General features: G+C 40.6%; 3 protein-coding genes and 1 long non-coding RNA gene across 5 annotated transcripts in view; all 4 read right to left on the bottom strand.

Annotated features, from left to right (window-relative positions):
* LOC147162751 (actin, alpha cardiac muscle 1) overlaps positions 1-664 on the bottom strand; it is a 4976-nt gene extending 4312 nt beyond the window's left edge. The window contains exons 1-2 of the mRNA XM_086094831.1: positions 579-664; positions 204-342 (exon numbers count right to left, since the gene is read on the bottom strand). Of these exons, the coding sequence (XP_085950957.1) occupies positions 204-332 (129 nt within the window). The 5' untranslated portion in view covers positions 333-342; positions 579-664. The remainder of the gene's footprint in view (positions 1-203; positions 343-578) is intronic.
* A 4741-nt stretch (positions 665-5405) lies between these two features.
* On the bottom strand, positions 5406-8077 carry LOC147162752 (uncharacterized). Its single transcript, XR_015097120.1, has 2 exons — positions 7883-8077; positions 5406-5861 (listed from the first exon to the last, which is right to left on the bottom strand). It is a non-coding gene; the product is annotated as an uncharacterized LOC147162752 (long non-coding RNA).
* Positions 8078-9020: 943 nt separating this feature from the next.
* Positions 9021-54475, bottom strand: aqr (aquarius intron-binding spliceosomal factor). 2 transcript variants are annotated; one of them, XM_086095292.1, is made up of 36 exons: positions 54360-54475; positions 53882-53988; positions 53066-53122; positions 52942-52982; positions 52825-52860; positions 52625-52745; positions 52420-52560; positions 50929-50997; positions 50480-50580; positions 50315-50391; positions 49761-49825; positions 46130-46246; positions 45918-46031; positions 45051-45154; positions 41624-41726; positions 41322-41442; positions 41054-41195; positions 40237-40415; positions 39172-39339; positions 34171-34340; positions 33307-33548; positions 33065-33214; positions 32492-32561; positions 31317-31427; positions 31112-31221; positions 27750-27885; positions 25920-26129; positions 23732-23869; positions 23578-23649; positions 21025-21212; positions 20770-20941; positions 17893-18063; positions 15108-15193; positions 11782-11956; positions 10158-10268; positions 9021-9456 (listed from the first exon to the last, which is right to left on the bottom strand). In XM_086095292.1, the coding sequence occupies exons 2-36, from the start codon at positions 53972-53974 to the stop codon at positions 9157-9159; spliced, it is 4461 nt and encodes a 1486-aa protein (XP_085951418.1). In that variant the 5' UTR covers positions 53975-53988; positions 54360-54475; the 3' UTR covers positions 9021-9156. The 2 variants fall into 2 exon arrangements, with proteins under 2 accessions (XP_085951418.1, XP_085951417.1); XM_086095291.1 differs by having other exon boundaries at positions 9021-9459.
* A 1641-nt stretch (positions 54476-56116) lies between these two features.
* Positions 56117-121180, bottom strand: dph6 (diphthamine biosynthesis 6). The gene is made up of 15 exons (XM_086094857.1): positions 121049-121180; positions 120651-120742; positions 119620-119804; positions 103546-103619; positions 102831-102949; positions 95669-95730; positions 95265-95359; positions 94562-94655; positions 92112-92271; positions 91027-91152; positions 88914-89043; positions 88660-88834; positions 69214-69462; positions 62143-62530; positions 56117-57870 (listed from the first exon to the last, which is right to left on the bottom strand). The coding sequence occupies exons 1-15, from the start codon at positions 121069-121071 to the stop codon at positions 57752-57754; spliced, it is 2091 nt and encodes a 696-aa protein (XP_085950983.1). The 5' UTR covers positions 121072-121180; the 3' UTR covers positions 56117-57751.
* Between the last annotated feature and the right edge of the window lie 716 nt (positions 121181-121896).

Consider the following 121896-nt stretch of genomic DNA (forward strand, 5'->3'; position numbering starts at 1 on the left):
CATCCTGTCCAGTCATGGGGACCAGTCTTGTCACATCCTGTGCAGTCATGGCGACCAGTCTTGTCACATCCTGTCCAGTCATGGCGACCAGTCTAGTCACGTCCTGTCCAGTCATGGCGACCAGTCTAGTCACGTCCTCCATTTGGGTTTGCCATCCCTCAACTACTCACGTCACCTCACGACAAAACGTTTGTATTCTTTACCTGGTGACGAGGGCGTCCGACAATGGACGGGAAGACGGCACGGGGCGCGTCATCCCCTGCGAACCCGGCCTTCACCAGACCGGAGCCGTTGTCGCACACGAGGGCGGTCGTCTCGTCGTCGTCGCACATGGTGTCGCCTCTGAAACACACGGATAAGCGATATAGAAAACGGATGATTAGGATTCGGTTTTAAGAGTTTCCGTGTGAACGGTTCCCATTTGGTTTTCTCTGGTATTAGTAGCAAATCCTCAAATGCAGCAAAAATGATGATGATTCCGGACAAATGCTGACAAGTTAGTCAATGGTAGAGGATGAAAAACCAAGTCCCATCTGAGTCCACCTTCTTGGCACAAATCCACATTTTTCCGTACTCACCAGATCAGCCTTGGGCACCTCGAGACCTTGGGAGACTTTCAACCGAGGGAGTGTCAGAGTGTCAGGTCAGTCCATTTTATAGGCCGAGAAGGGGGGGGGGGGGCTGTGCTTTCTCCATGTATGGTAGCCCGCCGCGCCTTTGACAACTGCACTCCTTGAATGGCATGACAGGGACCGCGAAGTCCGTCTGTGCCATGTATGGACGGCGGCGCTGGCCGTGCTGAGGACAGACGGACCAAGACGAACGTCTTCTTTAGATCTTGACTCAGAGTTGGGAATGAACACTGAAGACCCTCCTTAATGTTAGGTCAACGGCGGGACATATTTTGGGCTCATGATGTGACTAAGCTCATCATTCGCTGTTATTAAGACACGTAAGAAGGGCGTACATACATTTTTATTCCATTTAGAAACAAAAAAAAAAAGCTGTAACTGCTTTGAAATTATGTCAAAATATAACCAACATATAACATGTTTAGTGCTGACATTTTCAACACAGCAAGTTTTTTATTATTATTATTAATACATTATATGTTAATTAGAATTTTTTTTCAACCATCTTTAAATTTTGGCACAGTTCATTTCAGTTTAATAATACTTATTATTTACATAGTTAAATACACATATTGGTCCAAATGTTAGTTAAGTTATAGACGTTCGGGCCTAATACAGTGTTGTGTATATCATGTTTTCTTATCGTGAATTAAGTATAATAGTATTTAGATTAATGAAGAGATATATATGAAGACATATATAGTCTTTTCTGGCCAAATATGTTTACAGGTCAGCATTAAAAAAAAAGTTATTTAGTGCTAACTACTTTTATTTAACAGATTATTTTAGCAATTGGTGAATGTCGATTATTATTATTTTTATTTAAAACATTTTTCATTTTCCATACTTTTATTCAAAAACCTTATTTCAAAGTGTCAGCACAGAAAAAATACGCTAACAATTTAATTATCAGTCAGTTTCTGGTTTGGTACGAACCAGAAAATAATTATTGTTTTCCAAAGTTAAAGCAAGATAAAGATAAAAAAATAAATCAGTCTGTTTTCATGGAAGAATAACAGTAACATCCTTTGCCACTCCATAACTATTTTACAGCGTCTTGGTCGTGTTTATTTTTGGGGTTGGGGGGGGGGGGGGGTTGGGGGGGGGGGGGGGGGGGGGGTCGGCCTTGCAAGGATCAAGTTTGACTGTCTGGACGCACAGTAGCACGACTATAATGTAGTGAGTGTGGAGCACTTGTCAAACAGCTGGCGTCTGCAGCTGTTACCTCTTTCAAGGCCTCTACAGGAACAAAGAGGGGCACAAAGACCCCCCTCCCCCACAAAAAAAGAAAAACATTCCTTCCTCGGACATAAATAAACCATACATGGTCAATGAGCTTGCAGCAGTGTCGCGCAAACTTTTGGGCTCAGGGGCCACATTTGATTGGTCATATTTTTCATGTTACGATCAAATAACCATTTTACGTGAGTCAGTTGAATACAGAAAAAAATACTTTAAATATAAAAAAATAATGCAAAGGAAGCCCACTCAAATTTGACAAAAGCCACGTTTTAATCCCCAGACGTGTTCACCACTATCCTGCATACTGCCCCCCCCCCCCCCCCCAAAAAAGTTGTTTGCAGATGCTGACAACGTCTATTCTTTGCGACGTCAGCACAGCGAGCGCCGAGGGGACGTGTCTTGTTGTGACACGTGCCATATTCTGCTTTTATTCGCCGCCCGGCCAGAGACGGAGGCACGCGGGGTGACATTGCCGCTCGACGGCAAACGGGCGGCGACGTTGCGGAAAAAGGGCCACTGGCGGAGGGGCTGCGGATGGTTCCCGCCGCCGCCGCCGCGTGGACGAGGAGGCCGCGATTTAAAAGAAAAGGAAAAAAAAAAAAAGGTCACACAGCGAACCGTGAATCATATGTTGTTGTCGGCGGACCCCCAGCAATGACCTCTTATGTAATGAATGTACGTTTACAGCATTCACGAGTCCAACACTGCGAAAACAATACAATCCAGCCCTTGGAAATAATATTTTTTTTATTTTTAATGTTGACTTTTAACATTTTTATCCTAATATGTGTGTGCGTGTACTGTTTAGGCCTATATGTATTTATTTACTGTATGTATATGTACATATATCTATAGCCTACCCTCTACAAGTCCACGTTAACTTAAAAATATGTTCTATTTTAAATGTTTTAAGTGTCCTAAAGATGTATTTATACATTTTTATGTTTTGTTTTTTTAATGCCAAATTATACTGAAGGCTTCGATGCAACCTCTGAACTGAAGAGAACGGTTAAAGCAATGGTAGTTATTACAAGAATGGCCAGCAGGTGGCAGCAGAGTATAAGAGATCAACCAGGGCCATGTTGCAACAAGCTCTTTTCTCCACTGTTTTAAATAATTTGTGAATAATGATGAACCTTAGCTATATTCTAATGCTAATTTGCTGCAAAGCGGAAACAGATGAAAGAAGAGACTCAAATCTTTCTTTTGGTCGGTTCCATGTTTTTATAGCGTTAGAACACGATATTCTGTGGGCTTTGCAAAATCAGTCAAAATTCAGGAAACACCCGGGAGCGAAGCGGGTTGCTTCACTGAAAATGGCTGGGAGTGAATGAGTTAAGAATTTCAAGTCAGTGACAATTTTAAATTCAATTATTAAAATGATTCATTCAACTGATAGAACTGTGAACATCCCCAAAATGTGACCTTGCTTTCCACCTAAAACGATGTACGACCGTTTCCTTGTTCAGTTTCAGTTAATTATTTATACTTTGTGTGTTTGCCTTCAGGCATATCCGCTTCTGTTTTTTTTAAATTATTATTATTTTTTTAATAATCTTCTGGCACACATCATCTGTCCTCAGGATGTTTGGAATCAGGAAAAAACACAGACAGTTTGATGTCAAAACAATCATTTAAATACTTTGTTGTCCTTGATTAAAGGCTGTGGGTTTGTTTTTTTCAAGATTGGGCGATGCCAACCATCTTGTGTCAAAAGGGCAAGTTCACTTCGTATTCCAGCAGCTTTTTAGCTTCTTCTGACATTTTCTTATTACGAATACCACTGAATTGTTGCATGCAGAAATGTTTCTGACCTTTGACACATGCACTGTGCACGATTCACGTACATGGAGATCGTGGAATTGAGCCTTGTGATAATATCATTGAAATCCGTTAAAAGATCAAGTATATTCAGTCTTCTGCTCCAAAATAATATACCTAATGTACCACGTTATGTTTGAAGTAAAACCTAACATAATAATGAGCTTTTATTAACACTCACTTGCTTAAAAAAATGAGCAAATTGTCATTTTCTTAGTGTTTTCATGAAAATATGTAAAAAAAAATGTATATTTACAAAACTGTAGTGCTATGCTAATTTTTAGAGCAGTAAGATAATACACATCATTACCTTTTAAACTGATGTACTGTATCTTACCATAAAAGTCAATCGAGCACTTTTTCACCCTCTCAATCTCAAAACTACTCTAAAATTCAGTCAAAATTTAATTAATTCCAAATAAAATAACATAAAACTAAAATGAAAACGAAATGTACAAAGAAAAGAAAATTGACTTGAAGTGAAGCGAGAAACGAAAGGAGAAAGTGAGTTACAGTACTTTTGTTTTTCTCCTTGTGGCATTTAATAAAGCAGTCAGGCATAAATCCCCAGGGTCAATATGTTTGGAAGAGCTTTCAAATCCTGACTAACTATTTCTATGAATAGAAACACTTCCTTCAACATGAATAAAGAACAGAGAAAATGTTTGTCAGACTATTAAAAAAAAAAAAACATCTCAAGGTTTTCCTGACTTTCCCACCGATGAAGACTTTAACTTGTAGCAGGCGAGCATCAAAAAGATTCAGTAAGCGTACGCAATGTGTTTGTGTGCTCATTTCTACTGTAAGGTTTCATACACTTCATTAATTGATTTTGGGAAAATCAGGCGTGACATTTCTCAGCTTCATTCTTAAAAAGTGTGTAATTAATATAGCATGGTACAAGCCATTCAATTGTGTTTTTTGTAATAAAAATAAATACAAATAAAAAGTTATTCAATACTATGTTCCTTTTTTAAATTTTACAAAAATGGCTTAAAAATATTGAAATTGTTGAGTGAAAGTTGGAACACATAAAATGCAAAATATTAATACAAATTGCACATTCCAAGAATAAAGTGCAATAAAAAGATAGTTTTTTTTTTAAATATTATGTGAAGTGATATTAAAAGAAGAACATAATATAGCAGGCAATTGTTTGGGGCCCCATAGCCAGCAGGGGCCCTCAGAGGGCCAACAGATTTGACACAAACCGCATTTTTTTTTAAATAGAAAAATTTTAAACGACCAAGGCATTTAAAAAAACTAAACGAAAATGTATATAGTAAGGCGTTTTTTTTAAACTATCATGTATACTAAGGTATTTTTATTTTTACAAAATGACAATGTATATCTTTTTAAATGACCATGTATATTAATAGTAATCACATTTTGTAGTTCCACTTCATTTTTGTCACATTCTAAAGGAAATTATTAAATTTGAAATAATTTAAAACAAGTCATAATTCGTATAAGAACATTTTACCCCCCCATTTTTTTTTTTAATGCTAAAAGTAATTATTTCATTATTGTTGTAGTTTTATGGAGGGAAATGTAAGATTTCATTAGTAAACGTTTTACCCCCACATGAATAACAATAAATAAAAAAAACAAGAAAATATCCATGTCAATTGGGATGAATAAGTGTATGACTTTCCCCAGTTGCTCGTGTGAACAAACATGACGAAGAAACATTCAGTCAGCAAACGCAGGCACGAGTTCAAAGCACATTTAATCGCATTACAAGTTTGCATTTACAAGTCAGAGCGTCGCCATTGTTCAATTCTTATCTCGTCCGTGCAGCGTCATCGTGAATTCAGCACCGTGAAGCCCCTTTCAAGCCTGGCGAATGACAAAACTCATGCTCGCTTCCGCGCTAACGCCCGCCGTTGTCTTGACCTTTTTTTTTTTTTTTTTTTGTCATCGCCGTCGCCTTGTCCAAAAAGTGGTCAACACAGCGGCTTGCAATGCTTCATGTTTTGGGCGCAGGTGCGGCCCAGGTTGGCGCCCTCCAGCAGCAGGTCGGACAGTCGGTCCAGGCCCAGGCAGGTGGTGAGGGGGCTGATCAGGCCGTAGAGACCCCCCAGGGTGATGCCGATGGGCCAGCCCAAGCACAGCAGCAGCACCAGCCACACCAGGCACCAAAAACACGAGGCGACGTTTGCCATCCTGCTCGGGAACAAACAAACAACACAGTTTAGGTATCCCTTTCAAAAGCTTCGATTGAGACTCCTCAAAAATGATTAGCAAAACACAGTTGAGGCAATTGTCAAAAAAAAAAAAATCCCAAAATGGCTACTTAGAACCAAAATGGCTGACCTGACCATACCTTACTATAAGAAACATGTGCACCAAATTCTGGATCTGTCGAACTGCTGTCTTTTGAAGCCTAGAATTTGAAATTAATTTAACCTGGTAGTCGTCCAAAATGGATGCTTAAAACCAAAATGGCTGACTTCCTGTCCAAGTTCAGCCATAGGTCCTTGAGACTTTTTCATGCGCATGCTTTGATAAACATGATGTACACCAAATTCTGTTTCGATCCATAAAACGGGTGTCGAAAGCTTTATTTTTTTAATTTTTCAAACTTTTGTGCCCTGGAATTTGCCCCTAACCAAAATGGCTGAAGTTGAGCTCCCCTGCTTAATAGTAGATGAGCTGGCATCACTTATCAACACTCAACTCCTGTTTGAAGACGGCTTGTTCTCCTCAAACTAATTCTCCGTGCAAAGTTATTCTGCAGTGTTGTTGTAATTTTCTATCCAAGACAACATCGTGGAAAATGTGGTCAAAAGTAACTTCCCCTCAGGCTTTAAGAAGAAAAAAAGAAAAAACAAAGTGGTGAGCGTAGAAGTGATGAATCTTTTATCCCCAGTAATGAAGTACAATTTATTTCCAAATTAAATCTCAAGAATTTTGTTCAAAGTAGTTAAGCGTTTGTGCTGAAACATTAAGGTAGCATTGTAAGTACAAAATATTTTATTTTCTGCAGATTTTAATTTTCTTGATTTCTTATATTTTCAGTCACATATAAGGCATAGAAGTATACATATATTTTCCATAAAATACTGCTAAGGGGTAAATACATTTTGTGAGGAAAAGGAGCAATTAAGTTCTAATCTTCAAATTAAAAACCTCAAGAAAAATATTTTTAGAATTGAAAAGTCTGAATATTGTATTCAAACAATACACTGATGCAAAACGCCCCCCCCCCCCCCCCAAATAGAAAAGGTAATACAGTATTATGAAAAGCCATCATGTATTGGATATGAGATCATAGAATGATAGAATAACACATAAAATATGTTTATTTTATTAAACAATAAATAAAAAAGTCATACTTTTCAAAAATACTGTAATGCACAAGTTAAATCTGGTTTTAAAAAAAAGTACTAAAATGCAGTACTTGAGCAAAGTTTTAATATTACAAGAATAACGTCTCATCTCATGTATTTATTACTACTTTCTAGTGAGGCCTACAAAGGAAACAACGTCTTCTTGGCATCAGCGTATGCAATGTGTCATTTCCTGTTGTGAAAAGTTGCCAACTGGCTTCCATGTTGAACAAGCAAGTGTAGTAGCTGTGCTGTGCGCGTGCGCGTGTGTCTCCTGCCATTTTTGGTGTAACATGCCTGTTGTTATGCATTCAATAAATCAAGCCTTCATCCTACACAGTTAGCGGACGCTATTGCCAACGGTCAGTTTCGTTCTATATTATATATCTTATATATTATCTATATTTTTCATTTTCTAAAAGCTTCTTTATATATCATTCATTCATCATCATCATTCAACCACAGACTATATGATGAAAAGTATGAAACGTACAGTAAATATGAATCTTTACTCTAATCTTAATCTTTAATCTATTTAGCCGCCATTAAAGAAAGACAAAATACCGTCCACATCATTGCAAATGTAACTAAACTAACTCCAAAGTTATTTTCAGTTAAATTACTTTAAGGTAAAATCACAAACATTTTCTGCATATTTGACATCTTTAAGCAACTTCTTTTTCGAAGCCTTCCTGTCAAACGTAATTAAATCCTCCTCGTAATCAGTCAAACCTCAACACTTGCTGCAGCACTTTCGCCACAAACGTCGTTCGGAGGCGAGCGCTTTGCAAAAAAAAAAAAAGTAGCAATGAACCCAATCAATACCTGACGCGGGACAAGATAAGACATGTTCACCTTCAGCCGAAGCAGCAGCAGATTCGTCTTTTCTGCTCGTCGGTTCCCTCGCCGCTCGCGTCCCGCAGAATCTAATGAAATAATTGAGCCCGATGTCGAGGTGGTTAGTTAGTGCCAGGAGGGCAAAGACGCAACAAGTCCTAGTAAAAGGCCAGGAGGAGGATGTTACACAATGACCTTGTTCATGTGACTACACATTAGGACTGCAGTCATGGGATTGACAATTTTTTTTCTTCATGAAAGGAAAAAAAAAAAAAAGTTGTAGTTTTCCAATAAGCATTTTCCATTCTTAAATGCTGTCATGGAAAATGGCAAAACGAAATAATAAAGTAATTACATTTAAAATGAGAAATAATTTTATGTCAACGTAAAAGTCTAAATTGTATTTTACAAAAAGGTAAAAAAATAAAAATAAAATAAAGGTAAGCTGTTCTGTGTAGTAAAAAGTATGAATTATTATTTTAAGTAACATAACGAGAGAAAAGTAATTTCACCCAAAAACACAACACAAAAAAAAACCTGCACAGGAATAAAAATTAAAAAAAGGATGTTTTTCAGGGAAGAATACCCATTAACAATAATATCATTATGAATATATAACTTAAAATTTAAGTTTTATTCAACTGGAAACATGAAATTAAGAAAAATCATTCATAAAAAATAGAAGTAAAAATAGTGAAAAGTATAATAAAGGTGTTGGAATTTTATGAGGAAGTCAAAATAGTTCATGTAGCCTCTAGACTAAATATTGCGAGAAAAAAAAAGATTATCAAAAAAAGCAGCACAAAATTAGGAAGTCAATTTATAAAACGTTAAATATTGTGGATGACAAATACGAGATGTCATTATTTTATGAAAAAGCATAATGCATAAACATTACGCAGTCCAAACTACTAATTACACTGCACCTAAATATAGAAAAATATTTAATCAATTCAATTCAAAGTGTACCTCAATTTTTTTTAGCAAAACTTGTTTTTTCAAAAACAAACATCTGTTAATGATGAAATGCAAATGTAATTAACCTGAAGGTTAAACACAACTAAACTGCATTTTTGGCTCTACTGGCCAAACTTCTGACATCGTTGTGATTGTGCGGGTGTCCCTAATAATGTGCCCATTGAATAAATAAAAAACATTTAGAATTCATACTCATTTATTTATCAAAAAATGACTTTAAAAAACAAAACAAAAAAGGGGCGTGTCATGATGTTTAACCATAGTAGGAAATAACTTCTGCTCTCAAGTAGTCAGTCCTAAATGAGCGTCCTCCATTATTGTTCTTGCTTGTCTCCGCCCTTTTGCTGCTCCTCATTCTCTTCATCGCTGTCGCTGTCCCGTCCGGGGTGCTCGGGCATCTTGGCCGCTTCCTGCTTTACTTCCCGCTCACTGGCGTCCGCATCAGACCCTTGCTTGATGTTGTCGCCCTCCGCCGCCGTTACCTCCTCTCCGCCATCTTGGCTCTCAGTCTCCATGGGGCTTTGCTCCGGGGCCGCCGCCTCTTCCTCCTTCTTGTCGGCTGCCGAGTTCTCAGCTGACTTGGCCTGCAGTGGAGGCTTGGCTAATTGCTGCTGCTGCTGTTAGAGGGAGAGCGACAGCTGAAATTTCAACCGCTAAATGGTTTTAAATGTTGTACTTTGAATGATGTGAAGCGCGTCGAGATAACCTGTATGAAGTCGCTTTGCCCAAAGGATGTACTGTAATTGTCTAAATCTCACTAGAATATAGTAGACTATGCAGAATGCAATTGCACTGCACATACAGAAAAAAAAGCCTTTTAGATCGCACAAAAAAAAAAATCATAACGCGTGATGTGACTGAAGACCTCTTGTTCAGCAAACGTCATGCTTTTTTTTTTTTTTGCAACACATTCCAAAAGAAGGTGGGGTCTGACAAAGGGTATTTGTTTAAAAAAAATGCCTCTAAAGTCACGCAAAACAAAAAAAATAAAAAAATAAACCTTCGTTCAGCATGCATTCAGAGAGTTACTGTGATTTTTCACTGGCTTGTTCCAAGAATGAAATCAGACTAAAAAAAAAAAAAGGGGGGGGGGGGGGTTGATTTCGGATTTGGAATTAAACGACACGAGTTTAAACGAGCGTTTGTCTTATGTTGAGTTAAGTCAGCGCACTCCAATAGGGGAATATTTCTTTCGGTCCTTTAAAGGTTCCATTGTATTTTGGAAATGCACAACACCAAAATTCATTCTTGTATTATCCAACAAATTCAAGCGTCAAACAAAGCGCGGCATTAACTCCTAAGTGGCGTTCGTTACCTGCCGGTACTTGTGCGAGGTCTCCATCATGTGCATGTACATGTTGTACACCAGGTTGGTCATCTCAGGCATGTTTTGGACCACCTGGTCCGGCCGGTCCGATGCATCTCTCTGAAAACGTCGAAACCCGTCAACAGTTAAACAGCGACACATTGGAGGAAAAAAAAAACTATAACAAAAAAAATAAAGCAATGGAGAATGCCTTTAAACGAGGGAGGCGTTTATTTGTAAGGATTAGCAATTTTTAGTTTTAGATGATCTCATCAGTTAAGTCTTTAATGTCCATGAGTAAATAATAGCATATAATTAGTTGCTGTTTTTTCCTGGGGTAAATTGAGGCGCCTGTTTGAGGGAGGCGTTAATTTTTTTCTCATTGGCATAGAAGTTTACTCGAATGACTTGAACACTTTGAATGATCGTGTGTGAGCAAAACATTTTATGAACTTACTGTGCTGTTAGTTTCAACAATTCTCTTTTCCTGAGTTTAAAAAGAGGAATGTGTTTATTTGAGAGAGGCATTTTTTGGGGGTTAGAAACTGAGTCCAAATGGCCTCAACAGATAACTTTTAAATGTCTGGTTGTCGAGATAATTAGCTAACTGTTTTTTTTCCTGATAGGGAAAAGGGAGGTGCCTATTTAAGGGAGGCATTTATTTTCTTCATTATCAAAGGGGTTCCAATTTACTCAACAGTTGACTCTCAACAACCATGTGAGCAAATGCATCTATGAAGAGATCTCCTTGTTTTTCATTATTTTACTCGTGTGGAAACGCGTCTATTTGAGGGAGGTGTTTATTTTTTCCCCCGTTAGCGAAGGGGTTCCAATGGACTCAACGGTCAACTCTTTCATGGCATGTGTGAACAATAGCTTCTAGGAACCAAGCTAATTACAGTTACCCGTTTTCTTTTTCCTAATGAGGAAAATGGAGGCATTCTTTTTTTTTTTACATCTACTCGAGATGCTCTTCACAGGACAGTGACAACATGCATGCGTCTACACGGAGACTTGAATTGTTTCCTATGACAGCTCACTGCAGTGCGGCAGACAACACGAGACTTCTAATTTGCGTTTGCGCGTGGTGAGGTTGGGTGGGGGCAAGACTGAGCGCTTAAGCGGGGGCCGCATGTGTGTGCCCAAAAGAGCCGTCCCTCCCGGGGGGGTTGCGGGTGGGGGGGGGGGGGGCAGCCAACACTCTCCAGTCACAGGAAGTGTCAGGCACCCCGAGCGTATTTTGGACACGCACACCAACACACGCTAGCGGGCCAGACGTGTTGAAACAGACGACCGGTGCGATGGGCTTTCGGGGGCTCGTCGGGGTTTGCCGTCTGACCTTCGGCGGGGTAGAGTGAGGGTTAATTATAGCCCGGGTCCCAACTTTCCTAAGCGCGCTGAATGCTGTTAACTGATCGGGGGAGTTGGAAGTAAGACTTAAAAGAACGCACCGGGAAGACTGACTGAATTAGCATATAGAGGCGAGGCTACATAAGCGAGAAGTGAAGCCACCGGCGGCCATCTTGCGTTGCCACTCGCTCAGCACACAGAACTTGAATACACTGATCTCACTGCTGTTTAACGAAAGTTAAGTTCAATCATTCCATCATTTCCATCCATCCATCCGACGTACCGGCTGCTCCTGGCTGTAGTACTCGTGCGGCCGGATGTGCAGCTGCAGGGGGCGCTCTGTCAGCTGGTTGAAGGCGGGCGTCAGCTCAAAGCAGTTCTGGAACAGCGCCACCCGGGCGAAGATGTACAGGCCCAGCCGCGCTCGCGACATGGCCACCACCAATCGTCTCACATCCCTGAGAAGAGCGCAGGAGTGTGAATGAGGAAAAGCAATTGTTGCCGTCACGCAGACGGAGGAATGCATCTCATTATTTCAATGCGTGAAGCCGCAAAGGCTGTGAAAGGCCCGCCTTTACGAGCCGTCTTATCAGAGTGGGCAGCGTTGACACCTTTTCCTGCCGTCTTAAACTAAAAGGGGGATTAGGCGCGAGTGAAGGAATTCTTCGGGGGATCACAAGGCACATGTCGAGCCTGCAGATCTTCCAGTGTCCAATGGAAGAATATGCAACTTGAAATCTTGTGAGATTTGCAACATTTGGAAATATTCGGACAGTGATTCTATTAGCACATAAACATGACTAAAAATTAACGGAGATAATTAACATGAATGAATTGTCTGACATTTGATGTTTCCATCAGCGGTATTAACTAAAAACGACATCAACTTTTCCACAAAATATGTTGAGGGGTGACGCAAAGAAGAATCCATCAAAATTTCAGTACAGATCTGGCATTTTTGTTCACGTTGGTTAATGAAAATGCAAATTTTTTTGACATTGTTGCTTTGATATTTTGGATTTTGTGTTTACTGTATATACGATACTCGTTTTTTTTACATACTAACATAAGGACAATCACGTCTCAATTTACTGACTCGGGCGCTTCAGAACTACAAACTTCCTGTTCCCGTGACTTTTTCCATCCACTGAATTTTGTGTCAATTGCTGAGAACTGGTACAAATACCGTACATCCATTTTCAATCAGGACAGATGCTAATAAAAAATTGCTTGAGTTTTCTGGGCATGTCGAAATGTATAGCAAGTTGCTTGCTGCTCTTCTAAATGAGGATTACGGCGCCTTTAGGCCCTTGGGAGTGACATTTTAGTCATTTTTAAGCATTGGGGGAGCTTAATGGAGCAACTTAAATGAGGCCCATTAACAATCTCATTTTGTGCTTGTAGGATGTCTGAACATTTGGAAGCTCTAGCGGTTATTCTCGGGCCAGTTTTTGCTTTGATGGAGAGGAGTCTGGCAGGCTGTCATGTTTTTGTAAACAAAATGTGCAATATGTCCATCTGATTAAGAGGATTAATGTCTTCCGGGTGCTTGGTTGAGTTGAAGATGCAGTTCATGTGAAGCCAAATGAGGGGGACCGACAAAACTCCACGGAGACAAAGTACAACACCCTTGACCAATGAGGACCGAGAGATGAGAGGAGATGAGCCAATCAGGACGCACGGTAGCCTGTGGACATGGCACGGACCAAGGGACGCCCACCTGGGCAGCGCTGTGTGACACGCCAGGGCACTCTGTGTGCGTGTGTGTCCAAGTCAGAGTGTGTCTGCATCCCTGTCAAATTGTGTGTGTCTGTGTGCCGGAATCCCCCCCCCCCCCCCCAATGAAAGCAAAGGGTTGGCTTGTCATATGGTCGGCTGTACCTCCTTTGGTTGTCACGGCAGCAGTTTGCCAGGAGGAGAGAGTTGGGGGGGAAAAAAGCAGGGTGGAAAATTTTTAGACTGGACTCAGCGGCATGTCGGGGTTGAGGTAAAAAAAACAAAAAAAACATGACATGGCAAGAATGTGGAAATAGTCGTTTGGCATGATCCTGTGAGCCGGCAAACCAAGAAAGGAACAAAGTTACCAAAACACCAATCGCAATGCAGCAGCTCGCTGCCAAGCATCCAGCAAGGCGGGGGTTAAATTGTAAAGGTGTCACAACCAGTGGGAGGCAAGAACAAGCAAATGATTCGAGAGAAGAGCCAGTTCAGCCAACTCAGTGTGTTTATCCTGCAGCCCTCGACATTCTTTGTTGTTTCCTTGCTTACATTGGGAATGGAGATTTAAGAGTTTCCCCGCAGCAGCGGCGGCGGCGGCAGCGAGTGGAGGCATGTATTTAACTGCAAAAAGAGGATGACTTATTGTCTCGCTTGCTTCTTTTTGCTGACAGTGCAATGTGAGCGTGGGTGAAAAACGTGCAGGTCGGACAGCATACTCCAGCCTGAGGCCAGCCAAGTATTGTTGGCTTCACTCGCAATTATCTGCTCCTACAACGCGAGACCGTGTGGCGGCTGAGGAGTGACGGGAGAGCGGGTCTGTGCAGGGAAGGCAGCCACGGGAAAGGAGATGAAAAAGTGAACAACGCAAAAATGAAACGAGAGGACAAAGAATGACGGCTCCTCTTAATGATTGTTACAAGTTGGAGCTTCGCAAGTTTTTTTTGGTCTCGAGTACGCGTTCGACTCAATTGGCAGAGAATAGCCTCTCTCGCCAGTCAGCTCCAAACGTGCTGCTTGCTAAACTATATCTAAGTGAATGGGGGGAAAAAACGGAACTGCTGCAATGCTGTATTTTGTTTTTCAATGTTGTTTTCTTAACATTGTGATTTGCTGATTAGTTTAGAAGTTACTTTAAGGAAAGACATTAACGACAGCGCCATTTCGATTTTTGGCTAGTGACTTGAACGGGGAAAAAAACGAACAAAAACAAAACAAAAACATTATACTCTGCAGTTTCATCTGGAGCTTCAATCAAAAATGTAATGGGTGGCTCATTATATCTCTCCAATTAAAGACAATTCGATATATATATCGATACATGGAGCGTGATACGATTGAAGGGCGGTAGATCTTAAAATATAATGAATCTATTTGGTCTGGTTAAATGAAAACCAATTAACGATTCAAGTCAGTTTATCGTTACACCCCTAGTTCTTTAGCTTTGTGGAAATCGCACAAGTACTTTCAGTGTAAATTTGCGAACAAGTAAACCAACGGTGGGGATGAAACAAGACCAACAACCAACCAACTACCCAACCAAGGAACTAATGAACCGACTAACAAAGGACCTAACCAACCGAGGACAGAACTAGATAATTAACCAACCAAACAACCACAAACAAGCCAACAAAGGAAGTAATTAACTAACCAACAAACAAACTAACTAACTAACTCACAAACTACCCAACAAAGGTATTACTTAACCAACAAATGAAGGAAATGACTAATCAAAGAGGGAACTAGCTAACCATTGAAGCAATCAAGCAGCCAACAAACAAACTAGCATCATAGCATTATCTCTCTCTGTACTTTGAAGAGGTAATTCATCAGAATTGATAAAAATGAAAAGCAAAACAAGTCTTCAGATGCTGAGCATAAAGTTGTGAATACCTGAGATGTCCCACGGCTTTTGTTCGGACCAGCGACAGGATGATGTAGTCGTTCTGCTGACCCTGGAACCTGTCGACAGTCGTCACCTGTAAACACACACACACGCCATAGCGCCGCGTTATTGCTGAGCACTCTGCCCTAATAAAAGCGCTTGAGCTGATTCCCTATGCAAAGTAAATGAGAGTGCATTTGAGCTCAGCGGTGGGATTTAGCTTGAGGGGGGGAAAAAAATCCTTCACGGAAGATACAAGAAGGTGTCTGCGTTTGTGTGGGCGTTATCACCATATGACACACCGTCGTCTCTAAGACGGCTTACGGGGGCATTTGCCGCCACTTTGCCTCTTACCTGGACCCCTGAGACTCAGGAGGGAGCCGGGGATGCTACAGGATCAGAGATTAGTTGCTTCTTTTTTTTTTTTATACAGGAGCAGTGAAAAACGTGGTGGCAAAAAAGGGGCGACTCGAGTCAGCCAATTTCGTTCGACACGGTGGTAATCCCGTCACGCCGAAGAGTGTGCACCGAGGATACTTGGATATCTTACATATAAGGAGGCTGCGCAACAACATTCTGAAATCTAGGAAATGAAAGCACACATACTGTATACTGATACATTGGGAAGATGAGTACTTATTTATTTATTTTTAACTCTTGGGCCTTGTGCTAGCCACAAATTTAGCCATCCATCAAAATTTTACGTAAGTTAAATTTGAAGTTTTGGTGTAGGCTAAACAAATTAATATGTATTAACTAACTGAAAACCTACCAAAACAGGTACTACCTAAATAACCAATCAATAAAACAGTAATTAGCTAACCAACAAACTAAGTAGCTTACCCAGTAGCCAGCCAACCAACCGAGACATGAACTCACTAAATTACCAACCTACAAGCAAACCAACCAACAAAGCAACTAGCTAACCAACCAACAAATTAACCAAACAACCAGTGTGACCAGAGGTGTTAGCCACCAGCTAGCAAAAAAAAAGTAATTAGCTAACCAACAAACTAAAGTAGCTTAACCAGTAGCCAACCAACCAACCTACTAGAAAACCAACCAACAAATTAACCAAACAACCGGTGTGACCAGAGGTGTTAGCCACCAGCTAGCTCACAGGCTAACAGGCTTCCGAATGCTGACACTTCAAAGTTAACGTTTATTCAGTTAAACACCTGAGGAGGGCAGAGTGGTTAAAGTGGATCAAATGGGACAATGGACAGTACGGAGAAACCAAAAAGGCTCACAAGTACAGCAAGCACAACGTTGACGCCACAAGCTAAAGCCAGCATGAGTGGAGCGACAGTGCTAACGCGATAGCGGACCCGTATTATTTAGGTCTCTTGTTGCTGTGCGGAACAGGTGCAGCACCAGAGGCAACAATACTACAGCTACAGTTGGGGGATGGCATGCGCGCTCTTAGAAGTAACATCATCCAAGTAGGTTACAAACGACACAATCCTGCCATTCCAATTTGACTTCTCACAGGTTGGAATTAATCAACAGTGCAGCTTTAAATAATATACTTGACATCAATTTCTACCTTGTGGCTCTTGTGAACATCACGAAAACTACATAAAAAATGTGGGTAAATAATTTTGCTCCAAAACATGTTTTCAACAAGATCATTATTTGTCAAGTAATATTTCTTGTTTTTGTCTCATGGCTCACTAATTACATTTTAATTTAAGTGAAAGCTTCCTCTACTGGCTGTAAGACTTTACTACATAAGTGGCAATATCAGGAAAAACAACAACAACAACAACTTTTTGGGGGGGGGGTAGGAGGGGGGGGTACTAACTGTGCATTGTGCAAACAAATTGACATTTGAAGGTTAAAATTAATGGATGTTTTATACTAATGACAAAAACTGATGTATTCACTAAAGAGCAAAAAAAAAAACATCTGAAAAATTGCCATTTACTGAAAATCAAACAAGGCCTCTGAAGGTAAAGAAAAAAAAGAAGCTTCTAGTTGATGTTTTTTACTCAACTGAGAGTTAATGCACTTTGCCAGAGACCCTGTGTGGGATGCAACGTAGTAGATATTAAACTGGCATGACTAATCAGCTGCTTGCTGCAGGGAAATTCCACAGACCAGTAAAAGATGGCTGGTAACAATTAGTATGCAGGCAGACAGACAGAACCTTTCTATGTTAGTTTTGACTGTGTGTGCTCCATGATGGGAGCGAAAAAGGGCCATGTCAGTCCTTGCGTTTGATGCAGCTCTTATATCGGATCTCAATCTATCCGTTTCCTAATTAGAATCACGGCAGTAACGTGGGCTGACCGCTGACATTTTTTCCATTTTGGCCCCGATGACACATTGTCGGTACACGGTGGAGCCAAAGCTCAGGCAGGGTGACCTTTTAAATGTCCATCTCCTTCTGCGGCCATCTTTCTTTCTCCTCAGCAGATCTCCCAGCCTGTCAAACCCCCCCCCCCCCCCCCCCCCCCCCTGCACCGTCGCCGCTCCACCTCCTGCCCCATCAGCTTGTCATGAGGCACGCATACTGACTAAAGCCAGCAGCGCGCCCAATGACAGCCTTATAACGTTGCGGGACATTTAGCATGACCAAGCACAATTGCTGACTGGCTGTCACAACAGAATACATTCAAAAAGACAAAGAGATAGAGATGACAGTCATGTGAATGCTGAGGGATGCTGTTTGTTGCCAAGCCTTTTTCCTTTTTCATCATAACATGCGCAGGCTCTCACGCCCCCACTTTAGGTGGGAGGCAACCGGCTGGATCAACGGCCTCACTTGCCGAATGAGTGTGTGATGTTTACCTTGTTGGGCTGTCCGAAGAAGTGATTCCCGGCGCAGCGCTGGTTGATGACGTCTCGGATCAGGTGCTTCTGCCCGTTGTAGGTGGTGAGGATGCTGATGCGCTCGGCCGGGTAGCCCAACAGACGCATGTACATGAACAGAGCCACGGAGTACTCGGCCTCCGCCAGGTTCTTTGCACAGAAAGAGAGAGACAGGTGAGAATTTGAAAGACGCATCTGTGGATGGCAATTTGGCATTTTAGCTAGAAGCTTGATGGCTCGCCAGAAGTAGTAGTATTCGCCGCATGTCGCCGCCCGCCATGCACACATTCTTTCACCGTTGAATAGTAATCACTGTCAGTCAGTCAGTCGGTCGGTCGTAGGGAAAGACAGCGGACATTATTTACCCCACAGAGATTATTTACCCCAGTTATTTTCCACTAAAGTAATTCCCGAGCATGAACATCCTCCGTCCAAGGCTCCCCCCTGACCTTCAAATGTGCCGGAAAGAGAAAAAAAAAAAAGGCAAAGAGAGGCCAGCGGTATGCATTATTCATTTCGTTTCAATTAAGCCAGCACTGCAGCCTCACATCTTTGCTAATTCTTGGTGCAGCCTCATCAACAGTTCCCCATCCAGCCGCAGCCGAGTCACACCTCCGAAAGTGTGACAGCCTTTGTTAGCGCTCTGCTTTCAAGTGGCGCACGTTCACACGCTTTATGCTGCCATCGTTCTTGCCCACCGTTAAGGTTCGAGGCTGTATCGACTAAACCTTACAACACACTAACCGTACTTGAGTTATCAACTCAAACTCAAACTGTGATCACGAATGAAGCATTAAACATATTTAACTCTTACGTGCAATACAAGTAAACATGAGGCAATAATTTGCAAGTCTGCCGGTTCTCTTTAACTCATTTGCTCCCAAAAACGAATTAAAAAAATGTTCTATTTTAAATATTCCCATGGTCCCAAAAACGTATTTATATGTTTTTAATGGGTTTTTTTTATGCTAGAGCATTCATGAAGAGGACGCTTAACCCATTAAAGCCAGGAGCGTGTGTCTGCGCCGATTAAATGAATCAGAATATGCACGAGAGGGTGACGTGGGCCTCGTAGCATTTCCTGGAATTTTATTCCAGCGTTTATGGTACTGCAGATTCGCGGGAGTTATGAAATAAATGACGCGATTGACAACGGCGCGGGAGGACTTCGAATCAGTGTAACGAGTTGACAGTGACATATTGTTAAGAAATATGTTTGTAGATAGTGAGGATGTTGAACATTTTGTCGGCTTTTTAATGGAATAGACGACGAATAATTGCCACTCGATCCTCCGAGGTTATTACAACTGCACTCCAGTTTTGAAGGTAAATATATTTGGAGTTATACACCCGCAGATGCGACATTCGTTTGTTGATTTAAAAATAAATATATATTCAAGGTTTATAATAATAAACTTAGGTTTGTGTGAACGCCACAGGTGTAAGCTCTGAAATGTTTTTGGAATTATGTTTCTATCTGCTTCAGGAGCTGAGATATGAATTATTTTTTTTTAATATTTTTGAATTTCCAGGAAACTTCAGGTTTTCGGGGGGGACTCAAAAGTTACCTTCTAGGTTTTAGAGGCATGTTTTGCTAGGCGCTTTAGGCCTTGATGGGTTAAAGCAATGGTAGTTATTACAAAAAACGGCCAGCAGGTGGCATGAGAGTATAAGAGATCAACCAGGGCCATGTTACAACAAGCTCTTTTCCCCAGTGTTTTCAACAAATTTGTGAATAATGATGAAACTTAACTTTATTCTAATATACTAATGTTAATTGCTGCAAAACGGAAACAGATCCAAATATATATTTTTTCCTGATGAAAGCAGAGACTCCAATCTTTCTTTTGGTGGGCCTTGCAAAATCTGTCAAAATCCAGTAAAACAGCCAGGAGCGAAGGGGGTTGCTTCAGTGAAAATGGCTGGGAGCGAATGAGTTGATGAGCGTCATTAGCATATTACTCATTAGAACCGCCTAATTGACCAAACAAGCCCATGGACACTTGAAACTTGGGGAAGATGATGCAAAAGAGATATAAGAGTAGATCCAAATATGTCAATGCGGTGAATTCTAGTTAACAAATCACTGTTGATTAATGTCATCATTATCACCTATGATTTTAGATCAAGGTTCACCAACCTTTTTGAAAGTGAGAGCTACTTTTTTGGGCAACTGACTGACCTAATTGAAAGGGCTAACAGTCTGCCCAGCTGTGTGCCTGCGCCTGTGTGAGTCAGGGATCGTGGGTGATTCCCTTGAGGAGTGCGCAAATGGCAACAGTCAAACGGAGTGGAGGTTCATGTGACCCGCAGCCTCGAGAAGTGCACATGGTCTGCCTTTTGGAACAATCGCAACGTTCCGGAAACACGAGCCTGCGCTGGCCACCGGATGACATTTATGTGATGCATTTAGGGGAAACGGGACATTTTAATTTCTCGGTTGGCGCAGAGACTCATGATTTAGCAACAGTGTAGCATTTTGTGCCTGACACACTTTATGGATAGATTTTTGGGAGGGTGGAAAATACAATTTGTTACTTTCTGGTTTTCCATTTTTTTTCCATGCATAAATTACAAACAATTCATCTTAGTTACATTTTTCTATTGTCACAGAAAATGGAGTGGCTGTGGCCTGTGTGCTGGCGTAGCACTAGAGGAATGGCTTTTGTTTATGAATACACTAGCAGTCAAAATTATAGACACACCGTCTAGTGCTACTGAACCATGCCTAAATGCACAAACATACTGTCAAGTACCTCCGCAATGTCGACTGACAAAGGTGATATGATATATTATTATGATATATTTAAAATCAGAAAGGGGAGAGCAAAACAGTGAATGACGATTGCTACTGACCTGGTAGAAGTAAGGATTTGGCTCCGACTCGCCCACGCCGTTGAAGTCCTCCACATTTATGAGCTGGAAGTCAAAGGTCAAGCCAGGGTTGGGTACCTGGAACTCAGGCAGCCGCTGGACGTGCGGCAGGTTCCCCAGGTGCTTGTAGCGCCAGTTGTACAAATTACACAGACTGGAAAGACCAAGCGACATGGACTCATGTTAACATCAAGAGACAAGAGTAGGAAATAAAGAGAGTCCCAGTGGACGACTGACCTAGCGCGAGCGCGTCCCTGCGCGTCCAGGTCAATGGTGGGCACGCCAAGGCGCACACAGCGAGTGAAGAGAGACTGCTCCATGTTGGAGTACTTTTGAAAGGCCATGTTTTTGATGACGGGCGGCAGCTGGTGGTGGTCGCCGATCATGATCCAACGTTTCAGCCTGCTGTAACCATCTTCTGGGTTCTGTCGATGAGGATAGTATAGCGACAACGTTTGGAGGTGGTATTTATTTAATAATTGCAATACATAAAAAAATATTATATGAAGCCCAAGTTATCTTTCGTTTTTCTTCTCTCAGCACTAGATTTCAGACATCAGTTAAGAACACCTCAAACTCCAAGACTGTATTCCTTCACCAGAGAAGAAGAGAGTCGGACCAAATTAGGTCATGAAAATTGTCTTTTGGGTGAAATAGGAAGGAAGCAAATTATCCATCCATCCATATGTTCACCAAATTTAAACATCTGTCTCGTTTGCTTTAGAGACACTGAACCGTGAATGTTTTCAATACAAGTCACGACTAGAACACCAAACTCAAAAGTATACAAATGATAATTAATTAGAGCTGTCAAACGATATTTTTTTTAATCAGATTTATCACATCTTAGAATTTTGATCACAATTAATCGCTTAATTAAAAAGGCTTTTTATCAACATTTTCCCCCCGCCAAATTTGAAGAGCAAACCGGTTATGTGTTAATTCTTTTGACAATTAATGTTATGAGGACGTCCTAAAATTTTTTTGGGATCCACTGCACACGCTCATCATCCTCTTTTTCTAATCAGTTTAATTTAAAATGACCCCAATATTTTGGCATGAACAAATATTCTGAATGTCATACGCAAACATTTATTAAATGCTTTACTGTAATGCATGTAATTATGTATTGCTCAAACACAACCTGTGCTACCTTTAACGTAGCCATCCGCTGTCACACTAAAGGATCATCTATGGTCAAAATTAATAAGTGTGATTAATCTGTGTTAATTCATGATAAATGCGATAATTTTTTGTGATTAATTAATCAGTTAATGCTTTAACTTTGACAGCACTATAATTAATATAAATATATATTAAATAGTAATAATAACAATAATAATAATAATTTCCACATGAACCTTTGACAGTTTATTTGAAGTGCATGAGGAGTTACTTAAATTGTGTCCTCCAAAACATGGACACATTCAAGTGTTACAAACACATATGGTGGCTTAATTGGACGAACGACTGTTGTAATATTGCAATAATGCAGTGTTATACAGATGAGCAAGTCTATTATATTTACCATCTTTGAATTGGAATTTGTATGCAATATTCTGTTTGAACTACTGTGTTTCTCTGTTTTTATTTAACTATAGGCTACATAAGTATTTTTTGTGATACATATTTATATATGATGTGTGATGATGTATATTGCTGCTGGGAACGCTGTGAATTTCTCCACTGTGGGATAAAAAAGGTGTATCTTATCTTATCTTTTGCACAGGGGGAAAAAAAAGTCACAGTATATAATTTAGGGATGCACGATAAAGCTATTTTCAACCGATACGATAAACCAATAATTTAGAAAGTGCCGATGTCGATAACCGATAATGGTTTGCTAAATTAACTTTAATACAAATATACTGTCGCATCCTACTATAAGTCTACTGAAACATTGTGTAAAGCACCATGAAGCTAAATTGTATTGTTATCTCTGCTTCAAAGACAACCAGTAACTCATTTTGAGTTTGCCGAAACAAAACAGTCCTATGTGGTCTCCAGTAGCGCTGACAAAAAAATTCGGCCTCCTCTATCATCGAAGTTGCTGGTTGGTTTGTAGCATGTAAGAAGGGTGAAACTATATTGAATAATTGTATCCTTCTCTGACGTACACCTGGCAGTAATGTATGACTCCCTCACTCATTCAGGAAGAGAAAACAAAGCACATCTAAAGAGACGGCGAGCTCTGGCGTGGTTGTTGCGCGGGCTGATGTGCTTAATGATCTCATCTGTAAACAGACATTAGAGCTATCGCGGACAATTAGGCGCAACTACCAAAGACAAGCGTCATTACTCCGCCTGGCGCCCATCAGTCAGGCTGTAATGAAAACAGAGTCAGGTGGTGGGAGGCTTGATGATGGGCTTACATTTGAGGGGCGGGCAGTGGTCCGGACCATAAAGACATCACTTGGAAGGATATTTAGGGCACACTCACACTATATAGATTTATATATTCTTTCTACTCCTTTGGTTTATTTCCACTGTGCAAGAAGGCCGTTATCATTAATAACTGCTGAGGGGAGCGATCACATTAGTCATGACACATACTATGCCTGTTCGTGACTAAGTATGCCTAGCCTTTTTTTTTTTTTTTTTTATGTTTTACTCTATGGATTATTTCTAGTCATTCTGCTCACTTGTGTTGTACAAGGTGGCGATGAACATTAATAACCGGCAAGGAGTCAATGCATTCATCATGACCTGTTACTATTTTCAGTTTTTTACAACCGAGGCTTGGCCACACTTTGAGAGTCACTGTTCTTGAAAGTCAAAAGAGAAGGATACCTGCAAGAGAAGAGGGATGAAGGTCTCGATCTCCAGAATCTGAGCAGCTTCCTCCATCAGGATGTTGTCGTACTGACGGGGACAATTAGCCACTTTAATAAACAGTCATGAGATATCAAAATGAATAACCACGGAAGGGGGCGGGTAGCCTCACCTTGAATCCCAGTTCCACCAGGTCGTGACGTTTGAGGGCGGCGTGCGTGCAGGTCATGGCGATGATTTTGGCTTCCTTCACCAGCAGGTATTTGGTGCGGTCCAGTCCACTCCTGAGCAGCTCAAAGGCCCTGAACTCCTAGCGGAGCAGACAGCCCGGTCAACAAGGTCAGTCACGAACTTGAAAGAAATTGGCCACCAAAGACAGCAGTTTCAAACTTTACTTTTCAGAAGGTGATGCTGACAAAATGATTGAAAATGGCCGAGAAGGATGACGGATAAGAGGATTGCTGTACCAGATGATGAATGACATTGATATCTACTGGGTGGTAACATAAAGAAGAAAGAGTCTCTTCGACATTGCGACTCCAGCACTCTTAATAGCACGGATTGGTTAAAAAGATCCTTCTGCCTCAGAGCCTCGGCACACTCTGCTCTTTGTCATGATGAAGTTGTACAGATGGAGTGGTTATCGCCGATTGACCTCACCGACGTGATACGATCGCGATGCTCGCCCGAGATAAGGTGTGAGTGTGTGGTTATCACCAGACAAATCACATTATCTGTGTAAGTGAAAAAGGAAACTAAACCTGAATAGGAAAAGGAAAAAATATATATATGTGGTGGGGATGGTTGGGTTATACATATTTAATGTGTCCAAATATCAAACCAATCAAAACCTCCAATTTATGAGGTCCAATTTTTACCCCCATGACATGGATGAAGGGTGAAATCAGGTAATGATATTTTGACTTTGGGATGCTTGTGGTGAACAATCTTTTCTTCTCTAGAATAAAAAATGCTGCATTCATGTCATCTTTTGAGGTTCAGTGTGAACCAGGAAGTCTCAGCACATTCTACGTTGAGACTTTTTGTACATGGCAGACAAATACGCAAATTCAGCAGCGATGCCTTTCTCTCGTGAGTGGGCGTACTGCTGCTGCATTGGGCGAGGCCGCGGGAGGAGAGGAGGAGGGGAGAGGAGGGGGGAGAGGTGACGGGCCGGATAAATCAAGGTCACCAGGCATGTTGGGATATTACCTCCAGTCAATAACGCCTTTATTGCTTTTTCGCAGGGCCTCCTCACTGCTCCCATAAATCTGATATGTTATTGTTATCTCGATAGGAATACTCGATGTGCTGAGAAAAAATGGGAAGAGTGGAAAACGATAGGGGAAACGAGCACTTTGAGAGACCTCTGCCAAGGCTTCACTGGAACTAACTGGGTGTGGATACATAATGTATTTTAGACAAAACAGATTTGACACATACTACTATATAAGAAACTAAGTGTGATATTTTTTGGTTATATTTAAATTGATTCATACACATGTTTATTTAAAAATTAAATGAAAATCAACAAACCATTTATTATGTGTTTGCATTTTTTTCTCTTGAGATTCAATTCACACCAGTATTATCACTAACTATATCAGTTCATAGATGCTACTGTTCAATCACGTTAACTGCTGAGCCTATTTAAACTCTGTTGCTAACCAAAACAGCAGTACATATTGAAGCACATAAACAGTCTCTGAGAAGTGTCTAGTCTTAACACATGTAAACAACTTCCTGTGCGGAATTCATGATCTTACATTCGCATTCCAGTAGATGTTGACAAAAGGTCGCCCCTCAACGTTTTATGCCTCCATGCACGAGTATTTGACTTATTTGCTCTGCCCAGTTTGCCTTAATTTAATCAGTTCCTTTATAATAGTCATTTTTATTTTGTGTTAAACTTCACTTCACTTAACATGAACTGCAACATATCAGCAATCTTGTTTATTAATATTTCAAAATAAAGCCCTCTCCATTCATCCTCTCATCTGCAGCGGAGTATATAAATTACATCACCAGCCCTATTGGCTGGTGAAAATGTGACATATAGTTGGTGGGGGTATTATTTCAAGTTTTAGATACAGGTAAAGTACCCTATATAATGTTCCATGAACTATGAATAAAATCCTATATCCACAAATAGTCAAATTATGATATTGTGATGATTTACTGTACACTACTGTCCAGTCAATGAGCCTCTCCACCGTGATCGTTGATTACATTCACGTCTCTTATTTGTTGCTGTGGTCACATGAATGAGCTCCACTGTAATTGTACTTCTATAAATAACACTGTCATTCCAGAATGTATGTGTATGTGTGTGTGTGTGTTTATGAGCGTGACCTTCTTACCTCCAGCTGAGTAAATATCTTCTTAATGTGTCGGAAGCAGCCCTCTGCGATGTCCATGTCCTCCTCGTATGAGCGGCCCTTGAACACGGGCTGGGGGGCGTTGGAGAAGTACTTGTTGAAGGGGAAGAGCGCCGCCACGGCCTCCACATCCCCCTCCGCGTCCTGTTTGGGCTTCACTTTGCTCAGGTACTCTTCCCATCGCGAGATCACCTGCAGAGGACATGTGACAGATGTTATAGCTACGGCCAGAATTATTGGGCCAATGACTGAAGGTTTTATGATTGTTGTCTTCATATATACAGATTATGAATAAAACAACCAACATGTAATTAACATGCTTTAATTTAAGAGGTTTGAAAAAAAATACGGCATGCGACATTGGCAGCCACTTTACCTCTATGTTCAAGGGATCACTATTTAGACAAAAGGACATAATTTCAACATGTGTTTGAGATTATGTGACAAGTCTTTAAAAACATAATGATAATTTCTTCAAAATAGACTCTATTTGGCCTCTAAATACAAAGACATCCCTCAAAACACTCAGCCCTGAAATGTCAGATGGATCTGTCGAAGAGCACACGCTATGGGGGGGCATCAACGTACGCCTCTGCCCACTCTAAATGCTACATCAGACAACTCGCCTTGAACTTGGTTTTTTTTCTGAAGCCAAATGAGAGCAGATCGGCACACTCTTGGGGGGGTGCTCCAGCTGTGAACCTAATAAAGCGGCTTCAACTAACCAGCAGGCAGCCGCAGTCTAAAAATACCGGCACCCTCTGTGGAAAGCAACTTCGACGACGACTTTACCAAGTTGACTCGAGGGTTCAGTCGTACACAATTTTAATTAAACAAGTATGGAAAAATACAATTGTAATGTAGTGGTAACTTGACTGACAAGTGTGAGATACGAGCTATCACATTTGTTTGCTTTCTGTTACAGGCAAAAAGCTTGACAGCTTCAGCCACTACACAACTAGATGGGAGCATAAACATCCGACCACCACTAGTCGTGAAAGTAAAGGTAACTGTTGTGTTTTCAAGTACAGCTTGAAATCATTGAAAAACATGAGTGAGTAGTGCGTGTACTAGTCACCTGGGCAAAGCAGTACAAGCGTAATACTTCTAACATACAAATGCACTACACTCAAGCAGTTGATCAAATCTATAAGGCCAGCCAAGAGCGCTGAAATAATATGCTGAAAATGAGGAAAGTGTAACAAGAACAATGTAGGGGGGATTATTAAAAAACAATATCCGGGGGTGTCTATTTCAGAGCTCGTCTCATGCAGAGAATGCGCATCTGAAAAAAAGTTGCACAGTTGAAGGCATCAAGAGTCCGGTGATAATTAGGTGTCGGGAATAAACATTGAAGGCTGACACCGTTGCTCTCGCTGGCTCTGCTGAGGTTATTTGTGGTCTCGGGCAGAACACAGCAACCAGCCCGTGGTAATAAGGTGTCAAATAAATAGTAATAATTAAAAGGTTTACGCACCCTGTTCAAACGCCATGTTTTTGTGGTATCATTTTAAAATAACAAACAACTGAGATAACTGTGATAATTGTTCAGTCAGAAGAAGAGCACCAAAGAATTACAGTATACGCAATGGGACTATTTGAGGACTGACATCATCAAGTAGATAAAATGTGCCACAACAGTGACATTATGCACAAAACTGTGCTGTGTACCAAACTGTCCGGAACTGTTTTACTGTGAAAAACAAGACCGCCCAAGACCGGAACCAAAAAACTTCATATGGAACCAGTAAGAAAGAAGCAATCACATGTCACATGTGTTCCCACAGCATAAAAACAAAACAGCTGCTTTACCTGATAGAGGTAGAAATGTCCTGCCGTCTCGCATGTGTAGGAAACATCACCGGAGACGCCCAAGCTCTCCTGAAATCTCCCCACCTCCGTGAGCAGCTCCAGTCGTCGGGCCAGGACGTAGTTCACTCGGCCGTACCTGCAGACCCACAGGAAGGTGAGGTTAATCAACCAGCACAGTACATTTTAATATTCTCTCATATTATGCATTTATTTTCACAATTACTGATTGTAATATTATTACTTTTGGGTTAATGTAAAATAATTTGCAAACTTTTTCTTGCAAAAATATCAAACCTTGTTCTTGGGAAATTATGCCTTGACTCTTGCAATACCACAAGGTTAAATGTTACTCTCATAATGTGACTTTAATCAATTTTTCTTGTAGTTTTATGTCCTGTATGTATGAAAACTGCATTCTCGTAAAAAATTCAAGACTATTCTTGGAGAATTATGACATTTATTCTTGCAATATTACCCAGTCACGAATATAAAATGACAACTTATTGTAAATTATGAATTCTAAATAACATTTTAATGTTATTTATCCAAATTATATTGTATTTATTGTTTGTACCGGAAACGTCATTCCACTAGTATTACAACGTCTTACTCATCAAAATAATATTTAGAATTTGTGCTTAATATACTTCATAATTCTATGACTTTGTTCTTGTATTATTTTTATTTTTATTTTGAGCGTGACCCAATGCCTCATATAGAATTTACTATACAGTCAACCCTCGCATATTCGTTTGGCATTTGTGAGTTTGTCTATTTTGGAATGTTGTTGTTTTTAAGGGATTTTTTGCAGAAAAATAGAAAAGAGAAACTCACTTATATGTCTTTTTTTTCTAGTATTCTGACTTAAATCTTGTTCAAATAAATATTCTCATAAAAATCACAACTTTGTCCTCATAATGACTTCACGTCATAACACTTTTACTGCATTCTTGTATTATATTTCCCTTACGACACATATATACAAAACAAAATGAACACCATTTTCTTTTTTGCAATTGATGTTACATTCAAACATCGCCAGGTGTCGAGCTTCTGTCTTTAGTGGAGAACAAGCAAGTTAAGCTCGTCCTTGACATCTGCCTGCATGCTCGGCTTCATGCGGCTGATTAGTGTTAACGCAACGCAATCAGAGCGCGGCATTAAGTACACACAGACAGGAAGTGGGAGGGTTTATAGAGGTTACACTATTTTTAGACAGCGTGCAAAGATCCTCAGTCAGCACATGACTAAAAAGACAATGGCCCAGCTCCACCTCTTTTTGCCTGACTAATTAAAAAAAAAAAGCCAAGTGACCTTGATGCCCAGGACGACTCACCTGTGATGCAGCTGCTCTCACATTGCGGCCAATGCTTAGTTACTGCTTTAACCTTCGGCTGGAGACACTCGACCAACAATCGTGGTGCCTTGAAGATGTGAGTGACCCAATTTTCCATCATTTGGATGAGTTTTTCCCCCTGTATTATACTGCCCCCGGTGGCTAAAGCATGCACACCGGGAAGGAACAGAACAATGTCCACTGAACTGCAATGTCGACTGAACTTTTAATTCTTGCCATTCTATTTTGGCGGCCATCTTGGACACCCATTTGTTAGGCACTTGTACTGGCTTCCGTTTTTTCACATTGCAAACGCGCTGTTAATTAAAACTCTTTGCCGCTCGGTGTCACTGAGTGGAAGGAGGCGATTGCATGTTATTACGACTCGGTGTCCACGGGCATGCGGGGATTGCATGAAATGCTACTAGCGAGAGTGCATTTCTTTTCATGAACCCCCCCCCCCTTTTTTTCCTGCATAATTTACAAACAGACTTGCTCGGCCGCTATTTCTAAGCGCGTGCTACGTTCATTCTGAACAGCGCGCATAAACGAAACAGGCATGGCGGTGGCAGCACATGCATAACCCCTTCCCGCCCTCCACCTTTCTCCCACTATAGGGTGCAATTTGCTCTGTGCTACAGATGGATAAAGCGGTAATTAACAAGGTCGCTTGTAAGGGAACTTTAAATAGTAACAGCATAAAAATGTTAATTAATACTCAATGGTACTGGCCTATTTATATTTAAAAGCTGCTTGGAAAAACTTAAAGGGTAGTGAGTCATATTTTAAGAGGTGTATTATGATTTTTTTTAAACCCATGTGTCAGACTAACATCTGTGACATGCTTTTTCATCAACATTACCTAAGGATCAAAAACTACTGTATAATGTTATTTCCCCCTCTCTTTAGATAGAGGTGGGCAATATTGGTCCTCGAGGGCTGGAGTCCTGCAGGTTTTGGAGGTTTCTCACTTCCAACACAAACTCATTCCAATCAACAGGATCGTTATCAGGCTTATGCAGAGCTCGCTAATGAGCTGATCATATATCAGCTGTGTTGGAGAAGGGCAACATGCAAAACCTGCAGGACTCACCTGATATGACAACCAGGGGCCGTAGCTAGGGAAGGGGGGGGGGGGGTAATTGGTTACTGTCCCCGGAAGGACAAGGTAAACACATGGATCACATTTCCAAATTATGATAGTGACTTTAATGTTATGGGAATAAAGCTCTAACAAGGCATTTGGGTGTCTGCTGCATGCATCACATGGACCTATTTCACTTATTTAGAACCCCTGCACTAAAACCTTAAAGGGTTAACCCGTTACACCAAGACGACAGGCTGAAGAATTGATGTAATTTTCTAATCCTTTTAAACTCTGACATGTACTCTGTCATTCCTTTATATTTGTGTGATTACACCATCAAGCACACTTACTCATTGTGCCGGTGTCGTAAAATACTTGGTGAATAATTAATCAAAGGGGGCCTTAATGTATACCAGAGGTTTTAATGCCAGCATTACGGCTTTACTAAAACTTCTCCCAGTGTACCGTGTGGTCAGAAAGGACTGGTGCTTTTACTCCCATTCATATTTTACATATCTCTGGCGCTGGGCCGAATATATAGTGGTTAGATAAATGCAACAAATATTGTAAATGCTCAGTGGGCTGGATTCAAAAACAGAGCAGGCCCTATGCGGCCTTGGGCTGTAGTTTGCTGACCCCAGTACTAGCACCACACAAAGTGCTTGGCAGTCCAGAATAGTGATGAAAGAGCTAATCGGTGGGTGAACTGTGGGAAAAGCCTGAAAGGCCGAGGATGTCTCACGGAGATACACATATGTGAGTATCAGGTGGCTCTATCTCTGTTTTGGCTGAGACTTGTTATGCATGTGGACAGCTGGGCAAGTGTATATATGTACGTGTGTGTATTGGCTTTCATTGAGTTATAAGGTAGTCTAGGAAGTTTGTTTGCATAAACGGCATCTCCCACTGGTATCTGTGGCATGTCTCGTCCATCCTCACCTGCTGAAGTCCTTTTCGGTCTCCAGCTCCTCTTCTCCGTGGCCCAGACGCAGGAGGTGGCGCTCGTCAATGTCCAGGGCCATGATCTTTTCAAACAGCTGGTTCAGAGCCTGGTGGACGAGAGATGGCAGGGAAGGATATGAGACGCAGCCCATAAAGACACCAACCTTTACTTGACAGGTGGTGTACATGACAGTGGGCTAACCTGGTTGGAGTGTGTGACTATGAGTGTTCTCTGATCGGGAAAGTTGTGGTAGATGTTGGATATGATCTGGACGGCGACGTCGGTCTTGCCCGTACCCGGCGGTCCGACAACCTGGATGCAAAAAAAATAAAATAAAGTATTTTAAGTATTAAAGTATTTAAATTAAACGGTTACTAGAAGAAATGCAAAGCGAAAGAAATACATGATAAATAACCACATTATGGATAATGAACAGACAATACAATAAAAATACAGCACAAAAAAATACACAATAAAACATTTACTATTACTGAATAAGAGAAATTGAATGCAATGAATTTGTTAAAAATCTAATAAATCTGTTAACCAATCATATGAAGATAAATCTTGTAAAATGAGTTTGAAATTATACTTAACTGTTTAAAGGCATCATAGCTTGTGGTAGATTTAAGTACAAATAGCGGAAACATTGCCTTTACAGTTAATAATGGTTTTATGATGGCGACAATTTGACCCAGAAGTGAATGAAGTTCTTTTTTTCATGTTTTCAAATTGAAACAAAGAATCCTACAACAGATTGTGTTTGACCTGAGAGGTTCCACTGAGCCTGTTTGAAGTAAAGGAAGCCTCTGTATCCTTGAGGCCTCCCATCAGCATAAAATAAGCCTCGTTTCAGCAGGGGTGCGGCTGTAACAAAAAAATCTCCTCGTCTAAGCATCTCCGGTGAGTCATTTCTGCTAGAAAATAATGAGCGCAATTTAGCATTCCCAAATAAATCAGCGTATAATCAGCCGACATGAAAGATGCGGCAGGCGAACAGGGAGACGGCCGTGGTGTGTTTACTGTTACTTCTAATGACCACCACAACTGCCACAAAGGAAGAGGTGTTCGGGTGTTTCACGACTTTTATCCTTAAATTAACCACAACCTTTTGTCAAGGACCAATCACAACACTGTTATTTATTGCTATAATGGTACGTGTGAAGTTGCAATCGCTCATAGAAACACAAGTAGCGGGCTGGAATGGTGTGGCCAAGGCAAGTTGAGTGGCAAATTTACTATTATAGATGTGCAAATCCGATAGAATGTCCACTTCAAAGGCTGAGGTTAGGAAAAAAATCTTCACCTTCCACGACACTCTCCGCACATTCACTATTGCAACTGGCATTTAAACAAGCCAATATCAAGCTACTCACCATGGTGAGCCCTGGCTGCATGCTGGCTCGGATGGCTTCGATCTGAGTAGGCGTGAAGTGAATGGTGTTCCTGGAATGATGTTATTAAGGCAGGTAATTAGTCAGTCCGGATAAACTGATTTGAGGTTGAAATTGGACAGAGCAATTCTGAAACATTGAGGCCACGATGGAGAAAGAAGAATATGGACGTAGAATGTAAAAGACAGCTAGATGATGAAATAAAACGACTTCTGAGAATCCAAGGTTAGAAATGACAAAAACAAACATGCTAATGTTAGCGTAGCAATGAATACAGAGGCTATATCATATGACTGATTCATCTTTGCATCACTGAAATATTTAGGATACAGGGTTAAAAATAACTGGAATAAGCATACATGCTAACATTAGCATAAAAAAGACAATAACGAAGTATCTGGACAGTCCCCATTTTGTTACTTTAGCCCCTCGTTCTGATGGACGGTTGAATGTGGTATGGTTTTTGCATTTTAAAATTAAATTGCTCGAATGTGATGAGTAGAGCCGAGTAGATGCAGGGCAGTGTAAAAGTGGTTTTAAGAGTGGATTGCTCACCTCTTGGGCTGGTTATAAGGGTAGGGCCCACGGTTGGGGGTGACATAGGGTTCAACAATCAAGCGTTTGTCATCCTCTTCCCCCATGACTTTATCATTTGCCTTCCTCTTCTTCCCTTTGTCAGTTTGGCTTGAGACTGGAAACTTTATTCTTGTAACACAGAGATCAAAGGACAGATAAGGTACCTGGTTGTTTTTTCAAATGTATTTTTTTTAAAATAAAAACAAACATTTGGCAATCACCTGAAAGGTGGGACCTGCAGTTCAGGGTTCTCCTCGGCGACAATAACGGATGAACCGGGGAAGCAGGAGCGCAAGTGATCCAAGGACAGAAAAGTGTCGTTGAAGTCCAACGTGGAGATCTGATTGGGCATCTTGGAGTAGTGGGCGCTTCCCGGGTCGCCGTAGCCGAGGATGATGTCATGGAGCCAGTCAGGGACGACGCACTCGGTGTTCATTAGGTTTCTGATGGTCTCCAGAACGGCCTAATGTGACAGGCATCCGGTAGAAAGACAGGTAATTGAGGGGGTTTAGTGTTTTCAGAACAACATCTCACAGGAGGCTTTGATGGGACGGCGTGAAACTTGTACATCTGTCAATTTGGTTTTAATGAGCTTCACCAGTGCGTCAATCAGTAGGAAGGAAACATGTTTGCTTTTATCTGTGATGAACATCAAAGATGCAGAAGAATGTTCCGTGAATACCCATCAGCTCCTAACGCCTTGCGAAAAACATCTGTCGTTCTTTTGGTGTGGGTAGGAAAAGACAGATTTATGTGCACTGCGTTGGAAAATGGCAGATTTGACAAAGCCCCAGCTGAGTAGCTTTCAAACAAAAACACGAGGTGGGGTTTGACGCACAAGTTGTTGTGGGGTTTAACTTAACTTGACCTACATAAAAACATTGGGACTTTGCCTCCTCTTAACCTTAATAAGCTTTTCTCTTTGAAGGCAGTGTCCCTATGCTAAGCTTCCACTGAGAAGGGCCTTGGATGGGCTGTAATCTCAGATGTGCCCTGGCCCCAACCTTACAGCCCCCAACACCCAAGTGAATGTAATAAGTGCCATAGAGAAGGAAAGGCACAGGGATAGTTGATACGGTGCAAACCTTAAAGTTATTCTCCTTGGGCTTGCGTCTCATGATGATATTGAACGTCTCATACGGGTCCTCAGTGCCCGCCTGAATGCTGCTAGTCATGTCCTGCTGATATTGGTTGGGGTCCAGCCAGACGCGGTATGTTCTCGAGTCGCCCCGTAGCTTGGGCTTCGGTTCAGGACCTGTATAGGAGCAATTTGACAATGAAGATATAAAGCAACAAAAAATATAGCAGAGGAAAAAGAGGGTGGCAGTGTTGTCCAGTAAATTCGTTTCAGACATAGTAAAGCTAAGTGCAGTTATGAAAGCAGGGGCTTTACTTTAGCCAGCTGCATAAGGTAAAAAAGAAGAAGAAAAAAAGATGGATTTAAGAACAGCATCAATTTGCCAGACAATCAATTTAAAATCACTGTCTAATTTAAAACCCAAAATGTTAACTTCCACTGGGATCAAACACCATAACGTCTGTTTTCTTTTCATTGAAATTCATCAAGTTCAACGCCATCCAGGCTTTGATTTCCACCAGACAGGACAAAGGTGGCCTTAAGGAGAATGTGTCCTTGAGTGAGACAGATCCGACTGTCATGTCATCCGTCTATCAGTAAAAGGAAATACCATGCTTTTTTAAGAGCAGCAAACACTATGAAAACAGCAGGGGCCCCAAAATTGAGCCCTTGTGGAACACCAGACGACAGAGGGGCAGAGTAGGACTCAGAGCAACGCAGGCAAACACATTAAGTCCTGCCAAAAAGTAGGATCGAAACCACTGTAGAGCACTATCAGGTGTTGAAAACTAGCCAAACAGAATGTTGTGGTCTACCGTATCAAACGTTGCAGTCAGATCCAACAGAACAAGACACACAGAAAACGGACCACTGCAGCAAATTACAGACTGTAGAGCACAATACTACAGCATCCAAAGCTAAGGCAAAGTCATTAGCATGTATCCTCAGACGTCACTTAAATAGTATCGGGTTATTACACTAGCTACTAGCTAGCTAATCATGCTGCAGTATCCAGTGCTAAGGCAGACAAACATTCATTTGTATTTATTTTTTTACGAATATTTATGGTGCAGTGGAAAAGGCACATAATCCTTTCATTTCTAAGATGGCTGCAGTACAAAACAACTCTCCCTGGCCTGATCTTCCTGCAGTGTGTTGCCTTTTTTTAGGATGAGGAATGTGGATGCGGGGCTTGACAGGCGGCCACGCAGAAAGGCTGCGAGGTATATGGAGGGCAGCTCACTGACGGATGTCTGCAGAGATTCATGTGTGGCGCATTGGGACAAGCGGGGGGGCTAGAGGAGAGTGACACTCGATCCGGTTGACCTCCTGTTGTGTGTGTTTGCATGTCTGTGTCTGCGTGTGTTTGGCTATGCTGGATTGTCAAATCCTCCTGGCTAAAAAATAATTAAATAAATAAAACATAAAGCATGGCGATAGCTTAGGAGTGTAAGTGACACCCTTGCCGTGGAGGATAACACTTTGGGCAGCTGGGCCAGGATGTGAGCGAGAGCCCTGGCTGATTGTATTTAAACTATCTCTGCAGCATTAAATCAACACGACTGCGGGCTACTTCCTCGGCGGGTATGACGCAATCTCATAAATCCTGAAACATAATGTACAAGGAAGGCATTCACAAAGACATTTATGCTCGGCTTTGATTAGCGCAATCAGCCAGGTATTGACCTAACAATTTATTATTATGGGTGTCTCGAATAACATCAAGTCATGGAGTGCCTGATGGATAGCAGTATGTTAAAAATATATTGGTAAGGAATAAGATTAACATGTTAAGGATGACCTACTCCTTGAGATTTTAAAAGTTCAGTGCCTGAACCAGTTACACTTGGTTTAGAACCACAAAAAAAGTTTCAAGAACCGGATAGGACACAGTAAGCCTGCCATTTTGGTTTGAACTTGAAGCAGGCATTTCGGGTCAATTTGGCCATTTTCAGGTGTTCTTCAAAGGGACCACTAGAGATTTTGAAAATAAAGACACTTAGCAAGCTCGAATTTGGGAGACATATCGGTAATGATGTTGGTTTGAAGTGACCATTTTAAAGTAACTTTGGTCATGTCTTTCATGATCTATTGAAATATATTGAAAATTGTGTTTCCACGGCCAGTTTCCCTTAGCAAGATAAGACAAAGTCTGTTGTTTGTGTTTGATGCTGGGTGAGACATAGATCTGACTGTCATGTCATTAATAGTCTCTTCCAGGATCCTTCAAAGGCAGACTACTCCTACATATCTTGAAATTCATCCCCTGAAACAAGTGTCACTTAGTTTGATAGGCAAAGGGACCTACAAACAAATCCCCAAAATCCATGCCTGAAAGCACACGTTTTTGTCTAAGAGATTCAATCTAAATTGTACTATTTGAAGATGTAGGCAAATGGTGAGAATGAGATATGAGAAATGAGATACATTATCCCGTAAAGCATATTTTTCACAAATGTTTTGAGCAAAATACCGGTCTAACTGAAACCCCACACAATTTTTCTCCAAGCACGCTGTGATCTACGTGACGTGCTCACCGCCCAGCTAGCCAGGCTATCACTTAATCACCTCGGGGGGAACTGAAAGGTTGGGCATGTTCCTCCAGCAGGACGACTATTCAGAAAAAAGCTCTGCCCACTGCATATTTAATGCAAACAGAGGAGAGGAGGGCGAGGGCATACCAGGCATACGTGCGCTGACAAACGGGAAGTGCAAAATGAACATAGATGGCTGCCGGCGATGTTTGGTGCGAGCGAGGAACAGCATTCGCTGGAGGGGAAAGTGATAAATATCATATCATCATGTTACTGTTGCATATTTTACTTTCTAGGGAAAATACACAAACAGTTAAAGATTTCCTCTGGTGGAGTCATATATAAATCAAAAGGGCCGAAATGGGGCAAGGGCAAGGCATCTATTAGAGGGATGGCCATTATTTGAGGAAATACTGCATGGACCTGCACAAAATTATGTCGGTAACTGGACTCTTTTTAGACATCCCAACTTTTAAGACATTCACGATGGTTCCACACCTTCATTAATCTGAGACACTGCTTCAGTGCTGATGTTTTGGTTAGCAACAGAGTGCAAATGGCCTCAATTTGTTAACGTCCATGAATGTTTGCATCTATGATCTGACATGAACAGTTACGTTTATTTTCTGAAGTGAAAAGTGAGGCATCTAACTAAGGGAAGCATTCTTTTTTCTTAAGCACACGACTAATTGGAGCATGGCATCTATTTGCTATGTGGAATATCAAAAATAGAGAATGGGGTAAAAACTAACCCTAGCTAGCTAGCTCCTGCTGTGTTGTTGTGTTTTTTTTTCTTGTTCGCCTCCGTATGAACCTCCTGTCCTGTCTGTCACGCTGCCTCAGGAGATGAAGCTGCAACCGGCGCGTCGTGTTGTTTGTTGGGTTGTCATGACTCCAAGAGTGACTGACGCCCTGTCACCGTTCCAGCGGCTGGTATCTCAAAGCGGAGGGGAAGCAGACAGCCGCTCGCGTGAAGTCAGCGGAGATGACAGCATGCCCGCGAGCGCTGTTCCCCCTTTAGTTGCGGCCCAACTCGGAAGAAGAACTTGGCTCAGCTCGAATGTGTCCCAGAGTGAGTTTAATCAGACACTCCTCTGGCTTTTTGATTGGCCACTACTAAAGTCACCCCTCAGGTTGTGCTATTCACAACGCGGGCAAAATTTGGAGTAAATAAGCCTCCGTAGCCAGTGAGACCTCAGCAAATCTCACGAGACTGCGGCATATCCAGTGAGACACCAGATCAATGAGGAAGGGATTAAATTCCCAAGTGAAAATATGAAACCCAATTCCATTGAAGTTGGGGCGTTACGTAAAACTTAAATAAAAACAGAATGCAATGATTTGCAAATCTTTTCCAACATATATTAAATTGAAGGCAGTAGAAAGTCAAGGACGAAAACCACCTTTGAATGCCCATGACCTTCGATCCCTCAGGCAGCACTACATTTTACAAATACAAGCAAAAGCAAAAAAGCAATGCCATATACTAACAACATCTAGTAATGCCGCTGGCTTCTCTCATCTGAGATGGACTGAATGACGCAAAATAACAAAGTGTGACATGGTCTGATGAGTCCACATTTCAAATGGTTATTGCAAGTTATCACTTATCACTGCAAAGAAAAAGGCAGCATCTGTGATATATAGATGACTATATATCACATCTGTGAAGGCACCATTAATGCTCAAAGGTATAGGAGCAACATTAGAAGCCAATGTCTTTTTCAGAGACATCTCTGCCAGCAGTTCAAACCTGTCTCCCACTTAAAATGTGTGACACATTAAGAAGCACAAAATACAACAATGGAGACCCCCCGACCCTTAAGTAAATCAAGTTGTACATCAAGCAAGAACGGAAAATACTTCAGCCTGCAAAGCTTCAACAATTATTGCTCAGTTCTCAAAACGCTTATTAAGTGTTAAAAAAAAAGAGATGAAAAACAGCGGTAAACATGGCTGCTCCAGTTTTCTTGTAACGCGTTGTAAACTTGCAACCACCAAATTCAAAATGAGTGAATATTTGCAAACAACAATAATGTTGCGTAGTTTGAATTTGATGGGTTACTTTCCATCCATCCATTTTCTTTCAAGTAGCAAAAAGCCTCCAATGGAAAATGAACAGACATTGATTCTCACGAGTGAATGTTGGCATGGTTCTGCAGGGCTAGCACATTCTTCAAGGTTTGCACATACACACCCAACCTATGCGGCTAAATTAAATGAATCGAATAAAGTGGAGAGGGTGCGCGGGGGCAGGGCCCGCAAGCTCACGGGCGTTGTCTCCGTCGACCTCAGGTTAATGTGATGTTAATGCGAACAGGTCAGGTCTTACAGTGGCCGTCACCATGACAACGCCACTTGTGACCCTCTCCCAAGGATCAGCTGCTAGGGATGATTGCTTTGATGGGAAGGATGGATATTATGTGACATTCTCTGTATTAGTGTGTGTACGGCTGTACGGTTATGAGCCGTACCTTCCTCGATGACACGCCCTCGGTCATCCAGCATGCCCTGCACCTCACAGCCCCGCACATATACGAGGCCCGTCTGCTCCACAAAGGCTTGGCGCCGGTCGAAGCGCGTGCCGTAGGGCATGTTGGGCCGCACCGTGATCAGAAAGCAAACGTCGTGCTTACGCAGCCCTGTGGAGGGTAGAGAGAGAACGCGTTTGAGAGTTAGGTAAGATAGAAAGGTGGACGGGGACAGATCAGTGGCCTGGTGGGCGTAGGCGTCAGGCAACGAGGGAGAAACTGCCCCGTCAGCGTACGCCTGATCTTTAAAACATGAAGTCCTAATTATAGAAGCGGGGCAGGATAGGAAGTGATACTTTAGTCTGCGTTTAAATGTGAGGAAATAGATTATTAAAGAATCTCATTTAAAAAGGTCTCCATGCAAAGAGTAGGAATAATAAGTATCTGCAATGGCAATAAAAAAGTATGTGGAAGTTTGATGTCTGCACTTAAGCCATCACTTTCTGCAAATTTGTAGGAACCCTATTTGTCAAAATGGACACCACAAAACTCACCATGAAGTAAAAATGACAGTGATTTTTTAAAAATTATATTACATTAGAAACAACACTACTACTGTTCTGACAAAGTCGCCTTTCTCATTAAAGCAACACTAAGGAACTATCAGTTTACGTTGATTATGGCGGCGCCATATGGACAAAAGTGGTATTGTTATGCCTGAAGGAGGACCACATTTCCCATGAAGACGAGCGGGAAATGGGGAAGTGACGTACGCCATAAAGAAGTCGGCACATTTGTATTTTTTTTGTGTGGCAGTGTTCCTACCATCCTCCTCAAAGTTGCTTGGTGCCAGTAAAAATGATACAGACCCCCTCAGGCCATGGCAAACGTACCATTCAACTGGTTTTAAGTCGATGTTTCATCAGTAGAGGTATGAAAACATTTTAGTAAGATGAAAAGTTCCTTAGTGCTACTTTAAGCTAAGAGGATAAATATAATGTTGTGTGGTGCTCAAATGAGCCAGGTTGTAAACAATTCCGCTCAATTTCAACTGAAGCCGTTCGTTACCTTCCCACTCATTCTTGATGTGATCCTGCACGTTGAGGTGGACGGTGACATCGGCCCGCACTCGCGCAGGCCAGCTCTCACCAATGTTGGGTTTGGCCACCTCCACGATGGTGAAGGCTGTGATGGTCTGGGCCATCCTGGCCCATCCGCCGAACACCACGCTGCCGTACTCGGACTGCCTGCGAGTGCGCGTGTGTGTGCGCAAGGACAGATGGAAAGGAGGGAGATAGTGAGAGGTGTGACAAGTGCCGCGGGCCGCTGTCAAGCTTGAAATGAGTTGGATTTGGGGCAGCGACAGACAGCGCCGCCGCTGAGTTGTTTACTTTCCGCTGGAACAACAAGTAAAAAGTTGCGACACCGCTTGACATAATGGGAGCACTTATTATGTTAAGCAATGGGTTTCCAAATGCGCCATAGCGACTGTCAGAGTCTTTGAATTAAATATAATCAATGTGCCGTGCCGTCGCACCATGAGAGGGATCTTCATTCGTAAAATGTAAAATGGATTTAAGTGCACTCTTGCTCAGTTACAAATGGCTGCAACAATACTATAGTCAACCCCCGCGTATTCACATTATGTGAAGGTGGTTTGTTGCTGAAAATTGAAGTACTGATTATAGTAATTTATGCTACATGAGTTCATAATTATGTACATGCTAGATACACGACGTTGACGCTTTACTGATTATTATATGCCTGTTACAGGCCATACTAAATTAATCAATCAAATCTTTTGCGTTTTGCGTCAGGGCTTAGTGCCTATGCCACAGGAAATGGAGGCCGTTTCACTGCAAATGTCAGATCGTGGAAGGCCTACCAGGGTTTCATGCGCCACACCACGTCTTCTATGTCCTGTCTGATCTCATAAGTAGATTCAAGGCGGAACAGGTTGAAATTCCTCAGCAGGTAGTCATGAAGTGTCAAAAACTGGAGGTTGAGTTTGGGGAGTGCGAGGCAGCCTGAAAACGACAAGGCATGGGCGTACAAAAGCAAGATTTCATATGAGTAGGGAGAGAGAACAGCAGTGAGTCAACAAAGACGAAAAACAGTCAGCCTGCAGGCCTCACGTTTATTTATTTGCATACCTTCGCCAGAAAAGTACTCTGTCGGGACGATGTTCTCATCCCAGATAATCTTCTCGGTCGGATAAAGGGGCATCTGGTTCAGTTGCTCAATCTGAGAGATTCTGCGTTCATGACGGGACACCTAAAAACAAGTTTAAAACGTTAAAACATTAGCAGTTTTAGAAGATTATGACTTGATTATGCTTACAAGGTGTTGTCTGTGACGCACTTCCCTCAAAATAAGTTTCAAGAATAACAGAATACGCTTCACCCGATACGGCAAGTGGTAGGTGTGTGTGTATATGTGTCGAGGATGAACTTGCCAGGAGCTCAAGGAGAACTTTTTTGTCATGGGTGGTGTTTTGGTCCTTGGGCAGTTCAGGCAACAGACACAAGTAAGATGACACCCGGTGGAGCATATTGGGGCTGCGGAGGAAAAAATAGAGGTGGGAGTCAATAAAATAAAATAAAACATTTAAATAACAATTTACTACATTGCAATCGACTACAAAGAATTTCCATAAGTATTATTTAGAAATTCAACATCAGATTACGTTTTACATTTCACAGATTTCTAACTTTAAGTACAGGTTCAGTCCACTAGCGCCATGACTGCCCGACATGCGAGGGCTTCTCCAGTGGTGATACTGCAGTACGCGTGAAATCCAGTGGCCTTATGAAATTCCTTGCTCTTGTTAGCACTGCGACACAAAGCTTCTCCTCCGTTTGCTTTGACACTTGCTTCTACTGCCATGTCAGCATGTGTGCATTAAACAGGCCGGGCCGCACTGATGCGACAGGATTATGAAAATCAAAGTCTCTACAAGCGGAGGCGTGGCTTTATCAGGTTGACATGCAGTGACACGGACAGGGTCTGCACCACAAAAAAGGGGGCTCGGGGAGAGAGACGGGGGATTGGCAAACAAGCGTGACAGGCTTTGGACAGCCACACGTGGCCATTGTATCCGTGTACATACTGGTGACAACAGCAACTGGATGACAATAGTGCCGGCGTTGCACTTTGCTGGCCAGTGGATGACCTGACACAGGCCGTGTGGGCATCCCCTCAGTAAGAAGACTCAACAGCTCGCTGGCAGCGTTGGCGATGACTGGACCAGGTCATGATTGACAGCTGAGCCATTGGCATGTACTGGAAGTGGTGTGCTGCAAGTTTATGTTACAGCCTGCAGGCTTGTTTTGACCCGATTGATGTGGGGTAATCCAGTGACTTTAGAAAAGTAATGCTGCTGTTTTTGGTGTTGTTTTTTTTAAACTGCTAGGCACTACTGGGCCCTGTTGCCTGGTCGACACAATTTCCCACTATACTGACTAAAATAAATCCTGTAATTAAACACTTTGACAATTAGACACTATGCAAATAAATAAAATATACACGTATATGGAACATAAAGCCGAACCAAGCGATCAAAATGAAGCACTCCACCCCCAAATTGCGATTTGAAAACTGCATTCTATTAAATTGTTTTGTCTTAATTGTTGAGCCCTAGTTTCAAGAATTTATTTCTCAAGAAGGGCCCTCGTAGCCAGGTGGAGACTTAAGTACAATACAGCAGCTACATTTGCCTCAGTTTGAGGTGGTTGAGAAAACTGTGCAACAGGCTCGTGCACAAAATTTAAACTCAAGTCAAGGTACCACTTCATTAGCAGATTCATTATTATTGTTTTTTAATGCATTCATCTTTTCAGCGGTTCACTTCACACACATGGAAGCAATGACCTGCGATTCAACTGGAAATACCTTTAAAAACATCAATGTAGCAAGATATTAAAAGAGTGCAAGCCCAAAAAGAAGAAGCTAAAAGCTTAACACAAAATACATACAGTAACAATCTTTCATTGCTTTCCACAAAGTGCTGCCTTTGATCATGTATTAAATTCATTTGCTGGCCTAAAATGACACTCGCTGGCGCTTTATGCAAGTGTCAGAAGCTTCTATTTATAGGCAAAGCTGAGCAATAATACTCGGTTTGTGTGTTTTGGGGAATTAGTGGATACATTCGGAGCGACGGGTGACTGGGAGCTTAGTGAGAGTGTTGCGCGGCAGGAATAAAGTGGCATTAGCATGAGTTGCTTGGATGGAAAGGAAAAATTGCCTCGTTAAATCTGATAATGGCTTATTTCAGAGGGTGGTGGTGGGGGGTGGGAATTACCCAGGGTGACAGTTCTGGATCGGGGAACAAAGGCGTTCCGGCTTCCGCCAAAAGCTGGAGGCTGGGGGGATCTTGCCGGAATACGTGAAATGATTCAGCAGGAGTATTAACCTGATTCAGCAGCACTCTGTGCTCATCATAACTCTCAAAAGAGACACAGTGTGAGGTCCACTTCTAATCTACTACAGTAGAGGATGATGGATGGTGACCCGGGCATGTTAAAGAATAATTTTCTGTTGTGTCAAGCCAAAGGTTTGCTAGACATTTTCCTTCCTTCCTTCCATCCATCCATCCATCCATCCATTAGGGCTGCACGATATTGGAGAAAACTGCCATTGCGATTTTTTTGGGGTGTGTGCGATATGTTGCAATATATATTGCACGTGTTGCGGCAACAACGGCGAGGCATTGTCGGCAGAGGATGTTTTTTTGTTCTGTATATTCTTTTTTTGTTGTTGCCGAAATACTTATATATTTCGCATGTTGACTTTCTTTTGGGGACAAAATCCACTGTCGCTTTTATCGCCGTCTCGTCCTGCATGTCGCCCTTATAGTGTTTTCAGAGCATTATCTGAAAGAGTGGAGGGGCCGCCGGTGACTGATTAGCAGGAGGGAGGGGGAGAGTGAGACGGGCTGTGCAGAGCATGGAGTAGCTTGCTACTTTTATGAAGCAAAACAAACATTTGCTTGTTCAAAAAAAAAGAAAAAAAAAGATAAAAACATTGCATTTCCTGCAATGTGACTATTGCGAATGCACACTTTGCAACGGCGATGTTTAAACGATGTATTGTGCAGGCCTACTATCTATCCATCCATCCATCCATCCATCCATCCATGGAGAATATGGAGTACAATAATGCAGCACGCTTAGCTAACACGTAGCTAGCATTAGAATGTGTGCTCATTCTTGTTATTTGTAGAGGTGTACAAGTTTACTTAGAATAACAGCCTTTTATTGGCTTTTCTAGAATAATAAAAAGAGCCATTAGTGTCCCTGACAAAATATGCTGCACATTAATTGGCTGAGCATATCCATTCTTGTAAAACCCATATTAAACACGAATTATAAACCCTTTCGACCGCCACCAAACAATTTGTCCGGCTTTAAAATTTTGAGTGAGCCAATCATATTGAGCTAATTAAACAATACTAGGATCAATTATGCACGCTAAACAGCTTAATAAAAATCAGTCCGGGCCTCGTTTAGCATACTAAACTTTCCGAGGCCCTCATAAATCTGAATATAATATTCATTTTCACCTGAAACAGGAGAAAAGACCGCACAATGGAGTGTTTTAATAAAGCCGGTGTGCTTTTTGGCTCTCTGGCAAGCTAATACGATGTGACAAACACAGCTGTTCAAAGAGTTTATTCTCAAGCCGCTGCAAATCGATTAAATTAATGAGGCGTGCCTCTCGCTCGCTTGCTGCTACCAGCTGCTTGTTGGGGTGCAGCACTGGCTGCCATTTAGCAGCGGCGCTCAGGCGGCAATGCTGAAGCCGTTCATCACAGACTTAACACGGGGGCCGAGAAACGTGGACGTCCGTGTGTCAGGCGAGGTCAAAATAGCATCATTTACCTGAGAGAGTCAAAATGTTTGGTCAGGGATTCCCGCGTGTCCACTGCAGCTACGTTGGACAAAGCAAAGTCGTGCAGCTCTGGGAAATGAGCAAAGGCTGCTCTCTGCAAAAAAAGAAAGGGGACATTTATGTGCATGTAAATATGCGAGGAATTGTTAAGTATGGTGTAGTGGTAGATGTAGCAGTAGTACTGCAAAAACCCACACTGCTTTGAACGTGTCGCATTGGATGACATAATTACTCAGCATCAGAGAGTAATTTCATTCAAGAGGAACTTGAGGGCACCAGGAAAACAGAGTGCTACAACCAACAAGTGGAGACTGTGGAGTACAACACTACAGACTGTATTTATCAAATGTGTCTTTTTAGCTTTGTATCCTTAAATGTGGTAATTGCAATGACATATCTGCTCAACCAAAGAACATCCAAGATTCTCATCATCCATTTGTGGCATCCAGTTAGTTTCAATAACAAGCATCATCTCGTTAGCATCAGTCGGCCAGTGTCACCGAGTTAGCATCAATGATTAAATCATGTAGTATTAATCAATGTTTAACAGCATCTAGTTAGCCTCAGTGCAATGAGGCTACTGCAATAATTAGAATCATACGGGTAGCATCAAAGGTTAACATAATACAGTCATCTGCTGGTTAGTATCACCTAAGTTAACATCAGTGATTTACATCATCTAGTTAGCATGAGCCAGTTGGTGACATCTGGTTAACATCATTTATTAGCAGCACATCATCCAGTAAGCATCAATTGGGTAGTGTCATCCGTTTACTAATAGCTGGTTAATGTCAAAGGGTTAGCATCAACAATTAGCATCATCTGGTTAGCATCAGCCAGTTGCTTTTGGTGGTTACCTGCAGCGATGTGATTCTGTCATAGTGCAGTGTCGTCATCTCCTTCTCCGTCAGGGCGTTTCCCGTCTGGTCGTTAATCTCGAAGCCCGTGTAAAACTTAAGCATGTCGAGCAACTGTGAAGGAGTGATAAGTGCATTAGTCACGTCTTACTGTTTATTGCATTTCAGGCAGAATGTGCATTGATTGTGTTGTTAGGGTGCTGGCCTTGTACCTGACAGAAGAGGTGGCCCTCCTTCTCTCGTTGGGTGAGGCTGGAAAGGTGGCAACTGACTACCAAGTGGGAGTCATCTAGCACCGTGCTGAACCAACGCCTGGTTGGTAGCAGAGCCTAAAAATAGAAGACATTATGATCATAAAATAATTGCTTTTAAAGCTAAATGGTAATGTACATTCGCCTGACATTTCATTCAGTAGACCTGTACACATTTGACATAAATCACTTCATAAAACAAAAAGAAAAGTCACCTCTGCATGGCCATAATGCAAGTGTGTTCAAAGGAGGACTGTTCTTAAAATATTGACAATTTAGCCCCTGAAGCGCGACATGCAGGCTGATCAAAAGTCACAAAAGGTAATTCCTGAAAAGGCAGCGGAAGTTTGCCTTTTTGCTTCCAAGCGGCTATTTTGGCAACATTAAACTTGGGAGATACCTCATATCATGAGTTGCCCCATAAAAAAATAAAAAAATAAAAAATCTCAAGAAGCACTCAATAGTCTGCCATTTTGCTTCCGAGAGTCCACTTTAGGCTGATTTTGGTCAAATTGAAACGGCCATTTTAGATGAATTCTACTACTCAGAATTTCACCCCAAATAAGTGTTGATCAGAGTGATGTCATTGAGAAGCTTTTTTTTTAACTATGCCATCTAATGTGGGCGGAGTATGGCGTCAAAGTTTGATGATGGTTTTGAGGATTTGTCATGGAAAAGGTGTGTGCGATGGCCTGTTTGATGCTGCTTGCAGCTTTAATTATTATTGTGGTGGCGCTAATATCAAACTATTATTATATATTGTGTCAATGAAAAGAAAACAGATTGATAACACAGAGGGGGCCCTCAGTTTTATTTTGCCAAAGTAACACGGATATTTACGTAAATCAGAACTTGCTGTATAGTCCATCACTAGCCTATGCTGAGGCATTGATTTAATCCAAACTACATTAAATATTTGTATAAAAAACAAGGCCATAAACATAAAACAATTACAGTAAATGAAATTCTGTAAGTGCTGAGTGTGCCACATGACAATGTATTCACACACCATTCATATCCTCGAAACCTCACATAGCTGGACCACTGTGAACCGAGGACCGCCTGTAATGGACGCAATGAGATTCTCCAGGCGTTATCTGTCTCAATAATGCAAATGCATTATGAAGAGAAACCTCATAGGTGTCCCACGAGCTCGACAATAGACTCAGCAGAATCTGGACTGTGATCTCGCGTGGTCCATCTTTTCTTGACGGAATACTGGCAGCGACACAGCGTTAGTGCAGAAGGGAGGACTTGACGTAAGGACTTGATTTAGTTGCTGGTGGCAGTATTGTAACAGAGAAGGGGGCGGAGGAGGGTGAAAGCTGTCAAAATAAGATAGCAGAGTTGCTTTGTTGACAAATGGACAGCCTGGTGTCACTGGTGTACGCCAAAACAAAAAGGCCCCATTGAATATGATACTGAATATTCCAAAATGAACTGACACAATCTCTTGTGCAGGTGCAGCAAATGATACCTCTTCTCTTAAATCCACAAGCGATATAATATTTAATCTACAAAGGCGGAATAAAATGGCAAGAAAGAAGCGGGATCTTCTTCCCACCCCCTCTGCCTTCATTTCAACAGAGGAGAGAAGTATAGATTTCAGGCAATGGAGGCTTTGTAAAAGGAGAAGGCTTGAAGGACAGGACGCTCGTCTCTAGAGACAGCGGGCGGGCGGGCCAACGGCCGATGCCAGGAACAGCAAGGCCGGCCTGTCAGCAAGATGGAATCTATAGAGCGCTCCCGGTTGTAACGTGAGATGTGCAAACGCAGCAACACCTATGGAACATTGTGCCTCTATCCTTGGTTATGGTTATGACCAGTCTTCTACTGTATCTTCAAGCAGATTTACCTGTTAAACGATTTGAAAAGATGAGCGTTTATCAAAGGAATCTGTCCGCTATATGCTCGGCACTTAAAAACGAGAAAAGACCATCCAGCGTCATGAAGCGCCGTAATGTAGACTCATTCACTTTCAGCAATCTTTGAACATTGGACCGTTTCGAACAGAAATTAGAGCTGTTCACTTTTCAACTGAAATTTGTCAAAAATTGTGAGTAAACCCCTTTTACCGCAGGTGTACGTTCTAGACCAGATATCTCAAACTCAAAATCTGTGGGTGCTGTGGCAGTAGTGTCACATTAAGTATGCCCCCACCCAAAAAAACAACCTAATCCAAACAACTAAACCAATTTCTCAATCTAAATAACTGTTAAGAACATTAAAAGTTCTTCAGAACGTGACAAGAATAGTTACCCGATCCTTGCTCTCATCTCCTTTTGCTTACTCCTAAATAACTTCTCTGATTTCTTGAGCACAGCGCCTTTCTCTGTGCATTCAAGACATGTCGGAGAATTGGCTGTTCTCGTGGCCAAATGTTCTCTTTATGGCACATTTTGAAGAATTCGTGACTGGGACTGGAAATGGCCCCCGGGCCACGAGTTTAAGACCATATAAAGACACATTTAAACTTATTTTCAGTGCCACCCAGCCTAAAGTGGCATTGAAAATAAGTCTGTATTAAATACCCTAGTTGAAAACATGACACCCATAAACCATGTGACGTGGATTTAACCAATGGCAAAGCAGTGCGGTGAGTTCAAGCAGTGTCCACTGTCCAGACTCCATTTTCTCTGACTTTGTGTATATTCCAGCCGCTGGATGCTTTAAGTGGATAGACATTTTCAGCTCATACAGGTCGGCATAAGCAAGTCTGTTTTTTTAAGAATGTGTTTTTATTACGGTAACTATTCAATCTAAATGGCTTAAATAAAGTAAAATGGGCGCAGATGCCGATCGGGGAGTAGGAGGAGATCAAGGCTCAGAGCTAAACCCCTTCCACATCAAATGCAAATACACTTACAGTAAGACAATAAAGTGACTCCTCAATGTGAAAGCAGCTTAAGAGGCAGACTTTGTAGAACAAAACATCCGCTCCAGAAGCAGCAACCCCGAGGTGACGCATATGTATGGGTGCTAACTTTGACAACCTGTGGAACCTCACTCAAACTTCACTCTTCACTGCTGTTTACCTTGTCATTTATTATTTTAATAGACAAAATCAATTAATTCTTTCCTCAATTAAATTAAATGCAGTGGTGGCCTGAGATACGAGCGCTGAATGGTGGAAGGTGACAGGTTGGAGTTTGGCAGATATGATTTGTAAATTTGCTTAAGAAGGCTTCTAGAGAATTCAAACTGTTTATTGCCACTCTGAGTTGACGGCTACTGTCAAACTAAACATAAAACAAAGAGAATGATAAATTGTGTATTTGAAACAACCACATAGCCTCCATAGCAATCAATAAGTACAGGCGCTAACAATTAGCATCTATGTGGTGGTGTTGTTACCCTTTAAGAGGATAACGAATATCCAAACAAACGGTGCAGCAGGTTACACACGCAGACCTTTGTTATCCTCTGCAAAGAATGACTAATATCACTGCTGCACTGAGCTCTGAGAGTGGAGCTGATTCTCCAGTACAGTATATCTGTATGTCTGTCTTAAAAACAACCACGTTCAACATAAAATGACATAATTCCCCTATTTTGGGCCAATCCGAGCTAAACTAAGGATGTTGTGTCTTACCTCCAGGTCGATCATGAGCTCAACGAATCTCTCACAGTAATGCACCTTGTCCATGGTGACGCTTCCTATATGGGGGAAAAAAAAGGCGATGTGGCCATGTAAGTTTAAAAAGAAGGGCACACAGTCAAAGTGAGAGACACAAACAAACACGAGAGGAAGGCACACGCACGCATACGCGCGCGCACACACACACACAGACGCATACGCGCACGCACGCACACACACACACACACGTGTCGACAACACCAGCATGTGCAGCAGGTGCTGGGAGTGATGTGGACCCTGCTGGCTTTGCGACTGTAATCTATTGTGTCAGCTCTGAATTCCTCCTAAACACACAAGTGTTCTGTTTTTAGCGTTCCAGGTGGGTGGTGTAGGTGTGTGTGGGGGGGGTTGCCCTCTGTGTCGGCCCGCATTAAAAGGCGCCGATGGCGTGGCAGTGTGGGCTCACGTTCCTTTTGCACGACCCCGAAAAGGGTGAGACTAGCACATCCGGTAGAAAAGGTGACTCTTTTATTGATATTAGATCTGCGAATAATAATACCATTGTTTACCTGATGTTGGAATTGACTCAAGGACCCCAAGAAACTTTTTAATGAGAGACGAGAGGAAGGTTCGCTCCTTTTTAGCTCTGAAAGAAGATGACAAAAAAGTACAAAGGGGAAGCAAATGAGAGCCAACATTTTTTGTTAGCCTGAGCATAAGAGAATTTGACTAACTGTTCAGCCGCGTCGCCATCCATCTTGTCAAATTTCTTCTTGATGAGATTCCAGAACTTTTGCAGCTTGGGAACTTTATTTAGCTCTTGTTGGAGACGGGACTGAAATGCAACAAAAACAAATTCAGCCAGGATTCATTCGTATCGTGAATAATCGATTAATCGAGTTTTTGTGTGGGTTCAAATAATTTTTCTTTACATTTAGCGGCTTCCATGTAATGCTTGTACCAGTTTTAGCAGAAAGGGGAAGGGGGGGGGGGGGGTGTACAAAAATCAGGCTAGCAAGGAAAGAACAAGCAAACACCACACCATAAGGCCAGAGCCTAGAATAGAACCCCCTGGCCTCAAAATTGTGGGGCAGATGTGCCAACCGCTACATCACTGTCCCGCCTGATATCATTTCATTTTGTTTACTATTGCAAAATATATCCATAGTGTCCACAATCTTACTGGTATTAGGCACATCCACATAGGAAGAGAGATGAGTTGCTGCACCTGCTCCCTGATCAAATCTACCTCCTGGGAGCAAGAGAGAGACAGAAAGAGAGGGAGCGTCAACAATGTATATAAAGCAGCAAAGATTTTTTTTTTTTTTTACTTAAGCGCATTAACAAAATTTCAGCACTAAAATATTCACAGAGTTTTACAGGAGCACATCAATAGCGAGTATGCAACTGTAGCACATTTTCAAATTAGACCTCTGCAGTGCTTCAATGCAGCACTGGACAATACAGTCACCAGAACGATGCGGCCGAGTGCAATACTGCCACCTTGTGGACAAAATAAAGCATTGAGTAGTTGTGTGATATACCGTAAGTGTAAACGGCAGCTTTACATTTCATAGCTAGGAAACCTATTTTCACTCAATACAAGGTACCAGTATTCATTACATTTATATAAAACTATGACTTGATAACAACAAAGCAAATGTTATTAGTAGGTATTATAGCATCCATGGGCTCTTTATATCAGTTCAGTCTTTTTTCTGTTATTTATATATATATATATATTTTTTTTTTTTTTACTGTATTTAAACCTATAAAGAACACATCTTAACTAGGGGTTCCAATAATTATGCAGGGCAGTTTATTTGCTTGAATATTTTGGGACAAATCTCTCCCTGTTAAATCAGAGCTGTCACTAGTTGAACAAAATGATGTACACATAAAAGCAAAGCAAAGCAAAAAAAAAAAAATGTATAAAATAATAGACCTCTTCCGGAAAGACAAAATATTATAGCTTGAGTCACTGTCAATCTTAACGTCGTACGAAACAACGTTCCTATTAAGACAATTATATATCAGGAAATATTGTGATGATGTACCTCCCTGAAAAAAAAAAGGATATGCGACCAAATGCTGTGCTGGCACAAATGCAACCAACTGAAAAAGTTGGTCACATTAATACAACCAGTGTAAAAGTTAGTGTAGAGCCCTAAAGAAAATAATTAGTCAGGTACAAAATAATGAATGAATCAGTCTGATAATTTGGGAGGCACCAGCAACTGCATAAAAGCCTTGTTTTGTTTGACCAGACTCACCCCGAGTGCAAAACAAACACAAAAGATGTAAACTATAAAGTACTGTTTTATGTAACATGGTTTTCACAATTGTATACAAGCGAGAGTAGATGCATTTTTGCGGTTTCGTATTGGTTTTGAATTTTTGAACCTGTTCAATCTATGGACCATATCCTTTTCGAGGTTGTTCTGAAATTCCAAGCTGCTCTAATGTAGACTTTGTGGTTCTCTCCATTTTAAGTGCTTTGCTCCCACCTTGTGGCTTCTATACACAATTACAAAGCCTTTCAGAGGAACCTCAGTTTTTTGACCGCAGTATATTCGCTTCGGTCTGAATCCTCTGCGAAAATCTGGGGTTCGCTGTACATGCGCTATCCACCACTAGTAATTTGTATGTTACATATCCAAGTCATGGCACATACCAGGCTATTGAAGCAGTGGTCGAGAAACTCCAGCAGCACCGTTTGCTCCTTCAGTGTGAGGCCGCCTTCGTCGCCCGCCAAAAGGGCTTCCATCACACATTTGAAGAAGAAAGAAAAATGTCCGGGCTCCTTTTTGAACACCTGATAAGAGAGTTGTTGTTTAATAAAGCTGGAGAGTGTAGTACATGAAATAGCATTTGTTTACCTCCCAGGCTGGCACATTTTCCCTGAACTTCTCATTGACAATGCAGCAAATGGACATGAGGAAGGCGTTGCTGGACACCTCTGGCGTGTAGTTGACCCAAAGGTAGTTCTCCAGGTATTGACTGCAAGGTGATGACATTATATATTTAGTTCGAGTCACATTGTTTTGTTTTGATTAAGAGAAGGTGGTAAAGTCAGAACCTGAACTCCAGCAACATGATTTTTCTGATGGCAAATCTGAAAAGGAAATGACAAAATAAACGTATTCGCTCCAAAATGTGAAACAGATTGATTCCCCAAATGTTACGAACTACTTACTTGGACATGAGAACCTCTTTTTCATAAATATCCTCCATCACCTAAATCCAAAGGAGGCAATATTTTTTAATTATTACACATTATGTATGATTACCATCACTAACAGCAATGCAGACAAACTCACCTTCGGGTCAAACGGCAATTTATTTTTTGCATGAGGGGCCCAATATTTGTTTGCCAGCTGAAACAACACAATTACAAAATAAATAGATATCCGTTAAAATGTATTACAGGTAGGAATTTAAGCTTGTTTTTTTTTCAATTATCTAGAAATAATTTTAAACCATAATCTATTAACATTCTGCCCAAAATTGGAAACAAACATTTACGAATATCACAAAAACCCAACAGTAAATTTAAAACAGACAGGTAAGGAAAACATTTTTGTTTAAAAAAACAAAAAAAAAGATTCAGCAGTAACAGTTTAAGGATTTTTTTTAAATCTCCAATATTTCTCAAGTGGGTACAACGCCTACAACATACTGTACATCACATAATTGGTATAGGTAATCAGGAACAACAGTGATAACTATCACATATATAGTGTGTGCATTGTTTTTATGAGTTACATAAATAAAAACACAATTAATCTTCAGTACTAAAAAATGTTCCACAAGTAAGATTATTTATTATTTTTTATCTACCAAATTCAACCAGAAGTGGGAAGTTGGGAACATTATTTGACTTTTTATTTGTATTTCTCTCATTACTTGTAAAGAACTGAGTGAGCTAAAAGACATAGAATGTTTTTTTTAGCAAGGATAATGGAGAACAATGTCATGCATTTATAATTTTTGCAGAGTGCATCTTGATTGCATTTTGTATGAGGGGCCTAATATTTGTTAACCGCCAAATACTACAACAACAAAAACTACTACTAATAATACATGTAGAGAAAAACATTCTACAAATCTACTAAATGTATAGTGTTCCCTATTACCTGTGTGACATATTCTGCATTAATCTGCGACACAGATGGCGCCGCAACCTTTTTAGATGGTGTTTCCTTCTCCGTGGCGGTTGTCCCGAGCATCTTTTCGGCGAAAACTGTCAGAAAAATCGATCATATTAACACAACTTGTATCAAACAAAACACACGTGAATGAATAACTGTGAGGGGGAGCAACTCGGAAGAATTGAAAGAGCAACGCTAAGTACTGACATAGTTTCTAACTAACTGTTAGTACCGTGTATATATTAAGGCAGAGGGAGTTATTACAATTCAATAATAAAAAAAAACAATAGTATTCGTCAAGACAAGACAATGTAATATTAGAGGGGTAAGACAATAGCGTGTTTAAGACTTTGGCTAAGCTAATGTGTACCTATACGACCACTTCTCATTATGTTAGCGAGTCTCCATTATCTTCTGGGCGTTATGGTTGACTTAAAAATAAAATTGTAAAAGTTTCACATACCTTTTATTATTATTCTTTCAGCATGGATGAGGAGCAACGTTGTGTCCAGTTGGTTTACGCATGTACACAACAAAACCCGCTAAACGCGACACACTTCCGGGTTAAGGTCCGTACAGAAATGTATTCCGAAGCGAAATGAAGACGAACGAAATCAAATGTTCCTACAGTTAAAATGATTAAAAACAAAACAAAAAACTAAACAAACAATGAAGATTACATTTTAGTCACAATAACAAAACCTAAAGAAAACACAAGTGAATTGTCAACTTTATGTAACACATTTAATGAATATTTTTTAATGCTAAATGTATTTGAAATACAAAATACGAATTGACAAATATATTAAAATTGCAATATCTGATTACCATCGTTGCTTTTAAAACAGTGGTCGTACTGCCAGTTACCAATGTGAAAACTAACACCAACCAATACTACTACTAATGGATAATGAATCATTTAAAAAATAATAATTTAATTAATATTAATATTAATATTACTTTTTGTCTCCTCAGAATGGAAGATTTGCTTTGTGGCCTCCGTTTCAAAAATAACAATGCCACATCTGACCTATTGGTTCAAATCTCTTTTAACTTTTGTTTTTTTTAATTCATTGGTAATGCACATTACATCAAATTTAGTTAAAATTATGTAACGGTATATTTAGGTGGCTGAGCACCTTGTTATCAGAACAGCCTTGCTGTTCAGAGGTCATGGGTCAACAAAACAAATCTACCATACTGTAAAAACACTTGCTGTACAGCTCTTTATGTGCATTGCCTATTTTAGGCAGCAGAGGGAGGCACACACCATCCAATGGACCCATCTGGGGGCCTCTTGGTTCAGCACGGAGCAATTGTTGGAGGCTTTGACCTGAAGAAGACAAGGCTTTCAAAATAAGTCAACACACACACAGCACACATACAAAGCGACCATTATGAAACAACAAACATTCAAACAAACCAAACCAAAGGATGTCGGCATGTCAGAGGCGTATCCAGCAGTGAGGTCACTCCCAAAACTCCCTTTACTGTATGTAGCAATGGGGAAAGAGAGTCTCCCACGCACACACACATATATACGCACACACACATCATCATCAGCCCGGTTGGCCTGGAGCAAGAAGCACACAGTTAAGTCCATGTGCAAGGCCAAAATGACAAGGCCCGCAGGCTGGTTGGTGCTAGGCGGTACACAAAGGACAACAACGTTGGTCACAAAAAAGCCACTTTTGTATGTGGAGCGGTCGCAACTTGGCAGACAACGGACGCATGAGAAAAGCAAATGTCACCCTGTCTTTAGTCATTTTGCAAACCGGGACACAAAGATCGTCTGTCACGGAACATTACGTCGGCCCAGCCACGATGGGCATGATTACGTCCAAGTGGCTTTGTCCGCATCTATATGGAAACAGACGGAAACAAATGATTACGGACGCAAGCGGCGGCCAGTGGACAGTTTATCGCAAAACGCACGTCTTGTGTTTACAAGCAAGGGGAACAACACTGATGATAAATGTTTGTTCCCAAATTTGACCAAATGTAGAGATAGAACAGTAAACTAAAACTCCATTATCAACATCATCATTTTCTTTAAATGCTGTTTTTACCTTCGCATTGGAAATCCCATAGACAAATTACAGACTGTTCATGCTGACAACAAATGCAGAAACAACCATTTGCCGTCGATATGCTGTCAATCAATTTGACAACATATAGCATTCGATCACAACAATGAATGCATTGAAACAAGTAATCAACTCCTTGGTCATTAAAATCGTTTATTAAATGCTGGTCTTTAGTGTCTATTGTAAATCCCATAGACAAATGGAACATCCTTAGAGACTGTTGACGATTGATTTGATTTGCACACATGATAAAAGAATGATGTGATGTTTGTATCATTAAGAAAATCTATTTCTAGACAACTCAATCCCTTAAATAATAAACAGGTACACACACACGATAGAACATTAGCTTGTTCGCTCATAAATAATTGCTTGTTTGTGTTGTTCAACCTGCAATAAAGAAAAGGCTGCCGCCATTGTTCAATTTTTGATAGCAACAATCAAAACAACGGGCCGGGTTGAGGATCGATCGGTAGGCCCGATTCCGCCGCCGTCTCGGGCTCTTGGAGGATAGAATCGGCAGCGTGAAGGCGCATTCCGACTCGGGTTCATCAATACGGTTCATGATCTTTGAGAAAAGAAATGTTCCAGGAGCACTAATAGTGTTATTTTCTTTGCACACACACGCCAGACACACACGAACAGGCTTAATTCCTTGCCTGCAGCGGTGTGAGCTGAAGTCCCTCTCCTATTAACCAGGCTGCCTTAGAATCAATGGAAAACGTAAAGAGGCTTAATCTTTTCGGGTGCCTGCTGCTGATTGCCTATTACACAATAATAACACACCTTCAGTCCTGTGGAGCATGAGAGAGAGGGAGCGACACAGTCGCCTTAACACACGCGCACGCAGAGGCATAACACACTGTAAATCTGTTGCTTTACTATGACTGCATAGGTGTTGTTAGCTAGTGTGCTACCTAAACACAAAGGGGTAGTACAGAATGCGCTCTTGGAAGCCTTTGTCTTCGCAGACTACAAGAAATATTGTTTCGCAAAAAATTCCATTCTGAGATCTGTTTTCAAACGTTTGTGTCATGTAAACAAACAACATTTTTAACCCTTATGCACATTTGAAGAGTGTCCTTATTTAGCTGAAGAACAGGTAGTAGCCTGGTGACTTTTCCCGCCGGTTTGGAGTTAAATCAGTTACAAGGGAAAGCCCTTGCTTTGCTTACAATTAGGAGGCAAGTGAAGAATTTGTGCTATACTATATTTTACTTTAACTCATTCACTCCCAGCCATTTTCACAGAAGCAACCCCCTTCGCTCCCAGATGGTTTACTGGATTTTGACTGATTTTGCAAGGCCCACAGAATATTGTGTTCTATTGCTATAAAAACATGGAACCTACCAAAAGAAAGATTACAGTCTCTTCTTTCATCATTATTCACAAATCTGTTTAAAACACCGAAGGAAAGAGCTTGTTGCAACATGGCCCTGGTTGATCTCTTATACTCTACTGCCAGAAAATCTGGTAACCATCAACTTGTAAGTCAAAGGTGGCAGGGTACAGGGATGCATTTAGTTCATGATGTCTTGAGAAGATGCAGACTATGTATTGTTCCAATGTGGTGAAGTCGGAAGGCAAAGCTCTTGATTAACCTGTCGATCTAGGTTCCTACCCTCACCTATGGTTACTAGCTGTGGGTCGTGACCGAAAGAACGAGATCCCGGATACAAGCGGACACAATGAGTTTCCTCCGCAGGGTGTCCGTTTGGATAGTCAAACTCCAGCATTGTGCATGGAACAAGCAGGACTGGTTCTGGATCTAGGAACTGAGCCAGCAGGACAGGTGAAGGATGTTGGATTCAGGCAAGTCCAGGACTGGAACGGGAGCCACGGACGGACTGGAGTCCCTGAGGAGCTTTTTCAAAGCATCTTCGAGTCCTGGTGGAGGAAGGAGTGTGACATTAGTGCGTCGCTCCCAATGGGGCTGCATTTAACCCTGAGAGCTATTCACAGATTATTGATATTCTTAAACCCACTTTACATTCATTGGAATGTAGACATATGTTAGAAAGGATTAAATTCCACACACAGACAAGCCGACGCGTGCGAACAGGAGGGGGTTCTGTCTTTATTAGACACAGTTGTTGTCTTCGGTGTGTGCGTGTGGCCCGACTACAGATGGAAAGCGGACATATGAGAATTCATGGAGCAAACGTCTTGATGACAGCCCGTCTATTTAGCGGCGGTCCGTTGGGATCACCGTCCGATCCCGAGCAGGAACGCTAATTGGCCACAAGTGTGTCTGTTTCACGGCTGGTTCATTTCTTTCAAAAGGATACACACCAGGTACTGTAACTCGGGATGGGCCACTTGACTAAAGGTCCATGACTGCCGGATAGGGGACGAGCATTGGCGTGAATAGTTTAGTTAATAGTTTAACCGGTAACTACAACATGAGCTAATAGTCCACACTTTAATTTAGCGACTGTTTCGGTGCGACGGTAGGTCCTTTGAGTGCTATCGTTTTTTTCCCTACGTTTTCAATCTCCAAAACGTTGTTGTCATGTAAACAAACAGCAAAATACAGTAAACGGCCCCTGACAAAACAAGCATAACATACGGACTACAGGCCAGAACTCAACCGGAATGCTAACTGCATAAAACATCTTTAATACTGTGCCGACAACTCATTTCTAACGAGCACTAAGATTCATCTGAATCGAGACTGAGGCCCTGTTCACACGGAAGCAAAGCCTCTTCTCAAAATAATCTTGTACACACAGAAACGTTTCGAGACATGCGTGTGTCCAAAAGAAGACGCTGAGGACGTTTAACGGGGAGTAAACGGAAAGCGTAGAAGAAGAATCAGCGAAGATATGATATGAATAGCCAATAGGCCAAGACTTTTGGAGCCTCGAGGCCACCATATTACTCCTACCCAAAAACGTTTCTCGGCCTACGAGAGGAGTAAGATGGCCGCCCTGTTGCTTCAACAGCTTGTACGTGCGTGTATGGGCTATCGGCTATACAGTAGTATTATACAGATCAGTGAGCTGAACACAGGAGAAGTGACAATGGCGGGCGATTCAAGTACAACAACATCATTCAAAATATTTTGCTGTATAAGCTAAGGTGGTTGCGCAAAACAACGGCGACGACACGGCTACCCGCCATTGTTGACAGACTGGCGGTTCGCGCACAGTCTCGGGAGAATTGGAGCATACGTACTCCGTATGTGGTGTCCACATTGGAACGTATGGAGCGCGTTTAGAAATGTTTCCATTCTGGAGTCAATTCTGGACTCAAGCTCTGAAACAGCGCCACCGTGTGGACGAACTGCCCAAACGGTAAGAAACTTGCGCGGATACATTGAAACGGGCTTTCGTGTGGACGGGGCCTGAATCCATCTGAGAGACAAAATGAGCCAAGGAATCAATTATTAAATTTGAGGGTTGATCAGTTGGACCATATTTTGCTATATTGATAAAAACATATACCTTAGAGGTTCACGGGGCTTTTAAGGCACTGGCTTGAAAATGTTGCCATTGTGACGTAAACCGAAGACCATAAATGTCATGTTAGCTATGGGAGATGCGACCTAAAAGGAGACCATGAGCTTTTCTTGATATATTAGGGCTGCAGTGGAACTGGATGATTACCGTGATTAATAGCTGATACCTTCGGGGCTCATTGGGCTTTTAAAGGAGTGGCCGAGGCCTGGAGCCGCGAGAGTTTTTAGTTGTGCTACGCTGCCTCCCAAATGGATCAAATTAGTCAAATGAACTGGCGATTATAGCAAGTGTTGGCCAATGAACATTGTTCATTTAATGGGGGGTGAGTAAAGATGCTGAGGGGCACAAAAAGACCTCTTTACCATTCATTTTTATGTGTTCTATTTCCAGAGGTGACAAAATGTATCACACTCTGTACTGATGTGGAAGTAGAGATACTTGTATAAAAAAACTGTGATAAAAGAAAAGTCGAAGTACTGATTCAACTGCTGTACAAAAAAGTACAAACTCTGAAAAGTGCACACAAAGTTTTATAGTGCTTGCACTGAGAATATCCGCCCACCCCCAAGGACCGAAATTGCCCAAATTAAAATTTAATAAATGACAAAATAAATGAATAACGGTGAAAATAAAAACAGTTATAAAAAATATAATTCAAAAATAAATACAAAAAAATTAATATAAATGCAAATAAAAACAACTATATATATATATATATATATATATATATATTTACTAAATAAATACATTTAATATTTGAATAACATTTCGACCTGACAGAGCATCTGCCACATGAAATAAATAAATGTGGGCGCAGAGCGTTTTTATTGATTGGTTGATATTTAATTCTATTTATATTTATTTGGGATTTATTTCAACATTTATTTTTATATTTATTTATTTAATCTTGCTTTTTTATTTATTTTTAATTAAATGTATTTATTTAGGGATATATATATATATATATATATATATATATATATATATATATATATATATATTTTCCATTATTTTTTTTGTATTTGATTTTTGAATTGATTTTTTCACTTTTATTCATTTAGTCATTTATTTATTCTTAGTTTCGGTCCTCCACACTGGACCACCTCCTAATTGTGTTACGCCCTATTATGCAGGATATCAGATCGTGCAATCAGTTTCACTAGGGTTTCTTATTCACACCTTGACCGCAATAGCAAATGTTTTGACGATTCAAGTGCTCCCCTGGCATCCACATCAATCACGGCCTGTCTCGTTAATCCATCCCATTCCCCCACGGCTGTCATGTTTTGTCCACGGTGACCTGAAATGAGGTTGCCGTGGCTGCCGGGAAAATAATGTCAACTTTTTTTCAAAGTACAGGGTAAAAGTAAAAAGTCTTAAAAATCTACTTGAGATCAACTGCCCACTATTTAAGTAATATTATGCACATGATTTGAGTTTAATTGGTCCGAAAACGCCGCATGGTAATAATATCTCTGCCCTTCATTGGAGGTTCTGTTTCCGAAACAGAGGGGGTCTTTGGATCGTAAGTAACAAGTTGAGACAAGATGTTTAAAGGTTTCATTCGAAGCATATGCCACGTCTATCAGCTGTGAATCCTCACGCAAATAATGGAAATGGGGGAAGTGGGGGTTACATTTTGCGTCGTCTGTGCTCTGACAGCTGCACCTCGTGACACTGCGAGCGCCGATGCCAGAGGTGTTACTTTTTCCCCCTTTTGACTTTTCGGATTCATCGCCCCGATGAGAGCGGGCTGTGACCCATAAAGATGCCCAAGGGTGAGGTTTGAGGGGGCGGGGGGAGCGCAGGGGGCTTCGCTTCTTGTGCGTGCGAGCCAGTTCTAGCTCCTCCATGATGAGTCAGGGTTTGTGTTTGCAGGCCAAGCGGCATGATCAAAGTGTTGACTTTGCTCCAGTTAACCAGTAACATGGTTAGCCATATTCGCATGCCTCCAACAGTATTGGAACAGTGAGGTCAATCACTTCTTATTTTATATACCTGCATTGGATACACAACTTCGGAGACACATTTTGTTTTGAGGGTTGGAGCTGCGACACTAATTCTTATGCTGCGACGTATCATGGATAAATATGATCTTGATAGACCAATATGGTGTTTTCACGGCCGATAAGGTCGCCGATAACCAATATTTGCTGCCGATATTCCTTTTCTGGAAGAGAAAATATTGGCATCAAAATTTATTTAAATACAAACTCCAGCTCTTAATTGTTTCTTTTAAGAATATGTTTATTGAACAACTTTTAGGTTTTATTAAATCGTTAAATATTGGAGTTATATATATATATATATATATATATATATATATATATATATATATATATATATATATTTTTTTTTTTTTAAAAAACAGTCAATAGACATCTTTGTTTTAAAAATAAAAAATAAAAAATTCTGGGATCTCCCAATAAAAACTTAAGTAAATTGCTCCCTATTATTTTCTACAGTATTAAAGTACAGTATTAAAATTGTATTTATCTTAGTTTTAGTTTAACACCCCCCCCCCCCCCCCAAAGATGCTGGCCCAGCAGCATCTCTGAAAATTTAAATAATTAGTGTGCTGAGCTTTTTAAACCTTTTAAACTACTTTTATTCTTCAAAATGGTCGATGCCGATATTCGTCAAAATGCTGAGTATCGGCGCCGATAATCGGTCTATCACTATTTCTGTGTGCACAAACCTTCAGTGATTTGCTTCGCCAGCGTGTGGTGGCTCTTGTAGAACACTCGGGCACATAGTGGCACCAACTCAGCCTCAGACTTCTTTAGGGCTTTTTCAAAGGCAGCGCAGATCGCATCCGTGACCTCCCTCACGTCTTCGATGACCCCAGGGTCGGCCACGGACAGGCGTAGGGACAGCGAGGCGGCGCTTCGGTCGGCAGATGTTAAAGTGTGGCACTCAATGCGGCAGTGCTGCAATGTTGTGGTCAGGTGACAGGAAGTTCTTTGGCTGGGATCATCCTGGATGGCCGTGACGTGGAGCTCGACGGCAGCACCTTTGGGTAAGGCGAGCACGACCACCACCACTAACGATGGAGTGGCTTTGCAGTCAGGCTCAATAAGTAGCTCCTGTAATGTAGAAAGATGGGATGGTAATTGTTCAATTATGCACACAATGCGAAAAAAAGAAGAAGTACAAAATATATATTTTTTTCTCTGTAGGAATGAATGGGTCATTATTTGTTCCAGGGTTAGATTGTCAACATTATTAAACCATGACAAGCTGAAAAATTTAAGTTTCGTTAACAAAATAAAATAAAAACGAAAATGTTTACAAAACTAACTAACTAACTATAATTCTACTGAAAATGTCCTTTGTTTTAGTTTTTTGGTTATTAATTTAATACATGAGCCTTTGGGGATGATTTTAAATGTGATTTTAAGTATATTTGTTTCAATATTAAGTGACATAAAGACGCTTTAAAGTGTGTCATACTGAAGTGATGATTTCATTTTACCATGGTGTTTGTTAAATATTGTGCACAAGTAATACACATTAAAATAAATACATAAAAAACTAAAACTAATACTGAAACTAACTAAAACTAAAGTAAATCTAAACATTAAAAAAACAAACTAAAAATAATAAAAACTAACCCTGAAAACTAATCAAGACTCACTAAATAAAAATCTAACTCAAAATGAAATAAAAACGAACTCAAATGAAAATTTCTAAACTATAATAACATTGCGGGAGAGGCAATGTTTTATACAACATTTTAACATTAAATAAAAAATAGTGTAAAAAAACAAAACAAAAACGCTAACAATGAATAATAACAGAAAACGTGCATCGAATCGAACCAAACTGAATCGTTCACTTTAAAATGTATTTTCATTGAATCATATCAAACCCCAAGTATCTATCGAGGAAAATGTACGTTTTTATTTAAGTGATGCACACCCGTAGTAAAAGCTAAGACTAGAATGGTAAGGGCCAAAGGGACGCCCACAAGAACATGGTATGGAAAAAGATACAGATTTAGGAGTTGTGCTACATTTTTAAAATATGAATGAATTATTACTTAAAATTTTCAGTCAATAAAACTTTTACTTTTTTTTAACATAGAACATCAATAATGTTTAAAATCACAGCAACATGGATGCTAGTTTCATTAGCCTGTCAAATGTTCCATTATTTAGCATTAGCGACTCCTCCAAATGTTCCTACATCAACCAATCAAAATGGATCCCTTGTCAGTCTTTGTCATCAAAATGATTCCATAGCCTATATCTTCGCAAATGAGCAACTATGGCTCCACGCCGTATAACTGTAAACAAGACCACACACACACACACAGACATAAAAACTGGACCACACGCAGTCCCCTCTTTACATGACAGCTGCGACAGGCCGTCCATTACCCGCAGATTGTGAGGTGACCCTCGGTAATGATAGTGTGCAAACAACTGCCAATGGATCCATAATGTTTTCAGCCACAGTAAACAAAATGCTAACATGACAGGTCCTACTCGTGTCGACTTTTCACCTCACCGCCAGGATCATTGCGTGGCCTCACTTTTTATCTCTTTTCTACCCCAACAGAGCGGCCGCCATTAGCCCGAACAAAAAGTATTCAGCGCGGCTCCCCTCTAATAATACTTGGCGCTGGCATCATCCGCTAATGGGACAGAAATGAGTGTTTTATATAAGCGCCATTTCAGCCAAAGTCGATAGGGTGAAAACACTTAACCCCCTTTTCAATTTGCTGGATCAATTTTCATCCACTTACACGGCACTCTGTAAGTGCGGAATAATAACAGGTTACTCTCGTTTTTGTACTTGGATGCTCGCTCGACACAGAAAAAAAAAAAAGAAGAAGAAATAATCGAAAAGAGCAGCAGACGGCGACGAGAAAAGTCTTTGTCCTTTTACCATCAGTTGGTCACCTTCAGATACAACTTTCTTAAACTCTTAATCGCCAGTCTACGAAGAAGTATGAGGGCCACACTGGGGAAAGTCCAATATTTCTAGAAAACAAAAATCGATTTTGTTAAAAAAAGAAAAGAAAAGAAAATGTATTTTTCCAGAATAATTAAAATGACATAGTTTTGTTTCGAGAAAAATGTCCCAATATAATCGCAATAAAGTTGTATATTTTCGAGTTTGAAGTCATAATACAGTGATGCTTTGAGATACAAGTAATTTGATGTCACTTGTATCGCAAATCATTTCCCCCCATTCAAATGGCTGGATGTTCCATTAATCTGTTCCACCTTAACCAAAAAAAAACATAATGATTATGAATGATTTCTTATTTTTTTAAATGAGAAAAAAAATCACTTCACTTCTTGTCTAGTGGGACTCAAACCCGTGTCCTCCAAGTCCAAAGTGCAAGTCCTTGTCGACAGCAAAGCAATTGTCCTTAAAATTAAGACATATATGCATATATTTTTTCCTCAAAACTACCACTACACCACTTTTGTTATGAATATATAACTTTTCTCAATAAATTATGCAACATTTTTCAAAATACAGCTCTATTATTGCAAAAACAATTTTGGAAACTATACTGCAGACTTAAATATTGGACACAAACTATAAAAAAACCTACAACAACAACTTTATTCTTATAAAATTATGACTTTAATCTGACTTTTTGCCCCAAAAATCGAAAAAAAAATAAAAAAAATACGGTTTTCCCCCCAAACTACACAACTTCAATCACAATGTAATTTAATTTCATTCTTCAGGATGGCCACAATACTCGATCAATTCTGATAATAACAACGTAGCTCTCATGTCAACACATGACAGCACATATACATGGCCCACGCTTTGATAAATGTTACATTAGCACTTCTAGCTATTCCTTGTCAATAGCGATTGAACACGGAAGAGAGCGGGCGAATGATGAGGGATGTGACAGGACTGAAGGGGTGTTCTGAGGGGGGGGGGGGGGGGGTGCGGCCTCTTGCTCAGCCAGGCTTAAAGGCCACCCTGCAGGCCTCTGGGATACCCAGCCCGGCTCGGCCCACCAGGAGAGCGGCGCGGCGCTCCGGGACTTTGTCGTGACACGCGACTTGCTGACTTTTTAAGCTGTCGGACAAGCTCACGTCAGCGTCACGTTTGTTCTTTTATTCATGTAAAGCATAGAGTGGGAGTTGGAGTGGCGGTAAAAATGCTAAAAGTTTGCATGGTGGTGCAACTTCCATAGCAGCAATTCCCAAGGGGTCATTTCTTACTGGGCCACACAGAGAGGCTAGGGCTGTGCAAATAATCACAATTCAATTACAATTTCATTTATTACGCTCCACAATTACAAAATCAGATTATTACTACTAATTTTGAGTTGTTTAAATTTATACATTTGCACCTTTTTGAAAATTTAAAACAATTTAATACATTTTGTTTCATCCAAAAGGAACTTAATTATAGTGTTTGAAATAATTTTATTTGTCTTTTTGTCTAATTTTTACGTTTAAACATTTTCTTGTTTTGGACCATAAAAGAAATGATCATCCTTATTGTGATTTCAATCATTACCAAAATAATCGTGATTAATTTTTTCTTTATAATCAAGCAGCCCTAGGAGAGACTGAACAAAAAATATTTTTGGTGGCTGGGGTCAATGACTCACTCAATTACTTTATTTACTTTATTAGCTATTTTTGCTAAGTGAGCGCACACCTGAAGTCATTTACATATTTGATTTTCTATGTATTTTACACAGCAAAATCGCCAATGTTAGATTAACGCTAAGAGTGTTAAAAATAGCACTTGAATTATTATTTTTTTTTTATGTGTCCACACCAATCAGTTTAAATCTGACACTTTTCAAAGTGTTACTAATTCCACACTTAAGTTTTCCAGTGTTACTCCAACATTGTATCGTGTTAAAAAATCTACACTGGTAAACACTGAGTAGTGTTGAAAGTACTCTACACTAGTGTCAGTATTTAACATTTAATTCTGCCAAATTACACTTAACTCTGGTGTTTAAACAATTCTGTGTGTATTGCATTAGTGTCAGTGTTACAAAACCTTCAAAGCACTTTACATTTTGACTACAGATGGCATCAGGAGCAACTGGGGGTTCAGTATCTTGCTCAAAAGATACTTTGACATAGTCACACATGTCCTGAGATCGAACCCACACTCTCAGGGCCGGGAGACGACCACTCTACCACTGAGCCGTGCCGCCTCGACAACAATTGGATATATTGCTATTGAAATGTCGACAGCGGGCTGGAAAATTAGAAAGTTTCCCCTTCACCGGAAATGAGGGTGTGGTCAGTTTAACACTCAATGTAGTGCTTTTCAGGTTACATCCAACATCCACCCCGACACTCAAAGAAAATTTACCCTGTGTAACTTTCTATCCTAACAGTGTTAAAATAACACTGCTTACTAAATATTTGATCAAACACTGGAAATTGACCAATTTGCTGTGTACTTTTTAATACTTCAGCAACTTTAATGTATGGCAAATATTTCATGTCTGTTATCCCTCCTCCTTCACTGGCAGGCCGTGCGGCCATCATCCCCGCAGCGCTACACTTATGGAGTGTGACCCACCTCTCTCCTCGTGTTTGTTTTCCTTCACCCCGCTAACTGGCTTTCCGGGCGCACGACAGAAAGAGAGGCGTGAAAGCCGAACGGTAAACACGGTAATAAGGAAGCGGTGTAAAGGCAGGCGAGCAGCGGGGAGCTGATGGGACCGCGCCGCTTAGCCAGTTCCCCTACATTTCCTGCTCAGCGGGACGCCGTCGGCGCCGAGGCTCGCTGTACTGCCGCTGTCAGTCTGCCATTGCGTCCCTTTTCCACTCGCCTTCCGTCAGCCAGGATGTTTGTGTGGAGCACACGAGAGGCCTTGTAGCCGTTTACAGCAGGCTCAGCTGTGTGAATATTTTGACAAAGTAGCCTCACGGCGTGCCGCTAAAGAGCCAGTAAACAGCTAGAATATTATTGGAAGTGCAAAAGTCGTTAGATTTTGATTTGTACAAAACGAAACGCTGCACCATTTACGTGAGCTTTTTCCGCAACATGTTTTCCAAATGGAACAGCCATATAAAAAAAAGGGGAATTTCCTTTTAAAATCCTCATTCCTGTTCAAAAATGGTCACACCTGGAGAGCTCACTAAAATTGAGTGAATTCACATTATTTTTTTGTTTTGTTTTTTTATTGAGGGAAATGAAAAAAGTGAATTCTGTTTAAAATTGTTTATTTTTGTTCAAAATGGTGAAACATCACTGATGATGTCATCTTCAGGCGACAGCAAGTGGCAAAATGGCCGCCTTCTGATATTGATCAAAACTGCTGGGTTTTGCTGCCTAACTCATATTCCACTAACACAATATTAACCAAAATACCGTATTTAGACTAAGTGGGGCTGCATAGAACATTGCCAATATTTATTTATTGTTTTGGTAGACTTCTTCTTTAATAATAAGATAATAATGAAATTGTATATTGGCTTAAACATTGTCTGTACAGTTAATGAAGGTTAATTACAGTAATTTACTTTATGTCCGATGAGAAACACATTGAAAACTTGAAAAACTAACACTGTAGTTGCAGAAGTTTAAACTTTATGTCTTTCATGATCTGACCCAGTTTGCATTCCTAAGCGGTGACATGTCAGTACTTTTCATATTTCTTATCCTACGGAGTTACAAAATGTCAAAAATCTCACCAGCTTGTGAAATCTGAATATTGAACCCTTTAAAAAAGCCTCGAAACGGGCAAAACAGCGAGAATCACCGCTTGGCTTTCCAGGAAATGACACAAAGTTGACATCCTCATTGCCTCGGCTTTTAACCCCCCACCCCCCCACACCCTGCCCCCGCCCACTCCGACAGAGCCACATGTTGGATGTGCACTCCTGCCTCTTTCTGTGCCCCCTTGGGGCCTATTCCCACCACTAGACAGATTACAGTGGGCGGAGAGAGGCTGCCAGGGAAGAGACTGGCGCACGGAGCAAGGGGTTGTAAGCCAGGGCGGCGGAACGGCGGGTGGTGGAAGGAAAAGAGGGTGGGGTGTTGGGGGGGGGGGGGGGGGGGGATAAGCTGCTCTGAGAGTTGAACCTCGATCCAAAATGGTTGGGGGGTGCAAAGGATTAGGGAGGCTCTGAGGAAGACATCTGCCTCTGCGCCAAGCGGCACACTATCAAAGACGCCAGCGCTTCCCACATCATCAAGTTTTCATGAGTAACAGCGGCGGGAAATATCAGTCGCAGTGAGCGGCCCCTGGGGAGGGACACCGAGAACTTTTACCCATTTTCCACAAATATGACAAAAGTTTAGGGACACCTCACCGCTACACCTGCAGTTTGCATTAGTATAGCAATAACATAACTACTAGTAAGGAATTAAAAGTCTCTACATCGTTACTAATTCAATGTCTGTGTGCGACTTGGCCACTAGGGGTTAGTACAGTCATGCAGACAAACAAATAAGAGGAGTTACACTACTGCTAATGTAAGTGACTAGATAAGATCTTGTACTATTCCCTTTGAGCATGTAAACTGCATTGAACTATGAACTATTTTTTTTGTTACATCTTGCAATGTTTAGATGTTCAATCTATCAATCAATCAATCAATCAATCAATCAATCAATCAATCAATCAATCAATCAATCAATCAATCAAAACACTGACCTTTCCTGTTCTTTGCTTACAAATAAGGACAAAAATATTGGGACAACTCACCGTTACACCTCCAGGAAGAGAAATTCACTTCAACTCTTCATTCCTTTGTATTAAAACTCACTAGAGTAGCCTACAATCTATTGACTACTATCTACTGACCTGGTCTTCGGCCATAACCTCCAGCATGCGTTTCCAAGCGGCCCGGACAACAGCAACATCTTGGCGTCTGGTGATGTAGCAGTGGGCCTGGACTACGTGGGCCAGAGTCAAGCTGCTGATCGTGGCCTCCAGCACCTTCTGGGCGTGGATAAAAGACAAGCTGGCCTGAGTGTGAATGCCTGCCTTCACCAGCTGCATGGTGCAGGGGACCAGTGCGATCTGGCCCGCACAGAACACTGCATCATCCACCTGGAGAAGATGACAAAACCAAGACAACTATGTCATTATCTTAATTAATGACATATTTTCATAAATAAATGCCACAGCTCAAATTAACTTAAATTAATTAAGTTATTTGCTGCACAGGTTGTACCAGTAGGGGACTGGAACAACCGGTCCGTTAAATATATACATTTATATTTTTTAATACATTGAAATCAATATGGTGATTTTTTTTTTTTAAATATTAAATTATTAACTCATTCACTCTCAGCCATTTTCACTGAAGCAACCTCCTTCGCTCCCGGCTGTTTTACTGGATTTTGACTGATTTCGCAACGCCCACAGAATATTAATATATAGAGTGTTCTATTGCTACAAAAACATAGAACCAACCAAAAGAAAGATTAGAGTCTCTTCTTTCATCAGGAAAAAAATAAAATTATATCTGTTTCCGTTTTGCAGCAATCAGCATCAGAGTTAAGTTTCATCATTATTCACAAATCTGTTTAAAACTGTGGGGGATCTCTTATACTCTGCTGCCACCTGCTGGCCGTTTTTGCAATAACTACCACTGCTTCACGCATTCTCTTCAGTTCTGAGGCTATATAAAAGCTTTCTTCTGTATGCTCTAGCATAAAAACAAAACCCATTAAAAACGTATAAATACGTTTTTGAGAGCAAATTAGTTAAATATGTTTAAAAATACAAGTATTGTTCTATTTTTAATTCATTTATAATTATTATAAACAGCACAAATATATTTGCACATATCGTATTATCTATCTAATTTATGTATTGCTTCATTTATTTATTTTTAAAATGATTATATTGAAACAATTCATCAACTTGTTGCATTTTCCATTTTTAATGACTGAAAGCATCTTTTTTTAATTTACAAATATATTTATGAAAATACTTTTTCCTTTACTTCTTTAGATTACTTACGTTAGTTTTAAACATTTATGTAACTATTTCCATACTTTGCAACATTTTAACTACCTGTTAAAAACACACAAACAACTTTAGTATAAAAAAAGTGTTTTAATCTGTGAGGTGCTATATCAAATTAACATTAATTATAAATATCCTTTGGTTAGCGGTGCATTAATCAACGAGGACCACCTCCTGATTTTCAACTTCTTATCGCTAACAGTTTTCATTTCACACTTCACGCAAAACCTTCCCAGCAACACCAATGTTATTTATAAGCATAATTAAGCACTTGATAATAAGCTAATTCTCTGTTAAATACCCCTGCTCGCACGTGGGGTCTCTGAAAATAAAAGCCTGGCTTGGATCTATCTGTTTAATGCATAGAGACGTACGAGGATGAGGGCTGGTATTAAAGAGGTCATGTCTTTAGAGACCCCGCGTGGGGGGTTTGCGGGATCAGTGGTGAGGCTTTCCGATGCTAGCGTGTGGTCAATGCAAATATCAGCTGGTGATGATTGCTGGGCTATGCCGGGAGCCAGTGGGCATAAGTGAAGCACGGATCAATTGATATACACAAAGACACACAAAAATGTTTTTGAATAATTGAGCATGCTGAAAATAATCATGTAAAATAATGGGTTGTGCCCAAATATCCACTGCTTAAAAGGTTATAACCATCACAATATTGATGCTCGTTTCATTAACCTGCCTATGGTGTTTCCCATGATGTGTTAGCATTTAGCTAGCAGACTTTTCTTTAATTGTGTTTTGGTTAAATACACAATGTGCAATTCTTTGTTTTATGTGTAAAAATCGACTGGGAATGTCAATAAGCAGCTTGAAGAAAGGACTTGGCCTCTTTTTTAATTTTTTTTCACAATCGCCAGCTTGTTTTGAAGTTTGCTGCCACCATTAACGCCAACATTTTGCTCGCAAATAAAGACAAAAAAAAAATGGACGAATGATCGCTTGTACCTTGAAAAATTGTCTCATTGGATTATTCATAAATCGAGGTACCACTTTGAAAATCTTCCATGAATCTAACATGCATTTGTTAGGTTCAATAAATTGTCCAATTACGTGAATGGTGATTTGTTTACATCCCCAAAGCTCTCCGCATTGCTGAGGACAAGCGTTTTAGAAAATGGATGGACGAAAGCACAAAATCCAGATTTTTTTTGTCAACCACTACAATTGGATGCTTGCCTGTAGCTGTTCGTGGATGACGTCTTCATAGAGCCCAACAAGACACAAGAAAGGAGTCCGAGACATTGCCATCGTCATTCCATTTAGAAGCCATCAAAGGTGATGCTGAAAAAGAGGCCCCCTCGCCCTCTTCTGGTTAGGACGACTGTCCGGCATTTTTAAAGCTCTTTCCCGCGACATGTGTTCACTCCATTTGGAACTCACAAAAGCTCGGTGACCATTTTGTCAATTTGAATATCAAAAGGTGCTAACAGAGGGCTCCCTCGACCGTTAAAGGCGGACTCCCATCGCTGCTACCAAGCAGGTGTGTGATGATCAATTATTGACGACGACGTTCTGCTTACTCTTTGTGGGAGGTGGAATTGGGGGGTGGGGGGGTGCGGAGAGTGCGACATGGGCGAATACTATTTACATAAAATTAACAGTTCAAAAGAATGACTTCACACACCGATCAAACTTGTTAATTGACTGTCAATGCGATGTGCCGCCGCATATACACAAAACACACACACACACTCACAACTACATTATTCATCTCGGGCCTCGACACCGAAGACAGTCCAATTTGCATGGGCGTTGCCGACGTGATCAACAGCCCCACGCCACATGCATTTTTAATAGGAGCCCCTTCTTAATATTCATGAGGGGGCAAAAACAATAGCACATGACATTAAACTTTCTATAACAAGGTAAGTAGTTTTCAAACGCTCGTCTTAGCCGTCTAAATGGCCCGCGGAGAAAAGGCCGGATGCGACGCATTACCGTGCATGCGCTGCACAAACACAGACATCTTCAACTCTTTCATTCGTAGAGTTGGTACTCACTGAGCTTATCAGTAAACACCACAAGCATGTTTTGCTTTTTCTTTGGCTTTTTTTTTGTTTTTGTTTCTGACAAACTATTATGGCAACTTCACATTCATCTCTTCCCAAGCGTCCTTTCTTCCAAAACGAGTGTGTAGAGTTTCTTTGCAGATGGGACAACCGTCTAGTGAGAAACTTTGGAACTTGGAGGTACGACTGCAGCACTGATGAATGATGAGCTGGAACTGCCATGACGTTACTTGTGTCCACATGGCACCAGCAGCTTGTATTTTATTGCTTTGCTGCTGTATATTTAGCCAATATGTTCTGACCATGATATACTGCAAAAAAACTGCTACCCATGACATGAACCCTTCATACTACAAAAAAAAGTCGGGTTGCTGTGGGTATGTTGTCGCTTCTTAAATACACTTTCCCCAAACAGAGTGTATCATTACCACATTTCCATGTTGTTTATCCTTAAACAAATATGACTCATGTTAGCGTCGGTTAGTGGGATTTTGATGGGAAAATCAAGTCACAAATTGCACTTTTAAAAAATATTTGTATTATTTATTGTTACTAGATTAATTGAACATAAATTATATTAATAAATAGTATAAACGTAATGAATGAAATAGTTTGTGTATCATGATAACTAAATGTACATTTGGGGCAGTATGATAAACCAATATATTATTATAAGTTTGGCTGTTAAGCAATATTTGGAGTCATTATTCATTTGCAATTAAAAATAAAAATATTTGCATATTTTTTATTTAGTTTCTAACAAAAACAAAAAGTGCACGAAATTCCCAGTGTCAGCATTATGTCTTATAAAGTATATTTTTTTAAATAAATACATGAATAAAAAGTTCACTCAAGTGAACCCAGTTTGAAATTGATCTCTTAAGCAAATTTTGCAACCATAGTTTGTAAAGGTTGCAAAATTTTGCAAAGATGTTCGCAGATAGTAAAAAAACTGCCTGAACAATATGATATACAAAATAAAGAACAATAATACACAGTTATCTGTGCAGCCCAGTACCAAATGTGCTGGTGTTTGGGGACTACTGATGTAAACTATTATGCTAGCTCCTTGCATTAGCTAACGACTGGCTAGCATCTATACTACTGATGTAGACTATTATGCTAGCTCCTTGCATTAGCTAACGACTGGCTAGCATCTATACTACTGATGTAGACTATTATGCTAGCTCCTTGCATTAGCTAACGACTGGCTAGCATCTATACTACTGATGTAGACTATTATGCTAGCTCCTTGCATTAGCTAACGACTGGCTAGCATCTATACTACTGATGTAGACTATTATGCTAGCTCCTTCCATTAGCTAATGACTGGATGGCAGCTATACTACTGGTGCTGACTATTATACTAACGTTTTGCAATAGCTAACGATCTGATCTGATTTGACAAATGTTTGACACTCAATGTTAAAAACTGAGACACACCTACCTGCTTTTTATTAACTACGCCTTATTTTTGCTTCTTGCTTATCTGTGGCTTATTAAAAGATCACCAAAGACACTTTCTATAGACAGTAACTTTATGTAAATGCGCCCGGGAAGTCTCTGTGGAACATTAATGCGGTCTTCTTTCAGGCTGAGGTGTTTCTAATTGCAAGGTTTTTTCCTTTTTGGTCAGACACTTTTTCACAGATGACCAGATAGCGGCGGACTATATTTGGTCTCAGAAGCCCTCTGGGGGCCAAGCTGCATATTTCCGAGGAACATCTCCCGGTGTCATTAGCAGAGTTTGGAAGATAGCTGAACTGGGATAAAATTACACGCTATTGATGAACAGTCAGGTTCTCCGGCTGGTTCCAAGGACAGGCGGAAAGAAAAGCATCTCGAACGCACCTTTCAGCTATGCTAATGGTCACGTTTGCCCCCGCGGAGGTCTCATGCATAATTTAAGCAGGAAAACGAGCATGCAAAATGTGTAAAATTGTTTTATTAAATGAGTATAATGTTGCTTAATGCAAAGACACAAATTATGGTGGGGGGGGGGTTGTTATGCATTAAGAGTTTTTAGTTATTTAATTACATGTTTATTGCAGTGTAATTACACTTATAATGCATATGTTTAATTTATCATGGCCATCAGAAATGAGGCAGAGATATTTTTCCTAAAAAGTATATTTAATACTACCATAAGTAAGGATTGAATGATGCTGAAATGCCAATTCTGTGTGCCTATTCATATATTCATCACAATTGCAAAACATATTGGGCAAATTCCATGGTTGACATACTCCTACTATAGAATAATATGGAATGAGCCCCGATAACCAAGACAGACGGCTGATTCCAATTGTGTTTTCGCCCCACAATATCCAATTGTGAGCAAATAATCATTTGAAAGTTTAGTGATCATTTTGTATAACAGTTTCAAATGGATTGGGAAAAACAATGTTTTGGCGACAGCCAGCAATCCAACAAAATGATGCTGTACGAAAAAACCATCTTAACCATTTATATTTATTCTAAATAAAGGAGTCTTTGTTTGAATTTTCAACCACACAGAGGAACATTTGTCATTTTTGCCACAGTGCCATTTGTTTCCCAAATACGGTTTTAGTTGAGGGTAAATGGCCGACAAAATGTTGACGCATAACTCCAACACAACGGATGTTGCTTTCATGCGGCATGTGCCATCTTGAATGTTCTCTTTTATTCAAAACGGTAGAGTCATTGCTAGAATTTTGGATCCTTCCGAGGAACATTTCTTATACGTTTGACAAAACTCCAAAGAGTATTTAGTGATTTCGAGTTGCTTCCACTCGATGAATATTTCAAGTTGCAAATACATTATGTAGGGAAAAAAAAATCCGAACGAGGAAGTGGTAAATACATGCATACTTTTGATAAAAATGTCTTGTATGATTGTAATCATTTACTTACAATGTGAATTAAAAAGAAAAAAAAACTAAACAAATTTAATTTCTTATATGTCAAATTTTCATCTAAAAAAATTATCCCAGTCAAAAAGGCAACTTTGTCTGCTGGCCTTCACTTTTTTTTATTTTAGTGTTTTAAACATTGCATTGTGTTATGTGTTTTTTTGAAACATTAGAACGGGTCACATTGACCCATTAACAAACACAATAGGGGGTTACAATGGTGAGGGTCATTTTTTTATTATTATTTTTTTAAGGGAATAACAGGATAAATAAAAAACTAAAATGCAAGGGTTCACTATATTTGCATTGTTTTCATGTTTATCATAATCCGCGTCGCAGTGGTTTATGTGAAAATGTCAGACCAAATCAGCATTACTCACACTGCCACTTAATAATGTCTTCAAGCCTTCTCACGTTTGAGGATTTATCAGGAAACAAGTCAAACATAGGCAAAAGTATGCACAATTTTCACAAAAAAGGGAGACCAACCCGAACCCTAACCCATATCAGACAAGGACAAAAGGCCTTCCTGCAACGGAACCCCCCCACCCCCAAACGTGCCCTCACGTCTGCCCTTGACGTGCCCACTCCACACACACACACACACACTTACACGAACACAAACACACACACACAGTGAGAGTTACGCACTGTCATGTCAGCTCTGGTCAACTTTATGCTGGTCGGAGAGGGCTGCCGCTCAGTCTCCAACCAAGGTCGGGGCGGGGGCGAGCCTGACAGCGGGGCGCTCAGGGGAGGCGCATCGCCAACGCCGACGGGCATGAATAAACAAACACGTCCTCTTGCCATCACTCAAATGCGTGCTTGTTTTTTTTCCTGCTGGGATTTTCAACTGTTGTGCTCTGTATTGCGTACAAATGTAACATATCGCTTCTATTCCGAGTCGGTCAAAATGGTAAAATTGTGCATGATAGCTTATCGACAACGGAATCAATGTCTCGATATTATAACACAATGATCATTTTGACTTTTCAATAAATGTTTATCGATACAACTGAACGACAAGTCAAACATGGGAGTGTAAAATAAAAAGAAAAGTAAATTAATTTTAATTTCTAACTAAAAAAATATATAAGTTCTCCCTCTCTACATATTGTGTGGAGTTGTTCGAAAATTTTAATCTCACGATTACAGCATGCAATAATATCACTCGAGTTCTCGACACCACTTACGGTTAGTTTTCTCACAGCCATTAGTTCTTCTGCTGGTGAGTATCACACACACAGAAGCAATAGTTTGAAATCTCCTTTCGCATTTCCTCACTTCACTTGACTTCAATTTAAAGCTCGTGCCTCTCCGTATTTCCTCCAGGATGTCATTCCATATCATCATAAACGAACAATGGAAGTAATAGCCCACCTTTATTCCGTGCTAAATCTGTAATAGTGCAAATGGCTTAGTACGTGCACAAAAAGAATAAAGGGTGGAAAGCACAAAAAAAAAAAAAGGAGAACGTTTTAAACAGGCTGCTGGCTGACAGGTGCACACAAGTGTCAATATTCTTTATCCCAAAAATATCATAACTAAAACACTGTAATTAGAGCAAAATGGTATAGCGAGATATAAAACAAATAAAAAAGGTGGAAAAGTAAAAATAAAAGTTAGCAAGGCTGTTGTAAAGACAGGTAGGGATTAACAATTCATCAAATTCAAATCGACATCACAGTGCGGTAGAATACAATTTTCAAATCACAAAGGCTGCAATAAATAAATAAAAACGACTTCTTTACTTCAGTAGGCTTTATTTTTTATATGTATTGTACTGTATATTCTGTTTATTCCGGTAGTGTCTAGATGAGTGCTTAAGAAGTGCAGTCCACATGTTTTTACAGGTTCATGAAAAATTGAAGTGATTAACCCACAAATTTGTGTGAGATTATTATTGTAATCTGATTTGTGAGTAATGACTTATATTTACACTAACAATTGTTGGGTAGAATTTTGTGAAGTTATCATAGTGAAGTGACCAATTAAAAGACTGCAAGTCAAAAGGATTAGTAAATCAGCAACTTTAATTGAAGTAGATAAATGTACTTGTTAATACATGGGTCATTTATATTTATTTTTGTGTAAAAGACCAAATCATTTATGGATAATAAATCTGATCATGTTTATTGTCATACAGATTATTTTATTGCTTGTGTTTGTTAAAAAAAAAACTACATACCCCGACTTAAATCGCAATATTGGGGATTTTTTTATATTTTATTTTATTTATTTAATGAGATTATTTAGCAAAATTGTTCACAGGTGTCTCTGAAGTATTTTAAAAAAAAAGTTATTTATTTGAACACATTTTCTCACAACACAAAAGACAAACGTCAAAAAAATAACCAACAAACCCCGAGAAACCAAACCATCTGACAGACAAGCTAAACCATGGACTATGTAAACAAAACAAATATACTTCTGATACCACACACACAAAACGGACATCACAGACATGACCAAAAAACTCAAAACATACGGTACTTGTTAGAAATACATAACCTACAGATATATACATGCACACCTACCCTACTCCACACACACATATACACACAAACATAATATATTCCTGGTGCTACTTTTAACATACAGTCGTTATGGAAGAAAGAGGAAAAAAAAAACACTCAGAAGACCTAAAAAAAAGAAAATAAAGAAGATAACAATTTATATAAATGGTTTGTCTCTGAAGTCAAGGTGATGTATTTTTCAGCTCTATTTCCAATGTTGTGATATTTATTTCCTACATTGTTAGAAAAATATTATAATATAAAAAATATTGCAAAATGGTGGTATGAGTTTTTCTACAATTCTGACCTCTTATTCCACAATTGCAGTATTTCCTTCATGACTTTCTTCATCATGAGACTGTATTGTAATAAAATTCCATCATGAGTTACTCTGTGATTCCCACACTTACTTCCTATATGGAATAAATAGAGCGGCTAAAACATGACTGGGGCCAGACTGATGGAAGGGCAAGCTTTTTCATGGCGTTAGGCAAATGGCCCCGGCTGCCTTCAACTGTCGCCACCTCCGATCTTTTGACAAATTGGTTGTGAGGCTTTTTACGACTGATGCACATATCGCAAAAATCATTTCTGCCAAGCCTCCCTCGCTCGCTCGCTGTGTCTGCGTGCGTGTGTGTGTGTGTGTGTGTGTGTGTGTGTGACCTGCCCGTGGGGACATGACAAGCATCGCCACGCATCGCTCTATCAAGCCCGATCTTTCCAGGACAATGCAAATGATGACAAATTCCATCATCCTACATTATGCGCTTTGCCGCTAATCTCCCTAATTCGAGAGAATCGCGGAGGGTCTCGCCATTTGGGCTTGAGGGGTATGTTTGTCTGATTGAATGATGATGAAACGGCAGCCCTCAACCCTCCCTCCCCCTTGCTGTCTTCCGTCTATGACCACTTCTTCTCCTCTTGTCTTATCATGTCGATTTCGTGTTCTTTTGTACAGTTTTGGTAGTTTATAATGCACAGACTGTGAAATGCACACTCCAAGCATTTCACACACACAAAAAAAACATAATACAGTTGAAAATTGTTGATGAAAAAGATGAGTTTTAGACAAAGTAAAGACAGTGCTGAGAACAGACTGCAGTGTGTGTAGTACCACATGGTCTCGACAGATGGCAGTATGGCTGCATGAAAAGCATAGCACCAAAAAGAGACTGTCAAACATTTTTCTTTTGTTGCCCAAAGTCAAAATGTTCATTTTAATAAAGTCCAAATTCCAGTAGTGAATTGCAGTAATACTGAGAAAGCTGTAAATGGTTGTTTGTGGGCCGTACTGCGGAAAACTGCAACACCAGTACTGCCTGTATTCATTTTTCATATTATTACTGCATAGGAATCTGTTGTATTTATGATACAGCAATGTCAATAAATATAGTTATACAGAAAATACTCAATCAGAATAATGACTATTTGTTATTATGTTTTCTTGGTATTAGTTAGGATTAGAAATAGAACTGAACACATTGGGAAAAATATATATATATCACAAAAATTTATATATATATATAAATAAATCAAATACACTATAAAATGTTTATATAAAGTAAATGGAGATATTATTTAAGAGATGCTATTTTCCTTTTTTTAACAGTTTGACAAGAATTATAATGCCAAAAAATATGTTATGACTAAATATATAAATAGCAAAATCAATTAATATTGGAAAAAAAATGCTAAAAAATATATATATATATATATATATACACAGTACACAAATACTATAAATACTGTATACTAATAAAATAAAATGTTTAATCAATATATATATATTTTTTACCTTTTAAACTACATTTCAATGCCGAAAATAATCCATAGTATTTATGTTATGATTTGAAATATGTAAATGGTCATTCAAATTGTAATAAAAAACGTCCCAAAATGTACACGAGAAATGTACTAAAAATGTATACGTATATGAAAAGAAGCACTGAATCTCTCCAAAACATTCAACGTATTCCAAATGGAAATGAATGGAAATAATCTCACCCTTTCCATTTTAACTTCATAATCTTTGGGGCCCTGACATCCCATAATGATAAATCCATAACATCAATAAGAAATGTACATTAATAGGCAACATGCTGAAACATAAAAATACAAGCTGTGTATTATTCATCCATTTTTTTTTTTAGCTCGGCGAAGGCCGACCCGATGACAGTGGCATTTGAAAAATGAATTACCCGGCGCTTAAAACTTCCCACTCCGACGAATTGCCTCCATGTCCAATTTATGATCAAGTAACCCCCCAACCCCAAAAAAAGAAAAAGAAAAGTAAACGCTAATCTTGTCTGAGTCGTCTGTGGCGATGCTTAAAAAAAATGGAAATGCTGGCATATTGTTGCATGTGGATATAATAATCATTCCTAACCAGAGGCAGCGACTGTCACTTTTAATGTGCGCAACTTAAGGAATCGCAGAACTGGGGCATAATAATCACATACATCATCTGCTGCTGGAGCAAATTCCTAAAATACAAATAAAAAAAAGGCCTGAGCAGCATCAGCGTTACATTTGCTAGTCTTTCTGTGCTCCTGTTTCATTCATCTTGTGCTCTCCAAACAAACTACTAATAAAACATAGACTACGCAAAAGGAAATACTCAAATGTAATCTTTCTTCTTGTGGGACAAAAAAAGCGTCTCTCCCACCTTAATATGACAAGCTGGCCCCCTGTATTGGTCCGTCTGTATTGGCCACAAGTGTATTTTTGAAAAGGCACATCTTAAACTTCCTCATGTGGCGTGTTTTTTTTTTTCTCACTTGATTTCATATTTTATTTCTTAAAACAAAAATTGTTTATGCCTCTTTTCTAAATAAATAATAACAAAATAAATGTCTTTCCCCAAAGAAACAATAAATACATTAATTGAGCATCTCCAACTTATGTGTCTGAATGTGATAACTTTTTGTGATTATTTATTAACAGACCATTTAATATTTCTTCCTAAAAAGTAAATAAAGCACATTTTCCATCCCAAAATTATATAGAGTGCTCGCATATTACTAGTTTGGTATTGAGCACATGTGTATATTTAGGAGCATCTTCAACATCCCTCTTCCGTGCGTGTGCGTGTGTGTTTGGGCCCTGTCAGCTCTTGTCACTACGGGGGTAAGAAACACAGGCAGGCAGCTCTGAATATATCAGCTCGTTACCATAGTAATGGTACCGTCATATATCGCTCTCATTTCACAACGGCCATGGTAGTGAACTATATTTTTACAGCATCTATGCATTTCCTCTTCACTTATTGTAACGTGCAACGAAAAATAATCATGTGGAGCCGACATTGACTGGCGAGGGAGCCAATACTGATCCTGGAGACATAGGAGGGACGGGAAATAATTGGCGTGTTTTGACTGAGTGTTTGCCGTTGTTGATAGCGGGAGTGTCATGGTGGATAGCAGCGGTGGCGTAAACACACACTGTCGTGTCTGTGAACCTCTACTCCACTCAACCGCATACAAACAAACATGAATGCGGGTCTTACATTGACCCTCACTAGTCACACACACACATTAAGTACACCTATGTACATTTAGGCAGTTTGGAAAGGGTTTTTTGTGTGTCATTCTCTGTACGAATGAATGGTGTCAGGTGATTAAAATTGTTAATCATAATTAATCGCATGTCTTCAATAATTAACTCACAACTAATCGCAAATTTTATATCTGTTCTAAATGTACAATAAAATGTACAATAACTTTTCATACTCTTGTTAACAAAAAAGTGACTAGAAAATAATACGGCTGCATCTTTTAGACATTGATACAGTGTTTTCATGATAAATCATAAAAATTTGTTAAAATTAAAAACGTACTGTACTGTAAAAAACAAGGGTGATATTGATTTGTGTTGGTCATTTTTCTGCCACTAGGTGGCATAATTGCATTTGTAAGACGGTAACAGCTCAGTGCATTTTTCTTTTCATATTAAGAGCTATCTCATTTTGAACATGAAGTAACTTGTGAAATTCTGCACATTTTTTAAATTGTAAAATACAACTTGACCCAAGTGTCCACAAATATATGCATTATTATTACATTTATTACTGCTAAATGTTGATGTGGACGTGTCTGCTGCGTTGCGACTGGAATACCCCCAGTACAGGCTTCCCAAGTAAGCGGCGGGCATTAATTAATAAAAATGAGTTGTGTTAAAGTAACTTTAACTCAAAATTAACGCACTAATTTTGACACCCCTAATACATATACACATTTGTATATGTATACACACGAACCACAACCTGTTGATTGCGCAACTGAAAATCACTGTAATAGTTATGAATCTTACAATGCTAACCTGACTACATCACATTGAAGTACTTCATTACTGGTGATGCAGCACTCGTATTAGAACTCATCAATTGTGCATACAAAACTCATGTTGTGGCCATTTACTAGCCAAGCGTGTCCACTAGCAACTGTACAGCACATAATACTATTAATAATTAAATATAGGGCGATATGTGGGTCTGTTGCGCTTCTTGCTTCCGAGGCAGTCAAGCGCCAATAACAATACACGGAGAACCCCTCAGAGGCAATCATGTTCAAACCCATTAATGAGTGGGAGTGTGGCAGCGGACAGTAGCCCACCGCATTGACAGACGATGCACTGTGACACATCCATTCCCTCCACACGTCCTCACTACATGCTAATACCAGCCTGTGTCCACCACGTGGTGATGGCTGCAGAAAAGTGGCGGGTGTGCGGGGGGGGGGGTCTACACAAATCCCCCTTGAAATACAGTCGGCGAGACGATGACCATTGGTTCCAGAGTCGACTGACGCTTCAAAACCACGTCAACGTTGATATACGGTACTCTACATACTGGGAAGCCTCAAACGAGCGAGGAGGGGATTCCAGTCCCGGGACTTAATTACACAAGCATGTTTGCGGGATGCGGGATAAATGAAAGCAGACCTCCGCCAAGGCGTAGGTCTTTCTCTGTCATGTGCAAAGTCAATGAGTTGAAAATGCCATTTTAGGATTGTCACAATAGGGAAGAACGAGGTGGTATCTCTATGATATGATTACATTTGACAGACTGGGAACATCTAAAGGGGATTTTCAATGTCAAATTCAAATTGCTGGTGAATGAAAAGTCTGGATGAGATCCAGTTGAAATGTTATGGTTTAGGTACATCTACGACTGACTTTAAAACGGGCAACGGGAAATATTCCAATTCCTTTAATATGTGATTATGTATACATGAGCCACATTCTGCTTCACCAACTCTAAACACAAGGACGTGACGTTCATTACACTCAAACTAAACATTGAGCATACAATTGTTCAGTTGCGTGGACCAGAGTTTACGAGAACGAGCCACACGCTGCTCCACCAAGCGGTCTGTCACACGACACACCAGTTTGGTGAGGTCTCACTGCGTTTGATGAGTGGCTTTGGTGCGTGTCCACTTCAAGGAAAGTCACTTGACCTCGGTGTTTGAGTATCGGATGGCATGCGGGACAGTATACGCAGGTGGGAAGCCAATCAGTCGTCAACCTGAACGTCACTCAACAAGTATTCGGACAAAAGGTCCATGTCATCGCACTTCATTCAGGTATTCCGAAAAGGAAACAAGCGTGTGTTCATTTGAGTGACGACAACTTTCAGACTCATCAGCAATCTTAATGGTTGTACAAGTATAAAGAGAGGTTCACCACTGTATTCACCATTTATATTATAAAATGAGAGGAAAATCCCAATAAAAAAACAACACACTTTACACTTGTTTTTTGGTCTAAAGCTGAAGATAATACTCAAGATAATGTTACGCTATTGTTTGCTCATGAACAGAAAAAGCCAATGTAAATTATATTGTGGCTTGGCGCACGCCAGCTCTCACAACACAAGGTTGTCGACTATCACCCACCATTTGGATGAACTTAAAAAAAAAATATGGGGGGGGTGCCCTCCCACCCCCGGCTAAAGAAAAAGGTTCAGCCCTACAAAAGAAGTAGACGCATGCTTCTATTGCACTAATTGGGCGGAATTGTTTAAAAGCTTCGGCTATGAAACTTTTATTGCTCCGCTTTTGGTTTAAGTGGCAGTTTGACGTCACCCTCTTTGGTTAGTCGGTTAATTGATGGATGCACTAAAGCGGTAAAGCATCTTAATTGGATTATGCAAATGGTGCCCGACACAATTGGCGGGCACATTTGCAATTGGATCTCTGATAAGACAACGAAAACAATTAATGGCAAGATGGTTTGATGCAAACAGGCTGAGAAATGATGAATGTGAATCAGGTAAGCGAAGACCCTTGAAGGCATAACATACAATTTTGTTACCATAGTCCTGATTTGACAACATAAAGGTTAATTAATTCTTTAAATCAAAAACCAAGTAAAATATGTCAGGACTTGACATTATGCATGACAGGGCGGGCTGCTGGTTGACAACTTTGAAGGTCTGGCGTCCATCATGTGCCAAAGCACATCAGCAAATCAACATGGTATCATGTGTAAAATAACACTGAGGGAGCATGGCTTTTACAATTCATATTTATCTATTTTATTATATGGCTGGTTAATTATAAGTACAGTATTGTAAACAATTACAAATAATGACAATTAATGATTGATTAGTAAAATAGACCACTTTATGTTTTGCATATACATTTTTACAAAAATGTATTTTCTTTACCTCAGCTACAAATTACATGGCCTATCTTCATATTTTAAAAATCAAATATGTGTGTGTGTGGTTCTAAACAGTATTGGCTGAATACCACCATTAGGTAGACATGCGTGGCAACTGGGTCTGCATGGAGCTTGTCAAAGCCAGATTAGTTTGGAGAAAACAATGGTGTGCCTGTTGATTTTTCTTTTTAAGAATTCAAATGACTACATAGACAGCGACATACTATTATTCAATAACGAGGTAACAACAGCAAACAGTCTAAAGTTTGAAGACTTGGGAATTTATAATCTCACACTAATGCAAATTAAAATTGTTTGCCTTGGCGGAGGTTTTGCAGCAGTTTGCGTTTGAATGATTTGAAGCAAGACAAGTTTATGACAAATGTCTACAAGGGTTTTTGGAAATAGAAGCCAAGAGTGCCGGGAAAAGCGCAACGAGAGCAACGGGGGTTGGAATGCAATAAAGAACCCCAAACCACACGGAAGAAACACGACTGTGGATGTTCTTTGGTATCTCGTTTCAACCACGGGATTTACAAGAGCGCGCTTTTAAAAGGATGCTGATGTATTACAGCTTCTCTTATTGAAAGAATGTTATGGGGCAAACAGATGATGAGTTTGTATGGATCCTCGACACACCTGTTGAGATCTTTATGAGCAATAATAAGAGGCCGGGCTGTGAGATGCGAGCTAATGTGATGAGTGACAAATGTCTTTATGAGGTTTTAAACAGTGGGGCCTTAAAGTTCCAACGCAACACCAATGCTAAGCTTAAAAAAATTTCGGACGATTTCTGATGGATTGAACCATGTGGACGGTCGTATAGCTTTAATGAGATAGCAAAAGTATAGCAATTTACAGATTCTAAAAGTTGATTGCTTCATTTGGAGAATAAAATATTTGATTTGGATTGATTTTTGAAGATTTGCAATTACTATGTCGATGACCGCATTGCTTTACTGAGAGAGAGAAAAATCCCATAAAAAATCCCAATGGCAATATTTGGAATAATCGCAATTACATTATTTCCCCCAAATTGTCCAGGCGCGTATTTCCTACTGTAATCATATTACATTATTCTGAAGAAAATTTATTTATTATAATAACTATTATCCCTCAAGTGGAAATTCTACTCAATTACCATCACACATTTGTTCCATAATTGCATCAACCTCCTTCAAAAGGTTGGTACTTTTTTGAATGCTGATTCTCTTACAACCTCAGGTTCTTTGGTAACACAACTTTCTGCTATTTGCTGGAGCCACGTCAGCATGGCGACGGCCGCCAAAAAAGAGTGTCACTAAGACGGAGGTGCTGTTGACAGGTTACAAGAGAGGAGCTAATTGTATCAATATGTAAAAAAGAATCCCCCGTTGCACTGAAGAGCGCCTTCATGCATGTTTTTGATCAAATGAAATCATTGCGGCGAGGAGGAGCTGATGAACAAGCAGACTCCTTGCATTGTTTTCTCAGACGTCTTGGAATGGGAATGATCATTAACAGCAGGGTGAGGGTGAAAAAGTACACAGTTTTCCAAGGATGAGACTCTATTTCCACAGCAGACTTGATTAATTTCGACCAGTAATTCCCAACCACTGTGCCGTGTGACACATTGGTATGCAGTTAGAGATTATCGGGTGTACCGCAGGTAATTGTAATTTATTTATTACAGTACAGTATTCAAAATTAATGTATCTTTGTTCATCTATATTGTTCTCTATCTGGTGACAGGCAGAACAATTAAATGTTCTTCCATTAGATGGCAGAGCTGTCTTTCGCCGTTCCTATGAGTATATCAAGTTTGCTGTCAACTAAAGAGGCCCAGATTTAATCAATCAGAGTAAATCAATATGTAATTAAATTGAGACCAGATCATTATGATTGTAGTATTTTCTGAGACATTGTGTGCCGACAAAAACTAAAATTTGTGCTAATTTAACTGTGAACGTTGGACTTTTATGATCTTCTCTGACTGGTGTTGTAAATTTTAGTCTCAGTATAATTACAATGAGACTGCAAAGTTAGGTTATTGCATTAGCCGCTGATTGGCAGCCAACTTTTCATAAACAACTTTGATCTGCAAGATCTGCAACTGCTGTGCATTTGAATCCATCTGTTTGTGAGGTTTGACAAGAAGAACCACTGTGAGTGATGACGCAAGCTGCTATGTTAGCTTACAATGCTAGACACGGACGGGCTACTTGTTAACCAAATTTTTCATTTTTTTTTTACAAACATCTTGCTTAGTGTCATTTTTAGCCAATATGTTTGACAAGAGAGAGCAGCATGAGTGAATCTCTAGACTGCCAAGTTAGCATCTTACGCTAGCCGCTGACTGGCTAACTATCTGCCACCGTTTTTTTTTCTCTCTCTCTCGAGCAAATGACTCTGATTTGAATATTCTGACCGGTTTTACACCTTTAGCTCTACTTTAACTTAACGTTGACTCCTACAATAGCTTCTTTTGCTAGCCTATGAATGGCTAGCTGGTAAATGTCAAGGACTTTGTGTGCTCTGCGACCAGCATCATACATTTAAGTCTATCTGTTTGTACTTTTTGACAAAAGGCAGCAACATGAGTGAGGATGTAGACTACTACATTTTATAACCCCATTTTTAGGAATGGATTTTGGAAAACAAAGCAACCATAACATGCACATACACAGATTCCCTCGGATGCTGAACGTGTGTCTTTACAATTTCAAAGCATAACACACAGCACAAAATACAACATAGTTTATAAACAGTGTCACGTCAGCGGGCTCTCAAGTAAATCCAACATTGCAACAACTTTCCGGGCTAGAGATCTCAGGAATCCAAAGTGCGCCCGAGTCTGCGAGCTGTGTTGAGTCACAGCCATACGCTCTGTCGAAGCATCTAAGCGAATAGCTAATCCACACGTGTTCTAACTCATACACAGCTTTGGCAGCGGCATCAAGGACAGCGTGCAGGAGATGGACACTATCCTTGTTGACAGTACCTTGACAAGTGTAATCCTGAATATTAGACACTGAGTAAACAACAACCCCAAAAAAAAAAAAAAAAATGCAGGGGCAAGCGCTCAACCGCGGCACCGCAGCTCTGACGTTGGGATATGACATTCTTTCTGGGCACCGAGTGACAAAAATGGAGACAAACTTCCGACAGTGAGGGACAAAATACAGAATCATACAAAACCACAATCATACGCTACAGCACACATAAACAGCAACGGAGGCAAGTACATAAAAAGCATCATGTAACTACGCATCATGGGAACGTCCACGAAGATCCTCTAAATCCCTGCATTTGTCTACCAATTTGACGTTATGCTTTTTGCAAACCATAACACAAACGCAACAATTATAACTCCAGTCTGTGATGTGTCACTTAAAAACAAGGACAAAGTTATGGAAAGTCAATGAGTTAACAAGGTTTATATTTAATGTATATTTATAATTGGACTGTTTTCCAGCTGAATGAGTGTCACTACAACCAAATAGATTTTAAAAAACAATCCCCAAATTTTTCCAAAAATATCGTAGACATGTCAGGAAAAAAGCAAAAAACTGTTGCATTAAAAATGCTACACTTATACAAGTAGATATACTTCACACCATAATTTTTATGTGAACGTCCAACCAAATGTATTATAACTTTAATTAACTTTTGTAATTATTGTATTTTTGGATAATATATACTTTTCAACAAACAAATATTATATATTATATTATATTGTATTATATTATAGATGCTGTACCCCAATTAGTCACTGGGTGCATTATCCCCCCCTTGACAAATACACACCTCCCTCAAAAAAATGGCATTTCAATAATGGAACTGTAATGATCATACAACACAGCTGCTCATGTTCACACATAGACATTCAAAAGTTAACTGGTGAGCTCTTCTGTACTCTGTTGCTAATCAAAACAGCAGCAGCACCCAAGTAAACAGCCAATCAAAATGAATTAAGGCGTGGAAAATTACTGTGCATGTGTACCATACACCTGTGTGTATGTTTCGGGCAGCTACGTGACTTCTCTGACTGGCATGCCTCGGTTCTATGCATTTCTATATAATAATAATAATAATAATAATAATAGTAATAATTCCAAAAGCCAATTCAACCACCATTAAACACCATCCTATCCAGTACCCACATGTTGTCAAAGTGTGGGCAAAGTGTAGCCTTCTTACCCTGAGGGCTTGGCTGTAGGGCCCTATGTTGGCCGGGGCCCAGTGAGATAGACTCTGCACATGCAGCGCTTCTCTCCGATGAAAGCAGTCCTCCGCGGCCGGCTCGGTCCATTTATGGAGGAGACAGTCCATCTGCAGCAGATGGCCAGGAGGCAGCGAGGCCTGGACACACACCCTGGATGACAAACGGAGTGTTATACAAGAACCACGCTCAATATGGTATGGTTTGGTCTGAAGATGCGATGCGTGTGTACCTGGCAGGAGGGTTGGTGGTGAAGTGGTTCTTATACACGGCGTTGAGTGGACCAAAGTCTTCCATGTTGCTCACATACAGGTGAACCAGGACAATGTCCTTCATGCTCCAGCCTCTGGCATCCAGCTGAACTGGACACATGAAGCAGCAGTGTGAATCGTCATTATGAAAGTTTCCTTTTTTGGGGGGTTTGTATCCAAAACATTTAAAATAAATTCTGTTTTGTTGTTTAATTTCGCTAAAAAATAATAATATATTAATTATAGCATGTGTCTCCACATTGTCTTTTTTTCCCTTTATACTCGTTTTTTCCCCAAAAAATTATATTACATACATTGTTGCTGTTTTGGGATATATTTTTGGGGGAGATTTATTTATTTTCATCCCAAAAAAAAAGCAAAGTTTGTTTGTTGTCGATTTTTTTTGTATAAACAAAAAAATAGTCATGCTTTTTACTGGCCAAAGACAGTGTGTACATATGCCAGCAAAACATGAAAAAATGTGTGTGTTTTTTATTGTATGAAAAAGTTATAAAATATTACAGACACAGATTTAATTACCGTCATTGTCCAATAAAAAAACATGTCCATAATTTGAATAAATTTTTTTAGCACCAATTTTGAGTTTCTTCATGTTTTTCATGAAAAAAAGTAAAGTATTTTTGTTGATTCTTAACAAAGACATTTTTGAGAGAAAAAATGTGGACATGTTATTAACCCGGTAGCAACAAAACACAACAAAACAACTTATTAATGGTCAGTTTAAGCAATTCGGTTTGAAGATAAGCTCAAACAATGTGCTCTACAGTGCAAGTATGCGTGATTCAACTTCAGTATTTTTGTTTTTGTTTTGGTGGATGTGTGGTTCCTTGAGGCAAGTGCTTAGCACTAAAGCCAACCTGTGCATTTGCAAAGCATCGGCTTTGTGCTGAAGATCGTTTTGTTGATGTATTTTCAACATGACTGAAGCCGCAGTAAAGCGCTAATGGTGTTTGTCCCTCCCTGTAAGCGTGCACAGCGTGCGTGCATGTCGAGTGCAAACACAGGCTCAACACCAAAAAAAAAAGCGCTCAAAGCCAAGTCTCCCCTTGCAATCATTTGAAAGAGCTTCAAGTTTGTTTTGCCTTTGCCAACACCACCGTCTCGAGCTACTTCATCCTCATACAAAGAGGCCGTTCATTAAATATTAACTTGTTTAATATTGTCTCGACGCTGTGCAGGCAGTTCAGCCCAGCACCGCGATAAACATTAAATATGCTTTTCATCTTTCGCTCCTCTTTCTCCATCAAAAAAGAAAACGGCGGCAAGAGAGCGAGAGAGAGCGGGGGAACTACAGATAGACTGCAAAAAGCGCTCACTTGAAAACATCTGCAGGGCAACAATGATAACCCCGCCCAACGTGACTGCACTGTTTGGACGCCTGCGTTGTAGAAGCGTCTGGAAGAGCTTGTCCTTGTTTGGCGGAGAGGTCGCTGTTTGCTATTCCGCTCTAGCAAGCCGACGTAGCATCTGACACAAGGCCTGGGTTCCCCGCTGGGTTGTCGAGCGCTTTAAACTTGGGACCTCAGTCAGGCTTTGTCGCTACACCTCACGCATGCTAACAGTCGGAATAAGGAGAAAACCAAAGGGATGGAGTATGTTGTAGTGCCCGCTCTTGCTTATAGAAAAGCATCAATAGCAAGTGGTTGTTGTGGAGTCAACATGTATTCAGACTGTCCAAAACTTTCATGTACATGTACATGAACAAGGTGAGCTAATGTTAGCACTGTTGTACTCAGAGAAGACCTTCAGTAGTAGTAAGAGCTTTAGCTAACAGAAAAGCGCCAGTAGCGAGTAGTACAGTTCATTGAAATGAATGGAAATTATGAAACTATGGTTAGCTCGCATTAGCATGGGTGTTTAATTTTGACATTACTCGACATCCCTAAATGCTACAACAATAACAAATCCACCCAATCAATGAGAGCTTGTGGTTTAGAACACTCACATGGAATCTGCTTGGCCCGCTTGGCTGACCAGATATTGCAAACGTTGCTTCATTATACTTTGTTTTGTAAATTGAAAAGTGACAATACAGAGAGGAGCATAAACACTTGCTCCGGTTCCTTTACTTACTTTTCAAGAGTACAAAAGCTGCCGCTGTCTGGCCCTGGATCCCGGCGTCTTGGCTTTGCAGCCCGTTGATGCCAGAAATCCACTGATAACCCCGGGAAGTTTTGGAAGAGCAGGATGGAGGCACATCTGCGGGGAGCGCATGAAACATGGAGGAAGAGGAGATGGTTAGCAGGTTGGACATAGACGAGGGCCCGATTGATTTCTTTTTTTTAAGTGCCACATAGATTCCATTATTTGGCAGAATACAATTCTGATTACCAAGTAATTAAAATGTTATACAGTGTTCCCTTGCTATAACGCGGTCCACTTTTCGCGTCCTCGCTGTTTTCTACTGCAATTTTTCATGCATTTCTTTTACAGTAATGTACCTATTTTATCAAATTTATGAAGGTCTGACCATTGAGAATGTTTAAATGAGAGAAATGTGAGGAAATGTAAATGCCTCATTGAGAAAAGTGTACAAGCTGTGTGGTGAGGGGTTTTAGAGCCTTAAAACATTTATAATAAATGTAAAACATAAAGCTAACTACTTTGCAGATTTAATTTATTGCGGGAATTTTTTGGATTCTAACCCAAGCGGAAAACAAGGGAATATTGTAATGATATAAAAGAACATCTGAGTGTATTTCAATATTTTGTGTATTTGGGAGGTTTGTGTAATGTGTAGTGGGCAAAATCCGGCAAGGGAGGGAAAATGCTGAAATTTGTCCTAATTAATTCTCGCTATTTGTATTGTTATTTGTACCCTTCTTGAGCAAATCCAGTGAGTCATCCTCAAAGCAAAAAAAAAAAAAGTCTTTCAAGGATCCTGAATCTAAATAAGGATCTAGGTTGTATTTTTTGGGATGACCTTACGTGTTCTATGCATCAGGTCACCCACGCATAGATGCATAGAGGTGATAGAAATGCACCGACTGTCAAGCAGTCACTCAAACAGGGTGGCATCGCGATGCTCATGACACAGATCCGGGGAACGCACACGGATATCATGTGACATCACCCCTCCGCCTTTCCATATACACGCATGTGCACTGTAGACATAAAAACACGTCTGCATGCATGCTGGAACAATGAGCGAATCTCACCGTGGCCTCGCTGACAACTAAGGTCAGCGTCTGATGTAAATTGTCGCCGGTGATGGTGGTCGTCTGTGGCTTCATCAGCATATTCCGCCTCCTCCGTCATCTTGTCAATGGCGCTCTGGCAAGGACAACGAGCACGGGCCACAGCTCGCGCCACCGCTTCCTGCCATTAGGGGTGAGAGTGTGTATGGGGGGGAATACATGAGGCCAGAGCAGACAAAACGCCGCATAATTACTCAACCTTTTCAACGCGTGTCAGTCTTTTGAGGGTCCGGGCACACGTAACTTGAAGGTGAATGAATATGGAAACAAGGCACTGACATACTTGTGTCGGGAGAGCATAGATTCAATCACGCCGGCTGTCAGTCAAATGTGACGACCACGCGGGCGCTGTGTTTTTCGTCTATCTTTTGGCGTCGCCTTTAAATAACAAATCATTAGCATTCTCTCGAGGCATGCGTATTACCTGCCAAACCCTGCTGCTAATACGGCCGCTGCATTTAAATACATATTTCATATTTCATCCACACCCCCCGTCACCATGCCCAAAACTCATTCACCCATACCACCGCCGCCCCCCCCTTCATCTGCTGTCAACTGCATTAGGCCATAAGATAATCAAATTAATTATACGTCAGCCCCTCTCCTCTCCTTGCCAGCATGAAAAATAGCTTGACTAGCATTAACGGAGGGCAAATGACGGCGGTCCGTCCCCACCCCCTGAGCCTGGTGCCGTCTCCTCTAGTGCTGGTGTCACCGCCGATCTGTCACCCTGACGAGAAGAGCTTCAGAAGGCTGAACCGGGGCAGGTTCTCCCCTGGTTGGCTCCCCCCCCTGCCGCCTCTACTATCCCTGGATCTTCCTGCTCTTCCCCCAGCATCCTTGGGGTGGGGCAGGGGCTGTGGGTGGGATGGCGTGTGATGTGATGGGGGGGGGGGGGGGGGGGTGGAAATATATAGCTTCAGGGTGCGAGGCTGCGGGGTCACGGGTGGTGTGCGACGGGGGTATGTTTTCTGTCCATAACAAGCACCCCTTCCCCACCAACCCATGCACAACACAACATGAAGACACGCAGCAGGCAACAAAAAGCGGAACACATGTTCTCTTACATTTAATCAAACACCAAGTCCACTTTCGTACATTACTTTGAAATGTTATTTCTGTAACATCCTAAGATGCCACAAGGCTACTTAAAAAAGTAGGATCAAAAATGTTCTTTCCAATAGTACCGGTATGTTCTATGCAACCCCACTACTATAAACTGATCAATATTGTGGAACATGCATTAAGCAGCAGAATCCACCTGTTGTTATCTTTCTTAGGGGGCGGCCATTTTGCCATTTGCTGTCGACTGAAAATGACAACACAGTGCGCCTAAGGGCTCAAGTGATGACCAATCACAGTTCATCTGTTTACTGGGTTTGGTCATGTGACGTTTGTGAGCTTAGTTGTGAATGTCAGACTATTTGCAATTCAGTATTTACAAACTGAGAATAGTTACTGTTTGACAGGTTGAAATTCTAAGGATTTTGAAAAATTTAAAATCACACCAGGTCTCTAAACAATCTACTCGTTTTCATTAATTATTGCACCTTATCAATAAAATAAACACTATCCCAGCCTGTTATTGTATATTCACACTCCCCAACTGCCACTTTGCTTCAGCCACTCTTAATCTACTCATGAACAATATTTGACCGTTTATGGCTTTAAGTAAATACAGGAGAACCTTCTTTTCCATTGTTTTTGTTGAGCATGTCTTGCTTTAACTGATGCATTCAATGTGGCGTGGTTTTCACAGCGTCCCACAGTAGTATGTTGAAGCGGAAAACCAAATGGAGTCAAACCTAACCTAATTAGATTCTTATATCCATAACGGCTCCCTGATGATAATACAGGGATCGTTCAATTGAATGTTCTTTTAAAAGTACGTAAAAAAAAAAAAAAGCCACAACCCCGCAGCTCTTTTCTTTGAGCTTCTCCTGATTAAGCACAAAAAAACAAAAAACAAAAATGCTGCATCCCTGCAAACCCTGCCCGCGCCCACTTAGCCTACTACCTGAATGCAAAGCGGCCTAATGTGAGGGGACATGTTTATTAAGCTGGGCCTAGTTTCGGGCAGCAGTGAATATTGCAGACGTCAAAGTAGGCCATGTGGGGCTGGAGGAGGGAGAGAGAGGAGAGCCAGAGAGAGAGCCAGAGAAAGAGTATCTAAAAGAGCGGCCCCTCTGGAAGATGATCTGAACTCTCGCCTCCGGTTCCGTGCTCCTCCTCTCCTCCTGAGCAAAGTTATCACACACCAAAGGCTTTTGTTCTTCTATTTGTTTTGCCCTGTGAGTGCTTTGGTAGCAATGAACACCAAAGAGGGACATACTTCTGTTTTTTTGTCAAGTTCATGGCTTCGTGTCGAAAAGCATCGATCTCATCTGCCAAAACAGCTCGGTTGTACTCACGCTGGCTTTGCTCTCCGTGTGCATGGCGGTGAAGCGCAGGTAGCCGACTGGAGCGAACGCGTCTGCGGAGTGGATCACCGTCTCCGATGCATCGCTGCGACACATGAAGGAACAGCAGTTAAGGTTTCAAGTCAGGGATAGGGTTTCAAATTAGGGTTTGAAACAAAGGTTAGTGTCTCCAATTAGTGTTAGTAAAAAGTAAACAAAAACCCTACACAGGACTCACAATGCTTTTCCATTAGAAAGGTACTGCAAAATGAGTGATGTAAGCCACTCATTGGTGGAGAACATTCATCATCCACCTCATCTCTGTACTGCCGCCCACAGTCTCCACTTTGCTGCAGCACTTGCCCTCAGTCTCCCTTTGGATAAAATGTGTCTCATTACCATGGCAACCCTGTTTTTTTGTACTTGGGCAGCCAGGACTCCAAAACCATACGAGAGATGCAAAACACTGGTGGTTGCTAATTGGAGGAGCAGCTTAGTCATCATCGTGCCAGTATTATAATTTTTGTTGCCGCCCTAAATCTCTTTGTGGATTAAATATGTCTACTTCCAGTGACTACCTGACAATTTATGACCTGGGCATCTGTGCCTTAGCCTAGAACGTGCAGCATTACACTCCGCAATCTCCACTTTTCTGCAAAAATCAGTCAAATAAAGATGGTACTGTAAAGTGGAAGATCTGAATGGCAATACTCACATTACGAGCCTCTTTTTGAAGAGGGGACAGTCTAGGGTAAAGGTTTCATATTCTCCTCCTTCTCCGCAAATATGAACACCATACTTCTGGGAGAGCTACGCAACCCCAAGAAACATAAAGCTTTGTTTAAAGATCACATATATGATGTAAAATCAATTTTACAGTGTTTAACCAAAAAAATGTATTAAATAACATTCAATGGAATAAAATATGAAATGTGGTTTTCATAATTTCAGCAGCAACGCTACATATCTATGCAGCATTGATCTGGCAAAAACTTTGTATCCCACACTTGGAATAATAAATAAATAAATATTATCATCAACATAACAACTTGTGTTTACCCTTAGCAGTTTTGCAAGAACATGACATGATTGTTTAGAGCATCCAAAAGGATTTGTGACCTGTTTCAGGTATGGCGCCATGTCAGCCAGAGACTTTCCCAGGTGCTTGTCGGGATCCAGGCCTAATTTGTGCACACCCAGACAAATTAGGAGAGAAAGAATCACAGATGAGTGATTGAAGATGACAGACGTAAACACTCAGCAAAACCTGCATATAACATCTGTTTGTTTGACTTTGCAAGTAGTGTATACACATCTTTACGGGTAAGGCTAACAGTTTTCAAAAGCAACGTATGCACACAATTTTATACTTATAGGCGCACATTCCCACCTCATCTAGTTTCCCCCTTGAGAACATAAACTGTGGAAAGAGATGTTGTTTATTTGTCTTTTGCCCTCCCGGTGCAGGGAAGTGACTCAAGGGCATGGGGAGGGCAAGAGGGGGGATACCCAGCATGCCTCATTCTCCTGAGCCTCAGACCGTCAACATCCTATGGCAACCCAGCAGAGAGGGTGACTTGATTACTTTCACCAGCCGTATAAGGGCTCACCCATTAAAGGGGAAGTCGACCTCCCCAAAAACGTTTTGACAATATGTTCTATGCAGCCCCACTAGTCTAAATATGGTGTTCTGGTTAATATTGTGTTAGTGGAATATGAGTTAAGCAGCAAAATCCAGCCGTTTTTTTTCCTCCTGAGCAACATTGATGTAATCTTCAGTCGACAGCAGAGATGGAGAAAAACGGCTGGATTTTACTTTATAACTCATATTCCACAAATGTAATATTAATCAGAATGTCACATTAAGTAAGACTAGTGAGGTCACATACAACATACCGGTATTATTGTCAAAAAATGTTTAAGGTTGACTTACCCTTTAAACAAAGAAAGAGAACGAGTTGGCAGGATATTTGTGCATCTTACACCAAAACCTCAAGATGATCATGTGGCATGTCTCTATTAAAGTGCGGAAATCCCTAATAGTCTGTTCCTTTTCGTTTCAAATCAACATTGATTTTCCGATTCACTTTTTTTTGTTACACCCTAAAAAAAAAAGTGCATCAAAAGTAGCACAGAAACAGTCAACATGTCAAGACGTCACGAACAAAAGTTAATTGATTTGTCCTTTTACATTCAAATCTCTGTAAAGTGAAAATGAAAATAAATTTACTTGGTGTCGTGTCGGTGCGTAGGTCCCCGTAGATAGTCAATCCTATATCCGCCATGTTGTGATTATTACATTTCATTTCATCTTATCTCGCTATAGTTGCAAATGCGCTTAATTGCTCAGCTCTGAAGACAATGACTCCACAGGTCACAATATTATATTATATTTTATCCCTCCTCTTCTGAAAACGCGTCTTAATTGATTGACGCCATCTTTAACAAGTGACTGACTCATCCCGAGAGGTGAGGTACGGCGCACCCATAATGATCGTCAAGATGGCCATAAAGCCCTTCGCCCGGCTGTGGGGGGGGGGGGGGGGGGGGTGGGTTACGCGGCGCTGCTCTCCAGCACATCGGCGTGTCTAATTAAAGGAGCAAAGTTAATCGTAATGTGAGAATATCTTTTCCCTCGTGGCCTGACAAGCTCAAAGGTGAAAGTGTCAGTCGGCGCGAGCCCACCCGTGGGGAGCCATGGGTGGGAGACGTGAAGGCGGGTTTTGGGGTTCATCTTAATCCCAGTTGTATCTCACGATGGTCCAACAAGGGGGGTAGAAAGAAGCGGGGTGAGATGGTAGAATGAGCACACCCTTATTCTCATCCCGGGGGACCCGAGCTCTTAATTAGAGTGAGAATTTCTAATCTCAACATCCTCTCATCTTAACCCCGCCGCAAAGGTAATAAGGAGGGACGCATTAAAATTCAATCCCTTTTAAATATCCTCTGTAATTAGTCATGTCTTTTAACAAAATCTTTATAATTGGCTCCAAATTGCACAGGGGATGCCACTTTCTTCTTTCTTTCTTTTATTTGATCGATTCATTAACTTTTCGGCTCTTAAATGATTAACAATCCACAAGGAGATATTTTCACAGGATAAGGGTTTAAGAGCGAAAGTTTGCAAGTGCCAAAAACGTTGCAAAAATAGCATGAACGTCAACACATTTCGGCCTGGCAGGCTTTTATTGATGCTCCCGACTTCCGCCTTCAGCCAGCTAACACCACTATATTTTTTTAAAGTGATACAACGCTGTCTCACCCTGAACCAGTTTAACAAGTGGAAATAAACCAAATTGCCAAATTATGCTCCACTGAAATTAAATAAAGGTAAGAGAGGCCCCTTTTATTTTGAGGTATTCTTCAAAGCTCAATTAAAATCGGTGAAGTTTGAAATTAAAGAATCCAGTGTAGAAGTGGGATTAACTCACAACATTAGCACAATACTCAAGTTAGCAACGTTATCAATAGTACCACGATACAGCAACTGCCTGACAATCGATATACTGGAGGAAAAAACTTGGACAGTACATTGGAGTACACTCCAAGAGATACTGGCAGTTTCCATATTGAATGCTGATGGCTTAAAACTGTATTGTGAGAGACAAGTTGACAAAAATAAAATGTCCCCCAATACTTATATTTTGCTCCAACGCTAGGCCAGTGACGGAATTCATTCAAATATGTGCCTTTTTCTGTGGTCTTGAAATTATATTAAAAAAAAAAAAGTTTGTTATGTAATTACATTAATAAACTGGAATGCCTTTTTGTATTCACCAGAAACTCTGCTAAGATCAAATCAATCTTCATGTTCTTCCGACTGCTTTTATTGGAAAATCACTGTCTGAATAGGCCCCGCTGCAAGTGGACAGTCAGGGAAAAATGTGGAAAATATTACTAACATTGCACATTTATTTGGATCAACACAAAAAGTTTCACGAAAATGCTTGGTAGAATACAAATTCAAAGGTCAGGTGTCACTAAAATGCATAACCTTGCTTATTGACAGATTAATGAGAGTCAGTCGGTTTGCTAGCGAACAGAACATCAAACTAATATATCTGACAATTTGTGGTTTAATGGTTGGCAGACATGATTGAAATTTAAGTTTTTTTAAAATGGAAAATCAGTATCTTAGTTTTAGCATAATCGTGCTAACAAGCAGAACACCACACAGCTCTTTCCTCTTTCAGGATTTTGCTTATTGTTGTTTATATCAATTGTCTTCCAAAATATTGTCAGTTCCGTAGAAAGTTGTGCTAAATCAGTACCGACCAAAAACATCTGTTGCAAGCAGCAATTCACAGCAGACAATGCAGGTCATAATAACCAATTAAAATAAGTCTTATTTCTAGTTTTGTTAGCTTTTGCACACCGTGAGGAGCTTTGGTTGTGTTAAATTGCATAGTTAGCTCAAACAGCTTGTGAGTTCCCTTTCGTGTGTTGAATTAAAAGCCTGGAGATGGCAGATACCGTCTTAGCCAAACTGAGCCTAACTGCAAGAGCGCTATCGCAGATATCCGCAGGGTTTTTCGCGCAATCTGGTGACAGCTCTGCTTTAATCCCCGCCTTCACTGAGCAAATTAGATTTGTGACGTGTGGCACTTTAGCCCACTGAATAGATGGAATAAGCGTCTCCACTCCCTTGTCAGTGAGCACTTTTAAAACAACACTCAAAAACAATAGCTGTTCGCTATCGCCTCATCTTTTTGCAAAGGGGAAAACCTAAAGTGCTGGGGAAGAAAGAGAACCTGAGACAAACGATGATAAGATTAAGGTTATATGGACAATTTGTCAAGCTCTTTGTCAGGAATTCAGTGTCTGAATGGAATTATGGAAAGCGGAAATTGTGTCGGGATGAAACTCCAAATAAAATAAAGAAGAGAGAAACTTACTGACAATGAGCTGGACTTAATCAACCTCACATATAGATACGGTGATCATACGCTGTCATTGGTTCATCACGTTGCGGTATAATACATTGTCAAAAAAATTGACAAAGATAACTGAATTCCAAAGAAGGTTTTAACGCCATTTATTTGCCTCAAAAGAACAGGTGAAACTGGAAGAAACTACCTGACCACCAGTTTGCCATTGGAATCACTTACCTAAAGTCTTTGAACACTAATTGTACTGAAGTGTTATATGAGATTATGTGCAGTGAAGCTCAAAGGCTACTCAATGTGTTCATGCCAAGGGTAAAAGATCATGGGCTACTAAATTAAAAAAGAAAGAAAAGAAAAACGGATGGGGGGCTTTGATTTTGCACGTGCCAATTATCTCTGGAGAAGAAGCCCAATTAACTGAGGGACCTGTGGCGCCCTTACTCGCCAGCGTGACTCAATCGATTAACTAATTACATGAATATTTGATCATGACTTTCAGCATGGCCAATTACTTTTGTGCGTACGAGGTTTTACGCACATATTTGGTTTTTATATAAGAATATGTTGTTGTTTTTTATTGTGTTGGTGCATTAGTTAAATTTCAGTAACTTTTTTTTGCCAGATTCAAGATAGTTCAGTGACCAGAGGAGCTTTTTAATTTTTTTTATAGGTGTCGACAACTTTGTCCACATACGTACATACATAGGAAAGACGCCATTTTCTTCTGCCTGTACTTTTCTCCTGTTACATGGTATTAAGCTGCCATCAGCACAGATTTCAAACTTGCGGAGAATTCACTTAGAGGATTATCCTGCATTTGGACAGCTGTCTTTTCACAACGGGGATTTGTCATCAAGCTATATCCTCTCCTTAAGAAAAAAAGATACTTTTCTTTATCCATTCACTTTTAATTTGCACCTATCTTCCCGAGCAGCAAACGAAAGAATATTAATCTTTATTGACTTGGCAGGAAAGCGCAGGGACACGTTTCGCCTTATTATTTTGACAGAATATCATAAGCTGTTTTAGCTGTCATTTCATAGGGAGACTTAAACTTTGACCTCCACATTTTTTTACTTCATAAGTTAAATCCCTTCCAATCACAGTCCTTTTCTGTCTCCAACAATCACACACAGACACACACAGAGGCCACCAGGTACGTTGTTGTGTTGTCACACAATCTCCCTTAAAAACTCACTGCCCAGACCTGCTCTCACCAAAAGCTGCAATTAGAAGAGGACAGCCTGAAGGCCACCATTCAATAGTCTCCTTTCTAATTACCAGTGCCGCGGGACAAGTGAGGAGTCAGGGGAGATCCGATAAGATCTCCCCACTTTTTTTTCCTTTTTCTTTTTTTTTCCTGTAGCCAAAACACACGCACACACAAATGCCAATATAGTGGAAAGGGAGGCCAAGCCGCACGCTTAAAAAAGACACCCGAGGTGACATTTCTTTTTACCGGTAATTATAATCTGTGCAACAATGTGGAGGATTTGCTTTCAGGTGTAGTTTTGTTTATGGTAGAGAGAACAGAGTTACATATGACTCACTTCAGGTGTGGGTCTTTATTTTTTTTCTCCTTTCTCAATGTGAATTGTACCCTTAAACGTTATGGCCATTTTTCTCATGGTATTTTCTCCAGAAGAACCTCTATGGTGAACCCAGAAAATGTGTTGTCAATGTTTGAAGATAACTGCTGAAAACAACTGCAAATATTGGGAACTGTGAAGTACTCAACTGTGGGGATATATTCACAGTAAATTCCGTAGAGTAAATTTGACTGTGTTAGAGATAGGGACCAAATAAACTCAGTTTTAGAGTAGGCTAAGATTTACACTAGGAAGAGAGTAAAATGAAGAATTGAACAAATAAAATAAAAGTCACTCAAGGGTTGAGGAACCAACACACGACCTTCAGCTTGGGAGACTGCCACACTACCACCTGAGCTATGCCCCTCCTAATGTTTGCTTATCTCCAAGAGACCAAATACATTGTTTTTCTCTTGGAGTTAGGAAGATTCCAACTGACATGAGTGATATACTAACACACAGCAAGACCTGCGTGGCTCAAGGAGTAGATCGGCTGTCTCCCAAACTGAAGGTTGTGTTCGTTCCTCCGCCCTTCATTGACTTTTATTTTTCCCCAATTATTTATTTTACTCTCTTCCAAGTGTAAACATTACTCTAAAACTGAGTCTATTTGGTCCCGCTCTAAATAAAGTCAAATTTACTCTACATAATTTACTGTGTAGAGTTCATAGTTTTTCACTATTTCAGTTTTGCTGAATTTTTTGCGCATGTTCCTTCTACTAGCCCAAAAGTTGTTCCGAATCCTACTAGAGCCTGGCCTGGTGCAAACCTGACCTACCAAAGCTGTGCATTCATGAATAGAAAAAAATGTTAATCAATTAAGGTGATACAGTCATTTCATTCTGTGCAATCTTCGGTAGTAAAAAAAACCCATCAGTGTGGTGAGGTAAAGATGGTTCAGGGTTCGTTTGCCTTTATTTTAGCATAAACCTATAAGACCAAAACATTCAGATATCACAAATCTGATATTTATTGTAACACACAGAAGTGTATTGCTTGTGTTGAAAATACATGGGATAGGAAGAAGACTTTAAGAAAGTTATCACACATTAAATCACAATCTCAATGTTGATGGAAAGATTAATTTTCTAAATCATTCAGCCCCATTAACAGTGTTGAGTAATTATCATTTCTCACCAAGAAACGCAGAGGGAGTCTGCCAGCGACATCCCATTTGATAAAAGTGAACATTTGAACACTCAAGAAAAGTTGAACTTTTTTTTGCTTTCCTTAACATCCCCCTGTTAGTCATCTTCTTGCCCTCAGGCTCCAAAACAGGCAGGTAGGGCGCCGATTACAGCGCATTTACCTCAGCGTGGAAGCAGTTGAGAGACGCATATGTGCGCTCGCCCATTTTTACCACGCGAGTAAGTACGGAAAGCGGGTGTTGCTGCAGCGCGACGAGGGACACGTGCCGTTTATTGACGGGCTAAATGTGAACGGGAAGAGGTGGGCGATCACCTGCGATTACTTCTCAGCTGCCAGCCAGCCGCACACAATGGCGTGCACGCCCTCCTCCCTCTGCGCTCCTTATCTCCTCATATTGTTCTCTGCTTCAATGCCTTTGCCTCTGGCACACGTTTCGACAACCAGAGCTAAGCCACAGATTCGCGATTAGACCATTATTCTGCTTTTCTCGCTTTCTTCTCCCCTCGTCCTATCAGGCACTTATCAAAATTCTTCGATTCCCGTGACTACTTAACAAAGCCTCTGGAGAGAGTAAAATGGCTGACCACGAGGGGAGGGTTTGGGGTCGGGGTACGCGGGGGGCTGCAGGGAAAAAGGAGAAAGGGGAGGCCATCTCACCGAAGGCGGCGACTTTGATGAGTATGGCGTGGACGTCAGATGATATCATCTCTGAGAGCAGCAACTCCTGGTCGCGCCGCCACAGGTAGGCCAGAGGCTGCAAACCAAGACGTAAACACCTGGGGGGGACAGGTGGAAGTGAGAAAGGGGCGGTGTGGGGGGGCTGTGGGAAGATTAGAGTTAAAGTTTGAATGCCTCTAAAGTTGCACAAGTGCAAGTTGAACCAAAAATGTTCCAGAAGAATATGCCACAAACTTAGATTATGGAAAGCATAATCGAGATGATTTAGAAACATCTAAAATAATGCGGAAATTTGTATTGTGCTTTCTGATATTTAGAAATAATTTTTGCAAAATTATAAATATAAAAAGAGTATGCCTGAAAACTTGATTGACTAATCATTTTGTGAGACACACACACACACCTTGTATAACCATTTTAACACATAAATATATTTATTTTACAAAACATGATATTTTGTAACATCTAAAGTAATCATTGTGGGACTTTTTTTCTTCCTGACACAAACTGTAACTCGTAAATGGATATTCACAACAGGTCCACACATTTTGGCTGAAAATGCAATGAACAAGCTGACAGAAGAATATCCGACTATATTAAATCCCATTGTGAATTTCAGAATTAAGTCTAATTAAAGTCAAACGAGTTGTGTGAACGCGCGTATACGTCTGTGTGTGTGCGTTGTGAGACTTACACATTTTCAACACGGACCCTCTGGTAATCAGAGAGAATGGCCCCTGCAGACACTGCGTCGACACCCTCCTTTTCCTGTGGAGAGAATGAAGGAACCTTCAAATACAAGGCTCACCCCCCCCCCCCCCCCTCAATTTTCTATACAATATGTGCGATACGCTCAGTAAAGGCAATGACGTTCGCATCCCGTGGGGGTTAAATACCGTTTTCTCAACCTACAATGGTGTTTCTAATCTGACCCCGGCCACACACACAAACACACTGTGACATGCACACGCACAAATGGCAAGTCTTTCCATTCACTGTCAGGATGTTTACATTCTGGTCATATCAAAGTCACTGCGGTTCAGCCCATATTCCCTGGAGATTTGTCTATTTATTTAGCCATGAGTACACGTGTGTATGATACGTGCCTTAGCTCCATTTTCTTGCTCACTCTCTACCGGGTCTCTTGTTATCTATTGGGCGGCTCTTTTGGCCATGTCGGACCCTGCACTATAACATTCGAAAGTCTCCGGTTTACTGCAGTACTCCATTTTCTTGCAGCCCTTAGTCTCATCTTGAATAAAATATGTCCAACGGTGCCAAGAAGTGATTACAAGAGACCCTTGTTCCTCCTTTATTGTTGTCTGTTATTATAATCAGCTCCAACTGATGCGTTCACTGCGACGTGGTTTCTACAGTTTCCGGAAGTACTATTTTTTACTACATTTTATCCTTGTGGTTAGCAAATTTGCCTCATAGAATTGAGATTGTGGGTTCAAATCCATGATCAGACAGGTGGCCGGGAATGGGACATTGCAAGGTGCAAGCGAGACAATCAGGATGAGAGGTGAAACACCTCAGACTGGTCGTCTGTCATTGACACGATTGGGGCATTGTCAACTGGACCAACTACAACTACATTACTAATGGGTCAAAATCCGCAAGTAGAAATGACCGCCCAGAATGACAGCTGAAAAGCACACACCAGGACGAGTCATCAGGGTCATTTTTTGGCCGTAGCATATGTTTTCAATATCACTGAGGACCCTTCTAATTGCTTTTCGTCATATCCATATACTGTGTGACTCCAGGGAAGAACAGGAACATGTTCAAACCCGAAGCCACGCAAACAATCATACAAACACAAGCAAGGTGCAGTGGTGCATGCGGATACACACATTCCTTACCTCGGCACACCCTCCCCCACCGACACACACCTGCAGATTCATTAGAACATTACACGGGCTGTAATTAGAATGCCAGGCCGGTGGTGGGAGCGCAGCGGATGGAGCGGTCTCCAGTAAATTACCTTGTAGACATTATCAATTTCCCTGGCTACTGGTCCTTAAGATAACCCTCGCGGTCGTCCTCCTTCGCCGCCTCCCTCCCGCCCGTGCTTGCTTCCTGCAATTTTTCTCTGCCTGATAAACATGCTGATTAAAGCGAGCAGCGTGTAAACCTTTGATACTTTCCTAAATGAAATCCATGCCCTGCCTGGGGCCTGATGCTGTGCTGCACACAAACACACATGCAAGTCCAAGTAGGCATGCCTGCTAAATGCTAATCAGATAAAAGCATGCACTGTTGTGTGTGCGTGTGTATGTGTTTTGGCGAAAAATAGTGTGCAGTGTAAAAGGTAAAAAGGAGCATGCCGATAAATGCGGATCTAACTGTGTGACCTCAGGTTTAAACATCTTCAGGCTTCAGGATTCAGTATGTTTTAACATCACACCATTGTGAGAAACATTACAGTCAATTCCACTGGCTGGTGACAGTAATTAAGTCGGACTGATAGCGTTTCAGGCCCGGCATAGCAGCTAAGGGGGCTGCAGGCACAGTCGTGTAATTCGAGGTAAGCCTCAGGGCCGGCACGCTCGTCTAATGCAATGATAACCCTTTGCTTAAATGCAACTGTCACTTCCTAAAGAGGCCAATTAGGAGGCACAGATTGGGATGAGGATGGACTAAAAGAAGAATATAAGATAGGTTGAGTGTATCGAGTGAATCAACACCAATTCAATCATTTGATTGGCTTTGAAACTGAAGGGATCTGAGACTTTGAGGTTGGGATTTGACCTCGGTCAACATTGCGCAACCTCAAAGTTCGTAGGTCAAGTTACAGTGGCAAGCCAATGACAACAACTCACATGAATCACACATCTTTACCATTCTTAAGTGGAAACTTTGGAACAAAACCGATATTTCCGGAGACAGCACAGGCGGGGTGAACTCTGGACTGGACACCAGCCAATCACAGCACAGACAAATACTCATACTCACATTCACGTTGTAGGACAATTGGGAGTCTTCAATAAACGTAATATGCATTTTTTTTTAAATACAGTATGGACAAAAAACTGAGTATCCGGGGAAAACCCACGCTGAGCCGACCAACAGGCAATTCATTCTTCAGAAAAATACTGTGAACAGCGACTGTAAGAGGGATGATAAAAGTAGTTAAAAAAAATCAAAATCAAAATAACTATAACAACTGATAAAAAGGCAAGGTCGACCCATAAATAATCATAAGATTCTGGCTAAGCGTTTGATCGGCTTTGACCTTGTATATATGTGCACGGCTGTTGGCAGAGACGTCCCATTCCATGTCACATTTCCCACTTCATTAAAGGCAGATTCACCTGATGCCGGACCCGAGGCCCTGCGTTAACTCATGCCCCAAGCGGGACCAATTCAAGCCCGGCATTGTGCGACGGCACAACCCTGCAGCAGCCCCGTTGGAGGCGACTACTAAACAAAGGCCGGCCTAACTATCCCTGTCCTCTCCATCAGGCACAAAAAAGCTATTAATGAGGATCTATGGCCCTGAGCAATGGAAGCCCTTGGTCCCCTAGCCATGTCCATCAGGGTACTTAGCCTCATGCAGTCATTAACTCCTGTTACTAATTGTCAAATTCATTAAAGTCCTCCTTACCCCCGCATCCGGATTGTCTCCCATGTAAATGGATGGAAGAGGACTGAGTTATTAAGATGTCAGCTGCAGGGGAAGATTAAGGCCAGGAGGCATGCTTCACAAAGAAACGACACGGCCATTAAACTCAATCGCAAGGTAGTGTGCGTGATATACTTTGTAATTATATATACATTCATCTTGGTAGGCACATAAAAGAGTTGTTCAATTGTATTCACAGTCACGCTGCCTTCAGGTAAGACATGTATTTGACCAAATGGTAGGACAGGAGGAATAACATCACACAATTCAGGCCCCTACAGTAAAATCAAATGTAACCTGTTCCTTGATGCTGGCTGACTTCCAAGTAGTTCTAGTTTCAAAACAATTTCACTGTAAGATGCAATTTAAAGTGAATTATTAAAATGTTCCGATTAATTCTGTCATGCAAGTGTCTAAAGTAAATCTACTCACCCTGACTGACACTTAATGGAGTAGAAACCTATAAAAAGCCACCACGCCTGCATTTTAAAATAATCTCAAGTCAATTTATATGTTCCATTTCATACTGTGACTTGGGTTTCTGTTTGAGTTTGTGAGACTTGTGATTGAATGGTGACCAGTCCAGGAGGATAGTTCCAAACTTACTTGTCCAACACAGCCTTATACAGAGGCAAAACTGAACAATATTGGGGAATAAAAGCTATTAGCAGCAACCCAGACAATTAGAACACCATAAAATATTCAAAATTCTATATTCCTCCAGAATACATAAGAACCCTCATTAGCTCCCTCCCAATGGCTGTCACTGTGATGTCTTAATTATACTGCTTAACAATACAAAAGCTCCATTTAGCGAAATGCTGGGTTTCCAAAATGCCTCCTTCAGCCTATTCTGGCAACGGTGAGATGCCCGAGTTGGCGGATCTTGACTATTATGCGCCGCCTTGACAGACATTTCCATGCAAAAGAGAGAAAAAAAATCATCTTTTTATCGAGTCCAAAGTTGTTGACGCACATTTTCCATTATGTTATTGCCTCTTGCATGTGGCGGGCTTCAGTGTGATGGCGGGGAAGGAGGAGGAGTGGAAGGTGACAAGGTAGAGAAATTAATTAAAGTGCTTTGAATGACAGCTTGCTCAAGGGCATCAGGGCACCATCACACGCTGTATTGCCATCATCATATCGACACCACGGCTAACCTCTATCCTTTAGCCACCCCCATCTTGTCAAACACTCCTCCTCTCCATCCAGCTCTTTCAGGACCCATCAAGTAAGTGACTGGACGCTTTTAATGTTCTCTCCATTAGATCAGCTCGGCGCCCTATAGTCATGTAATGTAATGACACGGTGAGAACATGGAGTGAGGGGCTGGGCAAGCTCAAGTACATGTAGTACGTGGCGGATAGGGCCAGCTCGGGTCAAGTGATCGTGTTTAATGCGATGCGGACGAACAGTCCCGGGGCGTGGCTGGCTGACCTGACAACTCCAGACAAGCCCCACTGACAGGAAACTTAGTGATGGCTTATTTTGTTTTAAATCAGCGTCTAATCCGTCTATATTGTGATTCCATGAAGGTGGACATAGCCTAAGGTGACCGATGATGTTTTGAAAATTCAGACCCAGAAGCCAGTTTCTCTTAAGTGACATGCAGTGTTGTACCTGCATGAATTCAACAAACGAAAGTTCATGAACTCGTTCTGATTTTGGACAAACGTAAACTGATGAACGTTTTTGCAAACTATATTGAACAACAGTTCATTTTTCCTAAGAGTGCCAGGTTTTGTTAGACTTCCAGGAGAAACCCCAGCAAAACACACGGCAGACCAACCTTCATATGTAGGGATTTAGGACTAGGATTAACCTGAAGTCTTTCCATATTGACCATATTTTGAGGGCATGTTCATCCAGTTCGCGCGGCACAAGAAGGCAAGCTCAAGTCACAGACTTAAGTACAAATTCAGGTTACAAGGGTCTTGGGAACAGAACTCCAACATAAACCAAGGATCCTCTGCATTGGTGAGCCTAAGGTTTTACCTTTCAAGGCTAAAGATGTTATCTTACATCTATTTAAAATCGGCCCATTGCAAGCCTCCTCCCTAAAACACACGACTTGATCTGGTCGGCTACAAATGTGATCTTAAACTGTGCGAAAAAGCTGGGACAAAAAACTCAAATCTAGGTACAATGCCACAGTTTACAACTTGACGTGCAGGCTTAGCAGCTGTCTTTGCAAAGCTCCGGAAATCTTTCACAGTCATTCTTGTTGGTAATTTGGCAAGGCTTTCTTTCCTGGGCAGCTGTTGAGAGACGGGTCTGAGCTCACGGACAGGCGGGCTCGTGATGTTTCACACGTGGGTCCTCAACCATTCAGTTTGGCGGGATAAGAAAAACAAAACGACTCACAAAACGGGTTATTGCGATTAGGTGAGGTAAAGTAGTCTCCTCCATTGAGGGGTATGGTCTCGTCAAAGCAATGAGTGAGTATTGTCATTGCCTTTGACGTGGCAGATTTGCAACCAAAGCTACTGCAACCAAACAATTGCTAGTTCCATCAGATACAATGCCGCAGACAACTCTTGCAACTTGTTTTACACGCTCACATAGGTATAGTTATTTATTCCATATAGCATAGCCGCCACTCCACTGCTAGTGTTAATTTTATTCTCGACTGCTCGTAGTTACATTGTGTCCTGCTACTGTCCACTTACAGCTCTATAACAAGAATTTCCCCGTTGGGCTAATGTTGTACACTCATAATTCATTTTCATCGATTCGGACACACTACTAAGTGCATATAGAATAACGGGAATTTAGGAAATCATAAAAAATATATATATATATATATATATTGTTTCACGAGTTTCCTCTTGGATATATACAGATAGACGTCTTGCCAGACGCAAGGCTGGGGAGGTTGAAGGCTACGGCCAAAGCAAGCACAAAGACCAGGTTTCAGCAAGCTCAAGGACGAAGGGAGCTTCTCATATCATAACATGGATGGAAAATTTTATGTTGGGCAGCAGGCGAAACGGTAGGTAGTTTATCAAACTAGTGTAGGCCCATGAATACTTCCAATTCAAGACGTGAAAACCAATACGTTAATGTTATTTTCGGCATAAAGTGGGACAATATCCCTATGTTTCAACATTATCAACTGGGGTTGTTTTTGCAAAAAGCGGAAATGATCTAAAGGAATCCAAACATTCCAGGTTTCGATTGTCACCAATAAAAGGCAAAAAAAAAAAAAGTGCGGCATAAAGCATAAAGCAAAAAGGAAAATAATAATAATCCCAGCTCCATCACAGCTAAGGTAAGAGAGTCTATGACAGAAATCCAAATGAGAACCACCCATGCCACGGAGAGGTAAACCATGTCAGTTGCTTTTCATGGTCTGAATCAACCGACCGTTCCACAGAAGGTCCATGCGCGCTCATGTACTGACGTTCATGTATATATACACACAGTCACGTGCTGATCTATAAACACACACACTCTCAAATGTAAATGTTGTTTCTGGTGAGGTCAGGTTCCAGGCTCTTGGCATATTGGCCCGCTCTGTCTGTCCCGTAGTCGACATTGTGTCGCTCCAACCGACCATCACAGACCCTTCGCCCTCCCCCGGAGAGCAACTGCAGGAAAACATGCTGCTTAACCTATTTGCCAGACTGCAGGTGGTGTTTTTTTTCTCTCCCAACAGTGGGTTATGACTTAAGCTTCGGAAAAGTAATGGGGCCTGCCACAAATATTTCTTGTGGGGGAATGGCTCACAAAATAAAACATAAAAGGAAATAATTTTGGATCTAAAGACTGCTTGGCTGTCTGTTGTAAAGTACTCAGCCTGACTGGCTGTTGATACCATTTTCTCTAATAACAAGCCAATACATTTTATTCCCCCCCCCCCCCCCCCAAAAAAAACAAAAAAGTTTCAGGTTTTGCATGTGAAGATAAATTATTTAAGAGGACCAGAGAGCTGTCTCAGGGTGAAGAACAAGCTACTGTAAAAATCAATCATAGCCATTGCACACACATTGATCAGTAATTGAAATGTCCTGAAGAAATAAACTACTGCTGTAAATAACTTAGGAACAGTTCTAAGAAACATGACAACAGTTGACAACAGAAACATAAGAATATTGAATCAATTGTGGATGTATCGTGATACCATCATGAGCAAAATGGCTTTTTACGTGATCATTTGTTTCTCATTTCATTGGCAAAATGACTTTGGGCATGAATCATGTACAAAGAGGAAATTCACATATTTTACCTTTTATTTTGCAAAAAGATAATTACCAGTATTACACTTGGGGAAGACAATAATCAGAAAATAAGTTTGATTATAAAATGTGTCACTGATTTTGTTATTCAACAACTTCAATGCCCTCTTAGAATATCGTCAAAATGCGCTCAAGAGTCAAGACAAGTATGAACACGCGCAGTCTAGCCAATGGAACAAAGTGCTAGCTTGGCAGTGGTTAGTGCTGCCCTTGGTGAGGCAAGATAAGACAAACAAACACAAGGATAAAGCTAGCATTAGCTTTTGTACGGATAAAAGGTACAGTGACCAAAACACCAACATGAAACAAGTTTTGGCTGCTTGTAAGCTCATTCCAAGAACAGCATTCGGTGGTACCCCTGAACCGCAAACAAGCTCACATTAGCTCAGTTATTGATCGTGTCTCCTAAACCCTTGCCTGTGACCTCTGAGGTCATGATTTATGTATTAAGCCGCTTTTAAGAAAAATCAATTTTCCTGTTGAGCCGGCCCCCCGAAGAACGTCTAATGCGGCACCGCGCCGGTAATCAGAGAGGGGCTGTATGTTTGATTTTGACACCCGCCCCCGCCCTCCTCCAGCAGTTCACACCACTCCGACTTGTCTTCTAACACCTCAGCTCCCTAATCGATACAACTAAGAGATTCCTCCGCCTGCTCGACAGCCTGGTCTCTACAGTTTCCCTCCATCCCCTGCAGCATCTTGATCCAGAAAAATGTGTGACGACAATGCAATAAATACAAAGTCAAGGACCTGTAAGGACATTTGGACAGTTTTTGTTATCTAAAGCTGAGCGTGTAGCGGACTTTTGAATCGGAGGCCAGTTTCAAGTCTGGTTGGGCATCACGTGCAAAAAGTGCATTGTCCAGAAGGAGGTGAGGAACAACTAGCTGCTCCTGACAGGTCGTTAAAAAGCCAAACACATTTCGAGATGTGACATTTGATTGTTGATTGAAATTTGGTCGACCGGACCCCCCCCCCCCCCTTTTTTTTGCCTTTTTCTGTCAATGCACAAAGTGGATGAACAGTGACTTGTTGCAAGTCAGCTTCCTAAATAATACAATTTAGATGCAACAAATCACAGCCACCTTAGGTCTACCATAGACATTGACCCCAAAAATATAGCAACACATGGCTGACTCACTTTTCAATCTAGCCCAAGTTTGGTGATGGTTACAAGACAGGTTTGTATCAAATAAGCCTGTTAGCAAGATAATTAAGTCAGTTTAGACACTAAAAGTAAGGTTCTGTAATTAGTAGAAAACTGACCCATTTCAGTTGTTGTTTTTCAGTGACAATCACGGCAAGCTGGATGACAACAGTGAACACAGTGCAGTGATTCACAAAATGGAACACAAGACTTTTTATTATGATTCCCAAGACAAATAGACGATTATATTTTTGTAAAATTTGGTCCCTGCCCTGGCAATAAAGAAAGGCTTCGGTGGATGTCTGTGCTCTCTGAGGACCATTCTTTAAAGCAAATGTACATCACTGTAAGCCTTTTTACTGTCTCATGTTTCTCTATTGAAGGTCAGGATCTAAATTAGAAAGAACTTCATATGAAAGCATATGCAAATAGAGCAAGTGTAAACTGATCAGCCTTACCAGTGTTTCGCAGAATGCATTTCAGCGCAGCAAATTCGACTTGAAAGTAACATTTCCATCCTCGCCAACGCCAGCGTTCGGTGTGACAGAGATGTCACGGCGCCTCTAATTAAAGCTGGCGGATGGGAACGCGTGCGTAGGGATCATCTATAGTTCCTCATCACTCTAATGAGCTTAAATGTCTTCGTCTGCATTCGTCAGCTCAAAGGTTACCAAGTAATAGAGTCACCAACGACTTCAATTGTAACGCGAGTGTTGTGTTTTTGCCACTGTGCGATATTATCTCTCAACAAGTTAGCCTCTGAAGCTTGAACAGCATGCAAAGGTTTGTAGCTTTGTTTTTGCAATGCAATGACTATAAGGGTATGTAACATCGTCAAGGCCAGACTTAATTAAAGTGTTGGTTTGCCCATTTGTTTGTGCCACACTATTTCATGTTTTGTGGTATTGTGGCGCTGGGGTTCGTGTTCCGACAGTTGCATATGTGTAATTAGCATATTTTACCAAAAAACACAAAAAAAATAGGCATATTTGCTGGTCATGCACAACGCAGAAAAGGCGGGATCACTTTAGCAACTGGAGTGTGTCTGCGGCATCCTGTAATTAGATGTGTGATGACGTCAGGTCCAGCAACTTAGTATGAAATATTTTTTGCGGAGCAACATCACTTTTAACAGAATGAAGTAGGAGAAGTGAGTGTGTCAAGGCGTCGGGCTACGTCTTTTACAACTCTAATACCACCTAATATCTTTTTTTTCTTTATTTTGTGTTGGTCTTGATTTTTCAAAACCTCAACTTAGGGAAATTGTAAAAGAGGAGCAGCTTTTACAAGCAGAGTTAAAAAAAAAAAAAAAAAATCAGGTGGTCCTCTATTTATGACCATGTTCCATTCCTAAGGGTGGAGACAAACCCTGAATGGGGTAGATGCCACGGACTTCCGACTTCCGGGTTTTACACATCAGCACCGTTTCCGGCCGCGTTCCAACACTCGCACCCCCACCCCTGCGCCCCCGAACCGCGCGCTCTTGCTCATCGGCGGGAGGGCGTCTCGGCTATCTGAAATGCTTCCGACACTGAGACAGGCACTACACACTCGCAGTCTCGCACCCGTCGACGGGAACGCGCAACCGAGGGGCACAAAGGCGGAAGCACAAGTACTGGGACGCGGCCCACACGTCGCAAACCGGAAACGGAAACAAAGTTGATGGGTGAAAACCTGGAAGTCAGAAGTCCCGCCTCCTCCGTGTCATATAGTCCATTAGTATGTAAGTCGGATAGTGTGAATAGGAATTAAGTCATAATTCCAGTAAATATTTGTATGAAAAACCCTTCAAGGCCAAAACAATGTATGGAATGCTTCAAGGACAACATGATCATCTGATTCCGTCTCCAAATCATTTATAACAAATTCTGGCATCGGCAGGCGGAGTAAAAATGGATGATAACAATATGAAATGGTGAAGATATGTTCATGCACTTGCAACTTTATCCAGATAATCACCACAATGGAATGCCAGCCTTAAAAAAAATGGTCTTGTATTTTCATTGTGTAATTCAACTACTGTGTTAATGTTTAACAATGTCAAAATGACTGCCCGGAAAAAAAAGTTTGTCAAAAGAACAAAGCTTGTGATTTACAGCTACTGCATATACGGTGAGTATAGTGTACCTAAGAAGAAAGGCTCATAAGCTACATTAAAAAAACAGGTGCACGGACGAGATGGATTTGTCATCACACGCAACAGAGCTCAGCATTTACCTGACCTTGAACACACGCCACATACATGTGCACAAGCGGGGGTCATGGGGCACAAAAAAAGCCCCTGTGTCAGGCCACAGAGCACAGCGAGAAGGATAAAGGATTTGAGGGATGTGATATGACTAATATGAGGGGTTTTGCAGGCCTTCAGGGGGTGGTGGTGCTGGGGTGCGAGGCGGGAGGGACTGTGCGTTACAGCCAGGGGTGACTGACACTGCTGATCTGTATCACACATCAGAGCGGATCACACACACACATGGAGTATGGAATCACACCATAGAGAACCATTTTACTCCTTTAAAATCCACAATCAGAATATCGAAGCAAGGCTTGGCAAAGGAATTCAAACTCAGATGGCATAATTATGAGGAATTGATTAACTGAAGCAATTGAGGCAAAATTATGTGCGGTCGCTCATGGACCGACAACCACCGGTTAAACTCCTCCCGGGAATATTCATCTATGAACGTCTATCATTTTATTCTAGTTTCCAACCCCTTTGCCACAACCTCATTGCCACCTGTCGTTGGCTCCGCCACTCTGTACTTTCTTATTCTTTTGTTACAATGCTTATAATTTTTAAGTGTTCTTCAAAAATTACCAAAAATCGTATACTTTCGAAGATGGAATGCTATTTGGGGGGGGGGGACACATACAAAAACACCACAATATTTCATTTTAAATTCTTACCAGAATAATTTTTTTCTGTTTAAGAAAAACTTTATCTTATGGAAAGAAAGAAAAAATGTCATACCTGAATAAAAACTTTTTTCAGAGAATAAAGTCATACTATTACAATTATAAATGTCCACCTTTGATAAGATAACAAATCCTAATATTCCAAGAATGTATTAATTACTTTTCTGAGAAATTAAATATCAAAAACTGTTATGTTACACCGATACACCAATAAATATATCATAATGATAAGACAAGAAAAAGTTCTGAGTTAGATGGTGATAAAATTGTAATTTTACAATGATAAATATTTAATCATAGCACCTGAATAATATATGGGAGGACTCTAAACCTCAGGCTGTTGCATTCATGCTACTATAGGAATTAAGACATTCAATTGACAAAATCACACTACTATTTTTTTACTATTCTGTGTCTTCCTCTAAAATTATTCTCACAATAATTTGAACCAGGCATCTTTCTCTCTCTCTCTCCCTTAATTATTATTAATTAATTATTCATTTTCGTCGTCTCGGACATTTATTCCTAAATGCCCGTCCCTACTTCAGATGTCATCTAACAAACCAAAACGCCTTAAAACAGCCCTACGGGAGAAAGAGAGGACTCTTTTTGTTCTGCCTCCTCTTCCTTCCCCAAAACAAGATTGTTCAAAGATGAGCACCTTGCAGGACGGGATGAGATGGCCGGCTGTCCCACTGCACGTCGATCGGGTTACACAGTTCAAAGCCACGCTGCCATGCACGGCCAGCGGTGAGAGCAAAGAGGCCGAGGATAGGGCCGCATTGTCCTGCTGTCATTAGCGCCGCTGCCAGCAGATGGATGGCTCATCACCACCCCCGCCTCCCCCCACCCCGCTATTATGATTGGGATTCTTCTTCCTCTCCTCTCTGTCAACAAAAGGTTCTGAAGAATATGATCTCTTCCTTTGATTCTTTTGAATGGCTCCAAACATGCAAGTGGACAGGATCAACTTCCCGGTTGGGTCCATAGATGGCACTGTTGGCTCACGCTGACAAAAGCCGTAGGAAGGCGGGAAGAATGCTCGGCACTGAAACTCATCAACTCCAGGAGAGGAAATCTTTCATCTTTTGCTGTGGTGTCATTTGCCAAATATAATCTTGTAACTTCTAATTAATTCGTGAATCTTTCAAAACCTCACACTTTATGAACAGATCTTTTTTTTTTCCCACGGATAAAATGTGTTATCAGTCAACAGCTTGTCATTAAAATAAGTTTTTTTAACTTCTCAACTTTAATGAATATGTGTTGAACATAACAAAAAGACTTATTTGGCGAGTCTGTAAACCCTCCAATTCACACTGCGTGAGCCAAAACCTCAGAAAAGCTGACATCCACGATCACAAAGTTGTTCTTTTGGCTGACTTCACTCAGCGAGAGAGAGCGAGAGAGGGAGGAAGCCTGTTGTTTATGGTTGCAGGTCTGCCGATGACGGCGCGAGGGCTAAACGAGGGGATCACTGGAGGTCTGCCAGCCCACCAGGGGCCCCGCGGGACTGCAACTGCCGTGATCTATGGCCTGTGTGACTGTGGAGGTCAGCGCTGAGAAGCCTTGGAAATGGGGAAATTAGCATCCTTTCGCAATTATAGAGGCCTGACCACGGGGGGGAGATGGGATTATATCACATACCAGAAGCATGTGTGCAACACGGTCAGGAAAAAGGGGTACAGTAGGAGTTCATCTGGGTCCGCTAATGTACACCCACGGGGGTAATTACTGGACTTTCCCAAGGCCAAAAAGTTGCAGGTATGTACAGGTAAGAAAGGGTAAATTACGCATACAGTTTTGCCCTGGAATTTATTACCATTTACATAATTCCCCATGAGAACTTTTTTTTCCAAATTGGATGATCAACATCCTTGAAGGCATTGTCTCACACTTGGAGACTGTCTAATTTGTAGGCTCAAAAGCCTGAAAAAGTGAGAAGGTTGGGGGGGGGGGGGGGTGTGCACATGGGAAACCTTAACACACGGGCAAAACATGTAAAGCCACCAACTTAAACAGAAGATGACAAAGAAAGTCAGACAGAGGGCGCAAACTGCCCTCAGGCAAGTTCGCCAGCCTTTGACTATACACTGGCGATGTGCGGATAAGCATGGGGGAGGGGGGTGGGGCATTAGGTCCTGAAGTCTTCCACCGTCAAGCCCCCCACCAACACTGCACAGACACATTCTCTCATTCACGACAACTTGAAAGAAATGTTCATGTCTGCAGAAAAAAAAAATATATAGCTGTAGGAAATTACTGTAGCAGCCACTAAATGTTTTTAGAATTGATTATTCTATCCATTAATCAGGTAATCGGGTTAAAAAACTAGTTTTCATTATTAAACAACAATGTCAATACAGAATATGTATGTGAGGTACACATATTGTTTTTGTCAACTTGGGGTCGGCATCTTCACATTCTACACTGTAGTATCTGTGACTTTGAACGTGTATGGCTTTAAAAGGAAAGGCCTGGTGGGTGATATGTGAATAGCTGGCTATTGTTAGCTCAGGTTAGTATGCACATATATTTTGTATGCCGTTCAAGAGTGATCACTTTTCCCTTCCATGTAATCTCGTTTCCCTTGACTTGCCATTTCTGTCACTGGACACATTCTGGAAATTGCTTTTTTTTTTCATCCATCTGACTAGCTAAAAAAGCTCTTGATATAAAATGGCACGCAATAGACGTGCTAGCCTGTAATATTTGTTTTAATGTAAAAGTTTTTTGTAAACTCCCAAGTAAAAACAATTTTGCCATATTACCAGTACCTAAAGCTCTATGGCGGAATAAAATGAATATGAATTCATTTTTGTTAGAAGAGGATCATTTTGTTGGATCTCTGCCATGAAAAGAACCAGGTTCCAACTTTTTATATAAAACTTTAATCATCCGATACAGCACTTTGAGAGTGACTTACCATGTACGACAGATTAAGAGCACCGACATGACTTTGTCATCTGCCGTGCAGTTTAGCAGCACTTTACAACATGTGCAAAGAGCACCGTGACCGTTGAGCGGGCCAGATGGAATCAGACAAGTAAGGCCCCTCCGAGACGGCACTAATGGGCTACTAAGTGAGTACGAATCCGAAGAGGAGGACTTGTAAAACATCTCAGCGGTGCGACATGTGTCGTGAACCTTAGCCGACGGGAAAAGTTTAGTGGCGCTCGGAGAGCTTGACAAACGTGAAGAGCGGTCGGCGGAGAACATGTCGGCCAAAATACTTTGGAACTGGAAGAGTTACAGTATGTGAGTTCGGGGTGCTGTGAAACTTTCTGTCCAGTGTCAAGAAGACGCCAAATGTTGTGTCTCTATAAAGAATACAACTTGCTAGCTGTGTTGTTTTCTTTATAGCAAGTACATTTCTGACTGGCTTAAATAAACTTGAATCCATATTGAAATGCTGTCATTTGCATAACACATAAACCACTAAAAACTGTCCTGGAACCGAACCTTCAAGAATATTTATCATAAGATGTGTAAAATATTGTATAGCACACTAAATAATTTATATAAATGACCGTTAAATGTTACGGTGAATTCTCATTCAAAAAAATAATACATGAACACAGAATCCTCTCACAGTGGGCCACTTAAGACAAGAATACGCTTCTTTCAAATACAGTAGTCACCGAGAAAAAACAAGTACTGAAGTTATTGAAGTTAAGTTAGTGAGTTTTCTAAGGCCATTCAGAATCTGCTGCGAAACAAAACAGCAGCACTGAAGCATTTAAACAGCCTCTGTAAAGTTCTGTGTTTAAAATTGAAGTTGATCTGATGTTACTGTATGTGGAGATGGTGATGTGTGTTCCTCCACAATATTATGTACATATTTGATTAATTCCAACTAGTGATAGACCGATGTGTTTTTTTCAGGGCCGATACAATACTGATTATTAGTAGGCAAGGAGACTGATAACTGATATTTGGAGCCGATAATCTTTTCAGTAAAATAAAAAAATATTTGCATCACAATAAAATAAGCACGTTTGTTAAAACAACTTTTCAAATTTTCAACATATTATTTTAATTTAAAATACAGCAAATAGACAGCTTTGTTTTACAATTCTAACAAAAAAGTAAAAACTTTTCTATAGTAAGTAGTAGTTTTTCAAAATTTAAAAATATCTGAAATTTTAAACTTTCACTTATTTTTGCTTTAATTTTAACAAAAGAAAAAATCTGCATCTCTAATAAAGTGAAGTGAAATTTTAAATAGATACAGTATATACATAAAAATGTCGATGAAAGAACCCAGTTTTAAATTGCTCTAAATCTCTGTGCTCGCAAACATAGCACATTTTGGGTTCTCGTCAGTGTTCGTCGAATGTTTCAAGAGATGTTCACAAACTGAAAATTTGTCAGAACATGTTCAGAATTTCTTTGTGACAAGAAAACCACGACGAGTAAAAATGTTCTGTGACCATCTTTGCAACCTTTTACAACATTTTACGGACCCTGAAGAAAACACAAAATTCACTATGTTCGCAAACATTCGCCGCTCAGAAAGATAACAGCTTTATCGGTGTAAAATGCCGATAGTTCTTAAAATGATATATATCGGCACCGATAATGAGGATCAGTCTATCTCTAATTCCAACCAGTCTGCCTTGGTTCTTGCCATTAAACTTCACATATATTGTAATATTATATAATTTTTTAACAATTTCACAATTGCATTCCCAAAATGTGTTTTTTTTTTCAGAATAGCACCTAACTCCACCTGCAGCTGAGTAAAAAATCACCCCAGTGCCTATTTCTTTTGGAAACGCACCAGCATAGTAGATTTCAAAAGAATACTGTTCCAAAACAGCGCAGAGCAAAATGTACCTTGACAAGGCTTAGCAGATGATAAAGATCCTCCACCTCATCCCCCTCTGTCTCCTGATAGTCTCTGCCGGTGTCCAAGCTGGATCCCTGGATGGTACGACGGTAAAGGGGCAAGTCCATGGCCTCGGCATACAGCTCGATGGCCTGGTGGCCCACTGTTTGGTACATGTAACTGTCCAGCTCATCTGCGAAGTAGGGTAAAAATATATATATAAAAAAATAATAATAATAAAAAAAATAAAAGTGAGGATCAAGACAAGGTGTGATGACATGAGGAATATAAATGTAACTGCCAACTTTTTTTTTGTTTTTTACAAAGTACTGTATAGAAAATGAAAAATAAAGATAAAGTTGCAGGTGCTATGACAATAAAGTCTAATAAAATAATGTCATGACGAAAAATATACAATATATTGTAAAAAGTTATTAAAAAAATGTTGAAAATAAGTTTAAAAGTAACACAAGTAATAAAAAACTACAAAATATAATGTAAAGCTGTTCAATAAAAATAAACAATAATATAAAAAAGTAGCATGCCAGCTTTATTAAAATAAAATAAAAGTAATTAAAATTAAAATTCTGACCAAAATCGACCCCTTGTTCTCTTTACATTGGCAGCTTTTTCTTCTAATATTACAACTTAAATTCTGTAACTTAAAAAATAATTCTTGCTCTTGGTACTATTTAATGTTTCGCTTGAAGTATCCATTTTTTAAATGAAGCAAAACAAGGAGAAATCAGAAGAAATAAAAAGCCACAAGGACAAAATGACTAAATACAATGTAAGAGTAACATATTAAAAAGTTGATACACTTTAATAACACGGGCGACACAGTAGACAACTGGTTAGCACACCAGCAATCCTAATTAATAGAAGCAGTAAAATAGATGGATGGATATAGATAATATAGATAAAAATGTACGTGCATTTATATTTTGTTTATATTATTTTATGAAAGGCCTTTGCAATATGCATAGTTTTATTAGCAATTGTTATGTTTACATATATAACCACAATAATACGTCCTCACCTTTGTGTGCAGGGCGTAGGTTGGCCAAAGCTACAATGTGATGACCAGCAGCCACGCACTGCATCATGTTGTAACAGCTGTCTTTGCCCCCACTGGAACCATAACACAAAATACTATGTTACAATAGCTCACGTTTATTTGCAACATGCGGTGTTCCTTTTTCAAATACTATACAGCAAGTAATGTTATTTTAATGGTGGTAATGCCAAGGTGCCAAAAGCACTCACGCTCTGTATTGAATTAGTACAGAATACGGGATACTAAGTATTTAGTAAATCTACTCAAGTGCAGTCACGAGTATAGTTACTTCCTACCGTGATTGGTACGTCTGAAATGCAAATACTATTGTTTCCAATGACTTTTGGCAACATTAAAGAGAGCGGTGGGATGCCGTTTACCTTATTAAAGCGACTACTTTCATCTTCAGATACTTAGTGTATCAAATCCAATGTAATGTTGAATAATGTGACACTTCAAGCCGGTGCCCGAGCTCTCTCTTCGAGCTTGTCTGTATACAACTACACGTGACAACACTTCCGGGTTGGAAGGACCCAAAAGAGTTGACGCGGTGCCCCGAAATGTGCCTGAATAGAAAAGCGTGACTAAAGCATTCTGTGTGACCTTCTCTCTTTCTCTCCGTGTCTCATTTTCTCTGTCTGTCTGTCTCTCGCATTAAAAAAAAAAGTAAAAAAGAAAATAAATAAGAACAAATAAGCAAAAATAAATATTTAGACAGAATCAAGGACATTTTATTTAATCTCTTCCAGAATAGACTCAAACAGCCGCCATCATATCGTGTGTGCGTGTGTCTGTGTGTGCTTGTTTTTTAGTGCTTTCATAAAATGCGCACTGCAAAAATAAAATGTTCAAAGTACTACATGTATTGGTAATTTGAAAATGTCTAACAAGTTTGAATTTTTTTTAGCGACTCTAAAGTTAAATCAACTCTTCTCATTAAGTAATGACAGTAATATTTCTTAACATTCTTAACAGTTAAGTTTCAAAATAAATGAACCACTGTAACATTACTATGTTAAACCTATAAAACACTGCCAATTTAGTAATAATAAGTAGCATTTAACAATATTATTGTTAACACATTTTTGACTCGATTTTTAGGTGATATGGCACACAAACATTTCCCAAACAGGCATTTTTTTTTCTTGGTTCATTGTACTCAGGTTGAAGTGGCCACATTATTAAGATCTTGTAGATAAAAAAAAAAAATTGTGTGTGTGTGCTTGTA

Source organism: Leptonotus elevatus, chromosome 14 (assembly GCF_054856555.1).
Source record: "Leptonotus elevatus isolate MCC_2025b chromosome 14, RoL_Lele_1.0, whole genome shotgun sequence".
Lineage (NCBI taxonomy): Eukaryota > Metazoa > Chordata > Actinopteri > Syngnathiformes > Syngnathidae > Leptonotus > Leptonotus elevatus.

Bases quoted from the DNA above. Each gene is read 5' to 3' on its own strand.
- aqr (XM_086095291.1), bottom strand. From the start codon at position 53,974: ATGCTCGGGACAACCGCCACGGAGAAGGAAACACCATCTAAAAAGGTT. The intron at 52,983-53,065 runs GTGAGTTTGTCT...CTTTGGATTTAG, and splicing joins AATTGCCGTTTGACCCGAAG to GTGATGGAGGATATTTATGA. The intron at 52,861-52,941 runs GTAAGTAGTTCG...TTTCCTTTTCAG, and splicing joins AAAGAGGTTCTCATGTCCAA to ATTTGCCATCAGAAAAATCA.
- dph6 (XM_086094857.1), bottom strand. From the start codon at position 121,071: ATGAAAGTAGTCGCTTTAATAAG. The intron at 92,272-94,561 runs GTGAGTACAACC...CCCTAATGGCAG, and splicing joins ACACGGAGAGCAAAGCCAGC to GAAGCGGTGGCGCGAGCTGT. The intron at 88,835-88,913 runs GTACACACGCAT...TTTGTCATCCAG, and splicing joins ACCACCAACCCTCCTGCCAG to GGTGTGTGTCCAGGCCTCGC.